The sequence below is a fragment of the Sinohyriopsis cumingii genome, chromosome 17 (genome assembly GCF_028554795.1).
Source record: "Sinohyriopsis cumingii isolate HCF-2022 chromosome 17, ASM2855479v2, whole genome shotgun sequence".
Classification (NCBI taxonomy): Eukaryota; Metazoa; Mollusca; class Bivalvia; order Unionida; family Unionidae; genus Sinohyriopsis; species Sinohyriopsis cumingii.
The window spans coordinates 100,312,781-100,456,959 of record NC_142977.1 but is presented as its reverse complement, the minus strand read 5'-3'; the positions used below and the strand labels follow the sequence as shown (position 1 = coordinate 100,456,959).

At 36.2% G+C, this 144,179-nt stretch overlaps 3 protein-coding genes across 8 annotated transcripts; 2 read left to right on the top strand and 1 right to left on the bottom strand.

Annotated features, from left to right (window-relative positions):
- Positions 1-77,504: 77,504 nt before the first annotated feature.
- LOC149779545 (uncharacterized) lies at positions 77,505-82,040 on the bottom strand. Its single transcript, XM_089938441.1, has 4 exons — positions 81,404-82,040; positions 80,906-81,212; positions 80,409-80,602; positions 77,505-77,656 (listed from the first exon to the last, which is right to left on the bottom strand). The coding sequence occupies exons 1-4, from the start codon at positions 81,522-81,524 to the stop codon at positions 77,505-77,507; spliced, it is 774 nt and encodes a 257-aa protein (XP_089794567.1). The 5' UTR covers positions 81,525-82,040.
- A 2,290-nt stretch (positions 82,041-84,330) lies between these two features.
- LOC149779544 (phospholipase A and acyltransferase 2-like) lies at positions 84,331-103,469 on the top strand. Of its 3 annotated transcripts, none has more exons than XM_089940257.1 (5): positions 84,331-84,379; positions 97,034-97,297; positions 99,133-99,319; positions 99,739-99,868; positions 101,061-103,469. In XM_089940257.1, the coding sequence occupies exons 2-5, from the start codon at positions 97,186-97,188 to the stop codon at positions 101,184-101,186; spliced, it is 555 nt and encodes a 184-aa protein (XP_089796383.1). In that variant the 5' UTR covers positions 84,331-84,379; positions 97,034-97,185; the 3' UTR covers positions 101,187-103,469. The 3 variants fall into 3 exon arrangements, with proteins under 3 accessions (XP_089796383.1, XP_089796385.1, XP_089796386.1); XM_089940259.1 differs by lacking the exon at positions 84,331-84,379 and adding an exon at positions 84,888-85,066; XM_089940260.1 differs by lacking the exon at positions 84,331-84,379 and adding an exon at positions 93,631-93,651.
- Positions 103,470-126,971: 23,502 nt separating this feature from the next.
- On the top strand, positions 126,972-137,123 carry LOC149779543 (phospholipase A and acyltransferase 1-like). Of its 4 annotated transcripts, XM_089940255.1 has the most exons (5): positions 126,973-127,096; positions 130,201-130,465; positions 132,025-132,211; positions 132,630-132,759; positions 133,946-137,123. In XM_089940255.1, the coding sequence occupies exons 3-5, from the start codon at positions 132,207-132,209 to the stop codon at positions 134,069-134,071; spliced, it is 261 nt and encodes an 86-aa protein (XP_089796381.1). In that variant the 5' UTR covers positions 126,973-127,096; positions 130,201-130,465; positions 132,025-132,206; the 3' UTR covers positions 134,072-137,123. The 4 variants fall into 4 exon arrangements, 3 of the variants coding, with proteins under 3 accessions (XP_089796381.1, XP_089796382.1, XP_089796380.1); XR_016415672.1 differs by lacking the exon at positions 132,630-132,759 and having other exon boundaries at positions 126,972-127,096; positions 133,946-134,081; XM_089940256.1 differs by lacking the exon at positions 130,201-130,465 and having other exon boundaries at positions 126,986-127,096.
- The last annotated feature ends 7,056 nt before the right edge of the window (positions 137,124-144,179 follow it).

The following is a 144,179-nucleotide window of genomic DNA, read 5'->3' as shown; positions in this document are numbered from 1 at the left end:
TTAATGTTTATCGGGAACTTACTGATGAACTCGTTGATGACTATCATAGTGACTAGATGTTACCACGATTAAACGAATAAATAACAAATAAGATGATCATACACAACAACGGTCACCACAGACCCGTGATGGTCAGAGTAGTAAACTCACGATTACCTGTCTATAGTGCGTAATTCGGAGATGGACTCGGTAATGTTATCCAGGGACTATTTACAAGGATGGCTCCCAAAGCAGCACCAATCGCAAAATAATTATCAATGAAAGCTATTGACGTTATTCGTGAAAAAGCTCATGGTGCAGTTGCTAGTGCTGCTGGTAAAGCCTTCACAGCAATCAGAGAAAGAATAGCACGACTATTACGCAGACGTCAGACGGTACAACAACCAGTAAAACTACCGTCTACAGAGGTTATGCACGCGGATGTCAGTAAAGAATAAATCAGGCCGCAAATAAAAAACCATTAGATCTGGCATATCAAGTACCTAGTAAAGAAATAAACACAAGTTTTATTTCAGGAAGCGGAGTTTCCCGAAGTGGTCTTCGTAGGTCAGCTCGATAACCATTTAGAAAAATGGTAATACAATAAGATGTTCAGACGCACAACTGATAAGCATTCGCCATTGATGAACCAGTTCACAAAGATGAATCCATACGCGATTATCAATTTTATTCTTATGACGCACGTGTACCTAACGCGCGAGGAAGAATTGAATTACAAGTCCATGATACAAGTAGATATTTTCTACCCTCCGAGGCTTTCACTGAAGTACAAGGCGTGCTTGTGACAGATGTTGTTGCCAATACACCATACGGAGCAGCAGAGGGGGCGAACAGACCGACTTTGGGAGCGTCCAAGAAACCGAAATAAGGCTTCTAACAAAAAATATTTCGAGATGAATATTTGCTTGAAATAACAAATTGAAGATTCTCCGGTTAATTAGACCATTTATTTTCCTGATCTGAAAACTCGTGAAATTAAAATTACTATTACAAAAAACGAACCAACTTGAGGTCATGCCCCCCCCCCCCTCTGCTGCTATAATTAAATCATTATGTTATAATAAAATGGTACATCCGGAATCTCATACTGCAAGGATAGCTCGACATTTCTTCCTGTTAGAGATTCATTCAGAAAAAAAACTACAAGCGCAGCAGGAAGCACAAGCTGAGTACGAAAAAGACACTGAAAAACTATTTAAACCCGTCACTACAGCTACTAAGAAAGCTGCAGCGGCTGTTGAAAAAACTATATGGGGAGATATTGCGGAGGAAGATGAGAAGAGGAAAAAGGGTATTTTTCCAGTATTAGAACAAACTGCAGCGCAGACTGAAAAAATAGCTAGAAGAACCAAACAAACAAAAAAGATTTTACGAGATATTCCAACTGATATAGCTGCAGATCAACCTCCACCCGTTGGCGAAGATATTGGAGAACTTCGTACTGAAGTCGCCGACGTGAGAAAAGAATTTGCATCTGAACCCAAACCAGCAGGAGAAAACGCAGAATTGATTGCAAGATTTAACGAAGGGTTTGTTGAAGATATTAGAAATACTACTAAAAGAAAAAGAATTATCGAATTAATGTTATTTGGTATGTTTAATAGATCTAATATTTTAAAACCCAGTCGTAAAAAAGTGAGTAATGATGATCTTATTAGATGGATGTATCGCATATATAGAAACAAAAAACAAGCTAGAGGTCCAGAATTCAAAAGTATTTATGAAGAAGTAAAAAGACTTTATAGAGAGAGACCGGAACAACTAGAACAAGAACAACTCTCCCAGCAAGAACCTTCATATCAACTTCCTCCACCGCAGCAGGAATTTTCATATCAACTTTCTCCATCGGTGCAGGAACCTTCATATCAGTTTCCTCCACCCTTACAACGTAAAATAATTTCTGCGCCGGTGATGACATTTACACCGACAGATTCACCACGTGGATTTCGAAGTGATTCACCTGGCACACACCCGGTCATCACTGAATCATTTTATCCGGTAATGCAACCACCAGTATTTAAAACACCTCAAGATGAACCTAAAACAGGATCTAGTTTATGTCCTGATAATATCCTCAATGACGTGTCACGGTTAGAAGTTCTCATAGGGGGAAAACGTGCCGGAAATAACTCACCAGAAATAACCAATGAAGCAGCTGATATTTGCCGGCGATTATTTCAAGGTGGTATCATGGATATTGGCGTTTACCGAGAACTTATTGATGAGCTCGTTGATGATTAGTCACCGCGATTAGATAAATGGTAAATAAAATAAGATGATCGTACACAATAATCATCGTAAATCCGTATCGGTCAGAGCGGTAAACTCACGATTACCAATCTATAGAGTTATTACGGAGATGGACTTGGTGATGTTCTTCAGGGATTATTTACAAGGTTAGCCCCAAAAGCAGCGCCTATTGCAAAACAATTATCGATGAAAGCTATTGATATTGTTCGTGAAAAAGCTCCTGGTGCAATTGTCAATGTTGCTGGTAAGGTGTTCTCGGCGATCAAAGATAGACTAGCATGATTAATAAGATGAAAACAACAACCAGTAAAATTACCAAGTACTGAAATTATGCCTTCAGAAGGCAGGAAAATAATAAATCAAGCTGCAAATCAAAAACTAGCAGCGTTAGCAGATCGGGGACTCGGTGAATCGGGAAATAATATCTCAAGTTTAATATCAGGAAGTGGAACTTCCCGAGGTGGAATTTTCCGAACGCGGTAATCAACGTGTTAGGCGAAAATAATTACAATAAAATGTTCAAGCGCGTATCCGACACAGCATTTGACATGGAAGCACCTGTCCTTAAAGATGAATCGGTACGTGCTTATTAGTTTTATTCTTATGACGCACGAACACCAGATAAACGTGGAGGAAAAATTGAACTACAAGTTCATGACACAAGTAGATATTTTCTACCCGCTGAGGCTTTTATTCAGATAGAAGGTACAATTGTAAAAACGGATGATACTAATTACTTAGATGCAGTAAAAATTGGTTTTGTCAACAACGGGATCATGGCATTATTTGATAGCGCCACGTATATGATCGATGGAAAAAATATTGAATCGATTCAGAATGATGTCGACGTTGCTACAACAATAATAGGGTTGGCAAGATATTCTGATGATTATACAAGATCAGCAGGTCCCACAATGATGTTTGCGAAAGATAATTCTGATAACCCTGAAAGCGATCCGTATAGTATGAGACGACCAAGAAATTTTGGCAATAACGCTGACGCTGATGTGTGGCCAGTAGTTCATGGTTCTAATGAAAATTTCAACCTGGGATTTGCAACACGTAGAAATATGTTGATAGGAGACAATAGAAGTTTTTTATGTACAATTCCACTATCGCACATTTTTGGATTTTGTAGGAATGTTAAAAAGGTTATTTTTGGAGCTCTAGACACACGGTTGTTCTTGTAAGAAAGAGTGATGATAACGATACTCTGTGGAGACCTATTGGTGATGCTGGTAAAGTAATATTATCGAAACTTTCACTGTGGATGCCGGTAATGACTCCAACGATCGCAGAAGAACAGAAATTGATTTCTTTCATGGACACAAGTGGTAAATCCTTGTTGTCATGGTTAACAACAAGCACAGATAGTATGCAGACTGACGTTAACGGTCAGTTTACATGGCATATAGCATCACAACAAGGTGTTTCTGCACCAAGGCATATTTTTATTGCGTTTCAGCGCCATGATCGATTAGGCTCACAAGTTCACTCTCATATGATATTTGACCAACTAGGTCTCACAAATATTTCCTTACGGATAAACGGACAACAAGAACCAACAGAGAATATACAACTAAATTATACAGAAAATCATATAGGACGTGCATATCATCGTTTCATGTCATTCATGGGACATGATCAAAATGTAGATACTGGGTTGCAAATATCACAATATGATTTCAGAAAATTTTATCCGATTTATTATTTTTTACTGGAGCATCTTGATCTATCAAAACAATCTGTCGTTGATATACATCTTAAAGTAACATTAAATACAGGTGGTGTTGATTACAGAGCAATCGCGGTTATACTCAGCGATAAAGCGATGTTACTTGAAGGTGGTAGTGGTCGAATGAGGGTCGTTGATGCACCAGTGGAAAATCTTTAATCATTATTTGGAGCGTGGCAAGTATTTATCATAAAATACCATATCATCACTTTAGTTTCAGTCTGACTCCTGGTCAGATTAAAAACCTTCAATCAAATTCAGCAAAAAACTGCGGAATGAAAATATCACTAAAGCGAGATCAGATCACGTGTGGTCAAAATAAACTATCATTATCAGAACGCCAGCTTAAACATTTCAACTGCGCTAAACAATCAAAAACAAGGGTCAAACTTAATCTCTCTGCGGGTGCGGTTAAAGACTCAATTAAAACCGGTGGTATTTTTCCACTTCTTGCGGCTATTCCAGCGTTAATAGCTGCTGCCGCTCCAACCGTAGCAAAAGCATCCGCGTTAGGTGCTGTTGGAACAGCTGCTGGAATGGCCTTAAAGAAAGCAACTGGAAATGGATATAAAAAAGGGACCGGCCTAAGATTGCCGGGATCTCGTTGGGGAAGAGGTCTGAGGCTTCCACGTTAGATGCTCCAGCATCAAATTTTGATTTACTTGATGCTGCTAAGCGATTAAAAATAAAAAACTTCAGAGGTGTTTTTATGCGAGATCAATTACCGAAATAACCGAACAAACTCGAAACAGGTATTATTAATCTTGACTCGAATTCAGGACCTGGTACTCATTGGGTATCATACGCGGTTGATCCACGTGGAATTGTTTATTTTGATTCATACGGTTTAGCTCCACCTGTTGAATTTATCAAGTATGTTGCACCACTTCACGCTCAAGTTTGGTATTCAACGCTACCCACACAAACAATGACAGATCCGCCAATATACGGCCGTGAAGTAATTAATGTACTTAACGCTATATCAAAATCATCCAAACCGCCACATAAGGTCGTGCATAATTATACAAGCAACCGCTTCGTTTTAAACAGATCTTAGATTATAATGGTTGATATTTACGGAAGATCTTCTTCACGCGTTAAGAAAAAGTCCGGCGACGTTGATCTGTCGAAGTACGCGACTAAAGATGAACTCGCTGATATTATGAACCTGGCTGGAGTTGACCCAGATGAGGTTGTTATTTTTCAGGATCGACATGGTAAACTAAAAACGAGCAATATCAAATGGAATGATATAGTTCGACGAGTACTCGGTGCGGTCTCGGATAATATCCCTGTGTTTACTGACAGCGGCAGAATTAGGGATTCAAATATATCGTTTACAACCATCAGAAATCAAATTACAACAAGTGTTGCTAATCGCGTGAAAAATACCGGTGACACAATGACAGGAGAACTCAGCATGAACGGGAATAAGATAGTACTTTTAAGAGATCCAACATCCGACGAAGACGCAGCAACAAAAAAATACGTCGACGTCAACTATGGCACCGTTGACGGTAAATTATCACGTTGCGGGCCGAGTATGACGTTCACGTGGGCGCTTTTGGAAGATTTCGAAGAAATTTTCAAAAAACCGATGAATCCATAGATAAATTCTTCGGCACTCCGCACGTCATTGACATAAAACTCGTTGATATCAAGACGAACATCGACACGATCAAACAAACACAGCAAAACATCGTAGCGGAGATTCCTGAGATCGTTAATAAAACCAGTCTGATTAAAATCTCAGCCGGAATAACTCCCGGGCATATTACCAACATCGTATACACGGTATCATCGGGATTTGCAACCTGGTCGCAGCAAAATAAAACTACCAAATATACCGCAACAGTCACTGGCTTGTACAGGCTGTCTGTGTTTAGTGCTGCAAAATTTGAAATATTTACAACGTATCCATGGCGTCATTCAACTGATAAGTTTTCCGGGGTTGTATCTGTTATATTAAATAGCGGAAACGAGGAAATATTTATTCTGGAAGCAGCTGATAAGAAATTAACCGCAACATCTTTTTGGTGGTGTTTGGAATTTGTAGCTGAAACACCTCATTTGGTTACTGCATAAAATATAATGAGTACCTCAATTGACGTTCAAATATTTAGGTACAATCAAGCACGTGAATGGCAGGCACCGTTGAAAGATCGAGTCGAACAATATACAGTAAAAATAAAAAAGTAACAACGATGATTAGTTATCATTGACGTTGTTGTTTATTCAGTATCCGCTGTTGTTGCTGGAGCAGGAATAATATTACCCGCGGTAACAATGATGGCACCAGTAGCTGTGACTATTTGTATTTCAGCAGCAACAACGATTGCAGGTGTACTTAATATCATTGCAAAAAAATATGTACTTACACGAATGAAAAATTATCCGATTACATGATAAAATTACACATAGCAACTGTCGCATACTCGAAGTTATCTTCGTTGTTATCAGCGAGTCTCTGTGATGGACTTATATCCGATTTTGAGTTTTCAGAGATGATTAAAATATACAACTGCGCTGGTATTAAAGGTACGAGTATTAATAATGACGGAATTACTCCAGCAAATCGTGACGAACACAACCCCGCACAAGACCACGATGATCTTGGTAAGCTCGATTACTCCTGAATTTAGCATCAATTTTCCTACTGCAATTCGCGCAAATGAAATTCCACTAGCGCAATTACGAGTATACCATAGTTGGCCAAACATCAGATCGAGATCATTTAATGGTACACCAGCAAATAATTCACTTGTATTTGCTAATAAAAACAAACCAGATGGAACATCTGACTGTGTCGTTGTTGGAATACCAACTGGTAGTTATGAGATCGAACAAATCAATGATGAATTTGCGCGTAGAATAAAATCAATAACCGGAAAAGAAGCAAAAATATCAATTAATATTCATGAACCAACACTGTCTTCTGCAATCGAAATAAACTCTCCTGATTACGTCGTTGATATTTATCAGTCCACGATAAGATCCGTGCTAGGTTGGCCTGATATTGCGCCAGAATATCATGGACCACCAGAACTAAAATTAATTGAATTTCTCACTGACGATGCCAAGTTTATAACAACTCCAGGATATCAAAGCAAACACCCATGGAATCTAACAAATTACTATATAGGTGATGTTAGAGCTGTATTTATTGCACCTGATGGCACACAACTTCCTATGATGGTAGGAAGTAGAATGTACTATGTTAGTAATGAAAAAGCGTTTGTCAATGAAGAATTTATTTGTTTATTTTCCAGTGCAATTAAGTCCGATTATGAACGTGTATTCGGTAATCTACGAAATTTATTTTTTAATATAACACATCTTTACTCAGAAAATACAAGACAACAGATTATTGAAACAATACAGCATTTAAACCATGTTATATAAGATCCTAATTATATCAATAAAATTATTACCCTATCACTCACTATCAACACTTCAATACAGTCTGAGTTTGCTGGTGGTAGAATAATTTATGATCCTAAATTTCGTATAACAGTTAAAAAATTATTTACTGATCATTATAAGATAACTGACGCGGATATACCAACATTTCATATTGTCAGGATTTGAAACTGACGGACTAAAAAAATTTATCAATGACATCATCAATGAGTATTTTCCAAAAATGCTAGGTGCATGGAAAAAAATAGCTCCACCCGAGCCTATCCTCAAATATAATAATGATCTACACGGCGGCGGGAGACACGTATCTGCGGGAATCGTTAATATAACATCGACAATCGCGGTTAATAAAGTTTGTGACGTAATCGAAGGCAGTTATCAAATAGATCTTGGAAAATCAAATCAGGCTCAACAAGGATACATCCTATACACGTTCACACCACAAGTTCCCCCTGGGGATTTGATCGTGTAAGTACCAACCAATCCTGTTTATCTACGCACACATAATCAGTATAGTCACGAATAAATTTGAATAAATTTCAAACTCACAGACCACATAGGACGATTAATTGACCTACGTGGGGAGGAATTGATTGTCAATCTACATGTGAAATCTTAAGATTTCTGTCTTAAAGACTTTTATCATAATGATTTTTGATCATAGATCTTTGATGAGAAATATTTTATTTTATTTTATCATAGATCTTTGATCTTAATATTTTATTTTATTTTATCAGAAATATTTCAACATTTTTAGTCAAATTTGTTATTTTGTTCAGCTATTTTAGTCGATTTGTCAAGGAAAATTTGTCAAATTACAGTTTTTCGTCAGGTCAAACCTCAAGCGGTTCTCTAATTGATTTATCGATAAATCGTTAAAATCCTCATTTTTTTCGATAATTACCAGAAAAATTAACAAAAATCACATGAAAAATCTCATTTTTTGAGCTAATTTTACTGATTTTTAACGTTTTATCGATAAATCAATTAGAGAACCGCTTGAGTTTTGACCTGATGATATTGGAAAATTCATCAATTTTCCTTAACAAATTTGACTAAAAATGTTGAAATATTTTATTTTTGTCTGAAAATTTGATCATTTTACATAGTTATGAGTACCAACTAGCCCATCAAAATTACGAAATTGATTGGTTTGCATGATTCTGAGTACCAACTAGCCCATCAAAATTACGAAATTGATTGGTTTGCATGATTCTGAGTACCAACTAGCCCATCAATTTCAGAAAAAATAAAATATTTCAGAATAAATATAATCTTAGAATAAATAAAATATTTAAGAATAAATTTAATCTCAGAATAAATATAATCCCAGAATAAATAAAATATTTCAGAATAAATATAATCTCAGAACAAATATAATCTCAGAAAAAATAAAATATTTCAGAAGAAATATATATTTTAGAATAAATATATAATATTTCAGAATAAATAAAATATAATCTCAGAATAAATATATAATATTTCAGAATAAATAAAATATAATCTCAGAATAAATATAATCTCAGAATCAGAAACTATTTTTTCAGGATTTAGTTCATCGGATATATTAATTTCATCTTTTTCCAATTTTCTAATAGCAACAATTACATCTTTAATATTTTCGTAGTTCATTATTTAGTATATATATATATTTAGCAAGTTCAGGAAGGGACACACAATGAATGAATGAACCTCTATTCGAGTCTTTTAGCAGGTTCAGTAAGTATGCAATGAATGAAATCTTAATTCAGGACGGCACAACCCAGAACTGGTAGCTTGCCACCGCATTCTACCAAGTTCAACGGGCACACGAAATACTACCCCTATGAGAGCCCCTTACCCGTCAAACAACGGTCTAGAGGCCCAAGAGGGAGGACGGCACAAACATATATTCAATGAATGAACCTCTATTCGAGTGTTTTAGCAGGTTCATTAAGTATGAAATGAAATATATGTAATGAATGAATGAAATCAATGAATGAAATGAAATGAATGAATGAAATGAAGGAATGAAATGAAATGAGGCCATTTTCTACGCTCAACAGAGCACCCCCAATAATCAGCCCGTGGGTGATACAAAACATGCATCAACCATCGGTGATATGTGGTTGGAGGGTTCTGTTGAGCGTAGGGGGGCTGACGGTGCCCCAATTCATTATAAAAATCGCTAATATGCGTAACCAGCGACGGTTTTCAGTCATGGGATTCGATCCTGGGACCGTGAGCATCACGGCCAGATGCGTTACCAAGTGAGCTATCGAATTCATCTAACCGTATATGTTTCAAAGGTTATTATATAGCTACATAAATATTTCTGCATTAAAACAGCGGTTCTGAATAGATTGTAAATACTTGTGTATTAAAACACCGGTTTCTGAATAGATTGTAAATTTCTGTATTATAAACAGCGTGTTCTGAATAGATTGTAAATACTTGTGCATTAAAAACAGCGTGTTCTGGCAAGACTTCTCGTAATATCTTGCACTAACAGCGTGTTCTGTACTACCACGGCACCATCAAACGTTTTACCACCTACAGATCGGTTTAAATATTTCTGTATTTCTGAACAGATTGTAAATATCTGCATTAAAAACAGCGTGTTTTGCCTCGATTTCTCATACCAGGTTTAAAAATAGCTCGCTATATTGTATGATGTGAAATACGTTTATTTTTCTATCTTGTGTTAGAAACTATAAATATCTTTCTTTGGTATAATTAATTACGACGTAGATGATTAATTAACCAATTATGATCATAAAAAATCGGAAATCTACGAAGAAAACTATCTATTACAGAAGTAATCTCCCTTTTGCATAATCAAAAATTCAGCAGTGTAACAATGAGGCTTTCTGACAAAAAAGGATAAATGGTTAAAAAATGGTTAATAAATATAATTCGAGGTAGTGATGATAGTTTATCTCATTAACAATATTGGAAGGTGATTTTCTGTTTATATTTACTGGAAAAAGTAGTTTTGGTCATATTTTCTGCGACGTATTTTACCACACGCGAGTTAATATCAAAGTATTTCGCAGCTGAATACTTTGATTGAAATATAATTTCTTCACCCGTCTCTATGTTTGTGGATCTCACCGCCTTCCTTACAATTGTTCTATCATATTTACCAGTACCTTCCCGTGCAGAGTTCTCGATTTGTGTAACAGCTCGAAGATTGGATAAACTATTGTCAATTTTCACGCCGTTAATGTGATGGATCACAAGACCGTCTTTAATCAACCCCTTGTGACACTCGTATATGAAACGATGACAGAAATAAGTTTTCTTCGTTGTAGTAAACATCAGATAGAAAGTATTAATGACAAAACCAACTGGTTTTTTCAATCGACAGTGTCTTATCATACCATGAATATTTGATTCGTAGTTTGTTATTGTAGGATGCTTTATAAATTTATTTTGCTCCATTATACAATAATATTATTTATTTATATCATAATTTGTCTGAAAACTTAGATAATCCTCCACGGATTGTATAGCTCCGTCATTGACATCATTTTTTTTTTGTCATAATATCTTGTAAGCTCTCTTCATCGTTTACCACCACAACACGAACACAACTGTGTTTTTCCTCATAATCCAGCACCAGATCGCAGACATGGCATTGGTCCTAAGCTTCCACGGTGAACGTTTTGCATGTGTTGTCCGCAGAATTCCTTTTTTCAGGATTTATTACAACGAGTCGATGAACCCACCATGAGCCATTTGCATTGAGACATTGTATACATAATATTTTAATTTAAATATTTGTTTGAAATATAATATGAACGAATTCGATAGATTATCCCGAATAAAGCCCCTGAGCGGAGATAAATTTAATCTCGACATAATATCTCCTAACCTACCGATGCAAGATCTGGTTGTTCCGAAAAACAAAGGTTTGATTAATAAAATTCACGACGCCAAGAAAGAATTTTTCACAGATGGTGCATCTCATGTCTGGTCAACGTTCAAGATTATACGCAACAAAGATATCATCGACGCTATGATGAACGACAAACGAGCAGCAATTATCATTAACTATCTTGATAATCGCAAATATCTTTTCAGAATAAAATTTGTCGTGTTGACAGAAACAAATGATTGGATTATCCGTGACAAATATGATCCTGTCCACGGTAGTAAAAAAACTGTCTTACTAAATAGAGATTCCAAACCAGGTCTATTGACAGGTATTGACAAACCGTATTATGAACGAGAATAACCTGTGACAGCGGTTATTTATGAAATCTATTTGATAAATGAAAAACCCAACGTTGATAAACTGGCGCCGATGAAATTTTCAAAAATAAATTGTGTGGCTGAACGAGTAACAGAACATTTTACCGTTTCGACTCATGGAAACGGTCTAACGGATGAAAGACGTAAAATAATAAACACATGGGAAGAAATGGTTAAAGATACCGGTGCGTCTATCAAAGATGTCGCTGAGTTAGGAAAAAGATTAATGTTTCCAATAACCGTAGCGACGATAACAGGAGAGATTTTGTATGAATCAAAATATAGTTCAAAATGAGCTTCGATCGAAATTATTGATCATAACGCACACGCGTGGACTAACGCAGTAACAATATTTCCACGAGGTCGAACTGTTAAAATTTACCGCGGAGACATGTTTGATTTTATTAACGAAATAAGTGAAAACGATCCTGTGTCAGTATGGTTATTTCAGTCTTGCGTGGAAGAAAAAAATCAATTTGATCAGTTTGTGAGACCAAATGGCCTTATTTATCGGACAGATCTTCTTCACGAGAAAATGAAAAATCTTGCACTGCAATATGCTGATGATAGTGACGAACTATTGAGCAACTGTTTTACTGTTACGTCAGTTGCGGCTCATTTTGCTAGAAAGAAAAATTCGTGGAAACCAACTAGGTTTGATTTTTTCAATGACATAGTATCCAGTTGTGTCGAATATGGACACGGCGGACTATGGAATACTAAATAGAATCACAGAGATGTTATTTCAGTTGATATGGTCGCGTGTTATCCCGTAAGTTTTCTTGGATACGGAGATTGTTCTGTGTATTTTGAGCGATTCGGTCATCCGACGCAGGAAATGACGCGAGTATCGATAAGTGGACCATTACCGGATTTAGACCTGACTGGATTTGCTCGTATCGAGTCATTCGAAATGTCTAAAGGTCTTCATCCAATTTGTTATGTTTGGTTTGGAAAACATTTTTTAGAAAAAATGTGGACACCAATAGTGTTATTACGGTATATGCTTGATTGTGCGATATTAATATCGCTGACGATCAGCGAAGCAATTATATAATATCGAAAACAAACCGAAGTTTGGTTACCACAACAAAAGGAGTATTCGGATGAAACTGATTACGAGAACAAGATTACAAAAGATCTTGGTAGAAAAATAATCGGCAAGTTTACACAAGGAGGAGCATATGATCACAGACGACATTGTACAAGATTGATTATGGATGATGCTGAGTTAGATTTCATAATCGCTGATACAACGAACAAGAACACCTTTATAAGTCGAGAAACAGCTTTCTTGTCAAATGGAAATAAACTAGGTACAATTGTGAGCTACATGGACGATGAGTCACCGCAGTATACTCATTTAAGATCTTCAATGTTAGCGTACGTTTCAATAAACCTATCATCGATGATAAATAAGGTTTCTACACTCGCTGTCAGAGTCGCTACTGATTCGTTTTATATAAGTAACAATCATTCAATGCTGTTAGAAAGATTAAGCATAGGCACTTATGCATCGTGGGGTTCGTGGAGAATAAAAAAGGAATATATACTCGATTATTCCGAATCCGCTGATGTTGCGGTTAAAGATATTTACTGTAAAAAATATCAAACATTACAACTATCGTCGACAACTTCGTTGTTACCATCGGTATACGATGCAATAACAAGACAAAAAACAGTTTATCTAAACGGACCTGATGGTTCTGGTAAAACCACTCGAGCTATCGAAATATTTCAGAATTCAGATATGATTGTGCTAACACCTACACATCGACTCTCGCGAGAGATGAAACAACGCGGTGTTAATTCCTGTACTTATCACAGCTTTTTTCGATGGAAGTGTGATGCATGGACATCTTTAAGGATGGGCGAGAAATACATTCCAAGGATTATAATATGGGATGAAATATGCACTGTACCGCTAGAAACACTAAAAACATTTCTTGATTGGTTATTAACAAGAAATACTGCTGTGATAATGTGCGGCGATTAGGGTCAACCACCACCCGTAGCTGGACCATCTCCACATGGATGGCTGAAAAATTTCGTTGGCCACTTCGAAGAAGTATCTGATGATCATAGAGCACTTGATGCAACGTTGAAGGAATTAAAAAAATTAATCAGACTACAACCGAATAAAATTCAGTGTGAAGTAATGCGCGAGATAATTTCAGAAACACCGATGAAACACTTTTTGCGCGCGTGGAGACCAAACGATTTGATAGTTGCAAGTAGAAAGATAGTTCGTGATACACTTCAACGGGAGTTGTTTCAGTTACAACGAGAAAAAGTTTCCAACGTTGCCAGTTCCGTTATGTTATCGACCAGCAGATACGAGACGGCAAAATATCGACGCTGATATACCAGGACAGACCGAGTCAAGGAAACAGAATCTTGTATTGAATGATATTGTTGCAGTTGATGTTGATGTTGTTGAAGATGCTCTACGTGCTGATAAATCCCCGTGGACGCTTGGATACGCGATGACGATTTATTCATCTCAGGGATTAACTATTACTGATACAATTGTTTGGATCGTTGATGATGGTATCGAATGGTCGAACCTAGTTTATCTTAAAGTGTCTCGAGTTAGAAAAATATCTCAATTGAGACGAATCGTCATGGACTCGTCAGTGATTAGTGATGATATTGACGAATGTCAAAGCGATATAATAAGAAAAAAATTATCTGGTTATAAACAGTGTGATAAAAAAAACGCGATTTTGATCTTGATGTTGATTTTATTAGTGCGCTGAAACAATAACAGAATAATCATTGTGTAAATTGTAATTGTATAATGTTATGGCGGTATCTAAAAAATGATCCAAGACAATTTACCGTAGATAGAAAAAATAACAATCTTGGTCATACACGAGAAAATATCATGTTGACCTGTCTTGAATGTAACCGACGTAACGGAGCTAGTTAAGTGATTTGGGTGGTAATTGTGTATCCTGGGGAATTACTTGTAATTGTTCACGTACAAATCCACGTTGAGGAGCAGTTGAATTGCGGGTCTACCTGAGGATATGGTCACGGTGGATATCTTGTTCGTCGTAATACTCCAAATAGGATCAGTCGCTCTTTTTTTACCGCCTTCAAGTTCACCGGGCTCATATAAATACCTGACAGTGATATTACCTAATAATGGTTGCGCTGAAAAATCACGTCGTTGTATTGGCATGTGCGCACTTGCAATTACATTAATAGGCTTCAGTTTGGTTGTTCGAGTAATCTCATTATTTAACGCGGTTATCACATTTGGTAATCTTGCCACCCATTCACGAGATCTTTTATCCTGAATAAATTCCTTCGCTTGTTGATATCCAAATAACCGCGCAGCAAGTGTTCGATTAAATGGTTCAACAATTGCCTGAACAGGATGAATTGTAGTATGTCCTCGTCGTATTTTGTTATTATGTTGCTTCATTAACGATGATACTGGACCAAGAAATTCCTTGCCAGGATCAACTTGTAGCAGCTGTGGCCATCGTAGACCACCTCGTTGATAAATTCGTTTAAATGCAGAAGCAACTTCAGCAGCTGTCTTTGTTGACAGCGGTTCTGCATCTTTATATCTACTTGCAACATCAACAACAGTTAGCGCGTATTTGTACGTTTTTTTACGCACAGTATCATGTGGTAAGAACAGAATATCAGCTGGATGAACTTCTTTAGGAACACTGACACTGAAATGTGCAAATCGAATTTGCTTAGGTGGCGGTAGGTAAATTTGCCATATTGCCTGTTTGGATAACCACGCTTTAGCAGTAGAATGTTTAACCGCTGCTGCATCAGCGAGTTTACTAATTGCTGCTTTACCCTTCCAGTATCCAATTGGTGAATAATAAATCTATTCCATTTATATATTTCCAGCCCCTAGTGCTAATTTACCTTTCATCGCGGATCTTACTAACCAATTAGCTAATTTTTCTTTGATATTTTTATTTTTTATAGAATCTAGCGCATGAATTAATTTCACATCTGCAATATGCCTATGTTGTAGGTCATTGATTTTATATGCAACATCATGAGCATGGCATGCTTTATCAATATCGTTTATTGTTTCCTCGCCTGGTTTTGGTTGATCCTGATTATCAAGCCTGATATCGAGTCGAGTACCAGGACCGCAATAATTATATCCTGGTAGGTGTTTTTCTCCTGGGTATTTGGCCCACGGAGTCCCGGGTAATTTTATTAATTTTGCTGCAATATCACCTCCGCGTTGCTTTTTTTTTTTTAACGCTGACTTTGTTCCTGAATTATCACCAGGAATAAATTTAAACTTCCTTGTACCACACCACGTACACTTACCCGTAACCGCTGATCTGTTATTTTTTGTGGTAATAGTTGTTAGTGTATCCGTCGGGGTACGCGTCCTGCACTTCACACAATATAAAACCATAGATATTTTATACAGCATGGATATAATTGATTTCTCAGCGACACGAAAACGAGAACCTGTCAAGCACCATCCTGCGTTACCAAATTCAATTAGAATGATAATAATAGGACCATCTGGAAGTGGAAAGACACAGTTGTTACTCAATCTTATAATGAGATGGTTAAAGTGGGATAAATTGTATTTAGTAGCCCCGTCAGTTGATGATCAACGATGTTATAATGTGCTTAAGGATTTTAATGAAAACGCGCAAATAGATAAAGATAACGATGTTATCGAGTTTATAACCGATACTGATGAAGCACCATCAGTTGATTCCATAGACGGATTTATTAATAATTTGGTTGTATACGATGATGTGATGCTGGACAAACAATCAAATCCAGCTAGGATTTTTTCTCGAGGTAGATATAAAAACACCGATGTCATTTATGTTACTCAATGATACACACAAATACCAAAATTTGATCAGAGATAACAGTAATATTTTAGTTGTGTTTAATGGAGTTGATACACATACGTTGCGAAATATTCATCAAACCTGGTGCAGCGGTGACATGGATATAATTAAATTCAGAAACTTCTTTTCACGAGCGCAAGCTTCTCCGCACGGGTTTATAACAATAAATTTGCACGATCCTAGAACAAGATATCGTATTGGACTTGATAAAATATTTGGATAAATTAATAGCAGCAGAGGGGGGCATGACCTCAAGTTGGTTCGTCTTTTGTAATTTCACGAGTTTTAAATTTACAAAAATAAATGGTCTAATTAACCGGAGAATCCTCAATTTGTTATTTCAAGCAAATATTCAGCTCGAAATATTTTTAGTTAGAAGCCTTATTTCGGTTTTTTGGACGTTCCCAAAGTCGGTCTGTTCGCCCCCTCTGCTGCTTACGGCGATGGGGTTATATTTGGTTTTGTTAATAACGGTATTATGGCGTTTTTTGACAATGCCACATATATGATTGACAGAAAAAAATTCGAGACAATTCAAAAGGACGTTGACCTTGCCACAACAATACTAGGGCTAGCGAGATACTCAGACGATTATACAAGATCAATTGGCCCGTCTATGATATTCGCCAAAGATAACACTAATCATTCTGATCACAGGCAATTCTTCACGTACATGTACCACGAAATACCGCGACTGACCCACAAGCAGCTGGAGCGATAGATCGACCCGGCGCTGAATTTTTTTTTTTTGCTACAGAGCACCAACAACAATTACAACATTGGCTTTAGCTCACGTAGGACGACGTTGAGAGGTGACCGTAGAAGATTTTCACGTGCGATTCCACTATCACATATATTTGGATATTGCAAAAATGTCAGAAAAGTTATCTTTGGAGCGAAACACACAGTTGTGCTTGTGCGAAAGGGTAACGATAATGATGCTATTTGGCGATTAGACGCAGGAGCTGCTGATGGTAAGGTAAATCTCTATAAACTTTCACTGTGGAGGCCAATAATGACTCCATCGATCGCTGAAGAACCACGATTACTTTGTTTTATGAACACAGGCGGTAAGTCATTGCTGACATTGCACACACTGTCCATAGATAGTATTCAAAGTAATGTTAATCGGAATATTTGCATAGCAAGTAGCAAATCGGCAAGGTGTTTCTGCGCCAAGACGTATATTCATTGCGCTGCCATATGTTAATTGGTTAAACAGTCACACATACGGTCACATGATATTTGGCACCCTTGGAGTCAGTGAGGTTTCTTTACGAATAAACGGACACCAAGAACCATCCGAGGATATAATTTTAAATTTTGAAATCAATTATGTTGCTCGCGCGTATCATCGATTGTTGTCTTATATGGGACGTAATCAAAACGTAGATACCGGTTTACAAATCTCACAGCAGGATTATCCCACACTGTATCCGATCTATTATTTTTTACTGGAACATTTAGATTTGTTTAGGCAATCTGTCGTTGATATACACTTCAGAGCTAACTTGACTAATCCAGGTGGCGTTAACTATAGAGCAATCCCGGTTATACTCAGCGACAAGGCAATGCTGCTTGAAGGTGTTGGTAGTCGAATGAGAGCCATTGATGCACCAGTGGAAAATATGTAACGATTTAAAAACACGAGTATTATCATAAATGTCATCATATCATCATGTTAATGTCAGTATGACTCCTGGTAAGATTAAAAGCTACAATCCGCATCAGTAAAAAAAACAGGAACCACAATAACGCTAAAAAAAACAGATTACAGGTGGTCAAAACAAGTTATCGTTGACAGAACGCCATCGAAAACATCTTAATAAAGCCAAACAATCCAAGACTCGAATACGACTTGAACTTTCCGCCGGAGCCATCAATGATGCTGCTAAGACAGGCGGTATATTTCCACTTCTAGGGGCAATACCAGCGCTGATAACTGCTGCAGCCGCACCGTTGCAAAAGCGGCCGCGTTTGGTGCTGTTGCTACCGCTGCTGGGATGGCATTAAAAAAATGCTTAAAGGGCTTAAGACTTCCAGGAACTTATCCCTTGACACGGTCCAGAGGAACGGGTCTGAGACTTCCAGGAACATTTCGTTAAACACCAACGGCGCTACACCGATGTCAAATTTTGATTTACTTGATGGCGTCAAAAAACTAAAAATAAAAATCTTTAGAGGTGTTTTATGCACGATCAGTTACCGAAACGACCAAACAGCATTGAGATGGGTACTATTAATCTCGATAACAGCACTGGACCTGGAACACACTGGGTAGCATACGCAATTGATCCTTGTGCAATTGTTTATTTGGACTCATACGAGTTAGCTCCACCGCAGGAATTTATTAATTATGTCACACCACACAAAATTTCCGGTTTGATACTCAACGCTACCAACACAAACATTAACCGATCCACCAATATGTGGCCGTGAAGCAACTGCGGTACTTGACGCTGTATCAAAGACGCCATCGTTGCCACCTCACAAAGTCGTATCTAATTATACAAGTCAACAGACTGAGAAATCATTGATTTAGATTAAGAACGAATAAAATAATGGTAGATATTTACGGAAGATCCCGCGGCGATACTACTAAGAGTAAAAGAAAAATCGACGAAACAGATCTGTCAAATTACGCGACTAAAGACGAACTCGCTGATATTATGAACCTCTCTGGAGTTGACCGAGATGAAGTTGTTTTTCAGGATAAATACAAATAAAACAAGTAATATCAAATGGAATGATATATTTCGTAGAGTTCTCGGTGCTACCACAGATAGCATTCCAGTATTTACTGACGGCGGTAGAATCAGAGACTCAGATATATCCATATCGTAAATCAGAAATAAAATTGCAAGAAGTGTTGCTAATCGTTTGAAGAATACCGGTGACACGATGACAGGAGAACTCAGCATGGACGGAAATAAATGAGTCGTGCTAAGAGATCCAACATCCGACGAAGATGTCGCGACGAAAAAATACGTGGACAACGTAGATGGCAAATTATCCACGCTGCGAGCCAAGTACGACGTTCACGTAAGTGCATTTAAAATCTTCGTGGAAACTTTAGAAAACTTAATGAAATCGCAGATGATTTTTTTGGCACTCCGTGGCCGTTGACGTGAAACTCTCCGATATCAAGACGAATATTGAAACGATTAAAAAAACACTAGAAGATGTCGTAAGTGGAATTCCTGATATCGTTAACAAAATTAATCTGATTAAAATTCCTCACAAACAGATCACCATTATACTATATACAATGCCATCGGGATTCTCAACATGGTCACAGCAAAATAATACTATCAAACAAACCGCGGAAGTCACTGGTGTGTACAGGTTGTCTGTGTTCAGCGCTGCAAAATTTAGTATGTAAACTACATATTCCTGGCGGTATTCAACAGATAAGTTTTCCGGGGTTGTATCTATTATGTTAAATAGCGGAGACGAAGAAACATTTATACTGGAAGCAGCTGATAAGAAATTAACCTCAGCATCTTACTGGTGGTGACTGAAAAAATTGCTGCTGAAATGCCTCAATTGGTTACTGTGTAAAATATAATGCACGTTCAAAAATTTAGATATGATCAAGTACGTGATTGGCAAAACCCGTTGAAAGCCATCATTGACAAGTATACAACGAAAGTAATAAATATCGAAGACGCGCGGTCCTCATTGATGTTATTGTGTACTCGGTATCCGCGCTCACTGCTGGTACCGGTGGGGTATTATCAGCGATAACACCAGTGACAACAGCAATAGCTGCAACAATATGTGTTTCATCATCGTAACCATCGCTGGGTTGTTTAATATTATAGCGAAATAAATATCCACGTGCACGAGCACAAAATTGCATGATTACTCTGTAAAATTATACACGGTATCGTACTCGAAGTTGTCGTCGCTGATATCATGAAGCCTTGACGATGCAACTGTACCAGATTCTGAATTTGATGCAATGTTTAAGATCTACAGTGAGGTAATTGATTTAGAAAACCACCATTTGGAAAATGGTGTGAGCTTAAATAATGACAGAACTACTTCAGCAGATAGTCGCGAACACAACCCCGTTGAGAACCACAATGATATCAGTAAACTCAACCAACCCTGAATTTAGTACTAATTTTCCAACCGCGATTACAGTAAAGGAAATCGCCCTTGCCCAATTGCGAGTATACTACAGTTGGCATCATTTTAGATCAAGATCATTCGGCGGACAACAATCTAATAATTCGTTGGTATTTGCAAATAAAAATAAGGTTAATGGAACACCCGATTGTCAAATTGTTGGAATATCCACAGGCAAATTATCAAATCGAACAGATCAATGATGAATTTCAACGCAGAATTAAATCTGCGACAGGCCGGGAATCCAAGATAGCCATAACAGTACACGAACCAACGCTATCGTCCGCAATTGAAATAAATTCACTGGATTACATCGTTAATATATATCAGTCATCGATCAGATCTGTGCTAGGATGGCCTGAAGTTGCTCCTTAATATCAAGGACCGTCAGAACCAAAAGTCTGATTTTATCACCAACGAAATGAAATTTATTAAAGAACCAGAATACCGAAGAAAATTCCCGTGGGTGGACACGCGGAGTATTTATTATGGGATAGAAAAATTTCTTAGAATAAAACCTGATTTATACACCCATGATGATAAATTAAATCCGATTGTCCGTGAGCAATTCATCAGATGATTTTCCGAACCTATCGACGTTGAGTTTAGACAATCATTAAATAAATTACAAAAATATTTTTCCAGCGCTACACAATACTACAACGATGACACAAAACAAGAAATCATTGCAACGATACAACATCTAAATCAGGTTATATCAGATTTTGAATATATGAACAATGTTGTTCATTTGGAATATAAATCTCATCGGCGGTGAATTTGTTAACTACCATTGAAAACCCCGCACAATAACCGTTAAACTATTATTTTTGAAACACTATGACATTAATAAAGAACAATTACATGATCTAATATTTGCAGGATTTGAAACTATCCAACTAAAAAAATCAATCTACATTATCATCACTGAATTTTTTCCGAAAATACTAGAGTCATGGAGAAAAATAACCCCACCGTCAGGTATTTTCAGGTATAACAATGGACAGCACGGTGAATGCCGTCACATTTCTCCTGGAATTGTAAATATAACCTCAACCATCGCGGTCAATCTTATTTGTGATGTAATTGATGGAAGTTATCAGACAAACACCGACATATCAAATCAAGCACAGCAAGGATATAGTCTGTATACCTTTACACCGCAAGTCCCACCCGGATATCTCATTGTGCAAGAGCAGATCAATCCGGTCTATTTACGATGTCATAATCCGCTATTAACAACAAATGTTGTTGTTGTTGTAGGGTTTGAAGCCATTGTCAGCACAAGAGAGGCTATACATGGCGGCCAGTGTAAATGGTGGAGGAAGAACCCGGTAAAATCCCGGAAAGAACCACCGACCCGCGAGAAGCTACCGGCAAGCTTTCCCACATAACTACATTGACCGAATCCGAGACTCGAACCCACGCAGACAGAGGTGAGATGGCAGTGATCCGAACTGTGAGCGCTTTAGACCACTTGGCCACTCGGGGCCCCATTATCAAGAATAAATTTCAAACTAACTGACCAATCCGGCAACTTGCTTGATTTAAGGCATGGAACGATAAGTCTGAATTTATATGTAGAATCCTAAAAATCTATGATTTTCAAGGATTTTCGAGGATTTTCAATCGTAGAGTGTTGTCCCCCTTAATAACAACACATACCTGAAAAATGTCACTGACGCGTGATACACATTAAAAACAGTAAAAATATTAATCTCCTCCTTGTCCTTGATAAAATGATTGGGGTTGATATTTTTGTTTACTGACAAATCGACTATTAAAAAAAAAAGACTAAAATCTGATACACTTTCACTTTCATTTCCACGAATGAGTCTAACTTTCATTTTTATTACCACTAAAAGTTTCTGACATAATATTTCTTAATTGTCTTATGCGAGTATTGACTGTATTTTTTGCTCATATTCACGGGATAGTTCTGATCTAATTTTTTCTATTGCGAGAGAAAGAGAGGCGAATTCCCTCACTTTCTTTTACTGTAGCCAGCGATTGAAAAATCGCCGTTTGAATTTTTTTACGAACCTGTTTTCTGATGGTAGCGTATGCCCCCTCCTCCTTACGTTCTTGTAATGTTTCAAAATCAGAAAGTATTTTTTTCAGGATTTAGTTTCTCAGATATATTTATGCGTCTTTTTCTAATATTTTAATAGCAGAAATAATATCATTGATATTTTCGTTATTCATTATATACATATACTGAATATACGTTTAAAATAAAAAATATTTTACACGTTTATGTGAACTTCTAGATTGCCATATGACATTCTAGCAAGTCCGGAAAGGTGTTTTTTACACTAAGGCGACACAACCCCACGTGAGACCCTAGAGTGTCAAACAACAGTCTAGCAGGCTCAGGAGAGCCTGTTTAGTAGAGGACGACACAGTACATAAATCTTAATTGTAAATCTTAATTTACTTAGATTCTCTAAGGAGGACAGTAAAATCTCCATGTGAAGCCCTAGAATGCCATATGCCATTCTAGCAGGATCAGGAAGATATATTTACAATAAACCTTAATTCTAAGGACAGCACAATAATAATAATAATAATAATAATAATAATAATAATAATAATAATAATAATAATAATAATAATAAAAATAATAATATTAATAATAATGAGGACTTTGTATAGCGCCTAATCTTTAGAAGCTCTAAGCGCTTTACAACATTAGACAACACCTATAAGATAAAAAAAAACATAATGATATGATTACAAAAACAAACACCATGAAATTAGAAAACATAAGAAACATGCTGAAAATATTTAAGGCAGGAAACATTATTAGGTGTTTAAGTTTGTTCTTGCAGTCGAAATAAGTGAGTTCTGAGAGCACTCTTGGATGGGATCACTGTGTCTTTGTGCCTAAATTCAGTAGGCAATTCATTCCACGTTGCTGGGCCCTGGCATGCAAAAGAACGTTGTCCATATGACTTTGTTTTCATAGTGGGAATAATGAGTATACGATTGTCAGAAGAGGAGCGAAAGTATCTTGCTGGTGTATACACATGGGTGAGGTCGAATAGGTATGTTGGACTGGAGTCCGTCAGTGAAACGTAGCACAGAGTACAAATTTTGTGTTTGATTCTGGATCGAATGGATAGCCAGTGTAGGGTACAGAGCAGCGGGGAGGTGTGCTCTGATCGTGGTACTCTAAGTATGATCCGAGCAGCTGTGTTTTGAACTTTTTGAAGTTTCTGGAGTAGATATTGAGTACAATTATATAAAATCTCCATGTGAAACCCTAGATTGCCATATGACATTCTAGCAGGATCAGGAAGATATATTTACAGTAATCCTTAATTCTAAGGAGAACGGCACAGTACATAAATCTTATCTAACTTAGTTCTAAGGACGACACAGTACATATAGTATTTACAGTAGGACAGCACAACATAAATGGGGAGCGATTCTCTACGCTCAACAGATTTTTTCACACCCTCCCCAAATCAACCCCGGGATAGTGAATAAGGGCACCCACCACGTGGTGACATGGTGGGAAGGTGTGTTTGTCTGTTGAGGATCGAGCAAATCGGGAGAAAACCCCCAATGATAAAATGGGTCGTATAGAAGGTAACCAATACTTGGAACTTCGAAAATCGCTTACGCGATGGCCGTGGTTTTTAAGCTGTTTATATGTTTATTTTTTCTTAATTATAATCGTAAAAAATATAGATGAAACAGGAAATCCGACGGATTCAGTAAAACGAGAATATTGTTTCTGAAAACAAAACAACATCTATCATTAATAAAAGATTACACCTGCCTTTACTAACAGTCCTTGATAAAAACAACTGAGATAACTGATACTTCCTTGACATGCTGAAACCGCTCTCTTGAGTCAACTGAGATAACTGATACTTCCTTGACATGATGAAACCGCTCTCTTGAGTCATTTATTTCCGTGTTTGTCGAATTAACATTATACTAATAGGCCTGTCTTTTGTGTTGAAACAATTCCTTCAAAAATCGATTTGATTTTTCCCAACCATTAGATTCTATGACTTTATGAATACCTGACCCAAGAAACTCCGGAAGAGACAATTCATCACAAAGATTTATTTACAAGTCAATATTATTGTGCAATCTATCCACGTTGATTTTATCAAGAGACACCGTCATTGACACAGTCACGGGGAATAACTCTATCATCCGCCTTACATATCCGCGGCAGAGTTGTCTCCGTTCATTTTTTATCAAAGATGTCCGTATCTAATACGATTGGGATATAACAAAATGAAATCCACTGTTCATACTTGTGTGAAAACGCTGATTTGGTTATTTTTCTGCTACGTGTTGTACGCCCCGAGGATTGATACCATAATATATGCCACCCGTGGTCATTGACTGAAATATTATTTCTTCACCGGTCTCAATATTTATGGATTTGACGGCTCTCTTTGCAATCTTACATCTTTCTGTATTTCCACGTGCAGAATTCTCACTCTGTGTAATAGCTTGAAGGTTGTGTAAAGACTTATTGAGTTTTTGCTCGTCAATATGGTCAATCACAACACCGTCTTTGATCACCCCAAAGAAACATTCGTATATAAATTTATGACTGTAATAACTTTTCCTTCCAGAGGTGAATCTAAGATAACCAGTATTAAAAACAACACCGACTGTTTTTTTAGTCAACAGTTTCTAACTACACCATCAAGAGATGCTTCATAATTCTTAATGATAGAATGTCGGACAAATTCTTTTTACTCCATATATATAATATTATATGTCTAAATTATAATTTGTCTTCAAACCTAGCTATATAATCTTCAGGATTCCTTATAACCTTATCGTGTAGATTTTTGTCAAGGGCAGAGTCTTTGACACTGTCAAGGTTGTTATTTTGTTTATCAGAATATTGTTTTAGTTCTCTATATATTTTACCACCACATTGCACACATAACTGCGTTTTCCCTCTAACTCCAACACCACACCGTAAACACGGTTTTGGACCAAGACTCCTCTTCTTACACTTTGTAAATGTTGACCGCAGAATTCATTTACACAGGATTTGTTACAATGAGTTGAAGACCCTATCATCAACTACTTGCATTGATTTCTTATTTGAATCATTGTATATATAATATTTTTTTTATTTAAATGCTTGTCTGAAATATAATATGGAAGAGTTTGTGAGATTATCTACAATCGAACCCTGGAAAACTTCGTCTCCTAAATCCAGATTTGATCTTGACAGAATAACCCCTGACTTGCGGAGGCGAGCTTTGGTTGATCCGACGAATAATCTGATTAATAATATTAGGGATGCTAAAAAGGAATTTTGTGATGATGGGGTATCTCACGTATGGTCGACATTCAAGGTCATACGCGACGACGAAGTCATTGATGCTACAATGAACGATGCGCGTGCGGAAACGAATATTGATTGTCTCAACGATCAAAGATATCTTTTCAGAATAAAATTTGTTGTGCTAGCAGAAACAGATTCCGCTGAGTGGATTATCCGTGACAAACGTGACTCTGTTTTCATAATGGAAACCGCGCTGTTTTAAGTAAAAATTCTAGGACAGGAATGCTGTCTGTTATTGACAGACCATATTACACTAGAGCGTATCCTGTGACCGTGGTTATTTATGGAATTTATCAGCTAAATGATAACCCCAACATTAATGATCTTGCGCCAATGAGATTTTCAAAACTGAATTGTGTAGCCGAGTAATCGAACATTTTACAAACGCGATGCGTGGAAATAGGTTAACGGATCTATGACGTGAAAAAATAAACAAATGGCTCGATTAGCTAAGGATACCGGAGCCACAATAACTGATGTCGCTGAGTAAGGAAATAAACTAAATTTCCAATAACACTAAAAACGATTACCGGAGAGATTATATGCAAATCAAAGAATAAATCGAAAGGAGCTCCAATTTAAATTATTGATCACAATGCACACGCCTGGACTAACGCAGTAACAATATTTGCACGAGATCGGACTGTAGGATTTTACCCACCAGAAAATTCTGGGATGGGAAATATGTTTGATTTTATTCACAAAATAAGTAAAAACGATCCTGTATCAGTATGGTTATTTCAGAGTTTCTATGATGACAAATATGATCAATTTGTACGACGTAACGGCGAAATATATCGTAAAGAATCTCTTCATGAAGAAATGAAAAATCTCGCTCAGAAATTTTCAACAGAGATAAATGAACAATTACTAAATAATTGTTTCACCGTTCCGTCAGTTGCTGCTCAGTTTGCAAGAGAGAAAAATTCGTGGTAGTCAACGCAATTTGAATTTCTTGAAGACGTTCAGCTATCGACGTTGATATGCCAGGACAGACTGAGAAACATAGTCTCGTATTAAATGATGTTGTCACAGTTGATGTCAGTGTTGTTGCGGATGCGCTGAGCGGATAAGACTCCATGGACACTGGGGTACGCGATGACAATTCACTCATTACAAGGATTAACCATCTCTGATACAGTTGTTTGGATCGTCGATGATCGTGTCGAATGGTCAAACTTAGTTTATCCCGCAGTGTCTCGAGTCAGAAGAATAACTCAGCTGCGGTGAATTGTCATGAACGTCACAGAAACTACGAGCGCCGATAACGAAGTTGTAAGCGATGATATAGTGAGAACAAAATTAGTAAGTTATAAACAAAGTGACAAAAAAAAACCCCAAACGCGACTTTGATCTAGATGTTGAATTTATCATGACATTAAAACAACAGCAAAATAATCATTGTGCGAGCTGCAGCTGTGTATTCAAATAATAATCCAAAACAATTTACCGTAGATAGAAAAGATAGTTGTCTTTGTCATACACGCGAAAATGTGATGCTGACCTGTCTTGAATGTAATCGACGTAGAGGTGCTAGTGAAGTGAACGCGGTGGTAATTGTGTGTCTTCAGGAATTACTTGTAACTGTTCACGTGTAAATCCACGTTGAGGAACAGTAGAATTTAATCTGTAGTTTGCAGGTCTACCCGTGGATCTTACCACGCTGGAAATTTTTTCTGTCGTAATACTCCAGATAGGATCAGTTGCTCTTTTTTTACTACCTTCAAGTTCACCGTGTTCATATAAATATCTTACAGTCACATTACCCAATACTGGTTGTTTTGAAAAGTCATATCGTTGTTTTGGAATATGTGCTTTTGTGATCGCACTAATATGTTTCATGTTAGTTGTTTGAGTAATTTCATTATTTAATGCAGCTATCATACTTGGTAATCTTGGAACCCGCTCGTAAAATCTTTTGTTTTTAATTATTTCCTTCGCATACTGATATCCAAATAACCGTTCAGCAAGTGTTCGATGAAATCGTTCAACACTTGCCTGATCGCGATGAATTGCAGTATGTCCTCGTCGTATTTTGACGTTATGTTGCTTCATCAACGATGATACTGCGCCCTGAAAGTCTTTGCCAGGATCAACTTGTAGCAGCTGTGGCCATTATAGACCACCACGTCGATAAATTCGTTCAAACGCAGAAGCTACTTCAGTTGCTGTCTTTGTTGATAGTGGCTCCGCTTGTTTATATCTACTTGCAACATCAACGACAGTTAACGCGTATTTGTATGTTAATCGACGTCTTCCAATTTTAATAGTGTCGTGTGGTAGAAATAAAATATCAGCCTGATGAACTTCATTAGGACCGCTGACATCAAAATGTGCGTACTGAATTGTTTTAGGTGGTGGTAGTTAAATCTGCCATATTGCCTGTCGTGCTAACCATTTTCAGCAATAGAACGTGTAACATTTGTTGCTTCAGCGAGCTTGCTAATCGCTGCTCTACCCCTCCAATTTCCTCTTGGGCTATCATAAATCGACTTCATTATATTAATAATCGGTTGATTAATTACCGGCGCCTAATGCTAGTTTACATTTCATCGCAGATCTTACTAACCAATTAGCTAATGATTCTTTAAAGGATTGACTTTTTATGGAATTTAGCGCATGAATTAATTTTACATCTGCTATATGTCTATCTTGTAGGTTTTTACTTTTTTAAGCTACATCATGAGCGTGACACGCTTTATCAATAGCAATTACAGGATACTCGCAGGCCTTGGCTGATCTTGGTTGTCAAGCCTGATATCAAGTCGATTACCAAAAACCATAATAATTTTATCCTGGAAGGTGTTTTTCTCCTGGGTACATAGCCCAAGGTGTTCCTGGTAACTTTGCTAACTTCGCGGGAATATCACCTCCTTTTTTTAAATACTGTTTGGATTGGGAATAAATTTGAATTTTTTTGTACCACATCGTTCACACTTACCTGTAACTGCTGATCTGTTATTTTTTTATTGTAATAGTTGTTAATCCACTTTTGGGTGTGCGCGCCCTGCATTTCACACAATATAAATCCATATTATTTATTATATTTCTACAACATGGATGTAATTGATTTTTCGGCAACAAAAAAGCAAGAACCGGTCAAGCATCACGCAGCGTTACCAAATTCTGTTCGAATGATCATAATAGGTCCATCTGGGTCTGGTAAAACGCAACTGCTGCTTAATTTGATAATGAGATAGATGAGATGGGATAAGTTATATTTAGTTGCACCATCTGTAGATGATCAACGATGTTACGATGTACTTAAGGACTTTAATGAAAGGTTACTGGACGAGAACGGCGGAGATGTTATTGAATTTATTACTGATATTAATGGAGCACAATCCGTGGCTGACCTTGACAAGTTTATTAATAATTTAGTTGTATATGATGATGTTATGCTTTTCAAGCAGTCAAATCCAGCTCGGATATTTTCACGAAGTAGACATAAAAACACAGATGTAATTTATGTCACTCAACGGTATACGCAGATTCCTAAAGTGATTAGAGATAACTGCAATAGTTGAGCTGTATTTAACGGAGTTGATATGCACACGCTACAAAATATTCACCAGACTTGGTGCAGTGGAGATATGGACATAATTAAGTTTAGAAAGTTATTTAGTCAGGCTCAGTCAACCCCGCATGGATTTATAACAATAAACTTACATAACGCACGATCGCGTTATCGTATAGGTCTTGATAAAATTTTTGGATAGTAGCAGCAACGAGGGTGTTGTCTCGGCCACAGTCACCACCGCGATCTTTTTCTTTTGCGATTTTCAGAAAGGCTTATTTTTACGATTCGAGAGAGCGAGTCAATTAGAGGCTGTTCACTCTCTCCCACGATAATATTTCTCGTTTTTTTTTCTTCTGAGGGAGCAGCAGAGAGGGTGACGCCTCCCCCTCCCCCCGACACCGCCGTGATCCTGTTATTTTGCGATTTTCAGGAAGGATTATTTTTACAATTCGAAGGTGAATCAATTAGAGGCTGTTCACCCTCTCTGCTGATGAAGTACTATATTGCTTTATGGTGTGTATAATTTGTGCAACTAATTGTAATTTATAAAACATAGTCCTATGTACTTTTAATTGTTATATTATCATTTGCATATTTTCCAAATATGCAAAGAAAGTTTCTTTTGATGGTTATTTCCTTTCCTTCATGACGGGATGTCTTGTGTATAATTTATAATGTGTTTTAAACTTTTTGTCCATGATTTTAAGTTGTTATAAATGTTTACATTATATCGAGTTCAAGGTCAGTCTTGTTTATGATTAAGATATGTTTTTCCGTTGCTGTGCCTCACATTTTAATCCGTTATAGGTCATGTGAAAATGTGTATAAAAAGGGATTTGGTGAAAAAATAATTAATTCCTATTTTGCATCAGTTTATGGAGGTCCATTTAATTAGTTTAGACTCGTGTTGTTAAAATTAGATATTATGTAAGAGGAATTATCTATTAGACTATTCATTACAGTTAATTGAGTGCTCATTAACTTTGGGAGCATTACATTACGTTGTAATTTTGTGAAATCACTCAAAGACATTCTGGACGGCATCAGTGTGTTACATCTGGACATTCAATATTATTATAATTTATTCCCGACATTTTTTGAACTTGTGATAGGACCTTTTGGAATACAATTTACAATTTTTAAGTGTCGTTTGATTTTTCACTTTGCTACATAGGGAAATAAATTGCTTGTTCGTTTTACTTAAATTGTCTGTTTGAATTTCTTTCTGTCACATTGTTTAGAACTGAGTCATAACATACACGATTCACTTACTAAGGGTTCAAAATGATTAAAGTTGAAACACCATTTTGTTTTAATGGTTTAAACTTGATATTAGTGACTCCATGGGCCATTTAAATTGGTATTAGATTTGCATGTTATTTACTCCAATTCATTTACATACTCCTCGCAGTAGCCCAAACAGTTATACATTTGATGGCGAATTTGTCAAACATCCTTCTAAAGGCAAACAAATTCGGTGTAATTTTGTTAGTATTTAGACGCAGGTCTCGGTTGTATATATGTATAAACTACTAGACCTACATAATATCTATACCTAGAGAATTCCTATAACGAACTATGCTCATCTTATTCGTTTACAAATATACATTGTATTAACACAGCGTTTTTTATATGATTCCACTCTGCCTATCAGACCCGAATTTGATTACACGCAATTAAGAAAGCCAAGGTGCTTGTCAGTGTATGTACTTTAACCTTCGATTATGTATGCCTGACAAAGAAAATAATATTGAGCTTTCAAATCGAAACCGTACCATTCTCAAAAGGAAATTAATTTCCATTTAGTTTATGGACGGAAAAACAGATGTTCTCCAAGATCAATGCAACCATGGGGATCCCAAACGTTTTCCGAAACTAACCGAAAATGAGTAATTCTAAGATAGCTCATACTAAAATGTATTCCCCATGTGTAATATTTCATAGCTAAATTTTTGCAGCCCATATTTTCTTTTCTGGTCATATTATATTCAATGGCCGATAGAGAACTATCACGTTATGGGGGACTAAACAATTAAGGAAGAGGTCCGCGAACAGGTTCGGCACCCTCCCGGCAGCTCCTGTATTTAAGCGTTTCCAGGGCATACTTTGAACCATCCAGTTGTAAAACAAAGTAAATCTAGAAAACGTTCTGGTTTCACAATGATGTGGGGGAGAGGGAGATGATACAAGCTTCGCCCCCTCTGTCCGCTGCATACATAGAAATACCATCATTATACATGTGCCCTGACTTCCTCCGTTTGCCATCTCGTAATGATGTCGACTTCCTTTACAAACTAATCGTAAGTTAAAATCATTGATAAATAATACCGAGATAAACTGGCATTTTACAATGAGATCGATTATATCACATTTTCCTGAACACTAATACTCAGTTTTAAAGGACCCATTCATCATAGTAAATTCATTTTATATCCAGACATGATTGGGACTGTGAACAACAAAATGCATAATACTGAAAGACCTTTTTACCATACAAGTGTTTATAGACCAAGGGCTTATGATTAGAGAGGGAAATTCTGAATGAATATGTTGAAACCAATCTGAGAAGAATCATTCATATATACAAACCCCAACCCCCCCCCAAAAAAACAAAACAATTGTGGTCAAGTAGGAAACTTTGATCAGAACGAGACAGCAAGACATATTCATCTTCAGTTAAGAGAGAAAAAAATGAAACGGAGATAATAAAAAAGAAAAGTTTAAAAGTTTAATAAAAATATATTCTACAGATGGTTTACGTCGCTGCAAATATAACATACACACAAATAGGTGATTTTATTAACTCTACTGTTGTTATTGCTGCTGCTGACGGTGATGTTAAAAATAAAATAGAGATCAGTTATAAAATATCCTCAAAATTTTGTAAAGAAAAACCGAGCGCGAATCGCTACGCGAGATGACTATTTTTTAAATCGATTTTTTTACACGGTAGAGAAGAAAAATGGTCATTCAATATGTTCGATGGAGGATGGTCGGCTTAGTAAAGTTGCCGAGTTTGGGTACTTACCTTGGATGGATAAAAAATAAATCGACTTTTTCGAACCGAAAATACTCAAGCCACATCGATCCAGTCCGACATCAACCTGACGACAAAAATTTTTTTATTCTACGGAATAGAGAAGTGAGTGTGACGTCAGAAGACGCGGATTTTTATTACCTTTCCAAGGTACCAAGGAGATCACATTATCCCGAATAGTTTTGAAGAAAAAACCCCGAAAACTGCTAAAGCTGATGATATATGTACAAAAATTCGAAACAATAACAAAGGTAGAAACCCAAACAAAATGTATACTTACGCGTCATGTACTGCTCTCGTGTCATTTAATATGTAGTTGCTTTTGGCACTGCAAAATTTCTGCTGTGTTTTGTTTCTTTCTAAATCCGTAACATACACATACCTATCTGATGAAATATGAAGTATGTTCGTTTTGTCATGTCGGTAAAATAGCTTTCACGGAGTTAGATTTTCTACACGACCGATGTTAAATAAAATGCTTTTGAATTTGTTGTCTAGTATATAGCGTGAAACGAGTGCATTTCACTGCAGCATAACTGGTATTTAGATACACCTGCGACGAACAGCAGTCAAGCAGATCTATAGGTAAAGGGTTATATTTGCAACATGATGCCATATGACGTTCAGAGACTTAATGTGTTCAATAGATATGATTGACATACACAGTTTTAACTTGGATCAGATATGTTCCTCATGTGAAATTTCAATTGTCTAAATTTGCACATTGGTCACGTATGTGTCTTACTTGTGTAATACGTGAAGACCGTGTCTTATGCTAGCCAAGCTTCTCAGGTCTGTATAAGATTTTCAGATGGGAGCATAACATGTGAATACTTTGTGTTTCTGACATGCATTTCACATGCTGAAATTGCCATATACATATTCTGTAGTATGAATAGCATATATCCTGGGCACTTAGTTTTATTTAAACGCAACCACTTTCTTGTTTCTTCCTGGACTAAAATTCTACCTTTCACCCTGAGGTCTTACTTTGATACATTTTATCTAAAATTATCAACTGTTTGTTTTTAAACTGTGACCAAGAACCATATTTTAAAGCGTTTAATCAAATTTATAAAGTTTTAGTGTTTAAATCGTAATACTATTTTATCGTTAGTTCCACCGTTGTTTTTATTAAACTTTTACTGAAATTCCTAGGTCACTAAGAGGTCATCGGAATAATTTTAATGAAGATCTTACGCCACTTACCATCATACCTTCTACTCAAAAACCATATTGTGTTTGTCATGTTACTCAGAATCCTCAACTTGCCACTCATCAGAGGTCATGAAAACTTTACAAAAAGAACTTTAGTCACTAGTCAGATTTAATAAAATATCTGTGCCTACATATGATCTATTGAATTATTTAAATAAAAAAACATGATAAAAACCAACGCTTCGCGCAACAAGGTTGATACCTACTCTGACACGAAGGCAAGCTATAAGATGAGGGATTATTTACATTCTCATTTTGATTTTGCATTCATATTTACCAGAGTGAATAAAATCCAAACACTTATAAATAAGTCTTACAAACAAGAGCCAGCCTAGAAACTCATTTTTATACAGCAACATAGCAAGTTACATAACTCTTTTCTATCATGGAAACAGTCACGGAATAGGTTCTCTCCCTTGACCTGTTTGACCTGGTCTAGCACGTTAGTTAATTAGGTCCCATGGGTAGACTTTATAACTTCTATATTTACTACTTTCAAATTCTCTAAGGATAAATTATTTATCCGCACATCCAATACCTGTCCACTTTTGGCACAAAATAACCTTCCAAAAATTCCCTGAGTTGTTTATTCAGACGATTATCAAAGCATGCAGAATGACCGTTACCATATGAGTTTGATTATTACATGAACAAACTGACCCGTCTTAGCGTATAGTCCACTACTGTTAAGTAATAATTTTTAAAACTAGCCTAGCAAATTCACTTCCATAATTTTTACGACAAGTAATTCGTTATTTCATGGATAAAAATTAAAACATTTATGATTTACATGAGACAATACATATAAAATACTTTTCCAAAGAATCGAGTGGAAAGAGTCTTTGAAATCGTGCAAGTAAAAGCTGTAAATAACTGAAAATAAACCAGAAAGTTTTTTTTTATCATATGTTATCAAGCCTTACTGATGGATATAATAAGCCAGTTGATGTTCAAAATTATGGGTTAACGTATTTAGTTACCTTGGAATAAAAGCATATAGAATAGCTAAAACATAAATATGTGAGAAAGAAAATTAGGATCTCAGAAAAAAGGTATAGTATTGGTCCAGGCAACCATGCGTAATACAGAAAATTTAATAGGAGAGAATAGACAGAACGTATGCTACGAGGAGGATTTATCTCTGTACGACAAACAAAACAACGACCTTGAGAAAATTATCAAAACTAAAACAACAGGTGAAGATAAAGATCTCGCTGATAGAAACGGATAGGATATGATGGATCGTTGAGAAGTTGAGCAGCAGAGAGGGTGAACAGACCTTTTGCTAGAACGTCATGTTTGAAAAAATAAAGCTTCCTTCGAAAATTAAAAATATAAGGTCAATAACGCCATAACAAAGCCTCTAACTTACCGAGAGTTTCTCTGATTGGGTTATTTTTTTATTTTTTATTTTTGTCGTTAGTGTTTGTTTTTTTTAAGTATGCGCGCGTGTTTACCTAGTGAAGTTTCACTGAGGTCGCACCCTCTCTGCTGCTATAATTAGATCATTATCATATCAATAATGGCACCAGCTATGGAGTCTTATACAGCTAGATTAGCTCGAAAGAGATTAGAGGCAATCAAAAAATTTCTTCCTGCTCACGTGATTCTGTCAGACGAAAACTACAAGAACGTCAAGAATCACAAGTTGAATATGCAGAAGGTACAGAACAATTATTTAAGCCTATTACAAAAGTTGCTGAAGGAGTTGCCGAAGCTACTGAGGGTCTTCTTCCGACGTTGAAACGAACCGTTGCATATACTCAAAAGATAGTAAGGAGAACTAAACAAACAAAAAAGATTTTACGAGATCTTCTAACTGAAATAGGTGCTGCTCAGCCTCCTCAAGTAGGTGAAGAAATAATTGAAGGTATTAGTGAAATAAAAAAAGATCTTGCACTTAAACCTAAAGTAAAAAAAAAGAAATTATTGAATTGAATGAAAAACTTAGAGAAGATGTTGTTGAATAATTTAAAAATATTAAAGATAAAGATTTACCTCGTGTGACATTGAAAGTTATTTTTGAAAAGTCTAAATATGTAAAACCTGATAATGATACTGTAAGTGATAATAATTTCATCAAGTGGGTATATCGCATATATTATAACAACAACAAAAAAAAAACAAGCCAGAAATGATGATCTAAAATATATAAGTTTTGTTAAAGAAATAACAAGACTTTATAATGAGGCACTGGAACAAATTCCTAAGCAAAAACCTTCCCCGCCGCAAACTCCACAGCAAGAACCTTCCTATAAACTTCCTACACCGCAGCAACAAATAGAGCGACAACAACAGCTACAAACGCCAACAAAAACATCATTGAGATTTGTAAGTATATTTTTTCCTGAATTTGTCCAATAAATTAGAAGTTATCCGAACAAAGCAATAGATATTGCTGCACGTGGATATAAGAAAGAGAAAAATATGTAAAACCTAATTTGGCTGAAAAACGAAAACCTGAACTTTGGGTACAAGAAATATATCTCGTTTTTGAAAATAAAGATTCTATCAGGTCGAGTGATCCAGGTTTAATTGAATTTCAACAAAAAGTACAAGCTAGAAGATATTCTCTTGGATTAACAAGTCCACCTACAAAAGCAATTTACGATGCACCTGATACCGGCGCTACTGGAAGTGGTTTTCTTTTGACTACAAGAGGAAGTTGTTTTATTGCTTGTCCTGACAGTGTTCATTCTGACGTAGAACGACTAGAAATCCTCATAGGAGGAAAACGTGCTCGAAATAATTCTCCAGAAATCATTAATGAAATATCTGATATTTGTCGACGATTATTTACAGGCTATATCATGGACATCAATGTTTATCGATCTCTCATTGATGAAATTGCTGATGATTATTACAGTGATTAGATAAATGAATAACAAATAAGATGATTACACATAATGTTCAAGGTGGACCGATCATGGTCAGAGTTGAAAATTCACGATTACCAAATTACGAAGCGATTTACGGTGATGGACTTGGCGATGTTGTTAAAGGTTTATTTGCGAGGATAGCTCCAAAAGCAATACCGATTGCAAAACAGCTACGAATGAAATCTATTGATATTATTCGTGAAAAATTCCTGGCGCAATTGGTAATGTTGCCGGTAAAGCATTTTCAGCGATAGACTAGCACGATTAATACGACGAAAATCTCAGCCAGCAGTGAAACTGGCCAACACTGAAGTTATGTCTGCAAATGTCAGCAAGATAATAAATCAAAGCTGCAAATCAAAAACTATCAGAGTTGGCTGATGAAGCAGAAAAAATGTAACTTCAAGTCTTATTTCAGGAAGTGGTCTTCGTGTTAGACGATAACAATTATAATAAAATGTTCAAGCGTATATCGGATCCTGATTTGACATGGATGCGCCAGTTCTCAAGGATAAATCTGTACGCCATTATCAATATTATTCTTACGACGCATGACAACCAAATCAGCGTGGACGAATTTAATTACAAGTTCAAGATACAAGCAGATATTTCTTACCAGCTGAAGCATTTATTGAAGTCGAAGGTGAAACTATAAAAACAGATGATACTAAATATGCAGGTGATGTTAGAATTGGTTTTGTCAACAACGGCATCATGGCTTCATTTGACAGTGCTACGTAAAACATGGACGGAAAAAATATTGAATCAATTCAGAAAGACGTCGACGTTACCACGACGATAATAGGTTTAGCAAGTTATTCAGATGATTATACAAGATCATCCGGCCCGACAATGATGTTTTACAAAGATGATACTGACCACGCTGAACATAGACCGCATATTATAAGACGACCAAAAAAAGATACCGACACTGCTGATGCTGCTGTGTGGCCGGTGGTTCATGGAGCTGTTCCAGAATACAACTTAGGATTTACATCACGACGATCAATGCTGGAAGGTGATCGTAGAAGATTTTCATATGCAATTCCATTATCTCACATCTTTGGATTTTGTAGAAATGTTAGAAAAGTTATATTTGGGGCTAGACATACAATTGCATTAGTAAGAAAAACTACTGACGATGGTGCAATTTGGCGTCCTGCTGGTGATGCTGGTAAAGTAATACTAACAAACCTTTCGCTGTGGATGCCGGTAATGACTCCAACGATCGCCGAAGAACAAAAACTTCTTTCTTGTATGGATTCAGGTGGTAAATCATAAATTCAAAAACACGTAATCATATGATATTTGACAAACTTGGAGTTAGTGAAGTTTCTTTGAAAATAAACGGACATCAAGAACCAAATGAGGATATATTATTAAATTTTGACCAAAATCATGTAGCACGTGCATATCATCGTTTGATGAAATTTATGGGACGTGATCCAAATATTGATACTAGTTTGCAAATATCACAGATAAATTTTACAAATCTGTATCTGATTTACTACTTTTCGCTGGAGCATCTTGATTTATCTAGACAATCTGTCGTTAATGTTCATTTTCGAGCACAAGTAACACACCCTCCTATTGCCGTAGTTGGTCCACCAGCTGTTCATGGTGCTAACGGAGCAATTGCTTTTATATTCAGCGACAAAGCAAAGTTAGTTGAAGTTGTTGGTGGACGAATGAGAATTATTGATGCCCCAGTAGAAAATATGTTACATCGTTTATAAAACGATTTGTAACATCATTTACAAAACAACGTGTAATTAAATCACTTATGATATTATAATGTCATATCATCATGTTAGTTTCAGTTTGACTCGTGTTCAAACTAAAAAGATACAATCAGCATCAAAAAATAATTGCGGAATGAAAATATCACAAAACGAGATAAAATCACAGGTGGTCAAAATAAACCATCATTGTCAGAACGTCAACTGAAGCATTTCAATAGCGCCAAACAATCGAATACATGCGTTAAACTCAATCTTTCTGCTGGTGCGATTAAACACTCAATTAAAACAGGTGGTATATTTCCACTTCTTGAGGATATTCCCGCGTTAATTGCCGCAGCCGCACCTGCCGTTGCAACAGCAGCTGCACTTCGTGCTGTTGGAACCGCCGCTAGAATGGCATTAAAGAAAGCAACAGGAAAATGATTTTAAAAAAGGAGGGAAAGGTCTAAGATTACCAGTAACCCTTATCGATATGAAAAAAGTCTGAGACTTACAGGAACACTTCGTTAATCTTTCCAATGTCAAATTTTGATTTACTTGATGCTGCAAAAGAATTAAATATAAAAAAATTGATAGTTGTTTTTATGCGTGATCAATTACCAGAACGACCAAATAATATTGAAACCGGTATCATTACTCTTGATGAAAGTTCTCGCCGTGGTTCTCATTGGGTTGCATACGCGATTGATCCATGTGGAACTGTTTATTTTGATTCGTATGGGTTGGCTCCACCAAAAGAATTTATAAGTTACGTAAACACAATAAAAACTGGAATACTTCGTATTCCCGTTTGGTATTCAACATTACCAATACAAACAATAACAGATCCGCCAATATGCGGCCGTGAAGTAATTTCTGTTCTCGACGCTGTATCGAGATCAACATTACCACCTCATAAGGTCGTGCACGATTATACAAGTAGACGATTTTAATAGATCTTAAAGTATAATGGTAGAAATTTACGGATGATCTTCAACGATCACTGGAGGCAAGAAAAAAAAAAGGATGATATCGATCTGTCGAATTACACTACTAAACATGAAGTTGTCGATATTATGAATCTTTCTGGAGTTTATCCAGATGAGGTTGTTATTTTTCAGGATAAACATGGTGTTTTGAAGACGAGCAATATCAAATGGAATGACATAGTTCGTAGAGTTCTCGGAGCTACTACGGATAATATTCTAGTATTTACTAAAAGCGGTAAAATCAAGGACTCAAATATATCAAACGCAATTATTAGAAATGAAATTGTAAAAAATGTTGCTAATCGTTTACGATCTACCGATGATACAATGACAGTGAACTCAGCATGAACGGAAATTAAATAGTTGTTTAAAGAGATCCAATATTTGATGAAGATGCCGCAAAAAATATGTAGACAATAGCTGTAATAATGTAGATACTAAATTAACCACACTACGAGCTGAGTATGACGTTCACGTAAATATGTTTTCTAATCTTCGTAGACATTTTAGAAAAATTAATGAAATCGCAGAGGAATTCTTTGGAAGTCCGTTGATTGTTGACGTGAAACTCGTTGATATTAACACAAAACTTGGCGATAACAGCTATGTCAGACATTGAAACGATTAATAAACGATTATGTGTTATCGGAGATCATAAATCATTTTCAGAACTAATCACGATAACGCAGAGTAATATCGATGATATTAAAAAATCTAGAAGATGTTATAAGTGGAATTCATGATATCGTTAAAAAATATTCTGATTAAAATTCTCCACAAACAGATTATCAACATGGCATATACAGTAGCGTCGGACCAAACATTATCGTCACCAGTCAATAAAACCATTAAACATCGCGCTGATGTTACCGGTATATGCAGGCTCTCAGTAATTGGTGTTGTAACATTTATAATATCTACCACAATTTAACGGCTTTATCCACTGACTCCGTTAGGTGGATCTCCTGGATCTATGTTAGTGATGTTAGATCAAAACGACGAGGAAACATTTACTGTGGAACCGGAAGAAAAAAAACTCAGTCTGATATATTATTGGTGCCTTAAATTAGTAGCTAAATTTCCACTTAATTAAATAATGAACCTTCCGATCAACATTCAACTTGATGTTGCAGCACAACATTATAGATATAATCAAGTATGTATGTGGCAAACAAAATTAAAAAATATCGGTGACGAGTATACAGTAAAAGAAAAAAAATATCGCAAACGTACAGTTATTGTTCATATAATTGTGTATTCGGCGTCTGATGTTATCGCTGAAACCGGCGTATTGTTATCAAGAGTAACACCATCGCTAGTGATGGCACCAGCAGTGGCAAAAATTTGTGTTTCAGCTGCAACAACAATTGCTGGCCTTCTTAATATCATCGCGAAAAAATATGCACGTGTACACATGCAAAATTGCATAATTATGTAGTAAAATTACACACAGCGACGCTAGCATACTCCAAATTATTATCGTTAATATCAGCAAGTCTTAACGATTGAAATATATCAGATTTTGAGTTCACGGAGATGATCAAAATTTATGAAGAAGCAGCGACTGTGATAAAATCCACGTCTGATTTAGATAATAATAATAATAATAATAATAATAATAATAATAATAATAATAATAATAATAATGATAATAATAATAACAATAATAATATAATAATAATAATAAATAATAATAAAAACAATAATAATAATAATAATAATGTCAACTCCGAGCGAGCTGCTACAACAGATTGTAAATAATACATCTCCGTCAAAGACAACAATGATATCTGCAAGCTCAACTAATCCTGAATTTAACGTTAACTTTCCAAATGCAATTCCAGCGAAAGAAATCGCACTAGCACAATTACGAGTATACCATAGTTGGCCAAACATAAGATCAAAATAATTCGGTGGATTACAGACAAATATTCGCTTGTATTTGCAAATAAAAATAAAATGATGCAACACCAGACTGGAATGTTGTCGGTGTACCTATAGGTAGTTATCAAATCGAACAAATCAATGATGAATTTCAGCGCAAAATAAAAGATATAACTGTAAAAGAATTTTAAAAAATAGCTATAACAGTTCATGAACCAACGTCATCATCCGCGATCGAAATATATTCGCAAGATTACGCCGTTGATATTTATCAATTATCAATCAGATCTGTTTTAGGTTGGCCTGAAATTGCGCCAGAATATCATGGGCCATCAGAAACAAAACGAGATAAATTTAATACAGATAAAAAATATTTCTACAATATCCAGAATATCGAAAATTATATCCGTGATATGGCATAGATATATATTTTAACAACCAAAATTTTTATTTTACTGCGCCTGATGGTGAAAAAGTTTTTGGGTTAGGAAGAACTATAAAAAATATTTATCCAAAAACTAATATTGTATATATTGATGAAGAATTTATTAACGCATTTCCTAAGCAAATTAAACATGAATACCAACAAGTATTCGGTGATCTGCAGAATGTATTTTCCAGTATCTCACAATATTACAACAATGATATAAAGCAACATATTATTGAAACAATACAACATTTAAATCAGGTTGTATCAGATTTTGATTATATCAATAAACTTTTTATTACAGCAGTGGTTTCTCCAGGTGATTATGGAGGCGATGATTTTGTTAATGTAAAAGAGAAACCTCCAAAAACAACACTTAGGAAATTATTTCTCGATCATTATAAAATAACCAAAGAACAATTACCAACATTTGTAATACCAGAATTTAAAACCGACGGAGTCAACGATCTCATCAACGAAAACTTTCCTAAAATTGCTGAGTCATAGAGAAAAATAGCCGCACCTCCAGTTATTCTCAAACATAACAATGATCCGCACGGCGGCGGCAGACATATTTCACCAGGAGTTGTTAATATTACATCAGCGATCGCAGTTAATCTTGTTTGTGATGCAACTGATGGCAGCTATCAAATAGAGCTTGAAAAATATAGGTTCAACAAGGATATATTTTATATACATTTACTTAATTGATTTTCGTGGAGAATTTCTGAATATAAATTTATATGTAAAATCGTAGATTTTGAATCATAGAAATTTTCTGAAAGTTACAGAATTATTTATTTATATTTGAAAAATCTGAAAAATATTTCTGAAATTCAGTGGTTTTTTGCCGTTATTTTCGCCAATTTTTGTCAAAGAATATCAGTCAAATTGCAGATTTTCTTCAGGTGAAAACCACCGCGGTTTTCTAATTGATTTTGGCATTTTTCGATAAATTTTCATTTTTTTTTACTCGCAAATATGGTAAAAATCAAGCAAAAATCAATAAAACAATCGGATCGCGTGTGTGTTGCTTGAGACTTTATCGACAAATCCTAAAATCATTTAAAGAATCGCGTGAGGTTTGACCTAAAGAAAATCTGTAATTTGAATGATTTTCATTGACAAATCGACTAAAACCGGTGAAAGCAACGATAAATTTTGACTAAATTTCACTAAAAATATTATATTCAGATTTTAAATATCTAAAAGTCAAGGATAAATATGACACGTGTTATTATTTACTAGCGACAGGGACTTCAGTTGCCATAATTTCAGGATCTGATATAATCTTTCTTAATTGTCTTATACGAGTGTTAAAATCATTTTTGTTAATTATTCGTGAGCTAATTTTGATGTAATTTTTTCGATCACGCTTGAGAAAATACGAATATTTACACTTCTGTTTCCTTTACCGCAGTCAGCGATTGAAACATAGCTTGCTGGATGAGTTTAATAAACTTGTGTTCTGTTGGTAGTGTATATCTATTTTCACATTTTCGTGTTTGTAATAATTCAAAATCAGAAATAATTTTTTCAGTATTAAGTTCATCAGATATTTTTATGCCGTCATGTTTTAAGTTTTGTAATTGCAGAAATAATAACATTAATATTTTTGTAGTTCATTATATAATAAATATATATTTAAAATAAAAAATATTTGCACAACTCAAACCCCATGTGGGCACCTAGATTGCCAAACGACTTTCTAGCAAGTTCAGAGGGCACGAAATATTCACAGTAAATCTTACATCTAAGGTCGAGACAACCCCCATGTGAACGTCTAAATTGCCAAACGACATTCTTTCAAAGTTCAGAGGGCATGAAATATACACAATCTTAGATCTATAGACGAAACAACATTAACCTAATTAACTTAAATCTTAGGACAGCACAACATCAACTTAATTAACTTAATTTTATGGCCTGCACAACATCCATGTGAATCCTTAAGTTGCCAAACGACATTTTAGCAGATTCAGAGGATACATATATAATCTATGGACAACAGAATATTAACTTAATTTTATTTAATTCTATGGACTGCACAACACTAGCGTAATTCTATGGACGGCACAACATTAACTTAATTAACTTAATTCTATGGACTGCACAACATTAACTTAAATAACTTAATTTTATGGACTGCACAACATTAAGTTAATTAACTTAATTCTAAGGACGGCACAACATTAAGTTAATTAACTTAATGCTATAGATTGCACGACATTAACTTAACTTTATGCACGGTACAATACATATACGGGGAACTTTCTCTACGTTCAACATTTCTGCACACCCTCCCCCAAAATCAACTCGGGAGAGTGCAAAAGAACACCCACCAAGTGATATGGTGGGAGGGTGTGCTTGTCTGTTGAATTTCGAGCAATTATGGGAGGAATCCAAACGATAAACGGGTTCTATGCTATATAAGCTAACTAACACTTAGAAATCCAAAAGTAGCTCACGCAATGGGCGTGTCTTCTTTGCTGTTTGTGATTTTATTTTTTATTAATTATTATCTCTGACAGAATCTAGATGAAGCAAGAAACATGATAGATTCAGAAAAATATAGATAACGTTTCTTAAAAAAAACAACCAAAAAAAAAAAGAAACAAGCAAAAATGTAATTTATTTAAAAGTGAAACTAGTGGTAAAAACAAGTAAGATAATTATTTAATCTTTCTCCTTGACAGAGTCATGATAGAGTGATTCCCCTTTGATAATCAAGGATTATATCAATGACAGTCATTGACGTTGAATTTCTGTCTTACAATAGAATTATACCCTGAAGTAAGAAATCTTTGTATTGCTTTGAAAATACCGATTTGGTTATATTATTTGCAACACGATGGGGAAAAAGTTAACCAAAAATAATAATTATTTATAAGCGAATAAAGTACAGGAGAGATAACTCTTTAACCACTATACGTATCCTTGACAGAGTTTTCTCCCTTCGTTCAGAATAAAAGTCAAAGATTTTAAAAATAACTGTTGTAACAATAAATAAGATGACATAAAATATAACTAGTAACAACTACTTAACTACTCAACCCAGATATATCTCTTGACATAAATGAAATGTAATTTTTTGTTTATACTTCCTTGAAAACGCTGATTTGGTAATATTATCTGCAACATGATTTACCGAACGCAATGAAATATCAAAATCTTTACCACCTGTGTTTATTGACTGAAATATTAATATTTTCACCCGTTTCTGTATTTACAGACTTAACAAGTCTTGCAATTTTTGAATGTTTGCCAGTATTTCCAAATCTGCTGTTCTGGCTTTGTGTAATGGCTTGCAAATTATTTAAAGAGTTATCGAGTTTCTGGTTATTGCTATGATCGATCACAAGACCGCCTTCGAGTACCCCCGAAAACATCGCAGACGAACCTATGACAGGAATAATGTTTATTCCCTTTAGTATTGATCACGAGATAACCAGTATTAGTGACATTACCGACTGGCTTTTTTAGTCGACAGTGCCTGATGATACCATCACGAGAGGCCACATCATTTTTGATGATGGGATGTCTCACAAATTCTTTTTGCTCCATTTATATATAATATTATTTGTTTAAATGATTATTTGTCTAACTCATTATTTTTAAAATCTAGCTAGATAATCTTTCACATATCATATAACCTTATCATTATCGGTGTTATTTTTTTAATCATAATATCGTTTCAGCTCTGTATTTTTACCACCACATTTCACACAAAACTGCGTTTCTGCTCTAACCCCAACACCACATTTCAAACACGGTTTAGGTCCTAAACTCCCTCTTCGCACACTCTGTAAATGATATCCGCAGAATTCCTTTACACATGATTTGTCACAAGGAGTTGTAGAACCTATCATTAACGAATTGCATTTATTTTTTGTTTGAATCATTAAATATACAATTATATTTCAATTTAAATATATATTTGTCTTAATTATAATATGGAAGATTTTGAAAGTTTATCTACAATCGATCCTTCTAAAGCCAGATTCGATCTTGACAGAAGAACCCCTGATTTACCGATACGAGCTCTGGTTGATCCGACAAAAACTCCGACTAAAAGTATTCGTGACGCCAAGAAAGAATTTCGTGACGATGGTACATCTCATGTGTGGTCGACGTTTACAATTATTAACAATAAAAATGTTATCGATCCTACAATGAACGATGATCGAGCGTTGACGAATATTAATTATCTCGACAAAGATATTTTTTTAGAATAAAATTTATCGCGGAAGTAGACGATACTTGGATTATCCGTGACAAACGTGACCCTGTCCGTGTTCACACTGGAAATATTGTTACGTTAAATAAAAATTCCAAACCAGGAGTTTTAACTGGTATTGACAAACCGGATTATGAGCGAGCGTATCCTGTGACCGCACTTATTTATGCAATATATCCGTTGAATGACAATCCTAGCGTTAATGATCTCAAACCAATGAAATTTTCGTCCTTGACATTAAATTGTGTAGCCGAGCGAATTGCAGAACACTTCACAAACTTGATACGTGGAAATAAACTAACAGATCTGCGACGTGAAAAAAATATACCAATCGGCTGAATCAGTCAAGGATAAAGGAGTTTCAATAAATGATGTTGCTAAGTTAAAAAAGCACGAAAATTCTCAATAATAGTAAAAACAATAACAAGTGAAGTATTATAAGAATCGAAATATAAATCGAAAGGAGCTCCGATAACTATCGTTGATCAGAATGCGTACGCTTGGACTTCTGCGGTGTCAATATTTCTACAAGATGGAACTGTTAAATTTTATAACGGTGATGTGTTTGATTTTATTAACGAAATAAGTAAGAACGATCCTGTATCAGTATTGTTATTTGAAAATTCAGATGATGGAAACTATGGTCAATTTGTACGGCCTAATGGAGATATTTATCGTACAGAATCTCTCCACGAAGAAATGAAAAATCTTGCGCGGCGATATTTATCGCTGAATATACCTCATGACTATGTCAGGGCTGAACAATTGCTGAGTAATTGTTTCGGTCCTACTAAACACCGCAAAGTCAGACAAAGGCAGACAAAGTCAGACAAAGGCATGCAAAACCTGTTTATTTTTGTTTTATTTGTACATATTTGTATACATTATGCTATATTAACTTTGCTTTGATATTTAAATTTATAAAAAGCGTGATTTAATGTTGTTTGAAATTAAAATTGGTACATACGTACATGTAATAGAACAAAGGCAGATAGAGTATGATGAAGTCATATAACACAGATAGAGTACGACAAAGGCAATCTCAATGTGACAAAACCAGATTTAATAATTTTATATAATAATTATCTTATTGAGAGACACGTAATAATATTATGTAAGTGATATTAAATATTCTATTAACATTCATAAGCATAAATTCATGATGTACTTTCATCGAAAAAGATCGACCATGACAAAATTGATAGTACAAATACAGTACATCATTTAACATGTTAATATCATAATTTGTTTCAGCATAATCATTACAAATTTCTTAAGCGGTAATACAAATCTTTTCTGTTGATAGCAATGTTTGCGGTATACGATGAGAAGAAGCGATTGTGCTACAAACAGTAACAAATTACTCTGCTGCTCTCGGCAAAATCAAACGTAGTTCCTAGTTATTTCACTATACAAATCTGTTCATGCAGTATTGTTCATACAGTAATTATTTAATCAACCGTTAATTATATACCGGCGTGGGCAATCTCAAACGTAGGTACTGTTACTGAAATGTCGCGCCTTCCGCGGTTTCGGGCTATATCAAACGTGTGCATTGTTTGCATCAATTAGCAGACTGATTAAACATTGACATTTTAAGTTTGTGGATTATTATAAAATGGCCAAGAATAAAAATCTTCATCAAAAGCATTTTGTCATTATTCAGTTACGGTATTAAGCTTCAAATAATAAATGCTAAGTGTAGGATACAAGAAGTTGTTTAGAGGTATATTTAAAATATTGTGTTGTACTGTTTAAACATAAGTGTTGCAGTGTAATAGTGTTTCAACTGTGTTAAAGTGTTAAACGTTCTCTACATATAATATTCTTTATTGGATAACGTAGTGTATATTTGTCAGAATGCCTTCTGCCCGTGCTCGTAAGCGTGTTAGACTCCATCAGTACCCGTGCGCTGTTTGCAACCAAAATTGTGCCAATGATTCGGTCCATTGTGGTTATCGCAAAAGTTGGGTACATGCATTGTGTGAAGGCATCACAGTTAGTGGAATAAATGTTTTTTTTCCCGGGAATTATAATTGTATGTGCTGAGTTTGCATTAAGAACAATGATGGTGAAGAATATAGCTACATGAAGGCTCTCTTCCGGCTGAACGAGGTAATCGATACTTGTATAGTTTGTAGTATATCTGCTTTATGTACATGTATATGAAGAAAAATCATGTTTTCCAGATGAGATTAAATGAACAACGGAAGAAGTTCTCAAAATTTTTTTTTATGAGACTTTAGGTTGTAGAGTTGTATGTATCGTCGTTAGAGTATTTATTTCTCCTTATGGTAATAATTTTGTGAACCCAATAACAATTATCATTATTCATATACAATACTATCTTGTCCATTGTAATGCTGTTTATCCCACGACTGCTTCATCTGAGCCAAATCATTTCCCGATAGCTTTTCTGTCTTAATTTTGTATACTAATGTCAAACAAACGTTAAATGACATTTTTAAAAAATGACCATAACTAAAACTTATTACTGATGTATTATTTCCGTATTTCCGCAAAATGTGTGTCCCTTCATAGTAATTCTGAAAAGCAAAAACAGATTTTCGCTCCAAAAATCGCAATAAAAATAAACAAGAACGACAATAATATAATAAAATAGCAACCCCGTTATTTATTATTTTTATATTTAAGTCTATACACTACTGCTGGTATAACGAAAATTATTATTTTTCATAACAGTTATATATATTTATGTATTTATTTATGTATGATTGCAGGCTGCTTCATTGAGTGTCGATCATCTCCGTGTTATTGCCCGTCGTGAAAAATGTCTCTAAAAAGAGGCCATGTTAAGGACACTTCAAGTCTTCGTATAGATTTCACTGATCTAGGATTCTTCGAATGTAATTAACGCAACGAAACCGATACTTTGCAACCGTTTATGACCACGGGTGATGGGAACCGTTTGTTTAATGCATTGTCTATTGGACTTTGCGGCAGTGAACGTTAAGTGCAGAAATTAGAGTCCGCACGTGCATTGAAATGACCGTGATTGTGACTATTATACCACGCAACCTTACGCCAAGGACTTTTCATTATGCTTGCCATCGTTTGCCGAAGCAATGCGAACTGTGCGAAACTTGGTGGGTACTCTAGTACATGAACTATTCAATCTGCATCCGATGCGTTGCCGTGTACCTTAACGCTGTGTATTCGTTTGTGAATGGCGAAGCGTACTTCCAAGCTAAATTGCTGACAACACACGAGCCACGGCATAATGACAATTCGTCTGAAGCGCTTTGTGTAATGTGGTCTAGACTAGGTTGCAGTGGTAGGATATGGCTTCCAGATCATTTTGTACCATTGATGTCACGCAAACCATAGAAGGTCAGTACGCCAGCCAAATCGATAAATGACGCAAGCATGACGTGCGATGAATCGCGCATAACTAATCATTCAATATTTCACGCTGAAGAAAATGTTGTCAATGTTTCTATCACCACGGCCAGTAGCAACGTCGGTGATTTAAGTGTTGAAACCTACGTTGATTGTGACGAGACATCATCTTCTAGAGACAAACATATCGCAGGAACATATTCGTTACCAGCCGGTCGACAGCTGAGTTAAGAGCAAATAATGGACATTATTGTAAGTGAAATTTCTGCCATGAACAAAATTCTTTAGGTGTCAAAGAGAATGTGTATATCGTGCTTGACAATTCAGAAAACACCGAAAGGAAATCTGCAAAACAGTCAAAGCACTATTGGGACGACTGCGGTGCATGGGATTATAGAAAAGGCCGTTGTGTAAAAACAAAATTTATGATGAAAGGCGACGGACCGAAAAAATTTTTCTCGTGCAGGTTATAGTGAAGGACGATGTAGTATACACTAAGACTCACGAAAAAGGTTCAAAAGCTTTGAAACAGGTCGTTCCACAATCAGAGAAGACTGATATAGTCATATTTACCAGGTACTACACAGGATTAAAACGCCAACCGTCTTATAGAAAGCGAGTTACACACGTTGACGGTTCATTCAACATAGATGTTGCCATTGTCGAGTATACTGGACAGTATGGTACATCGGAAGTGCCACAAGGAAATGCAAACATATGCACGGAAACATACGAACGAACCAATCCACAAACTCTTCAAAGGATTCGGAAAGAGGTTCAGCATCAAAAACCCAGTGACCTGTATGGAAAACTGACTAATCCCGCAAAGAATGAATCATTAAATTATCCACGCGATATCCGATAGTGTCAGAATGCTAAGGCTGAAAAAAGAGGTGGAGTAGGTTCGAAGAATGTTGCTGACGAATATTTGAATGTTATACGTATGTTAAGCGATAAGCATCCGTATGTAGCTGAGATTATTAATTCTAGAGACAATCCCTTACCCTCAGTAATATGCTACACTAATGAACAAATACTGGACTTGAAGTTGTTTTTATCATCGAAGGAAGGTGTTGTGGGCATCGATATAACATTTTCACTGGGAAAGTGTTTTGTCACAACCACGGTATAGAAATCGAAAAAGGTACTGCGCAAGGTAACTGGAGACACGCGAATATTCTATGGCCACTCATGCTTCATTGGGATGGCCGCCAAGAGAATCACTTAAGATTTTTTTTTCGCATTTGAGAGGGGTGCATGGCATGGAAATTAAAAACATTGAAATGATCATGGGAACTGACGACGAACGGACAATGATCAATGCCATAGACATGACATTTCGGGCTGCTCAAGAAAACTGTGTACAAAACACCTAAAAGACAATATACTTCGACAAATGACTGACAAGATCCCAAAGAGTACAATTGAAAGAAAAGAAATCGTTGACATGATTTTTTAAGTAAACGGCATTGCAACGGCAAACGATTCTGCGACCTTTGAGGAGCGAAACATCAAACTTAAAAACAATCTTGAAGAACAAAATCATAGTGACGTCCGGCAGTATTACGTTCTGCATGTTGAGGGCAAATTGGCGAACTACGTTATTTCCAGTGACGAAGACCAACTTTGGGCAAACAACAACACTGAAAGCATGAACCACAGATTAAAAGTGAAACTTAACTGGAAGCCCAGAAAAACCGACGAACTGGTTGAAAATATATTCGAATTAGTTAAAGTGGAGATGGTAGACCTATGAAGGGCATTATACGGGACGGGTAACTTTTGTCTGAACACGCCATATTCGAAATTCAAGATTTACCAAACTTTCATGGACATCGAATACAGAAGAAGAGAAACAACAATTCTTCAGCAAATTCCTAAGTGCAAGCACTACAAGTGTTTCAGGACTGACATCTTCGGATGGGAAATATACTGTCCATAAGGACCCAAAGGTAGCCAAGAAGCCAAATGAAAGGACACGATGCAGGTCTACAAAGACACAAAGCAAGTGAACAGTGATATAATGTGAGGTGTGGTAATCGTAAATTTAAAAAATCGCTTGTTCAGACAAAAGTTACATCATGAATATATGATTACGAATCTTAATAAAATATTTAATTGTCAAATAATATAAAAGAATACATATGCAAAAGTAAAAGAAATACCTATGTTTGAAATTGTCGACTCCGGTATATAGTTAAAGGTTGATCAAATGATTACTGTTTGAACAGTACTGCATAAAAAGATTTGTGTAACTGCTCGAGACAATGCAAAATAGCCACGAACTGCTACAGGTGCGGAATATCACTAAATACCATCGTTTGATTTTGCCGACAGCGGCAGAGTAATTTGTTGCTGTTTGTAGCATAATCGATTCTTAATAAAAGTATTAGTACATCTTACTTTGTCACAATGAATCTGTCTTTGTCATACAATATCTTAAGTTTATTACATCACGTTGGCATACTATATTGGATTAAATACTTATATTAAACTAATGTATTTTATATCACTTTCATAATATTATTGCGAGTTTCTCATAAAAATAGTAATTATATAAAATTATTAAATCTGGCTTTGTCACATTGAGATTGCTTTTGTCATACGCTATCTGGGTTATATGACTTTGTCATATTCTATCTACATAACTAAGGGTGCGTATGTACCATTTTTTAAATACTTTAAATATCAAAACAAAGTTAATATAGTATAATGTAAACGAATATGTACAAATAAAAGAAAAATAAACAGACTTTGCCTGCCTTTGTCTGTCTACCTTTGTCTGACTTTGTCTGCCTTTGCCTGACTTTGTCTGACTATGCTGTGTTTAGTAGGACCCAATTGTTTTACTGTTCCATCTGTTGCGGCTCATTTTGCTGCAGAGAAAAATTCGTGGAAATCGACTCGATTTGATTTTCTAGATGATAAAACATAAGTTTTGTCGAATATGGACACGGTGGATTATGGAATACTAAATACTATTATAAAAATATGATATCACTTGATATGGTTGCATGTTATCCCGGAAGTTTTCTTGGAATGGGAGAATGTTTTAAATATTTTAAGCGATTTGGACATCCATCCAATGAAATGACCAGAACATCGATAAATGGACCTCTACCAAATTTTGACTTGACTGGATTTGCTTGTATCGAGTCATTTAAGTTTGCCGAAGATCTCCACATGATTTGTTATGTCTGCTTTGGCAGACACTTTTCAGAGAAAATGTGGGCACCTATAGTATTATTACGATATATGCTTGATTCAAAAATATTATTATCGTTGGTTGTAAGTGAAGCAATTGTATCATACAGTTCGCAGAAAGAAGTTTGGTTACCACAACAAAAGAAATATTCTGGTGATGAAAATCCTGATATAACCGATTTTGAGAATAAAATAACAAAAGATCTTGGCAGAAAAATAATAGGTAAATTCACCCAAGGAGGATCATATGATCATAAACGACATTGTACAAGATTAAATATAGATGATGCTGAACTAGGTTTTATAAATGCTGATGCAACGAAGAAAAATAGGTTTATAAGTCGGTTAACTTATCGGACGGAACTAAATTAGGTACAATTGTTAGTGACACTGATGGTGAGTCACCGCAGTTTACTCTTTTAAGATCTTTAATGCTCGCGTACGTTTCGATAAATTTATTATCGATGTTGAACAGATTTTCTAAATTTGCAGTTAGAGTCGCCACAGGTTAATTTTATGTCAGCAAGAATACAGGATTGTTAGAACAGCTACATATTGGCGCTGGTGCATCATGGGGCGAATGGAGAATAAAACAAGAAAAGATACTTAGTTATTCTGAATCCGCTGATGTTTCGATTAAAGATATATATTACAAAAATAATAAAATATCAAAATTGTCATCAGCACCGTCTGTATATGATCATGTGGCTAGATATAAACTGTTTATCTCAACTGACCAGGAGGTTTTGGTAAAACAGCAAGTGTGATCGAATTATTTCGTCGCAATACTTTGTATTGTGTTGATATGATTGTTTTAACACACACAAACAGACTCGCCAGAGAAATAAACGAACAAGGAGTAAAATCTTGTACTTATCACAGCTTTTTTCGATGGAAAGGAGACGCATGCACTCCTGAACGAATGGGTGAAAAATATATTCCAAGGATTACTGTTTGGGATGAGATATGTACAGTGCCGCTGGAGACACTAAAATATTTCTTGATTGGCTATTGTTGAAGAATACTGCTATAATAATGTGTGACGATTATGGTCAACCACCACCTTTTGTTGGATTGTTGGATTGTCTCCAGACGAATGGCTGAAAAATCTTGTGGATTATTATGAAAAAAATAACTGATGATCATAGAGTGCTTGATCCAGAATGAAGAGAGTTCAAGAAATTAATCAGACTACAACCAAATAAAATTCAATGTGAAATAATGCGTGAGATAATTTTAGAAACTCTTATTAACAATTTTATGCAAATATGGAAACCATGTGATTTGATAGTTGCAAGTAGAAAGATAGTTCGTGATACACTTCAAAAGACAACTATTTTTGTTACATAAAGAAAAAAATTCAAATCTACCTGTACCATTGTGTTATCGACCAGCAGATACGCGACGACAAAATACTGAAGTTCAAATACAGGATCGTCAGAAAAACAAAATCTTGTACTAAATGATATTGTTTTAGTTCCTGTCAGTGTTGTTGAGAGCGCCTTAGCGCCTGACGGAGTCAGGGACAAAATTCCATGGACATTAGGATAACGATTCATTCATCACAAGCATTAACGATCTCTGGTACAAATGTTTGGATCGGCGATGATCGTATTGAATGGTCAAACTTAGTTTATCTCGCAGTATCTCGAGACAGACGAAAATATCAGCTGCGGAGGGTTATCATAAATTTTACAGAAAATCTCAAAGACAACAACGAAGCTGCTGTTGATGATATAATAAGAAAAACATTAGTTAGTTATAAACTGTGTGATAAAAAAATGCATTATTGATCTCGATGTTAAATTTATCATGACGCTAAAACAACAACAGAATAATCATTGTACAAGCTGTAACACGGTAATCTTGTGGAACAATATTCTTAATAATCCAAGACAATTTACCTTAGACAGAATTAACAGTTGTTTTAGTCACAGAAGCGAAAATATGATGCTGACCTGTCTTGAGTGTAATCGATGTAGGGGTGCTGCCACTTGTGCTAGTTTATAAAAGTGAAGGCGGTGGTAATTGTGTGTCTTCAGGAATTACCTGTTATTGTTCACGTACAAATCCACGTTGAGGAGCAGTTGAATCTAATCTGTAGATTGCAGGTCTACCCGTAGATCTTACCACGCTGGAAATTGTATGTGTCATAATACTCCAAATAGGATCAGTCGCTCTTTATTTACCACCTTCAAGTTCGCAAGGTTCATATAAATATCTTAGAGTAACATTACCTAATACTGATTGTTTTGAAAATTCATGCTGTTGTACTGGTATATGTTTTTTTGTAATTGCATTAATAGGTTTCATGACAGTTGTTCGAATAAATTCATTATTTAATGCAGCTATCACACTTCGTAGTCTTACTACCCTTTCGCGGGATCTTTTGTCTTTCTGAATTATTTCTTTCGCATACTGATATCCTAATAACCGCTCAGCAAGTGTTCGATTAACAATTGCCTGATCACGATAAATTGCAGTATGTCCTCATCTGATTTTGACATTATAATGCTTCATCAATGACGATACTACACCAATAAATTCCTTGAGAGGATCAACTTGCAGCAACTGTGGCCATTGTAGACCACCTTGTGGTCGAGATCCTCTTTGATAAATTCGTTCAAAAGCAGATGCAACTTCAGTTGCTGTTTTAGTTGATAACGGCACTGCCTCTTTATATCTATTTGCAACGTCAACGACAGTTAACGCGTATTTGTATGTTGATTGACGGCTTCCAATTTTAATAGTATCATGTGGCAAAAACAAAATATCTGCTTGATGAACTTCATTAGGGGTGATGACATCAAAATGTGCATGTGGAATTTTTTAGGTGGTGGTGGAAAATTTGCCATATTGCCTGTCGTGCTAACCACGCTGCAGCAACAGAACGTGTAACATTTCATTTGCTGCATCAGCGAGTTTACTAAGCGCTGCTCTACCTTTCCAATATCCTCTTGGGCTATAATAAATCGATTCCATTATTTTATAATAATCGGTTGATTAATTACCAGCTCCGAATAATAATTTACCTTTCATCGCAGATATTATCAACCAATTAGAAAATGATTCTTTAAAAGATTTATCTTTTATGGAATTTAATGCATGAATCAACGTCACATCTGCAATATATCTTTGTTGTAAATCTTTACTTTTATAAGCCATATCATGAATATGACATACTTTATCAATAGCGTTTATAGGATATTCTCCAGGTCTTGGTTGATCTTGTTCATCAAGTCGAATATCAAGTCGGGTACCAGGACTGCTATAATTATATCCAGGAGTGTGTTTTTCTCCAGGGTATTTAGCCCATGGAGTTCCTGGTAATTTTCCTAATGAAGTAGCGATATCACCACCGCCAGTAAAATTACTGGTAGAAATAAATTTATATTTTTTTGTACCACATTTTACACATTCAATTGTAAGTGCACGCTTTAATTTTTTTTTATTATTATTGTAGCCTTCAAGTCATGGACATTAAGTACACTGACTTTTATAGGAATGAAACTGAAATGGTCAGTTTTCAACATAACTATGTTCTCCCCATGGACAGCATGAACAAACCCAAATTGATGCGTTGCTGCCGAATAAAATTAAAGATTCAGAATGAGCCTCGCGCTACCTATGAATCAAGAATCTTGGTCGGTGGTTTAACCGGCACAGCAATTACAAGGGTAAAGATATCCGTGAAGACGTTGCATTTATGTATTCTACACTCAAGAACCGCTCACCAGTCACGACCTTTACTGCGGCTGTATCAGTAAAAAACCACAGCCCACATTAATGCCCAAACCTGGTAAAAAACACTGTGAAATTTACTGCAGTGCAGCGAAAGATAAATGTCCCGTTTATCATCAATGCGGATTTTGAATGTCGGAATGCTGTAGTGGGAAGCAGCGCTGATAACAAAGGCAAAAACGCTCTTGATTTCGGCCATACAGTGCAAGACACAGCACAAATTCAATGCGGGAGATTTTAATGTTGTGGTTCGATGTGATGGCAAATCAGAACAGTCAGCACTCTATCTTGTTCAGACCGCCAGTGCACTAAACACGGTGGAGGTGTTGCTCATATCGATGGAAGACATAGAGAAATGGATTCGACAGCAGCTCGATTCGCCATACACATTTATGACAGGTGATATCATGCGTGATTTATCCGCAGAAACTCGCTGCTTGTTTTATGAAAATGATTTCACTGACAAAGAGCAAATCCAGTCCACTGACAAAAAGCAGTTCCCTTCCGATATGAGAGTACAAGTTATGGTTCCAAATTTTATGGTCACTGTCACATGGGTATGGGCTGGTATTCATGGCTGTCCAAGACCAAAATCGAGCTGGAATTGCTCAAGGACATTGATCATATGTTTGTTTGAGCGATCACTTCGTGGTAGAATATTCATGCCAAATCTTAGATATGCTCGTGTCAACAACCCCAACGTGTCCGGGTATAACCCCGATGATCCCAATAGTTACATCATGTATCTCGATGCCTATAAATTGTTCTATAGGCCTTGATGCAGCCGTTGCCTCTGTGTGGATTCCAGTGGATCAATTCTGAAAACATTGATCTCCAGAAAGAAAAATGTGCACGATCACATCATCCCTGGAGAACCTGGAATATCCCGAGCAATTATACGAGGCACACAACGATTATCCGTTCGCCCCAGAAGCGCTGTCGGTGCTGGGTTCGTGGTTGTCCCTGTATCAGTGATCGATCGTTGATGAGTCCTGCGGCAAACACATCGAATGCACCAAACTCTTCTCGAGCCTTATTACTAAACACGACTATGTACTGCAAGCGCAAAATCTGCTGTTCTACTCACGAGTGGGTATGTGTGTGACCAAGATCCATCGAGTGCTCAGATTTCGTCAGCAAGCTTGGATGGCTCTCTACATTCAGATGAATATGGACGTACGCACATCAACGACTTTGAGAAGGAATTTTCTAAGCACATGAACAATGCCGTGTTTGGGAAAATTATGGACAATCTGAGCAAACGAATTCGCGTCCATCTTTTCCGTGAAAATAGTGAGAAGAACAGGCTTCGAAGGCTCATTGCAGACCCGACCTTTCAGTCCAGAAAAATCTTAGATGGTGGACTTGTTGCCATTCACAGTAAAAAACCAAAACTAACGAAACCAGTCTATGTATGATAGTCCATGTTGGACTTGTCGAAGCTGCTCATTTAAGAATTTTACTACGAGAAGATCAAACCGTTTGTGCAGGATCCTGTCATGATGATTTACACCGACACTGACTCTCTGCGAAGCAAATCACCGCCAATAGTGTGCACACGGATATAGTACAACACAGTTTCGCTAACGAATGTGATAGCAGCGAGAATCCGAAAGAACATTTGTTGTTTAGTAACGCCAACATAATGTGTTTGGCAAGTTCAAAGACAAATGCTCAGGTAAAACCTATCGAAGAGTATTTGGGGCTGCGGCCCAAATGTACTATATTGTAATTGGCGCCAAGAACATTTAAAGGCCAAAGGTGCTCTACTAATGATCATACTGATAGATATCAAACACGAAATGTACCTGGTGTGTCTTCGAGACCATCGTGAGTTTGCACATACGGCAAATATGATCTGATCCAAGAACAGTTGCATGGGTGTATACCGATATACCAAGGCGAGTTTGTCCCCGCTGAAAACCAAGCGATGGACACTCCTGGAGGTCATCACAATTTATGCGTTTTGTCATCGTGCTATTGTGGAAGATACTGGTTAGTGACGCGTCAATACAAATTCTGGTGACATTTCTGTATTTGCTTGACCGATCTGCAATTCTTCTTGCATACATGCACGGCTGGCAAATTGTGGTCCACCATGTGATGATGGCCACGACGTTGTAGCCCACCTTCCAACTCTCCAGGCACATACAAATACCGAACAAGCATGTCCCAGAGCGGTTGTAATGGTTGCGGTTGTAAAAACTTTTTCTGAATAACACTGTCTTTTGTCGAATCGCATTGGCTGGTGTTAATTCCGTCGTGTGTGTGACTTCATTGTTTAAGGCTGCTATGACCAGTGGAAGTCGGTTTACCCATTCCTGAGACATTTCTGTTCTTATCATCAATTCGTTCCACAATTGCCTGGTCACAGTGCACTCTGACATGCCCGACACATACTCTAACACCGTGGTTGGTTAACAACGGAACAATAGATTCGAGAAATTCTTTGCCAGGATCCCTTTGCAACAATGTAGGCCATATGAGTGTATCTGCGACACTGTTAGAATCTTTGGACGTCAACAGGTCCACTTCTGTGTATCGGCTGGCCATATCGACAATGGTGAACGATTATTTGCAGGTGAGTAATTTGCGTGTGGACGAAACAGAAAATCACCACAAGGAACATTGTTAGGAACCTGGACATCGAACCAATCACGTGAAATCTGTATTGCTATCAGCAAAACAATTTGCCAAAGCGCTTGCTTTGTCAACCATGATTGAGCACTCCCATGCGAGTGACCTTGGTCCCACTGGCTTTACTCTTCCACGGTGGCTTCACCGCTCCAAAACCCATGCGAACTGTAGTATTTATTGGATAATGTTCGGTTCCTTAGGTCCATGGTAATTGTATCCAGGAAAATGCTTTTCGCAGGATATTTACTCCACGGTGTCTCTGGTAACTTTCTTAATGCAGCCGCAATATCATCGCAGCCAGTGAAACTGGACCATGGTCGTGAGACACGTTTGCGTTCACCAATGGAAGTTGCGATAACGTGAACGTCTTAGCTCCACATCGAGCACAAGTTCAGGCAACCGCTTCCCGTCCATTAAGTGTTTTTGAAGCCGAGCTGGATTTATGGTGCGTGTTGGTACGACATCTCATCAATATGAGGACATGATCGTATTATAATATAGACAGTTATTCAATGGCGTCACGCAAAAGGAATTCGTAGATGAATCTTTTAGTCATCGATGTTTCCACACAAGCAACACCTAAATCGTATATGCAGTGGGACGGAACAGTGTTTCCAAACTCAATTCGTACACTGGTCATTTGTCCTACTGAATCCGGTAAAACTCAATTGGTGCTGAATATTGTTCCACAATGGTTATCCTGGGATCTGTTGTACGTGATTGTGCCATCAGCTGTTGATCAACCGTATTATAATGACGCCCCTATCATTGACGATTTGGACGCCAATAAAAACAATCTGGTGGTGTAAAACGTTGTGAAGCTCGAGAATCATATCAATCTCGAACATATATTTTACGAGGCTATCACAAATACAGGGACGTGCTTTATTTGACTCAGCGATACGTCCATGTGGCCAAAGTGTTTTGTGACACATGTAACATGCTTATGATATTTTGTGGCATTAACACGCATGGCCTTGGAAATATCTATTGGACTTGGTGTGCCGCCGACCATTCGTAGGATGAAATTCGTGACATGTTTGCGTGGATTACATCGAACACGTATAGTTTTCTCACGATTGATTTGACTGGTAGGCCACGCAAGTATCGTGTGGGTTTTAACCTGTGTACATTGCACACTGAAATATGTCACAGGGATGTGTTAATTTAACAAATAATCAGAGGCGTTTGAGGAAGTCAAAGAAGACGTTGAAGAGCTTGTATAGGCCCAGGGTATACTCTCCAATTTAACAAACTATCCTTGAAAATAAAAAATGTCTGGCAGCGATACTATAAATTCGTACGTAAGACGACGTCGTGACTCGCGAAGTCGCTCAAGAACAGCAAGAATTGAAAGGTAATCGAATTTCGCGAAAAGTAAATATATATTACAGTCTCGACAGACTGCGAGAGATTTCACAGCGGGGCCTGAACAAATATTTGCGTCACTGCTTAAACCCACCAAATAAATTGACGAACCTGTCGAGGTTATTAAAAAGACCACCAGCGCTTACAGCAACAGAAGCAGCCCCTGATCCCATTCTTACAATAGCGAAAGGATATAGATAGCGTTAAAAGTGCAGCTGTGGATCGATTAAAATAACTGGGCTCGCAGGCAGCTCAGGTGCTTAGAGAACATGCACGGCGATGAATAACACGATTTACAATGACGGCTCCAGATATTTACCATCAACTGAATTAATGCCGCATGTAGTGAGTAAAATCATTAACTAAACCGCACAATGGCGATTTTCAGTTTTAACGATTGCAAATCTGACAATGGGAAGTGGCTTTGCACGATATTAAAGAAAATGAATAATGTAAAATTTTGCAATGGCCTAGTTCAAAGAGGTATTTGATCCAGCATTTGACATGGGAGTGCCCGTGTTAGTGGATCGAAGCAAACGAGATTTTCAGTTTTACTTATACCCAGTTAGAGATTCGAATCTGTTAAAAATACAATTGCAAGTGCAAAACACCTCTAGATTTTTACTTCCATGTGATGAAATTTGGAAATGGACGTTAAACTGGTGCGCGAAAATAATGCCAATTACGTATCAATGTCCAAGTGGGATTTCTTAAAATTCACATCATGGCGTTGTTTAACATCGGATGTTACTCCAGCGATGAAAGGGAAATCGAACCCATACTGGACAACGTCGACACGGCCACGACGATTCTCTGACTCGCCCGGTACAGCGATGATTATACGAGAACCGCTAGTCCAACCATGATCATCGTCAAAAGATGCCAGTGATTACGCAGATCATAGAGCAAATATAATCAGAAATGCTGCTGGCGATGCTGATGCATGTGTAGAAAACTTAACGTTTTCTAATCCTGAGATTATTCTTGTACTTGCACAACGTCAAGCACAGCTTAATGGAGCCTCATTATGACTTTCGTGTGCCATTTTTATCAGTCACATCTTTGGAGTTGCAGTGATGCTTGCAAGTTGATATTGGATCTAAATACACAGTCACCTTGTTTCATAAAAAGAACTCCAACGGCTCCATTTGGCGTGATGCATGTGCTCCTGTTGTATAAAATGCATTGACTTTGTGGATGCTCATGCTATCCCCTTCATTGAACAGTCACGGTTGTTATCGTTTACCTAGTCGGTAGCCAAATTAACGCTGTCGTTTTACTTACCTCCACAGACCCACGCACACCTACTGGTATTTTGGGGAAGTGTACCTTGCAATTAAGTATCCAGCTCGTTCTTACTGCACTAAAACATGTGTCCCTGGCGTTTCAACTTGCAACACGAGATAATGACCAGGCCCAGAATAAAATGGTATTTGACAACTTAGAAGTGACTGAGGTATCATTATGGTTAAATGGTCATCAGAAACCTTCGGAAGAAATTTGGCTTTATTACGCAGATGCCAATCATGCTGAAAGTGTATATGAAAATATGTGATTGTACATGGACCGGCATCAAAATGTTGACATGGACTTGCAGATTTCCCAACAAGTCTTTCTTATATTGTACCCTTTTAATTACTTTTCACTGGAACATCTTTAGATGTTCAGACAGTCCGTCATTGGAATGTATTTTCATGCACGTGTCGGTAACGCATGTGGCGGTAAGTACAAATGTTATGCTGAAATACTTTCCGACAAGACAATGTCGCTTGGAGGGTGCTGGTGGTCGAATGAAGGTGATTGATGCATCTGTGGGAAATGTATACTTGAATGTGTTACTTATTTGAATAATAATGTCCTATCACGAAGTATAAGTCTGACTAAAATTCAGCTGGAAAAAAATCAAACACGAAGTCAAACAACAATTATGTCTTCAGATTGAAACTGTCTGCAGCAGCATTAGCTAGAAATGTCCCTCTGTGGTTGACCTAAACGTAGGTCGCACAGCTTAATGCGGCCAAACATAACATCCTTCAGTAACATTAAAATTATCCAAGTCACATTACAAGTATGTGTACTAGTATTTTACAACCATGTCTTTTAACATTTGCGGTCGTTCCTCTTCTCGACAGCACGGTGCTGATGGGGATCTGAGCCTATTTGCCGCCGAAGCGGATATGTTTCGTTTACTAGTTGTGTTGTTGTTGTTGGTGTCGATCCAGGTGAGCTTACGACTTTTGAAGATCAATCTGGTAAACTGAAAACGTCAAAAGTGGACATTCAAAATATTGTCGAGTTGAAAGGCACTGTCTAAAAGGACCTAACTGATGTCACTGAAAATGGTGGAATCAGTGACAGAGTGTCTGTTGCATTTATATAAAAATTATGTTGATACAACTGATATTGCAAGAAGGTAATACGTGTAAGAATAAATCGCTCATGTGCCTGCACCAACACACGTAGTAACTTCATGATGCCTAATTAAACGAATATTAGTCAAACAATGAGTGGAACACGCTATACCCAATTTCGTAGGAATTGGCCGACTTATTTTCCATTCTATTAACAGTGGTTTTTAAATACCTAAGCGTCACATCTTAAAAGTGTGCGTTTGGGATCGTAATTGTTTATCATAAAGGCGAAATAGAAATTTTGATAAATGATAGAAAGCATCTTGATCTTTATTTTATTCCAGGAATACTTTATGTTAATTCCATTCCTGACAGTAAAGTTACAGATTGTTTCACAGTTACATTTTCAGCATCATTAGTTGCCAGAGATGTATTCAGTTCGAAGGATTACACATATATCCAAAAGGGTACTTAACCATTGATGATGTTTGTGGTTCCATTAGATTTTATAATTATTATATATACGTGATGAAATCTGACCGTGGTGGTGAGGTTGCGGAATTTGTCACCAAAGCGATGTTGGAACAGTTGACAGCAGATGTTAACATCGATAAAACCGGTTCCACTTGATGAATATCTGCATCAAAGTGACGTTACCATACGCCCATACCGATTGAAATATAATCTTGTTAAGGGTCAAATGGAATTTGGTAACTGGAACCAACTATATGCATCAATACTAACTCGAGGCCAGGTTAGAATCATCGGACGTGCACACAAAAATGCTGAATAGTTGACTGCAGCAACAGATACAAAGCACTCTGGGATTGCTTCTATAATGGCGAAGTGGCATTCAGCGATGTATCCATCCCGGTCACGTTCATCAGCGAATATTGTCAACTAACATTGACTCAGCTGAGAAAAGAAATGTCTCGACTGTTATTCAGCAAGGACGCACTTGTTCGAGTCACACTTATTTGGCAAAGGCGATCGTTAGACGTCAATTGTTCTGGCGTAATGGGTTTGTTTCTGTATGAGAGGGGTGCAAGGCAGATCTTTTTATAACTGCATCACAATTGTGCCAGTCGAAACGAATTACTGGCTAGTGCATGTTGGTATAGCGCCTACGCGTGATGATGAGATCAGACAAAGTTTGCCTGACATGCAATTAAATTACGCGATTGTAGTATTAACAGAACTATGACTCAGACTTACCGACGTAAAAATAACCAGAACAAAAACTGCAAAAGGAAAGAGAACTGCGTTGATTGTAAAATACAAACACGCGTGTTTGATCGTAGATGCTATTTGTGGGATTGCTGAGGCAGTCACTGTAGATTTTGCTGTGACCGGAATAACGACAACATAAGCATTTTAGGTGCTACAATCGTTATAATAATGGTGTCCCTGGTGATGCGAGCATTTTAATTTCATATACTCTTTCAGTATGATTTCATTCCTTAGTACGCGTCTATTCCGATTTGCCTGCAGCAGCGCCAGTCAGTTTCAACAAGATCAGTAAATTGTACTCGGATGCAATCGAGGATAAAATAATTACCAGTGCGGCCGAGTTTTAGGCTGTGTTGCGGAAATGGAAAATATCAGACAACTCCAAGCACAAATAAAAAATTGCGGTACCTTATGACTGATACTTTGGACACACCATCAGTATAAAAATATGAAATTGTGAGGATTTCATAACACTAATTTGATCAGCAAGAGGAGAGTTGCCGCTCTCCATTGATTCAGTTTTTACCAGTGTGATGTATAAAATATATGTACTCTCATAGAAGAGAAGAAAACCGACTAGCAAGCTGGGCTTGTAGCTGCAGATGCCCTTTAACGTTTCTTTTTGTTACTGTTTCATCTTACGAGTTTTCTCAAGTACAAGTCTTATGGTTAAAATGAGACGTTAAGCGCCAACAATTATGAATCAGTCAAGCGATATAAGAAGTTTTACCACCAATAATATATGAGAAACATTAATAGTCGATGGATAACTACGAAATAAAATACTCGTAAGTTCATTTTTTATCATTGCTACTAAATTTTGATTGTTCCACATCGTATACAGTTTCGCGGTGTTCATTATCTTTGATCGGTAACCGCTGGTCTATATAATTTCAGCGATATATGGATTCATTTTTTTTCAGTTTCACCGATGGATGTTGGACACGATAGCTTCCGATTGTTCTAATAATAAAGGTGAAATTTTTTATTTATATTTTTGTACTAAGATCCTGCTAGTTGTACAAATGGCAGTGAGTTCGCTTTGATGTCGAAATACACAACATCTATGTTATAATTTGGGTGGTCATTTCCTAATGTTTTCTAGCCACGTGTTACCACCATTTTATCAATTTGTCTATGGCCATGGAACGAATAAATTTTCTCTTTACTTTCTGCATTTTTAATATTATATATTGCGTGTAGTTATTGAAACGCCTTGATTTTCCTTTCACACACCAATTTTACCCTTATAGGTTCTCAACATTCATTGAATTAAAATATTTCTCCATAAATCATCGAAAATCAATAATGTTAATTTCCATGACTAAAACTATCTACCTGCTTAGCTTCTGTGAGTTCGTCGGTCGTTATTGTTGTTCCCACATAAATGTATCAGTTTCTCCAAGCTGATGTCGCAGTATATGCAATTCAAGGGGCACAATTCTTTAATTCTATTAGAATCAGTCACATAACAAGCTGCTTCCCTTGGTCATGGATAAAGTGCTATCCCAGTTATTCCAAGAATCATTACCAGCTAGAATGTTAAGAAATACATCTATCATCCATAAAAGAACGTCAACTGTACCGAAAGAAGAGAATCCTTTAAACAACCTCCTTCTTACCCAAAAAGTTATAATGTGGAAAGATAAACCGAGTATGACGCAATTCACACAGGTACATATAATAAGCGATATCCCAACCCCCATAAATTGGTGACTCAGAAAGTACAAGAATTAGAAAAATATTAGTGGAATATCCAATCTGAAGTCAAAGTAACCGTCCCAGAAGAAGTGATGAAATCTCAAGAATGACAGTAACTACTGGTTGTATGATTGCTGTTTATTTAATTTTCGTTTTTGATCAGACTGACAGACAGACACACACACATACACACACATGCATATCTATATCTATATACAACACACTAAACATAACATGGCTTTTGAAGTGTTGATATAAACCAATTTTATATACCAATACTAATAACATATCAAACTGTGATTTGTCCATGGCATATGAATACATATAATGATCACGTTTTCATAGCTACCATACTCTCTAAACTTGGTTAGTTAATACTTATAAATTCACATTTTAAAAGGAGACAATAACATTAAAATGATTTTAATGCTCAATAGTTTTATATAAACTAACATTTTTGAACATCTATCAGCATTGCTGTTTCCAGCCTTTCCATCTAGCTGTAAGATAACACTGCAATTCTGTGGGAAAAAAAAGAAACAATGACATCAGAAATGGAGAGCGATGATGAAGCAATCTTCAGTCTACTTTACTGTGAGTTAATCGTAAGAGTTTGCGAGTAATATATAATTTGTAAAGAAATGATCATTCGGTGTCAAAATGTGAGACAGTGAAGACAGATTTGTACACCATGTAAAGACAGATTTGTACACCATGTAAAGACAGATTTGTACACCATGAGACTGATAAGATACTTAAATTCATAGAAAGCACTCAGAATGTAAATGTTCAAAGAATGGCACTCTTTGATGTAAGGCTTGAGGCAGAATTCTTGCAGGAAAAAGATGAATCCAGAAACTTACAGATACTTCGTCCATCTGTATTTGGTCAGCCCGTGGCCGGTTTTGTACTCAGTGTTAAAAAAAGATGAATCTGAGTGTGAGCCCAACAGCTAAAGGAGCATCATCAGCTACACTGATCGCCACCTTAAAAAAAGAAATATGCCAGTACAGTCATAAGAGGAAATGACACAAACTTTGCATTAGCAAGGGAAGCTCTTCGGGCAAAACAAATAGACTGAAAGTCTGAAGGAAAAATAAATAAAACCAATCGCGGTCAGCCAATCACAGATAAAGAAATAAACGTGTTGTATAACAAAGAGCACGTGAAGCCATTGTTAACACAGTGTGGTTTAACAAATATAAGCATTTGTATTTGAGGGGAGTCACTGAACATTAAAATTTGAAATGGGTGAGATTATACTATAAAGGGATGTGAATGACCAGGTGTATCTTAAACTCGTTGAAAGGTAGACAAGAACAGGAGATAAGGTGAAAGACATCAGGGTCATTAATCCTTAAATATACGAAAACAAAGACAACCATGAGAGAGATCAAGTCGCTGTCTACAAAAGGCATGCAAAGATATGACCGGAAGACTTTTTCCAACCAGAAGATCCATTCTATATTCCGCCTAATGCTTTGCTAATGATAGCGACAAAAGCCCAAAATAGTTTAGAAAACAGTCGTCGGAATTAACAAACTGGGATGCATCATAAAAAATAAATGCAAGTAAAGCAATTATTACAGAAGAAAAGAAATTGACAAACACCAGCAGCAGAAAGTGCCTAATGCACTAGTTAAGAGACACTAAATTCCTTTAATCTTTAAATTTATTATTAATAAATTAATATTATATAATAAATTTCAAGGGTTTAATTCCTGTAGAAACACTTACGTAAAGTTTTGCAAACACAACGAAATTTCTGTTTTATTTATTTGTCTTGCTTATGTTTTGTATTTACCTTTGGAAAAGGCTCATTAAGAGTCGAAAGGGCTCAGGCTAATTAGATACTAGTTTTGCACTATTCGTTGTCAGTTTATTGCATTTATCTTAATCATCAATCCCTGACATACATGATCCCTTGCTGGATCCAATGCACTTGAAAGGACTGTCATTCGCCATATGATTTGTATGGCTGTACCGAATAGGTGATTATCACTATTCGGCCGAATACGAATAACTGGACCAACTATTCGGCCGAATACGAATACGAACAGTGTACAAAATAGGTCTACAGACAACATTCAAAATTTCAAAAGTAAACAAAAGTTTCAGTTCAGTAAATTTAATACATAAACTAAAAGTGAACAGTTAACTGTACGTAATTTTTGCATCCTTCCGCCAGTCTTTGTAAACTAGGAATGGAACTAATTTAACTAAACTAAGAAATTGTCACTTACAGTTCAGTTAACGCATGAATGCTGCGTTAGCTTTCAAAAACACCAGTCGTTCCATGTTGTCAGCTTCTCGTTTCATTGAAGGTATCGCCAGCTGTACTAAAGAGACGTTCGCTTGGTACGCTCGTAGGAGGTGCAGAAAAGTAACGCTTTGCAGTGTGCCACAAGGTGGGAAATCTTGACATGTTTATTTTCCATCAATCCAATGGGTCAGTGTCTCTTGGAATACACGGCTCTGTCAGGCAGGTGTTCACTTCTGTTTCTGTGGCGATAGAAATGTCGCTGTTATGTGCCTCAACAGGCTGCAACTGATCCCATGAGGTCCAAAAGTCGTCCTTTTTCTGTTTTATTTTTTTGTTGGCAGTTGTTCGGTAGCTGCAGGAAAAACTTCAGACGGCTGGACTGTAACTGTGGATGGCATAGTAATATAGCAGTCATAATGTCTGTCTTGGCTTGTACTTGCTGCACAGTGGTCAAAAACGTATAATGATCGAGAAACAACCGTCTAAGATTTTATTTACATCTGATCCAAAATAAGTTCATCGTATTTTATCACTGCTTCAACGACAGCTTTATTAATATACTTACGATCAGATTTAACCTGGTTTAGATGTTGTATCGTTCAGTAATCAATAATCGTTTCAAATACACGTGCATGCTCAAGTTTAATTATGTCGAAAGATGATCTGATAAATTCTCCATCGATACTTGTTGGTATATAATTATTGTCATATATATATATATATATATATATATATATATATATATATATATATATATATATATATATATATATATATATGATCCTGCATGTTGGGAAGTAATTCACCATCAAAAGCATAACATTTTAAAATAGAGAACTTCACCGGATATTTTTCTCGATATTCTGGATATTTTAGAAATGATTTTTTTACCTGTATTAAAATCATCTAACTTGGTTCTGGTGGACCTTTAGACGCTGGTGGAATTTCTTTTAACATTGATTTACGTACAGCAGAGCCTAAATTATATTCTGGATTGGCTTCATGAACCACCGGCCACACATCAGCATCATTAGCGTCGGCGAAGTTTCTTGGTCGTCTTATATGATACGGTCTATGGTCAAGACTGTCAAAATTATCTTTAACAAACATCATTAAAAAAACCAGCTGATCTTGTATAATCATCTGACTATCTTGCTAAATTTAGCATCGTAATAGCAACATCAACGTCTTTTTGAATTGTTTCAATATTTCTTCCATCGATCATGTACGTAGCGCTGCCGAACAACGCCATAATACCATTGTTAACAAGACCAACTTTGTCATTAGCTACATATGGTGTATTAGCGACGACGTTTGTGACAATTTCTCCCTCTACTTCGATAAATATTTCAGCAGGCAACAATATCTGCTTTTATCTTGAACTTGTAGTTCGATTCTTCCTCGTGCGTCATAAGAATAATGCTGATAATCGCGAATAGATTCCTCTTTGAGAACTAGTACATCCATATCAAACGCTGGATCCGATATGCGCTGAAACATCTTATTATAACTATCTTCGTCTAACAAGAAGGCCACTTCCTGAAATAAAACTTGTATTTGTCGGCATAATTTCATTAGTCAACTTTGTAGGAACGACTCCATTAATAGCCAACTCTGCTAATTTTTAATTTGCAGCTTAATATTTTTTATTTTACTGATATTTGCAGGCATAATTTCAGTGCTGAGCAATTTTACTGGTTTTTGTTTTCCTCGTACTAATCGAGCTAATCTTTCTTTGATTGATGAAAATGCTTTACCGGCAACATTACCAACAGCACCAATACCTTTATCGCGAATAACGTCAATAGCAATCATTCCAAAATTGTTTTGCAATCGTTATTGCTTTTGGAGCTATTCTCTTAAATAAACCTTGAACAACATCACCAAGTCCATCTCTGTAAATCGCTTTGTACATTGACAGTAGTGGGTTTTCTACCCTAACTATTACAGGACCACGTTGAGCATTGTGTACAATCATTTTTTTTTTTTAATTACATGCTGATTAATTAATTGTTTTCAGTCGCTATAGTAATCATCGACAATTGCATTAATGAGACAATGATAAAAATTACGATCCATAACACCGCTTGTAAATAATCTTCGACAAATAACAGATATTTCATTAATAATTTCTGGATAATTATTTCCTGCGCGTTTTCCTCCGATCAAAACTTCTAGTCGGTCAACATCGGCATGAACATTGTCAGGACAAGTAATAAGACCACTTCCTTGAGTAGAAAAACCACTTCCAGTAGCACCGGGAGACGTGCAAGATTTTATATCATAAAATTCTTCTTCAGAAGTATATAGGCTTAATAATGAACTAGGAACATCTTTTTCTTTAGCAGGTCTTTTAGTTAAAAATGATTCAAGTGTATCTTCTTCTTTTTGCCTTTATACATCACGGAAAAATTCACGATGATCACGGTCATCCTGAAAGGTCTATTTCTAAGTATAGAATGTATATCTTTAATCCAATCATCTTCATTTTGCCGCGATTCAACAAAATTAGGTTTTGCCTATTTTGCTGTTTCATTACATCCCTGTGCGGCAATATTTACTGCATCATTATAATTGTTTTTATACGTTCAATACCTTTAGTTGTAAATCTATTTTTAATATTAATTAGTTCTGGAGGTTCTTTAGGAGATTGTGATTTTTGTTGTTGTGGTCAAGGAATTTGTGTGTGGTTTTTGTGATTTTTATTTTTGTCGTTCTATTTGTTGCTGCGGTGGAGGAAGTTGATATGAAGGTTCTTGCTTAGGAGGTTGCGGTTGGGAAGGTTTTTGTTGAGAAATTTGTTCCAGTGCCTTATCATAAAGTCTTTTTATTTCATTAACAAAACTTCCATATTTTAGATCATTATCTCTGGCTTATCTTGTGTCGTAAAATATACGATATACCACTTAACGAAATTATCATCATTTACAGTAGCATAATACAGTTTTAAAAATTTAGTCTTTTCAAAAATAGCTTCAAATGTCTCCCTAGGCAAACCTTTCTCTTTAATATTTTTAAGTTGTTCAATAAAATCTTGTCTAAACTTTTTAATCAATTCAAAATTTTCTTTTCCTGCTTTAGGTTTGGATGCAAGATCTTTCTTTATTTCACTAATACCTTTAAGTATTTGTTCATCTACGGAGGGAGGTTGAGCAGCAGCTATTTCAGTTGGAAGATCTTTTAAAATCTTTTTTGATTGTTTAGTTCTTTTTTTTTAGGTTAGCTCAGCAGTTTGTTTTGACGTTGGAAGAAGACCTTCAGTAGCGTTGGCAATTCTTTCAGTAACCTTTGTAACAGGTTTAAATAATTGTTATGTACCTTCTGCATATTCAACTTGTGCTTCTTGTCGTTCCCGCAGTTTTTGCTTGAGAACATCACGAACAGGAAGATATCTTCTGATTGCATCTAATCTTTTTCAAGCTAATCTACTAGTGTAAGATTTCATTACTGATATAATAATAATTTAATTACTCACACATTTATAGCAGCAGAGGAGGTGCAACCTCATTGGAACGTCCGGCGGGTAAATGAACGCATATACAAATTTAGAAAAAACACAAACGACAAAGATAAAGTAACAAAAATGTTTAGCCCCATATGAGAAACTCTCGGTAAGTTAGAGGCTTCGGTTTGGCATTATTGACTTTATTTTTTTCTTTTTTTTTCTTATGTGGTTTTAATTTTCAAAAATGACGTTTCAGCAAAAGGTCTGTTCACCTCCTCTGCTGCTCTACAGTAAGCCGAAATTCAAGCATTTACTAACATTTCGCGCATTGTCACTACAAATTCTAATCTAATTAGAGTTAACATGACTGAAGTGTGCCAATTACACAAACGTGTAACTGGTAACAAAGACCACAAACATTAACCAACAGACAAGGAATAACATATACAATTGAAGTAGTACATTGTTAATAAACAAGTAACGACTTGAAGAGCAGCAACAATGTCCTTCATATATATCACGTGATTGCACAAGGATAACGGCCATAGGACTATTTTAATCTCCACGTGCTTCAGTTCTATCTAGACTAATGGATGATAACCGTGATATTTACTTAGTAAATATATCATCTGTTTGTTTTTTGTTGTTGTCATAAATGCATAAACATAGATATCCTTCGGTACGTACATAAATGAATAAGTGCGTACCGACCAACCTACCTGCTTACCCATCCACATGCATGCATACCTACGGACGTACATACATACGTACACGATTAGCAGATAGATGGAGGTATTGTCGGTTATGTTATTAATGTATCAAAACTTGATGATATCTCTGACGATAGACCAGAAGTTTGTTAAACACAGAGGGGAACCGCAGTAGCTACGCTAGTAGTAATTGGAGCTACTTTAGCCTCTAACGGAAGAGCTAAAGCATCAGAAAGGTGAATCGCTCTTTAAAAATGGTATCAGGAGAGAATAAATGTGATAAATCTACTTACAGATTGTCTCTTTCGATAGCACATTTTATAGCTTTTGGAGATTCGAGTTATCGTGAATTGGTGATCATGTTATTCAAACAATTTTTCCAGTTGGTTCGCTAGTCATTGCTTATTACGTATAAGAACTTCAAATACGTGCATTCCAGCTTCGACTACACGCAATGGTCTTGCGTTACGACCCTTTCTGGATGGCCAGATAGTTCGCTTAAATGAAGTTAAACTTTCGATTGCATGCAAAACAGAGCTCGATTGAGTTCATTATGGAGACTGAATGATTAAACAGTGCCTTCTGATTGCATCTCTCAAATTCGCGTAATCGAGTCTCGTTGGTAATCTGGACCGATCATGTAAGGATATATAGAAAACGTGATCAGTACATTGTTTATCTAAAGTTGCTGATACGCACAGCAAGAGGTTCTAGCCATTACGTATTATATTTATAACAATGTTCCCTATTCAAGCGCCACAATTTAAAATTTCAGGTCACGAGTAATTTGCATCCATGGATGCAACCATATACATTAATATACGTTCCAGAATCAAACAACTATTGGTTCACAGAAATCAAAAATGGACGTTGGATTAAATATTGTTCAGATCAAGCACGAATATTAGCGGCATTAAAATCGGTGCAACAGACTAAATAGACAAGTACATACATATATTTGTATTGTTATTTGTATAAATATTCATTTGTACGTAGAACTATTAACCAATTCATGTTTTAATTTCATTGCATATTCGTCTATGAACGCGTACAACGTGACCATGCATATATAAATGTGTGTGTGTGTGTGTGTGTGTGTGTGTGAGAGAGAGAGAGAGAGAGAGAGAGAGAGAGAGAGAGAACTAAACTGAAGAACAGAAAATGTGAATTCATTCTGGTCAGTGTAATTTTATACTTGTATAAAGTTTTCCTTTATGTTTTATTCGAATGTTTATTTGTTTTACGAAACGAAACAGTAGTGACTGGTAGGTAGGCCAGGAATATATTTTCCTACTTGTACAAGCAAAAGTGAAAGTAGGAGAAATAAGGTTTCCAGACTGATTAACTGACTGTGTAAATCACACCACAACTGCTACTTCCACATAATTTTACTACCACTACACAATTCATTACTGCATTAACTGAAGTGTGACCTATTGTCGTCTAGACCCCCTCCCCCCATGATCACCTCAAATGTAGAAAAATAAACGGAGGCGATCATTAATAACTGTTAAACCAGATGTCAAGAGAAATTATTAAATGGCAATTTTTCAAAAACAGTTTCACTATCTCTGGAACTAATTTATTGAAACACTACACTTCATTTCATATGTAAGAGACTTTATATCTATTTTTTATTTTAAGGTGAACTCGCCCGCCAATATAAGCATGGGCAGATAATAGCATATTTTGTTATATATATATATATATATATATATATATATATATATATATATATATATATATATATATATAGAGAGAGAGAGAGAGAGAGAGAGAGAGAGAGACAGAGACAGACAGACAGACAGAGAACTCTGTTGAACATTTTGGCCGACATAACTCTAATTCTAATACCAACACGAAATTATTAGTCTTGAAGTGGCCACCTACTTTGAAAAAGGTTTTGCATCTCATACGCACTACTTTAAATGATGTAAACTCTTCGCTAAAGAAATGTTCCTTAGTGATATTAATCATAAAATATGGTTCTCACAGGTCAGAGATCGAGGTCGTGGAACTTTTAGTTTTCAAAAATAGCCAGATGATCGTGAATTAATTCTTTAATAGTTCGAGAACAGATACATTTTGGACTGATATCTTCGTATTGTGTACCTTTATTCAGGGACATTTAATAGAGACAAGTGCGTATGAAGTGTTGTGAAATTCAGTGTGGGTTGTTTTAGATAACTCATGAAGACATTTGATTACTTCCCCTTTATTCATCTGTAGTGACGATAGTTAGTGAAACAAGTTACACTATGCCTAGTAATAAAGACGTAACAAAACTGAGTAGTTGGCTGGACAAATAATTATGTTGTTCTGGTTGTAATTTTGTTCATCAATCCTTGCTCCATATTGTTCTGTCGTTCAGCATTATTTTGGTACTATTTGTTTAATAATCTTATTAAATATAGATTATTACACAGCTGGCATGCAAATCGTTGTAATTGATGAAAAGGTAACTTAATCTTGAGAAAACCAAAACTTAAATTTAGGTTAACTGCGATTTTTTAGTAGATATAAGGAAATATTTCACGTGTGAAGTGGAAACATTGGATTGTCGAGAGTAGCAAAGGCACAGACGACAACACAAAATGTTTCCTCTTCACGAATGATAGTGATAATAATCATAAATATGGTTCTCACAGGTCGGGGGGAGGTGGTTTGTTCTTTCTAAATAACTACTCAAAAATGTAGATTTTCTTCTTATTGTGTATTATTAAAAACGCGAAACTTCCATGGATTTATTTCTCCATTATGTGTAAATACGTTTGACAGCTCCATTACTACAGTGATTAAAAGAAGTTCCGAAACTGTACAATAAGTTTAGGACAGTGACTTTTTAAAATTTTGATTATGCATATAATTCTTCACATTGTCTATTTTGTCAAATTAAGTACTGTTTTCGTACCGAAATGAAGAGACTATTTTCGTTGGCACATTTCTTGCATGGATTGATGCTGTTAAGATCGCTGGGGTGGAGTCAGAATACTGTGGAAACTTGACAGCCCTAAATGCTGGCCCTGAAGTGGACATGCAACGCAGCGTCGACTTTTATTCTAACGATTGCACAAACTTTGGTCTTACGCTCAGCACAAAGAAAATTCAAACAGTTTATCAGCTAGCCACAGGGAAACCGTATTTTAAGCTAAACATCACAACCAACGGCCACAAACTGGGCTTAGTGAGTAGGTTCACCTATATTGGCATTACTCTGTCCCAAAATCGGCAGACTATACGCCAATGTATTGAACAGAAGAGGCATTAGTCTACAGACAAAGCCGAAGGTAAACAGTACCATAGTAATCCCAATGTTAGTAAACACCTGCAAAACCTGGACAGTATACCAGATTAAAGAAGCTGAACAACTTTCAAACAAGACTCAGAAGACTCCTTACCATCAAAGTGGCAAGACAGGATCCCGGATACTGAGGTCCTTGCCCAAGCATGCCTGCCCAGTATCTACACCATCCTGATGTAGTCATGGCTACGACTGGCAGGCTATGTAGCTCGCATGCCAGACCACAGGCTTCCAAAAAGACTCTTTGTATGCCGTGCTAGAATAAGGAAAACGTTTCAAAGGAGGCCAGAGTAAACGTAACAAGGACACCTTAAAGAAGTCTTTGAAGAATTTTGCCATAAGCACTGACAGGTAGGAGCAGACTGCTCAGGACAGAGGCGTATGGCGCTTTGCCATCGGAAAAGGCGCAACAGTTTGCGAGGCCAACAGGAAAGCCGCTGCAGAACAACGGAGGCAGGCCAGAAACAGTGACCCCGCGATCTGCATTGTTGCCATCCCCTTTCCACACTGCAATAGAATATTCAGAGCGCACATCAGCCTCTTTATCCACCTGCGCACCCACAGACCTATCGATCCTCTAAAACACTGGATAATTAAAGTGGTCCTCGTCGTCTCGACGGACGAACAATACTATCACCTTCCTGACATACAATGTACCTAAACAGTATTAATAAATGTACTATCAAATTGCTTTGTATACTGAAAGTGAAACGTGTTTGCATATGTTTGTTTATTTGACAGGACACATCTGCACAACTAACAATGAATCCAATGGCATGGATGAACCCACTAAAAGGAACCTCAAGTTATGTTTTATTCATTTGATCTGTGTAGTGTCCTATTACGCAAAACTTCCAAGCTATCAATAGTTTTAATATATTCATTCAACTGTGGTTTTGTAATTTTCTCTGGGTCTTTTTTATTTTTAGCTAATTTACTTTCACTTTTAGGGCATGTATTAGTTTTGGTTCTACACGTTAAGTTTTCTTAATTTTTCATCCACCATCTCATTAATTTGCGTTTTAATATTTAGTAAAAACGAATTTCCATACTTTTCATAACGACTGCAATTCTCCTTGACCCGTTCTTAAATGCATATGATTCTATCTGAATATTTGACCTTGTAAACTTTCCTTTTAATAGGTCCTATTTCTTGCATCTCTCTCTCAGTCTCTCTCTCTCTCTCTCTCTCTCTCTCTCTCTCTCTCTCTCTCTTATAAACTCAGGTAGTCTAGTTGCAAACATGTCTCCCATCCCTTTAAGAGTGTGGCTGAACATTTTAAAATAGTATCATATAAGTAAAGAACTGCTTGATTTTTAACGGTATATGGTCATAAGAAAACGCCTGTCAAATTGTGTGGTCAACTGGTCTATACGCTACATTATTCAGTACACATTTTTGTTTGCTAAAATACTTCCTGTTATTATTATTTACCAATGAACATAAACTGAACCGTGTTCAAAGCCGTTCGGCATCTTACCCCCAGCTCGGCCTTTAAAAATGAATAAAATCTTATTAGGAGTCTAGAAAATGAAGTGTTGAGAACAATTAATTTTCCGGAACTTTTGAATGTTGCACATTTGAATGAATATCAGTATTTTTAACTGCTATATCTCTCAAATTAGGACACAAGTATATAACATCCAGCACAGTGTAAAATATTACGTACTCCTTTTTTCTCCGATAACTTTACATTGTCAGAATTGTGTAGTATTTTACGATACTGAACACCTTGATATTGTTCGCACTTGCACGACACGTGTGACTACAAATAGTGTAGTGTATTATGAACTATATTGTAAACAAATCATGTAGTCTCATGTAGTAGACATATAGGTTTTAATTTATTAGATTTATTTGTGGATGAACTAAAGCAGCTGTTTTGTCTATTTGAAAGTAGAAATGACAAAGTGAGTTAATATGGACGAGTTTACTGAGTAGCAAATGAAACATTCAAACAAGCAAATGAATGAAAGCGTTTGTGGCAATTTACACAACAAACGTTAGAGAGGCAGTATTGTAAACACCATTCTGATCATTTAGCAGTTCTTTAGGAGAAATGTTCGTAAATTCTCGTTAATGGAAAGGTTGAGACTATGACCAGTGCTCTCTAGTGTATATAACAATAGCATAGAAAAGCATACTGAGGGCAAGGACTATCGCATCAGAGGCGTACCATTTTATAGGTGAAAGTACTAAAGTCGTGGGAACAATGCAACTGAATGTTTTGGAAGAAAGGTAAGGGTCTGAGACCCAATATTTGAAGATAATGAAGAATTCGTATTTACGCTAGCTGAATGGACTATCAAACACCAGCTGTTTTGTAATTTTCATCGTTAAGTTTGTTGATATAATGTCTTGAATTTAGGCTAGCGATAGACGCCATAAAGGTCATGACATAGCTGGGATCCTTACAAAGAGCTTGCAAGTAACCAAGCATAAACATGCCTTCTTTAGCTGGTAATAAGAATGGCAAAAAGTTTACTTACATTTTTGCATGTTGAATTTCCTCAGATTGTTCTTTCAAAGTTCTGAAAATCCGAATTACACGAGGTATGTAATGGGTTCTAACGCTTGATTACACATTTCGAAATTGTACTGTAATTTCGACTACATTTCCATCTTCAATAATATTCTCCTTACTGCACTTAAAATTAAATGAACGTGATATTCCATATCGTCTTTGTGATAATTACAGTTGAAAGAGTTCATATTTTCCCACATTATGATTCCAAACATTCAATTGCAGAACAGAAAAGCAGTGAGTCAAGACGAGTCCCTCCCTGCTCAAATCACGGGCACGTGTACTTTGTGGGGAATTGACACAGCAAATAAATCCAACCAATTGTCAGCGAAATTGAGTAGAATCGACAAAATAAATCCATTTATTCCAGACCAACTGGAAATTCTGTTGCAATGCGCGTTCAATTCAATTGAATTTTAATTTTAAGTAGACCAAAACGACAATTCTTTTTTAAACTGATGTCTAGCCCGAGACTGTTCAAAGGTCGCTGGACGGTGCTAGCCTTCAAAAATATCATTGAAAGCAAACTTAAACTGTCGATAGTTAGCTTAATCTACAAGACTTTAAGCTGTGGTCGAACGTAAATACACCCACACGGACTCTGAATTTGTTGTTATGTCAAGCATCAGCCAAAACGTTCTGGACAATCATGAAAAAACAGACATTACCAACTTCATCTAGGGGCAAGACAAGTTTAGAACAACCACATAATAAAAGATGTTCAATCCATTTAAGCTTCTTTGTTGCTGAATCAATTTTCTGAGATCTTCTTCAACATTGACGGAAGGCGCTGGACTCGGGATCAGAAGGGTGCCGTGTTGATACCCACCATCTTTCCACCCCTGATCGGCGACGTTATTGTCTTCATGAGCAAGAATTTTACTCTACATGCCCTAGCACGATATAACTTTCAAATATTTATTGTACCGAAATACGCAAAAACCTAAATCCAAACCTAAACATGGACGTACCACTCAATAATATGTCAAGGTTTCTTGTCTCATTACAGCAGTGTAAGAAGAAATCACGACCTTACATATGCATGGATGCACGTCTCAGAGGTCAGGATGACCTAATTTTAACGTTTACTTCGAAAAGCATTGAGAAAACTAGACAACTGATATAACATCCCATTATATCAGTGCATTATATAGCTATTTCTGCATTACGGCAGCCATTCATATATGTATCAAGGATAACATGCTGTAGTATACGTTATTTGATGCGGCCTTATTATTAACATTTCATATTTTACATTACACGATATTAGATATCTCGGTAAGAATTAATACTTAAAATGAAATACGCACACCAGTGTTATAACAAATACAGTGATATCAATATTACATTCCCTGTCATTCCAATGCGATAACAAATACTGTGATACCAATACTACGTTCCCTTTATTAAAGGAATAAACTAATTCGGGTGCTAGTTCGCATTCTACGCCGCGATTAATAATACTTGCATCTGATAGGTAATTAATATTTACCACGGTACTAATAAATATGACCAGGGAATGGCATTATTCTTATAATAAAATTGAATAGTCAGTGATACCGCAAAACGTGATTTGATATCAAGGTATATATTATCCCACTGTAAGGAGTACTTGATGCATATATATGAAATGATGAATATCCCGGTGTAATTTTGATACGACGATATATATTACTTGATACTGCGTCATATATTGGTTAATACTGGTACACAAGTTAATCAACACATCAGTACTAATAGGTGAGACTATCAAAGATGGCAAAGTTTATTAAGTATTGAAGTATGTATTAAATAATTATAGGTTACTGCATTTCTATGGGAAAATATGAACGAGTTTTTCGGATGGAAACACTGCACGAACTTGGGCGTGAAGTATATCCACCCGACGACAAAACGAGTTCATATTTTCCCATACCAATGCAGTAACCTTTTTATTATATGCTCAGTTTTGTTTAACTACCTAAGGCTTAATTAAAAAAATACAGTACAAGAAACAGTGTATTTGATTTATGCTTTATTCCAAAATAAATTCACAACCGTAGATTCTTCAATACACAATAACAGTATTCATGCGCACATAGCTCCGCCCACCGACCTTTTAACTTCATAGCGTACCGTGCGCTCAATCACTCATTTGAAGAAAAAAAATCCCATTTTGCTCTATCTGAAAATGAAATTTAAAGTCATATTATGAATGACTGCGCCATTGAACAAAGTTCTCAGCTGGTCAAGAATGGAGGAATTGAGTTGTTCTGTCAATCTAGCTAAATTCTGATTATCTCCTTTTGGGTATTTTCCGCACGAATTACATGTGACTTGAGGGATTGGCGTTCACAACAACTTGCATAACTGTTTCTGTTCTGCCATAGATAATTTGGAATCGTAAGCTGGAAAAATATGAAATATTTAAATCTAAATTCTCAAGAAGATCCTGGATTCGAAATTGTTTTTCAGAGAACAAAAAATTATTTTCGTTTGGAGTGCATTACAGTCTACTTTGTAATGTGATTTCGATTTCAAAAATGCAGTCTGGATTATAGGCCTACATATTACAGTAAATTTCCGCGATGTGGATCAGTATTTGGAAAACAACTTCATTCTTATTACCAGAAAGAGCCCACAAAATACATTTTGAGGAGATTAAAGATGCAAAAAGGCAAGTAGATTTATTCTCATTATTATTACCAGTTTCAGATGACATATTTTTATGCCCAGTCACTTGCATGATCTTTGTTGGAGGGACACAAGCTTTCGACAGGGTTGTTACAGTAGTCTTCCTTACTGAATGGTTGGTATTTCTCCCCTGGATTTCTGCCATTTCTGCAGCTGGTTTCATCAGAGTTCCCAGTCGATTAACCCCCACTGGTCTCGGATAATACCTGCAATTTTTAACATTTTGTCCAATAAAATATGTTGTTTATATTTTTTAAATGCACACGTTCATAAATACCTGTTTTCTTATATTTCGCAAGGTTGGTTGATGCATTTCATTGTGAAAATTGTTTGGTATTCGCAGAGTACAAAATTTATTCCATATTTTTCCCATATTTTGTGTTTACTTTGATATAATTGTATTTTCATTTATTCTCTTTATTGTCGGGAAAAAAACATACGAATTTTTTTTCTTTATTTATATTTTTTTAAAATAAAGACATTAATTGAATCTTTAGAAATATAATTACCATATCTGGGAAGTTTCTGTCAGTTTCTGCATTGGAATTGGTGTCAAATAAAAGGGGCTGTCGGCATCCATCATTTCCAAGGGCCTTCGTTTCAAATATTGCAGGTAAAGATGAACAGGGTCTCGCTCCGGTGTTGTTCCAGTAGAAAAAATGCGAGGTATTGTTGATCTGTAGTCATCCTTCCCAGTACCGGCAAAGGTTTTGCTATCCCTCTCAGCATATTGAAGATATTTTGTACCGGTTGAATCTGTGAAAACTGATACATCTCCAAACTTTAATTTTCTGTGCTCGTCTCGGCCTCTAAATCCTTTCCAAAAAGGAAGAACAGGGAAAATTGCAAAGCAGCTGGCGTGTGAGAGCCCATTTCAGCGGCTGAAAATAAAGCTTCTTCGTCATTGTGGCTTATCGGCTCTGATGCTCTTGCTTTTCTTCCAAAACCAGCCTTCTTCAGTTGCATTTTTTTAGAATTTAGTGCTTCGATTTATTTCTTAAATGGACGGTCTCTAAGAGACGCAGGATACCCTTTAGCCTTGAGATGTCGTTCTATGCTGTTTCTTATAGAATCTAAAGAGCATGGTTCATACTCAGAACCATTGGCTTTGCGAATCGTTATAAACATCTCGGCCAAATACGTGTTTAAATGATCCGGAATGATATTTTCAATGCATCGTGTCTCACGTTTGTTATCATACAGCCATCGCTGCACATTTCTGATATTACGTTCAGTCGCCTGCTGTGTTGAAAGTTTCTTTTGTGATTCTATGAATTCATCCACATTGTCAACTTTGGCATCTCTACTTTCAAATGGCTCAAACAGCTGGTTTACTTCATCCACAGACAAATAAAATAATCAAAAGTGCTGGCGTCTGCGTTCATTGTTTGTTTACAATAGAAATTAGTTCCTTTATGCACGTGAATGCTATATGTGTATTGGCGCGCGAGTTCAGTATCGGGTAATACTGCACGATTCTGACAATGTAAAGTTAACGGGGAAAAAATGAGCATATAATAATGCTGGATACACATGATATTACCGTTTACATTACCATGATTTTAAAAAATATATACCAGGCCGCAGTAAATATCGTTAATGTACATTGTGTTGCGTTTTAATTTTTGTGGCAAAAACAAATATTGATTTTGGTAAATTTGGATATTGAACATATTTTAACATTTTGATAATTAGCATTATCTACGCTACTATGCTTATTTTATCATGGCACATTAAAATTATCCAAATTATTTCCTTGCTATCGTCTGCTTGTATTTAGCGATGAACTACAGACTCGAGGTTGTTCTGATCTTACCTTTCGGTTAATGGTGAAATCCAAGACGATCCGAATGCAAACGGCACTGCCGGATCATTTCTTGTCCAGACGACAAAATCGGCGAACAAATGTTGCATTTTCTCCAATATGTCACAAACTGAACGAAGCGTGTCGGGCTGTTTTGAATATTGAACTATTCTTGATTACGACTGGTTTAAGTTGGAAATTAGCAGACGCAAGTAGGATAAACTAGCAGGATTGGAACTACCGAGGGGTGTGGACTCGAGTCTTCCCTTGTGTTATATTGTTACAGCTGAGACTTCTAATTTTCTTTGTAACTAAACGAGGTCTGAAGCCGAGATAGGTAGATGGGCTTATTAATTGACTGAGTGACAGATGCTTAACGACACACCAACACACGAAAGGTTATAGTATGCCAAGGCAATTGGAGTAAAGTGACCTGTCCTGTATAGAATATGTATCGGCATAATGCGCATCAATGTTGGTAGATAAATATACTTGATTCTTTAAAATTACGCAATTTGATTTATTGGAATGACTTTCACTAATGTCAATGAGTTCAGAAACATTTCGTTTAGTTCATTAATTGACAACATTTTGAAGACTTCTTATCTGGCGATTGTTACGAAAGGAACACGCCCGTGACTGTGATACAGACACAAGAGGTAGTGTTGTTAATATTTACATTAGCCTCGTACCAAAAGGTAACGATCAATTTCCTTTTCTATGCATTTGCTACACCACGCACGTATCGATCAATATATATATATATATATATATATATATATATATATATATATATATATATATATATATATGGCAAGAGGTAAAATACTAATAAACTGCATTAACTATTCCCAACTGCATTGAGGGTGTAGATATTGCGAAGTAGTTGTTGTTGTGGGGTTTAACGCCATTTTTCAGCACGATAGGCTATACATGGCGGCCAGTATTAATGGTGGAGGAAGAACCCGAAAAACCCCGGAAAGAACCACCGACCCACGAGAAGCTACTGGCAAGCTTTCTCACATGCCCACATTGGCTGAATCTTAGACTCGAACCGCCGCAGACAGAGGTGAGATGGCAGTGATCCGTAACGAAGAGCGCTTTAGACCACTCGGCCACTCGGGGCCCCTATTGCGAAGTAAATGAGAAAATGTATAAAAGGAGTATGCTAGCATTCACGCAATTTTTAAACAAATTGCTATATCGTTGCATACTGAAATCTGGATTACTTGTTTTGAAGCAAGTTTATTTTGCCTTTATTTTTTATTTGCCAAGTTCTGTATAGTTTATCTGTCTTTTTTAATTGTACTCAACACGAAAATTATTGTTCTTTTGCATATTAATGATGGTTTGGAGCGTGAGGGTGTGGAGGTGTCTAAAAACTCATCAATAAGTTATGTAATTTACCAGAAATAGTAAGTTTCTTTATGAAAGTGAGCTCATTCAAATATTGGCCAGGGAAGAGATAAAATCATCATAGAAATTAATAACAATGGAAGGAAGGAAAGTGAACATAGAAATTGAAAAAGACAAATAAATCAAAAGCATAATGTATTACAAAGTGCTTCTTAAATTAAGGTACCGGAATCGTATCGATACGATCATTTGCAAATCGGTGTCAATGTAATTGCTTTTCGTGCTCTATTCTATTTGCAAAAAACCTGGATATTGTTCTCCGTTGTATTTCTATTATCTTATTTTAAGTACAAAAGACCATACATTCTATCAGCACTACCTGCTCCACTTGGAACAATAGTTGTGAATATGCTTTACTACTTAGTTCATTTTAGACTTCATCGATTTGCAGTCGAAGTCATTAACCTTAACCACAAAACTATTATTGAAAATCGTGTTTGGTATACACTTCATTTGACATATTTCCACATCACATTTGAGAAACACCGGTTCAGTTTTGAAAAGGGAAACTGCCAAATATCTTTATAGCCCTGCATGTTAATAAAATTATTCCCAACACACGATATTAATTTTAGTAAAAAGATCACGGAAATTTTGTGGGAGAATTTATTAATGACGTGATGGTTATAAAGAACTCAAAACACTTCCTTTTGCCCTGCGCTTAGGCTTAAAATAGTTGCTAAGGATTACTTATTGGTTCATGACAAATAATAGTAGTTGCATTTAACTAAGGACGGAACGTACAGTGTGATATACGAACAAGGTAAGATGTTGTATACCGCTTTCTCTAATATTTTGGGAACAAAACCATCTACATGTAATTGTACATGCATATATTATTGAAAATGATATACTGGGTATGATTTGTCATTATCTATTTTAGGCATCACAGTGGCCAAACAAAAGCATACATTTTTATTTTCATATTTGAAAGACGCAAGAGCAATGTAATCAAAATTTTATTGAAGTTCCTTCGCAAATGGATACAGTGTTGTTATCGAATATTACACCATGTTGCCCAGAGAGAATTGTGTAAGGTTTTTGTGATGATTGTTTCAATATCCTTTAAATATATTCAGAATTACATAGAATGACAAACTGTCATATGTAAACTAACATTGTTTATTTTAGTGACGTCATTCCCATAACGTCAAGTTTGAAAACTATCTCTCAATTTGCTTGATTTGTTTACTGTGTAAAACCGGCTTGGTGTATAATTTTAAAAGTTCTACTGAGTGCGGCCAGCACCATCACCAATTAAAATAGAATAAAGGAACAGGAAAACAAGAGCAAAGAAATAATACCAAGAAGAGGAAACGATTAGAAAACCGCTAAGCCGTGAACGAAGGAATTGCACGGAACAAAGGAACTCTCAAACAAAGGAACAATAGGAACACGTAACAGAAAACAAAGGAACAAAGGAGAGACTTCTAGCGGAGGAGCAGACTGGGTGAGGACAAAAACAAAAGATAAGTTATCATTCAATGCTATACGCAATTTAAGTAGAAGAATGCAAACTAGGTCCAAACAAATGGCTCTATTCAATCCAAACACGCAAACACACAAACCACCAAACAACCCTATCAATAAATCAGTAAAAATATTGCATGTATCACAACTCCAAACAGCACCAATAAAGCATGTAAAACCAGCAAGATTAACGCAAGTCGTACCAACCACATCAAACTCGAATACAACCAACATCACACTGGGACCCCAAATTCTGGTCACAAACACAGACCAAACAAACCACAAACCAGCAGACATAACTAACACACCCCCACCCCACCAAAAGAAGCTACTAGAAATACAAAACTACACTCCAGGGAACAATATAAATACAATGCCAATACTATCGCCAATCCTCTTCAAGGAAGCTGAAAAACCAAACACAAATGAAGATATAGACATCACTATTCCAAACCTAACGAATGAATTTGATGGTAACCTACATACCGTAATCTCCCCACAATTAGACCACATAACCATAACCAGCACCCCAAAATTCACCAAAAATGAAATAACCAATTCCAGAAACATGCAAACAAACCAACAACAGGAAATCAAGCAAACAACAATAAATCAAAACATTAGGAAAGAAACTATACACTCAAGCCAAACTCCTGGACCATCTGGGATAATAACAGCAAGGGAACCACCAACCTATGGGAACAAATCCAATGAATTAGACACTACAAAACTACCCAGCAGCATCACTAATATGGCAACCCAAAGACCCCAAACAACCCAAAACACCCAAAACACATACCTAGGTAATGGCAAGGGCCCGCTAAAACCCCAAAACAAAAAGAAAACCACAAGTAAGGTTAACTCAAAAAAGGAAATAAAACAACAACATAACCCCCAAAACAAAATTTACAATTATCATTCCATCGAATACACTATATGCATAAGCAGCAGGTGCAACAGAATTACTAGTCTAAGTACCAATAGTATTATGACAGCACTGGCCAAAATTCACACTGGACAATTCAAACTGATAAGACCAAGGCGAAACTACCTGATTGTCCAATGCAGCACAATTCAACACGTGGAAAAATTCATCCAAATTGAAACTATAGGCCCAATAAAGATCAAAGTAGAGAGACACCATAGCACTCAGAGGAAAACACGAGTCACTTCGAACTCCAAACACAGTGAAACCACAACTAACCTGGCTGAACCCACTAAAACCACTATCTTTAAAAACGTAATAGCACTAAACGGATACAACAAGGACATAAGCAATGAACTCCTACTTCATAAACTCACAGCAAATGGAACACAGACCACCAAAGTATATCGTCTTAAAAATCACAAGGGACAAGGAACAAACAAAGCAGTTATAGAGGCTACCGAGCCAATACCCTCAATAATAAAACTAGGACAGTCAGAAGTGTGCCATAAGCTGGAAAACTACATAAATAGGCCAAGATTTTGCACCAAATGCCTGCACTGTGGATACTGTGCCCTCAGATGTAGATTCAAACCAAGATGTAAGTACTGCGGAGGTCAACACAAAGGAGAATGCCACACAATTAAACATAAATGTGCTAACTGTAAAGAAAACCATTATCCTAGATCGGCAGAATGCAGATTTGCAATAAAAGAGAAACAAATAGTGGACTTAATGAACGAAAAATACCTCACCTACCATTCTGCCAAAAACATTATTTGTAAAAACAACCCCAACACACCAAAATCAACCTCTGAAACAATCAATGAGCACCAAAACTCTCCATGCAGAATCAGAAGGGAAAACATTGCACCACAAAACATACCCTCGAATCAGGAAACAAAAGAACCAAAAACTACAACCCACATTGTAACAAACCATGGCCACCTTGATAACACTCCAGATACAAACAAAACTGTCACCCCAAACATCCCCAAACCTAACCCACACCCCAATACAGAATTAATACAGGAAGTAATGAACCTAACAACACGAACCATAATGCAAGATCTCAGTAGCATAATCAGAACCCTCAAAACCATTTTCACCATACTAGCTGATTGGACCACAAGACTAATAGATAAAGACAACGTCAAAAATGAATAGTACAAAAAATAATAAAATCACCATCTGCAATGGAACTGCAGAGGAATCTTTAAAAACCTATCAGAACTGCAGAACAAACTGAAAACCAGACGTAATCTGCCTACAGGAAACCCTCATAACACAAGAACACAAACGCCTGCCCAAACTACAAGGCTATACCCAGGGAATCTTTAAAAACAGACCCATGGGGCAAAAAGGGGGTGGACTAGCAATTTTGTTAATAGATACACTAATCTACTATGAAGTAATAGAAGTACCCCCTAACCTAAACATCAATAATAGCATCGAAATAATGTCAGTAATGATACATATAGGAACCACAAACATTCAAATAATAAATGCATACGACCCAGGGGGTACCTTCTGCCCTACCAACCTAATCTCACTAAAGGCAATCACTAATAACAACAACAATCTAATGATCTGTGGCGACTTCAACGCACACAGTGAATTATGGGGAGGTAAAAAGAAAGATCAAAGAGGGAAAATGGTTGAAAAATGGATAACTGAGAACAATCTGGTCATCTTAAATGACGGGTCGAACACTAGATTAAACCCTGAGGATGGCACTCTCTCAGCCATAGACCTAACCATCACTACCCCAAAATTGGCTCAAATCACAAATTGGTGGGTGGATCAGGAAGATACGTTAGGAAGTGACCATTTTCCCATCACAATCAATATTCAAACAAAAACTCAACACATTCCAAACGAAACCCCACCTAAATGGAGGTATCAACAGGCAGACTGGGACCAATTCCAGTTATTACTAGCTAGAGTAAATCCAGATAACTTAGAAAGCCCAAGTATTGACATGTATTATGATAACATAACAGACACAATTATAGAAGCAGCTAACCGATGCATACCAAAGACAACTAATATCCAAAATAAAAACCCTGTACCATGGTGGACTAAACAGTGCACTATAGCACATAAAGACAAAGAAAGGGCCTTAAATAAATGTAAATGTACCAAAAATTCTATCTACTTCCAGCAATATAAAGATAAAGAAAAAGCACTAAAACAAACTATAAAAACTGCTAAAATTAATCTATGGCAAACCTTTTGCTCTAAACTGAGTCTAAAATCAAACTCAGAACAAATATGGGACAAGATAAAAGCCATTAAAGGGAAAGCAACTACCTCAGCCCCAAAAATTAAAAATGCCATAACAAATAAAGATAAGGCAGACCTCCTAGCGAAGCATTTTTCGAACATGAGTAGCAACAATAATCACACCAGAAACTTTCAAAAACACAAAAAACTAATGGAGGGAACCCAACCTCAAATGTTTCAAGACCAAGGAACAAAAGAATCTCACCTAAATAGCGACATCACAGTACATGAATGGAAGATAGCCCTACGATCCAAAAACGAAACATCCCCTGGTAAGGATCAGTTAGGTTACATTATCTACAAAAAATTACCTATCAATATAACAATAGCCATAATCAAACTCTTTAATAGGATATGGGATAAAGGCCAACTACCCACCAAATGGAAACAGGCCATAGTAATACCAATCCCTAAGCTAGGTAAAGATCCCAACAACTTAAATTCGTACCAACCCATCTCCCTTACAAACAATATTTGCAAAATAATGGAGACAATAATCGCAAATAGGTTAAAACACCACCTAGAAACCAATAACCTACTCTCCATAAATCAATGTGGCTTTCGGAACAAACGGTCCACCACTGACCAACTTCTCAGATTGGAAACAGACATCAAACTCGCTTTTAACGCACATAGGAAAACCGATCGCAACCTCATAGCGGTTTTTTTAGACCTAGAAAAAGCGTTCGACCTAGTATGGACCAATGGACTAATGGCCAAATTAAACCAATTTGGAATAACTGGACGCTTGTTCAACTGGATTGGCGATTTCCTCACAGGCCGGAAAATTACCACAAGAATAGGCAACACCCATTCGGAAGAATTTTCACTTGAAAATGGAACACCGCAAGGCAGTGTAATAAGTCCCTTACTATTTAACCTAATGGTAAACGACCTTGACCTCAATGCAGCCTCCGCAAAAATAAACTTGTCACAATTTGCAGATGATAGTGGTATATGGAGGAATGGAAATCCTGCCAATAACACAGTAGTTAAAAAAATCCAACAGAGCCTAGACAACATAGGGAGATGGGCGGACAAATGGGGTTTCAAAATATCTCATGAAAAAACTGTGGCAATCATATTCACCCCCAAACGAAATAACAACCTAGTCTATCCAAACTTCTATATACAAAATCAATTAATCAAATACGTAACAGTAGTAAAATTCCTAGGAATGTTCTTTGACAACCACCTCACATGGAAACAGCACATTGAACAACTCACCCAGAATTGTAACAAAGATCTCAATTTACTCAGGAACATCACAGGGACTGACTTGGGATCCAACCAGGAAACCTTCCTCACGATATATAAAAGCCTAATTAGATCAAAACTGGATTACGGTTGCCAAGCATATAACTCGGCTAAGCAACCTGTACTACAAAAACTTGACACTATCCAGAGAAAAGCCTTACTATTATGCACAGGAACACTCCCCTCAACATCATTAGAAGAACTACAAACACTAACTGGAGAACTACCCTTAAAATTATGTAGGCAAGAACTGCTCCTCCGATAATCCATTCGATTAGATACCCACCCAGACAACCATCCCACCAAAATAGCTATAAATAAGTGTAAAGTTTTCTTCAAACCCAAAATCATACCCATCACACCAAGTGGCAAAGTAATCCTTGAACTAAGAGAAAAGATACCTCTACTAAAAAAACAGGTAACAAACAATACAGACCAGAACAAATCACCATGGTTACAAAAACCACCAAGGATTAACATTGAAGCTACCAAGAAGGACAAGAAAACTTACTAAAACCTGTACTGGTAAACGAAATCAACCAAAAATACCCGGACTATGTTAAAATATATACCGATGGATCAAAAACAAACAACCCACCAAGAACACAGCAGCAATAGTCATCCCTGAATTCAATATACAAAAGGGATCCAGATTACCTGACTATTGCTCCATTTACACCACTGAATTCTGGGCTATACTTGAATCACTACAGTGGATCAAAGACAACCAAATACCTAAAGCAGTCATTATAAGCGATTCCCTAAGCGTTATCAAATCGATCCAAAATCGCAATACACACTCTAGGGAACAATTCCTCCACAGAGCATGCCAATTAATCGACGATATCACCACAGCACATCAATTAGTCGAGCTCATGTGGATACCGTCGCACACTGGAATCTCTGGCAATGAAACAGCAGACAAGTTGCAAAAACCAAACTAGGAGATCAAAACTCTATCAAGCTTAACTATAGTTCTACAGAAGCAATAAGCTTCGCACAAACATATATAGACCAAACATGGCAAGATTTTTGGAACTCCTCCACAAAAGGTAAAAAGCACCATGAAACCCAAAAAAACGTAGATAGGAACATACAGCTACCTAAGGGTACCTATTTAGAACAGAAAACCATAAACAGGATAATAACTGGAAAAAATAAACTAGCAAGCAGTTTTGGAAGGTTTATAGGACCCAAACCAGCAACCATTAACTGCTTTAACTGCCACACGGCCGAAGATATATGCCCAAAATATCAACCCGCTCGGAAAATATTTATCAAAAACCAAAAAGAGGTTGGATCACCACACACATACCCAGAGTTACTTATGGACTTTAATAAAAATAAACAATCAGCATATAAAAATATAAATCAATTCATAGACTCAGCAGGACTTAGGAACAAAATATAATTACTATCCCCACAAAACCAAAAGACCCAGTAACTAGCTAAATAAATTTAGAAGCCACCACATAAAAACCCATAACATATCATTCAATTTTATAAAAGTATTAATAAATAATTCACTTACGAAGCACCTATAAAAAACTAAGGAAACCGCAAAATCGGATGTCCTAGATGTCCTTAACGAACCGTGGACTAGGACTCCGGTCTCTTGCTAAATAAAGTATAAATAACATTCAATCTCTAAAAACATTAATTAATAAATAACTTAAAGAGGTAATATCTAAAAACTTATAAATAACATAACGTAGGAAACACACCCCAAACACCTCGACTAGTAATACCATAATAACCTTGAAAATCTCTCTTCATACATGATTTCTACTAAGAACCTCTATAAACAGCATAGAACATCCCCCCCCGCTCCTTTTAGAACATTTTGAAGAAGAAAAAAAAATCGAAAAAAAATTGAAGAAAAAAAAATTGCAAGAAACACCAGGCAAATGCAACAAGAAACCAGCGATGTAAAGCAAGCCGGACCGTTCCCGAACTCTCCTTCCCACTAATGACAGCCAACCAATCAACTGTAGGGACCTTTATGTACCCACAGATTGAGGCCAAACTATCAGGGTTCCTTGAATCCATAAAAGTCTGGGGGAGGTGGCACCATCCCCTTCCCCAGGAACAACTAGCAGGCTGCGGTGCAGTCAGAAAAAAGTGGCACATGCACAATTGTGCGCACGCCACTATAATTAAACTCAACAACAACAAAAGCAATGTAAGCATGAAGTTTTTGTGCAAGAGTGTGGTGACAGATTTCATTTCATCGGTGTAAGTGGATTTCCTATATTTGTTCTGTAATTGGATATGCAATTTTACAGTATGTATGTATGTATGTATGTATGTATGTATAATGCACAGGAAAAAGGACAGATAGGGGGACTGGTAGGTTGTTTGCTACAATACAAAGCATTCGTCTCATGCTGATTGTATATCACCCTGTAAACGTATTCAGTGAAGGCTGTCAAGGAAATATGCCACATTTACAATTGAGTTGACCATACGCACAGACTTAAACATACATTAATGTTTCATCGTTGGTGCAAAGATATCCAGCATAAACTCACGATAATTATATAGTAAACATCGGTATAGACAGTTAACAATAAATACAGAAATTCCAGATACCACCTTTCAGTCCCTGGAAGAAAGAAAAAAACTGTATGTGTACACCCAATGAAATAAAGGCCTTTGCCGGGCTAAACTGAAAATTACATATAGATCTAATAAACCTAAGCGTTTGTTTCGCTGGATTTAACGGCATATGTACATCTCTACTGAAATGGTGATCTTGACGGTACATCCAAATCTAATGAACAAATGATTTTGTCAGTACATGTACATCCATAACTATATCTTGCCCGTGTGGAATTACGTTCAGGCGACAACAAAAACATGCGCGACCGATAAGTGGGATCGTTATTCTTACATAATCATATACCAGATACAATCATTATGTTGATAATACAACGCCATTCTTTTTTCAAAATATGAAGAAGAAAAGAAGACTTATTTTCTACCAGCAAGCATTACGACGTGTCAGTAAGGTTCACGTCTATGGCAAGCTATCGCTGCTATAATACTGCAACGATTTCCGATCTTATTATCCAAACCCAAGAGAGGTAGTCAGTATATACCTTCAATCATGTGATCTATATAACTGAGCTGTCTATTGCGCACAATCGTGCACTCCTTTTTAATGTCGAGCGATAGAGCTATTTGTCAGGGCAACGGTTGGATAATGTGAGTACATTTCGGAATCTCTATGCTAGAATATGTCTGTAGTCTAATATGCGATCTCAAGAGATCCAATCGGAAATGCCGTTTGAACCGCACAATCATTTATTCGATACAACACATATGCGCGTCCTCGTGTCAAAATGGATGATCTCGAGACAGCAAACCGGAAAGTTGGTTTTAACCACATGATATTGATCGATGAATCGTGTATAAGAGCTTGGGAAAAGTGCCCGCTTTTTCAACATGCGCTCACGAGCCGAGGGAGATCCTGTAATAGAAACATACTTTTTTTGGATTTGCTCGATCGTAAAGAGCGCTCCTTCGCTTGGTCTTGTATAAGTGATCATGTGATTCGAACGACTTTACTAACTGGCCTTTACAACATTACTTGTTAAAGCTTCGGATACGCACATTGAGCTGTAAGAGCAAGAAATATGCTTTCGATATTGATCAGCTGGTTTGCCAGATAGTTCTAGGACACGAAGCTGAGGTTTCTATATGCCGTGATGGAGAACTCGATTACATGTAATAAAGTGCTCGATGTCGCCCATTACATAATAATATTTAATTATCTTTTGATTTTATCTCTTCAGTTCCCTTAAATCGAGTCACGAAATTGCGATTCGTTTCTAAGTTATGTCAGCGATAGCATTCGATAGACGTCACAAAAACGCACAGGTGGTACTTGATAATTGTACTAGATAAATCCAACCGGTTCTGGTCAGTGTATCTTAAATGTACATTGGGACCAGGAATATTGAATATTTTTTATTCCATTCTAACATTAGTCTGCACTTAAATCTACACTACAACAGGGCTCTTACTATGTCCTGGCCACTTCGCATTTGCAAGAAATTTTCCCTTTCAAGCAAGAAAATGAAACATTTGCTCAGGTAAGTATTTAGAGACTCTATTCTTTTATCTACATAGAAATCATATAGATCAATACGCCTTTCATAATGAAACTATTGCTTGTAAAATATGGCCATCAAATTAAAGTTGTTTTGATCTAGCACGAGTATCTTCGAGACCTGAAAGAGGTCTAGGAAACTGAATCGACATATACCTCCACGAACTAGTATTAATATGTATGTGTATGTGTGTGTGTGTGTGTGTGTGTGTGTGTTGTATGTATACTATGTTATGTTATATTGAAAATTATGAGTATAGTCTACACATTTTATGAAACTGACATTCTGTTCCTTATACTACGTTACTAAAACTGTTACGAAACGAAACCGAACTGGTCGGTAGACGACTTATTTTGTATTTTGGTTACGTGCCCAAAAGCATGCTCAAAGTAAAAGTGAAAATGGAATAAAGAACATTTTCCACCTTACTACTTTCCTTTCTTCACCAGACTTTTTGTACATATCACACAATGACTCCCAATATACACTTGTATATTATATCCTATTACACCTGTACAAGGCATATTACTACTACTATACAAATCATTTTTTGCATAATCGAAATGGAACCTTGCCACATCACGGCTACATATGGTCACCATTACGAAGGAAAATAGATGAAAAAAAAATGTTGGTTTATTAGACCAGTTGGATACAGAGAATTTGAAGTTTCCATTTTTAATCTTCTTTTTTTAACTCTTCAACCAAGCTATTGAGTTACCACACTTAATTTTTATACGTAAGACACCTCTTTGTGGACATTTGTTTAGCCAAATTATTTCAACGGAGATAACTACAACTCTGTAAATAAGAGTTGTTGTAGGGCTTAACGCCATTTTTCAGCACAAGATTGGCTATACATGGCGGCCAGTATAAATGGTGGAGGAAGAACCCGGGGAAACTCCGGAAAGAACCACCGACCCACGAGAAGCTTTTTCAAGTACCCATATTGATCTAGCCCGAGACTCAAACCCACGCAGACAGAGGTGAGATGGCAGTGATACGAAACAGAGAGCGCTTTAGGCCACTCGGCCACTCATGGCCCCAGTATGACTAAGAGAAAATTAAACTTCGAGTGGTAGTGTATCTTTCAAGGTTTCTGTGTAGTATTTATAAAAAAAAGAAGATTCTCAGCAGAAAGTGCTCATCAAAGGTAATTAAACAGATATTTGCTCTCTAAATGTTATCATTTTTTAAAATGTATTCTCTATAAAAGATAAAAAGGAGAAAAAATGTAAATGATCATAAATTAGATTCCATGTATTTGGACGAATGGTCACAACATAGTTTCCAAAATATCACGGGAAATTGTTATGAAGTTGTGTTCATGTGACGATGTGCAGTGTAATGTAACATATGCTACAAAGTATAAAGTTTTGAATAAAATTTATTTAATTCATAGTCAGTTGTTCTGAAATTGAGAAACATATTACGCTGTGGATAAGGAATAAGACTGAATGCATGTGTGATCAAATTCCGGTACGTTGCCAATTCTGTACCTTTACTAATGCTTAAGCTCTCTACTACTACATTTCAGCTGGGTTTACGCCTTAAACTTTTATCAGGTATACAGTGCTATATTCCTGCATAGTTTGCATGCAGCTACTTTAATAAAATGATGTAAAACCTTTTGTAGAAATATTTCTTGGCTTAAATCATTGGCAAGATCCAACTTATTTTATATCCAGTGTGTTGTCATGCTATGTCTCATTAATCATTAAACGTTGGATTTCTTTATGACTGTGACTCAGTTTCTCAGTAGTCTGTATTTACTATATTATGTTCATAGACAGAAACTTCGTGTTTTGTTAAGAGTAGGCGGAAAGAACGAGTTTCGTATGGCGTAGGAATATGCTGAGGCCTTTGATATACCTGCGGCGTATCAAGCGAGTTCCTTCCCCTGAAATTGTCGCCACTCCATCACACACACACACACACACACACACGCACACACACGAGATGTAAACCCATACGAAGCCTGGACTAGACCCCACTAGATACTCTAGAATTATTTAGTTTTTTAAAAAAAAAGATTAATAAAATTGTGTTGGGATTTATCGGATCTATGCAGTGGTGAATTGCGAAATAAAGCAGTGAGGTAGCGCAAAAAAGAAGTGGGGGAACTCGTGTTACTCAGATACGGGGTGGTGGAAAATGGGGAGCATAAAAAGATAAGGGAACGCCGTTCCCGCGCCTACCCACAGCACTAACACGCATGGACCTATGACGGGATTTAAACTTAAATCATAACCCATAATAAGTTTGCTTATTTTTAAATTAAACTTAGGTTTAGGATCAGTAAGTTAAATTTTGCCAATGCCATTCTTGCTGAATAAACAAGCTACGCCAATAAGCGTTCCATTTCCCAAAATAAAGTAGAGCAAACTGACATCGACTAAATAACTTAAACTATACAGACACCTCAGCAATCTACAGTACTTGCCAAATACAATGGACAATGGACAGCTCAAGCCTTTTTGAGTTACTAGATCTCTCCAGTGTAATGTCAACAAATAGTACGTTCACCACAAATGGTCTTATTTGGATTATAATAGCACAAAACAAAATAAATAGAAATAGTCAACACAGTTAATTATATTACTTCCAGACTTGTATGTTTTCCGCACAAAATGTAGTGTTCAAAATGGCGAAAGATGATATTTGCAAATGTGCACAATGATATGTATAAGATGGTTGATAACGCATGTTGCATTGACGTCAATGGTATCAGTGGTAAATTGCATGTAAAAATCAGCATAAATGTTCAATTAATGCTAATTCACATAATCTCTAACACAAAAAATACCGATTCTCATATTAATCTTGCCATATGTTTCGGACAGATAATAACCACGTAAAATTCGCAAGCCACTTGTACCTTCTATTATTCTATTTAAAGCATGCACACACACTATGTAAAGGTGCAGTGTGTAGTTATATCATGTCGTCGCTTAACATTGTGTATTGTAGGTTTATTGACCTAATTCAAATTGATAATTGTCATCTGAAAACGCATTTGGGCTTATTCGAAGGCAGTTCAGTGTCTCTTAGATTGATTCCACTTTATGGAGACTGAAAGATTTTAGGAGCGAATGTTCAACTTACCTTACGAAAAACTATAGGAGTGTCGAGAAACAAAGAAGGCTCTTGGAAATAAAGGCAAGTTGTGGTACCCCACTGAACATATCTATCTGGACCACCTCGAACGTAGAACCCCTTCTTTGTGAAGATGATTGTCACATAACAGTATACTGATAATGCACATTTCAATACAGTATCTAACATTATCATTTTAACTGATATTTTTGTTTCTGTTTGATTTGATGTTGTTTTTAAATAGCATTGTGTACCTTTTATTCAACAGGTTCTAAAGATGTGAATCGCTTGCTCAGTCAGGAGGCACAGATTATTGCCACACACATACATTTTAATCACATGATAAGATTCCTGGCAATTCCACTGTACAAACATTGATTTACTGCTAAACGGATACCAGTACATGTGTGAAACACCATCATGTCTGACAGTGAAATAGTGGCACATAATGCAAAGTTATTACGACAATTAAAAGTTGGTGACACTATAGAGTTCCCAAGAGGTTTCTATTCACACTGGGCTGTCTATATTGGTAAGTTCCTCACAATGAAGAACAATCCTGATGAAATATTAAGATTATATTGCTTACTTTTTATAATAATCAAACGGTTCATATTTTATGCTTCCGCTCTTTGCAGTGAGAGAATCTTGTCCTCTCTAACCCCTCCATGTTTGCCAATAACATAAACTCAACGTACATAAATATAATTTGACATATAATTTGACAGACCTGTTTGATTATTGATGTGGATGATATGTTTAGATTTTCAGATCATAGGAGAAAATTAGTTTTCTTTGCAGGTGGTTTCTTTAAAATTTTCTTCCACATAAGCAGATAACCGAGTTACATTTCAGGCCATTAAAGGAATACTTTGTTTTATTCAAAACATTTTGTGAATTCTATAGACGTTCGTTTTTGGGATAAACGACATGTTAGTACAATTAAACAACAACTAATTAATATACGATAATGAAATTTGCTCGATATCTTTACATGCGTAATTAGATGACCACATTAGATGTTCAAAACATGATAAAAAAAATGTAATATCAGCTGTTTATTTTGCTGATATTGACATTACGAAATATCCACTCTAGTTATAGATTTTTATTGGCATGCAGTTGTTCCAAAATTTTCAAAGCATGCTGCTCCTCTGTCACTTATGGCCGTCGCTGCATATAATTTAAATTAAACGTGATATAATGCATTCAAGCATGAAGACCGTTACGATTTGTATAAATAATGCAGAATTGCCTTTAAATATGGCCACCGTTGCTGAAAAAGCGGATTCTCTAAGACTTGTCATTAACCATTCAAAAAATATAATTCCTAAATTGACAAAGGATCCTGCCAAAAGGACCTTAAAAATGTCTTCTAACGATGCCAATCTGCTAGAAATGTTGACGACTATCGCTATAAATAGAAATAATTTGTAGCTCTCAGAAACTGTTGGAATGGTGTGATTAGATCGGATAAAACCATTCTGGTTAGAAAATGTTACCAGTTTGTACATATGACGATGGTTTTCCCTTATCTTTAGCCACATTTCTAAAAGTAGAAACAAATATTCTAAATTAATGGTAAATATGAGTTGAACACATTTAACATAAATCATCTTCACTTGAGATCTTTCAAATTTCATATATAATGTTTTAACGCCGTACAATATGAGTATTGCTTCTATATATACAGGCCTTCAAGTATTAAAAACAAACACACTAACTCAGCCTTCCTGACAAAAACCCCAGAGACTAGCTTTTAACTACATGTCATCCTGATCAAATTTCAAGCCCACCTACGCCTCTTGCCTTTAAATGTGATCTTTATTTTATACCTTAATGAGTCGATTATTTGATTAGACATATAGACGTCTTCACGTCTTGATTAGACATATAGACTTCTCCACGTCTTGAGTAGACATATAGACGTCTTCACGTCTTGATTAGACATATAGATGTCTTCACGTCTTGATTAGACATATAGACGTCTTCACGTCTTGATTAGACATATAGACTTCTCCACGTCTTGATTAGACATATAGACGTCTTCACGTCTTGATTAGACATATAGACGTCTTCACGTCTTGATTAGATATATAGACTTCTCCACGTCTTGATTAGACATATAGACGTCTTCACGTCTTGATTAGACATATAGACGTCTTCACGTCTTCATTAGACACATAGACGTCTTGCACACATTATACACAGTCAATTATATACCACTTTTGGGCTTTTCAGCTGCTGTATAAATTCAATTTATCTGTTTTACAAAATATAATCAGAATTCAGTAAATTGAACACAATGTTTCTCTCTGATTCTATTCTTCATTGCAAAGGTAAAATTATCATTTTGCGTTGCTTCAGGAGATGAGCAAGTTGTCCACTTAACTGGGGACGACAACGATGGGATTAATGGTAATTTCGACTCTGGTCACTTATTCACAATCTGTGGACAAAAGTTCAAGAAGGCTTTTGTCAAGGTGGATGATTTCTGGGATGTAGTTCTTGGTAGCAAAGCTAACGTCAACAGAGAAAAGGATAGAAAAATGCGGTAAGCAACCGTTAATCAATGTACAATGTAACCTCAAAAACGACCCATTCAACACCTCGTCCACAACAACACCATCAGTTTCTCTCCACATCGCTCCTTTATGCCTTCCTTCCGCCGTTTAAATGTCTTCCCCTAGACCTTACTCTACATGATTAAAATAACTCATTAAACATATCAGCTAACATATATTTAATCCGTGATATAAATATTGACCTGATCTTGTCCTATTTAACTTCAAAAAGAGATGGCACTCTGTACTTCGTCAGCGTGAATCACTTTTCTCAAAATTAGTACCCTTATCATCGACGACGTCACTCTACATTCCCGCTCTTATTCCTAAAAATGTGCTAAACTAGCAAGATTAAGTTATATACAGTATGTGTGGGTAGTTTTTAATTTGGAACCCTGTTCTTTCATAGGCCACTGCGGAAAGAAGAAATTGTAGAAAGAGCATTTTCTAAGCTTGGAGAAATAGGAGACAATGTTTTGTGGTGTAACTGTGAGCATTTTGCCAGTTGGTGTCGTTATGGAAAAGAAAAGAGTGAACAGGTAGAGTATATACAAGAAATAAGCTTTGTTTCCTAGTTATCCAGAAACCAACTGAATTCATTGCCAGTTGTCCCAAAAGTGCATTTAGTTGTCTGTAGCACAAAACATTTTCTACGAAATTCTATTTGAAGACCCTTTCATATTGAGCTCCAATTGCATGGCAAACTGTGTAATGTTATTAATGAAAACCTTATAGCTGCTATCCATGAAAACTGGTTGGAAACACCTTTGCAAACATTACTTCCTCTAGCTGCCTTTGATGCAGGATTGCTATTTGAAAATCATCTGTAAAAATTATTTTCTTCAAGAGTATATTGTCATACCTCTATAGTGTATCAATGGAACACTTGTTGAATAATACCAAAGCATTCTTAGAAAATCAATAAAACAATAAACATCGTTAATTTGCCAAATTGAATAGTTTAGCATAAAGTGCTTTCAAGATTACAGTGCTAATAGCAAACACGTTTCCACTAAGACTGCCTGTATAAACTTTACCACTATATCAAAACATCTGGCACGCTTGTCCGTTTAATTGAATGATTGGGTACCTATCAGTCAATATCTCTGCGACTTGTCAACATGCTATTTTAAATTTAGGCCATTTTCTCTTTTAAATGTCTCTTAAGATTTAAGCTGAAACCCGCTGAAGTTTGATATATGGAATTCATGTTTTCCTCACATATATAACTTACCAAAAACTAACTCGCTGTTTCTGATGTATTGAGGATACTGCAAAATGTATGATCATTTGTATGCTCATTTCTTTTTTGCGTGGAGATGAGTCCGTAGCGACGTAGCGTGGATACTTGTATGTCAACATAAGTATTTGATACACTTGCAGCTGCATATGACAAACTGTACTTTAAAACAGTTAACTGTACAATACCTACTTACAACCAAATCAAGTACATTATATGCATATCAGTGTCACCCATTTCCGACAATGCTTTCTACATACAACAATGCTACAATATTTCACAGTTGTCTTGCACCATGCAATATTGCTTGGACTCGATGTGTTCATAGGGAATTATGGTTGGATCGAGGCCAGTACTGACCATTCTTGAAATTGGTAACTGAAGAAATATACCAGGAATAATCATAATGAAGTGTATCCATGAATTATTCTAAAATTTCCAGTGTTATTATCGTACTTTAGCTAATCCATGTTTATATTGTCCTGACTTAGGTTGAAACGGCTTTAACATTGGTGGGTATTGGAGTTTTAGCCTTGATATGTCTGGGAATTGCCATTGTCAGCGCACTGAGCAGCAGAAAATCTCAAGACTCGGATGAAGAGGAATCAGAGTATTAGGGCATGACTGGTGATATGTTAGTGTTGATGAGAATGACTAGATCTAGGACTTGTATCCATTTTTACCTTTTCGGGGAAGCATGCTATTGTAAATCACAGAACAAACCTGATTATGATAATGTATGCTATATGACGGAGACCAACACTGCACATTAATTATAAAAATGATTATCAAAAAGGTTTATATTCAAACAGCGATGAAAGTACAAAACCACATCCACGATATGTTCAAAATATGAGGGTTCCGATCAATGCAGGATGTAAATGTAAACGGATACTATAAAATAAATCAGGATGATTAACAGTAAGAAAGTTCATTCAAACAATCTTACAAATTCTTGTATTGCGTTTCCATGTACTCAACTTGTGTACATGTCCTAAATAATTGGTAACACCCACGTTTCTATCTGTCAGCAGACCATGGTTTATTCCAATGGATCATTTCCCACTCAAATTCTGTTTCAATCGTGGCCTATTAAATGCACGTGTGCTAAGCCTGTCTGGCCAAATGTGACCCAGTTAACTATAACTCTGATCTATTCCACAATAAGGTGACAAACGTCTCGTGCGAAATCTTTGATTTTAAAGAAAAGATATTGTAATTATTAGATGTTATTATCTCTTATTTAGAGATCTGCCGATTTTTTTTTATCTCTCTCCCCATTTTATATGTGCATTTTCATTTTTCTTTTGAAGGTTATATTTTACTGCGCTATTATAACAACACACTGACCAGTGCAGTGTTATGGTTATACAAGACGAAAAAACGTTATTTAATGCAGTATTGGGAATGAAAAACATAAAGCTAATATCGGTTGATATTATGCAACATTAGTGGGCGCTAGACTTGTGTTTGCAACAAGAAATGATGTATTGTTAAAAATTAGTCACGTTGTCCCTGGGAGTATTAATATAATCACATGTTTGTTGCTTTTTCCTACTCTGCAAGACCATAGCAATCCATCAAAATATATATTTAGTTGTTTTTTTTGTTATTCCTTAACAGTTACAGAGCTATAATACCATGAATGAGATCAGGGTTCTTAAGTATAGGACCATCTTCTGTAAATGGCAATTTATCATTATTAGTGTTTCATACAGGTTTTAATTTTAAAAAGTTTAGCTATCGTGGGTCGTATCAGAAGTCTATTATAACATTTTGCGGAGACTCTCCTCATGGATAACCCTTTTTTATCTTAGAATCAACGTCTACTCTCCAACTGTGTTTCATGTTCACATTCACGTCTGTTTTCGGCAGTTTTCATTACGTACAAGTCCATCGAGTGTCTGTATGTTACATCTATTAGTCGACATCATGCGTATTGCCACGAGTCTTTAAATAAGTAACAGAAGAGAGTGAAAAGCAACAACCTTGTAATATTTCACCAAATTTATTTCTAAACAATATAAAGTGAGAATGTGAAAAAAGAACTGATGGTATTGAGAAATTGAATCCTAAATATTCCTAGAATTGCAGACATAAGTCCTAATAATTAAAGTTCTGAGAAACCTTTAGTGGAAATTCAAATTAAATACTCACACTAAAGTTGTTGATGTGCTAATGATGGTCTCTGTCGTTGTGTTGTATCAACAGTATTTTATTGAAGAAAAGTAATATAATTCAAGGTTTGACATCACTATAAATGCCAGTGAATCTCCAATAATATTATTTTATGATCACTCTGTATTTCTAGAGAAACATCACTTGAATCTAATAATTTTAAGAAATACATTCAGCCCAAATGTATTAATGGACACAACATACTACGGTTAATTCCGCCAATATCTTAAAGCACGAATAACAGATTTTCAGAAACATTAGTTATATGACATTCTAAGATGCAAATCAAAACCCCGAATAAGGATAAATTTTTCATTATTCTAGAAGCATTAGAAAGTTTGTTACTATAAGGCACGTGACAGAAATCATGTATTCCAAGTATAACTACATACAAATATAATGTCCTTGACTCAGCTTAAAAACAATAATCCTGACTCGGAGAAAAACACTGTCTACAAAATTATAACTGCTTTTGGATAAGATCATCCACTAGATACAATGTTGATTACCCACAACATATAACATTTAAAAACAAAATAAAACAATAAACTAACAAACAATGCAAATTAAACATAGATAGCACTTGTCATCATTAAAAAAGATTTATGGAATAAAGCCTTCTTTTTTCTATTAGTCAAATATGCTTGTGACACTACCATTGCACAAGAAAAAAAATTTTTGAATGAAACAAACTATACAATAAACAATATAATATTTCTTTACACGTTAGTTATATTGTCTTTTCCCTTGAGCACCTGATGTCAATATTGTGTTCCTGCAACATCAAACCTTAATAATCTCTTATGTTTTTTTTTTTTTTATCTTGCCAATGAAATTAAGGGAGTTGTGATCACTAATCACAATAATCGGAGAAGGAGCTGAAATAATATACACTTCAAAGTGTTGTAATGCCTATATCAAACATAAACATTCCTTCTCGAATGTGGGATAATTTTTCTAGTGCTTTTTTGATTTCTTAGAAGAAAAAAAAACACACTGCATGATCTACACTATTCTTTTTACTTCTTGAATCAATACTGCACTAACCCCAACATCACTTGCAACAATACGCAGGTTAAATGATTGACTGACATTTGTAGCTGAACGAACGAACTAGTGCACTCTAAAGTATGGCCTTTAACTTACCAAATACCTTCTTACAAAATTCAAGCCAATGAAAATTTTCTTACTCAATAAATTTGTCAGGGGTTCAGCAATTACGGTTGGAACAACATTTCGAGAGTATACAGTCATTCCAAATAATCGCATTAGTTGTATACTAATGAGCACAGGGAATTCAGAAATAGACTTACAAATCAGCATCTGTACTTTTTCACGTCCCACGATATCTCCTGGAAATGTAATACAAGTACTACAAAACTCCATCTTGGATAAATTAATTGTGAAATTTGCATCAGTACGTCTGTCAAATAATTGCCAAATTGTCTCTAAATGAATTTTTCAGGTGTATGTGTATATGATGACACTATCAATGTAAGCATCACAATTATCTAGACCAGACGCAATCATGCTAATTGAACGTACAAGGCGAGCCTTTGATCCCAAACGGCATCGCTTTATATCGATAGAGTACATCTGGAGTCACGAATACCGAAATATCCTTTGCCATTTCCGTCAGCGAAATTTGCCAGAATCCTTTCAAAACGTCAAATGAAGTGACATGTTTTCTTTCCAATTTTATCAAAGCAATCGGCGAGCTTTGGTAATGCAAATGAATCTGAGTCCCACTGTTCACCTTTCTATATTCTTTGCAGATGCGGAAAGTATCATCTGGTTCTGGTACAAATATACACGGTGAACTCCAGTCAATTTTACTCGGTTCTGTGAAATAATTCTTTATCAAATATTGCCTTTATTCAAACATTCCTGCTTTAGAGGTTTCCTCCTGTGCGCATGCTTTATTGTGGTGTGGAATCAATAATTTCACCGTGATTGTAGATATTATTCGTTCATGAAGGAACATCTGGAAACAGGTGCTCATATTCAAGTAATAGCTGTTTTGGTTCATTCTTTTCATGTTGCTGCAAAAGTGAAAGTTTCTGGTGTATATTATTCATAATTACTAAATTTCGAAGAGTGATTACTCCAAGTCACAACAGTCCGATTGCATTCCATCGCTTAAGTCCTCGGTGTGTGAGACAAGTATAACTAAATTGATTGCACGAGTAACCTTGCTATCTCTATCAACATGCTCTTTAAAATATTTATATATCAAAGTTGTTTTTTCCCCTGCTGCAATGAGTAATGGTGGTATAATTTGAATGACTTTCTTTTCAACTGTGTAAGGACCACAGCACGTAGAATGAAAAGGATTGTGTGGCATGGGCAAGAGAGCCAGAACTCTGTCACCAGCCGGAAAACTCCTTTCCTTTCTATTTGTATCATACCTTAATTTCATTTTTGATTGAGTAGAGTGCAGATTAGTTATTTCATCCTCACAGGCCTTTGACAATTTATATTTAAAACTGGAGACATAATCTAGAAGATTAATTTCTGTATCGTCATTTGAAAGAAGTTTCTCTTTTAATAACTTCAATGGTACATGGACATTGTATCCAAAACATCGGTCAAAGGGACTAAATCCTAACGATTTTTGAACTGATTCCACAAAAGCACTCAGCAGTAAATGAACACCTTTATCCCAATATTTTCCATTATCACAATAATATGACCGAATCATATTTTTCAAAGTTTGATGAAATCAGTCTAATCCCCCTTGACTTACAGAGTGATAGGCAGAAGACTTAAATTGCTAGATGCTTATTTCTTGCAAAACCTGCTGGAAAATTCCAGACATAAAATTTCAGATTTGGGCAGGCCAAATTGAGTAAAACACTTTATCAAAGCTTTTCTTATTGTTTTAGGTTTAATATTCCTGAAAGGAATTGCCTCTGGGAATCTTGTAGGCTCGCACATTATGGCCAACAAGCATTGGTTGCCTGACTTGGCCTTAGGTAAAGTACCGACACAATCAATCGTAACTCTACTAAATGGTTTGTCAAATGCAGGAATAGGTTGGAGATGAGACTTTGGTATCTTCTGATTGGGATTTGCCAAGTGTGGCGAGATCTACAGTATTTACAGATATCACTTTTAATTTTTGAAATTAACATTGAAATATATATTGCATATGCGCGTGTTCGCCTGATTATGTTGTCATATGAGCACGTTACCGGGAATGGAAACAATCTTATTTCTGATTGTGTAATTGATACATAAACTCTTCAGAATCAGCGGTGTTTGGAAGACTCTGCTTACCATAAATTCAATCACATTACACAGAGTGCCTATTAAGCAACTTTCTTTTCAAACGATTAGGTAACAGTTTCTCAATACAGACTATCTCTATAGCAGCTCAAACAATGGAATATAGTTAATATCATTTATTATCAACATATGCGCATATCAAATTAAATTCATCTTCATTTCTCAACATCACAGAATCATTAGCATTTTAACTTAGATGAATGAATATGTATTGAATTCATACTTACACATTTTATCCCGTTTTAAATCACATTTATAACACACCTAACATTTGTTTAAAATGACCGAAGGTGTAACAAATTTAGGCTATCTGCGTGTTTTGAGTGGAAATAAGGAAATACGTAGTGGACACACTGTATTATCAAGGCGCCGATTCCACGGTTAACCGTACACAATATTTCCATTTCACCAGTGAAATATTTTCTTATATCTACGACAACAATGAAGATATTCTTTTTATTGTTCATTTCAAAGGTACACACCTTCAATTTGCATGGATTAGTTTCTCTTCTGTGTCAGTGTGATTAAAAAATGTTCCTATGTTGAACAATAACTTTAGGAGAGCGAATTGCTACCAATTAATATTGTACATATAATGCTTCAGATTGTCTATATCTCAAAATAATTACTCTCTTCATACCAAAATTAAGGACTTTATTTTCGTTAACACATTTCTTGCGCGGATTGATAAAGCTAATATTGCTGTGGTGGAGTTAGAATCTACAAAATCGTCTCAAAACATTCCAGCATACTTCAGAGCGTAACATCATTAAACAACAGATTTTAATGATTATGGGCATGCTTATAAAGGTTTGGCTTTCGAGGTTTGTTTATTTCTCCAATCACACCTTAATTTTTATATATTGGCATGATTGGGCTATTTCAGTAACAGACGTTATACACAGTTTTCGATTGTCATTTAATTTATGATGTAATCAACACTCATCAATTTCTGATTTTTCAATCGTTTTCAGAATTGATTATAATTATGATATGAGATAAAATCGCTACTTAAATATTTTTATTCCTGTATTTATGCAAGTGTTTCAAGATGTTAAAAAATGTGTACCGTTTGAGTATAACAGTGCATGGCTGACGTAGAATTCGAATAGCAAAAGGTCGTGTAAGTTCAGTTACTGACAAACATCATGATTCATATGAAAAACGTATAAAAAGTTAATATTTAGAGCCAGCTTGCTGATGTTTGGGATTCATTTTTAGGCACTCTTCAGTGCGCCTTGTCATAGATTACATAAATATGTCTACTCAGACACTTTGCTTTATGTAACTAAAGAGAAAAGTGTTTGGATGTGATTGTTTTCTCAACAGGAAACTTGTGTTCAACTAACATTGACTCCATCAACGATTATAACCCCCCCCCCAAAAAAAAAAGAAACCTTATAAATAATATTTTATTCATTTGATCTTTATAAAGTCCTCTTACGAGAACATTTAAAGCAATCTAGAGTCTTAATACATTCGTTCAATTTTAGTTTTTCAACTTTCTCTGTGTGTTATTTTTAATGAATTTACTTTTACGGCCTGCATTAGTTTGGGTTTCACATGCAATTTCTTAATTGTTCAGCCACTGTCTCTTTAATTTTGGTTCTAACATTTAGCAAAACGAATCTCCTTACTTTCCATAACAACATCAATTCTCTTTGAAACCATCATTAAATGCACCTGATTATATCCGAATATTTGTCATATCTGTTATAATGTCGAGTCCTCTGGTTAAAAACATAGATCTCAACCCTTACAGAGAGCGATGTCTCACTTTAAAACAGATTCTTCTAAATAACGAACTTGTTGATTTTAATACGACTATAGTCATTACAAAAGCATTGTCAAAATATGTGGTTTTCTGATTTATAAGCTACCACATTCAGTACACAATCTGATTGCTAAAATAATTCCTGTATTTACTGATTGCCAAGGAACATATATCGAAACGTTCTCAAAACCTTCCGACATCGTACCTCCAGCTAAAACTTAAAAATTAAGAAAATCGTAAGTACCAGTAGTCTACAATGACGAAGTAATGATTAAAATGACTTTCCGGAACATTTTAAACTTTTCAGTGTTGTACATTTGAATGAACATCGGTATTAGTAACTGATATATCTCTCAAATCAGGTCACAAGTACAACATCTGGAATATTATAAAATATAGTATTGCTCACCAGCCATTGTGACCATGTTGCTGATAGGCGGGCTTTTTAAAGACCAAGGATGCGAGAGAAGCAACTTCGTCACCAAATTTGTGTTTGTTTTGCAAGCCGTTCCCAAAACATGACAAGTATGTTTGTCACCAGTTTTTAATGTGTAGTAAGGAACACCAAATACAAAACAAGCATAAATGTCACCAAATTTGTATTTGTGAAGTAAGCCACGCCAACAGTAGCCAACACACTCCATTTAAAAATTATGAACATGTCCTATTGTGGCATTTCTTTAAAAGACAAAGGTTAAAAGACAAGCATGTATTCACAAAAATTAGTTAATACACTGCATTAAAAAAGTTAAAGCTTCATTCTTTGTGACATTTAGGCCTTAGCGACTAATGTACGGTACTCCTTCTGCAGAGTTAAACATTATTCCAGAAATTATATTGCTGGAGGCAAGACTATTTACAGCTGACGGGAGGTTTCTTGTCGTTTCTTGAGTCAGAATCCAAATCGGTACCTTGCAAGAGAATGTGATTAGGCTGAAATACATCTCTGAGGGAGTCTGATGATTTGTACAATTCAGTCATACCAAGTGACCTGAACGCATAGCTCTAAATTGACATTTGCTGCAAATCCCTTACGCAAGACACTTTTCTCTGACTACTTTACTTACCAATTAACTTTAAGCAGATACCATATACTTTATCACTTACCCTTCAAAACCGCAAAATGTTTTCATATTTTTTAAACCTCTTTCGGAAAATTAAACACTACATAAATAACACTTTGAATAATTCAAAGACTCGATCTTTGACTAATCTAAAATTTCCATTAACTTCCACCCCTCATTGTTTCATGTAGCCTTGAGAAGGCTAAATGAAAGGAAATTTAAACCATTAACACTGAGCTTAATCTAACGCACATTAGGCTGTGAGCGAACGTGAATAGACGCACACCGACACTGAAGTGGTGGTTAAGCTAAACGTGAGCTAAAATGAGTTAGACAAGTCATGGAAAACTGATGTTACTAGCTTCATCTGGGACTCAGACAGGTTTAGTATAATACTAGCCACAGGTGTAAAAATATTTAATCCATTGATTTTCTTTGTTGCTGAATCAATATTCTCAAATCTCCTTCTACATCAGTGAAAGGTGCTGGGCAGAGGATCATAAGGGTGCGGGGACGATTCCGGCCATCTATTCTATCTTGATCGGCTACCTTATTGTTCTCATGGGCAAACAATTTACTCTACATGCCTTAATACGATATAACCTTCAAACGTTTGTTGTACCGAACTACGCCACAGCCAATTCAAAACTAAACACCGACGTACCACCCAATCATTTCTCGAAGTTTCAAGTCTTTAGGATAAACGATGTAAAAGAAAAGCGAGACATTACATATACATGGACACACGTATCGAGAGTAAGGATCATATATTTTACACTTACCTCGAGATAATTAAGCAACAGTATTAATTACAGCCAGTTATATCAGTGTATTATAATGCCATATCTACATTATGGCAGCCACTCGTGTGCCTGTCGAGAATAATATGTTTAAATGTATCTTATGTGATACGGCCTTATTAACTAACATTTCAAGTCATAAATAACACGATATTAGATATCTCAGTAAGAATTAATACATAATACAGTACTATAATACGCATCTCAAAATTGCAGTAAATATCATGATATCAGTAGCACTTTCCCTGTCATTTCAATGTTATAACAAATACCGTGATAACAATATCCCTGTCATTTCAATGTTATAACAAATTCCGTGACAGCAATATTACATTCCCTGTCATTTTAATGGTGTAACAAATACCGTGATATCAATACTACGTTCCCTGTCATCAAAGGATTAAACGTACTCGGTACTATTTTGCATTCTACGCCGCGACTAATAATATTTTCATATTGTAGTTAATTAATATTTACCACTGTATTAATAAATATGACCAGGGCATGACATTATTCATACCATACTGTTGAATAGTGTTACCGTATAAAGTGATCTGATAGCAAAGTATATGTTATCCCACTGATTATTATCACTTGAGACCTAGATAAGAAATGATGAATATATTGGTGTACTATATTTAATACCAAAATATTACTTGATACAGCGGCATATATGGGTTAATATTTGTGTGTTTGTTAATCAATGCATTAATCCTAATATTTAGGAGTATCAAAAATGACTAATTTTACCAAACGTATTGAAATAAATATTAAATAACGCATGATACAAAGATATTACGGTTTATATCATTACTATGATATTAAATAACATATACCATTATGTATTATCCACAGGATGTATTGAATACTAACAAAATAGGTAAAATAAACTTGCTTTTCTCTATTACACATTGTCATTTTTGACTTTCACTTTAGCATGCCGGCGTATAGTGCGGTACAGACTGAGTCCAAAATATACATAACAACACCAAGAAAACGTTTGTTACATACACCAATCTATGTTACACTCAGGGTGCAGGATATTTGGACAGCATGCATATTCTCTCTCTCTCTCTCTCTCTCTCTCTCTCTCAACATACAGTCATTTCATCTACCTAGAGCCGTATGTATATATGTGTGTGTGTGTGTGTGTGTGTGTGTGTGTGTGTGTGTGGTCTAAAGTCGAGTTATATAGACGGCTTCATAATCGACTGAGTAACAGATGCTTAATGACACATCAAAACACGAATGTTTATAACATGTCAATATAATTGGAATAAGGTGCTCTTGCTTGCACAGAATATTTTTCGTTATACTGCTTATCAAAGTTGGGGGATAGATATTTGCAAATTTCTACAATTACTCGATAGAGGCATAGTTATTCCAATGACTTTTCAGTACGGTACGGTAGTTTAGAAATACATCGTTTAGTTCATCAATCTACAAGATTTAGAAGATTCGTAGCTGGCGATGGTGAGGAAATGAACTCGGCCACGATATATGACTATTGCTACGAAAGGAATTCGCTCATGATATCTGGCGATTTTTACGACAGAAACTCGCTCATAACTATGATAAGGGCACATATAGCACGGATACGAATAAAAAGTGAAACTGAAAGTAATGGAAAACCTCAGGTTTGGAAATGTTTTTGTTCCACTATTTTTCAGTTAGACGTTAATACCAATAAAACAATACATTATGCAGAAGATTTTGGGCCTATCCACGTTTGCTTCTTAACAAATAAATCAACTAGAGACTACACCTGCATGTAGGTTGCATGTACAACTATGTATATATCAGAATTCAAGTATTCGCTGATAAAAACACGAAGATAAATACTCGTAAACCATAGATATGTTTTGTAATTTTACCAGAAATAATAAGTTCCTCTACGAAAGTGATCTCTTTACTACGCGCTGTTAAAGATATTGCTATTCAGGCTGCATTTCGTTTGTACAAAACCTGGATATTGTTCTCCATTATATTTGCGCGTTCTATTTAAATATCTAGACGAAAACTATCTTTGCATAAGTAAAATAGACCGTACATTTTTCACAATTAAATAAATTTGATTAGCTACACCTAGCAGCAGGGAAGACGAACAGACCATTGGTTCCAAGCAAAATAAACGCTCCTAAGCAGGGAAGATGAACAGACCATTGGTTCCAAGCAAAATAAACGCTCCTACGCGAACTTTCTCCGTAGAAGCCTCTATTTTCACTTTTACGGCCTTCCACGAGGATTAATTTTCGCATCATTCAGACTTGGTGCATTAGGTTGGTATGCCAAGTGTGTCATAAAATATGATACCCAATGCAGGAATAATCCAGATTGGGATAATTTTTTGTGTTATTATTTTTGTTGCCACGCGGGTCTGCATTTTCATGAATAATATTGATTAAGACCGATACGATACCGACTACGTGGATCATGCAGATTGATCGTGATGAAACCATGCGGTGTCATCTGAGCGCGGCTGAATAGATTTTTAAATTTATTTATATCCATGTCACCGTTGCACCAGGTCTGATGGATATTTCTCAGCGTGTGCGTATCCACGCCGTTGAATACCGACAAGATATTGCAATTGTCCCTGACCACCTTTGGAATCTGCGTATATCTCTGTGTCACGTAAATAACATCGGTATTCTTGTGTCTGCCACGCGAGAATATTCTAGCTGGGTTAGTTTGCTTTTCCAGCATGACATCGTCGAACACAACAAGATTATTAGTATCACCGTCCAAATTATCCACGGATGGAGCCTCGTTTATATCTGTGATGAATTCGATTGTGCCCTCATCGGTATTATCGCTAAATTCCTTTAAAATTTGATAACAACGCTGATCATCGACGGATGGTGCAACTAAATACAATTTGTCCCATTTCAGCCATCTCATGATCAAATTCAATAACAATTGTGTCTTACCAGATCCTGACGGGCCGATGATTATCATTCTAATCGAATTCGGTAATGCCGCATGATGTTTTACCTGCTCGCATTCATGTTAATAAAATACATGGATCTATATTGTGTTAAGTGTCGCACGCACAGAGCTACGATAAATCCGACCGAAATCGTTACACGCAACAACAGGAACGCAATTGCAGGAGAATGCGAAGTTTGCAAGACACGCAAATTTAGATTTGTAAAAAAAAAAACTAGAACCGGAGGAGATATCGCAGCCTCCTTGAAAAATCTACCTGGGTTACCCTGGGCGAAATATCCCGGAGAGAAGCATCTACCAGGATACAATTACTGCGGACCTGGAACAAGGCTCGATATCAGACTCGACAATAATAAACAACCCAAGCAAGGCGAAAATCCGATAAACGCCATCGATGGAGCTTGTTATGATCACGACCTCGCATATCGCAGCGGAGATTTACAGCAAAGGCATCTTGCTGATATCAAGCTAATTCACGCATTAGATGCGATTCCTGACAAAAATTTCAAAGAGAAATTTGCATCCTTGCTGATAAAAGGCGCGATGAAAGGCAAATTAGTATTCGGCGCTTGTAAATAATATGGAACAGATATATTATTCTCCGCGAGGATTCTGGCGAGGAAAATCAGCGATCGCCAAACTCGCCAAAGCCGCATCGGTAAAAAAATCCATCGCTGAATCGTGGCTATCAAAACAGGCAATTTGGCAAATATATCTCCCTCCACCTAAGAAAATACCATACGCGAGTTTCACTGTCAGTGTCCCCAATGAGGTTCATCAAGCGGATCTGATGTTTCTTCCTCACGATACCGTCGACGGAGTCACATATAAATATGTTCTGACCATCGTCGATATCGCTAGTAGGTACAAAGAAGCAGAACCATTATCGAATAAAACATCAACGGAGATCGCTAAGGCATTTAACGAAATTTATTCCCGATCCCCATTAACATGGCCGAATCTTCTCCAGGTTGATCCAGGTCGAGAATTCTTCGGCGCGGTTACTTCATTGATGAAGAAGAATAATGTGAAAATCCGTCGCGGTATTGTAGGTGTTCATCGCAATCAAGCTATCGTCGAAAGATTCAATAAAACGCTCGCAGAACGATTATTCGGATACCAATACGCGCGTGAATTTATTCAGGATAATCGATCTCACGATTGGGTATCAAGATTGCCTCATGTAATCAGCGCGCTAAATAACGAGACAACTCGAACAATATCAATGAAACCTGCAATTGCTATCACAAAATCGAATATACCCCTAAAGCGAGATTCCACAATTCAGCCTGTACTAGGTAGCGTCACAGTTAGATACTTGTACAAAGAAGGTGAGGCCGAAGGAGGAAGAAAAAGAGCAACCGACCCAACTTGGAGTGTCACAACACACAAAATATCCGCCGTAACAAGATCATCAGGAAGACCTGCAATTTATATTCTAGATTCGTTAGCGCCACAACGCGGATTTACCAGGGAGGAATTACAAATAGTACCCAAAGATACTCAACTACCGCCAGCGTCACTAATGTAGTTTACTCGAATTCGTCCTAGCTGAGATAATTTTCTTACTCTCGACACGGCCAAATACACTAAATTTGACCAAGATATTCTATCATCGACGATCCAAACTTGACTATCGACGGTCAATCCCTGAGACGAGTGTATCGTTGTTGCGTAACCTAATTTCGATGGTGATTTTTCTGCATTTAGCGCATCATTAACAAGATTAATATCAACGAAGATAATATCATTCAAAACCAAGTTCTTTTCTTCTCCGCATGGCAAAGTAACGCTGATATTTTGTCGTCGAGTATTAGCGGGCCTATAGCATAACGGTACCTGTAGCGTTGGAAATTTCTCACAATGCAGCTTGAATAACATTTCCTGGATAATATCACGAATAATTTTCCTACTAGCGACGATCAAATGATCAGGACGCCACAAATTTGGAAAATCACTCATCGGAGTCTCATCGATTATTTTCCTCATGACGTCACATTGAATCTTGTTCGGTTGTAATCGAATTAATTTTTTAAACTCGGTCAATAAAATATCCGTCGATCTATGATCAGCGTCGATTTCCTCATAATAATCAACGAAGCTTCTGAGCCATTCGTGAGGCGATTCACCATCAATCGGATTAGGTTGGCCGTGATCGCCGCACATTATCACGGCGGTATTTCCCCCCCCCCCCCCAGCCAAGTCAAGATCGATTTTAATATATCTAAATTCACCGTGCAAATCTCATCGAATATTATACTCTTGTTGATATATTTATCTCCCATTCGCACCGAGTCCCATGATCCACCGCTGTACTTGAAATAGCTATGGTATGTGCAAGAATTAACGCCACGCTGCCTTATTTCTCGCGCTAATCTATGTGTCGGAGTTAATACAATCATGTCAGAATTTGCAAATAAATTTGTTACTCGCGTTGTTTTACCGCTACCACCAGGTCCATTTAGGTAAGCAAATTTACTGCGTGAAATTGGATCGAACGCAGATGCGGCTGTCGAAGATTCTAGAATCGAAGATTCCAAAATCGAAGATTTTTCAAATCTACCTCGATGAAATTCATCGCAATCTTCAACATCAGCGTCCTCACAATAATCTAGAATATCCTCGTTTTTTATTCTCCAAGTTTCCCATGAGCTACCGTCGGTAATAAAATTTTCCAACTTGTCCTGATATTTTTTATCGATATAGAACGAATCCGTCGCGACTCTTACTGCGATATCGGAAAATTTGTTTATCATCGAGAGCAAATTTATACTCACATAGGCGAGCATCGATGATCGCAAATGCGTATATTGCGCTGATTCTCCATCAAGATAGCTAATCACGGTACCTAACTTTGCTCCATCAACGATAATATTCTCTCTGTTACAAAATATTCCTCGTGATACCGTATCGGCGATTATAAAATCCATCTCAGCGTCGTTGATAAATAATCTAGTGTGTCGATGCTTATGATCAACGGATCCACCTTGAGTAAATTTACCGATTATTTTTCTTCCTATATCTTTCGCGTTATCGCAATCTGTTGGCAACCACACATCGGTCTGTTTTCTATACGATATGATCGCCTCACTCACCGTCAACGACACTAACATCGACGAATCTAGCATATATCTCAACAACACCGTAGGGACCCAGCGACGCTGAGAGAAATGCCTGCCAAACCAAATATAACAAATTTTATGCAAATTTTCAGCAAATTCAAACGACGTGACACAAGCGAATCCTGTCATGACAAAATCAGGCAACGGTCCATTAATTGCTACTCTTGTCATCTCGCTGGTAGGATGGCCGAATTTAGCAAAATAATCTGCACAATCGCCATATCCAAGAAAACTTCCAGGATAACACGCGCTCATGTCAACGGAGATCATTTCCTCGAAATCATACCTGGTATTCCACAATCCGCCATGGCCATATTCGATACAGCTGCGTTGAATATCAACGAGAAATTCGTTTCTTGTCGGCCTCCACGAGTTCTTTTCTCTGGCGGCGTGAGCGGCCACAGACGAGATTGTAAAGCAATTTGTCAGTAATTGATCGGGATTCGACGAGTATTTCACCGCGAGATTTCTCATCGACTCGTGTAATATTTCGTTTCTGTAAATATCGCCACATGGTAGGATAAATTGATCGTACCTTTCCTCGCTCGAGAATAACCATATCGATATTGGATCCGATACACTTAATTTTTTAATAAATCTGAACATGTCATCGGAATTATTATTCTCCGCAACATCCGCCGTGGAATTCTCCACAGGATAAAATTTGACCACACGATCCCGCGGAAATATCATTACCGAATGCGACCATGCGTGGGAATTGTGATCAATAATCTCGATTGGTGCTCCTCGGGATCTATACGGCGACGAGTATAATATTTCTCCCGATAACGTTTTCACCGTGATAGGAAATTTCAGTTTTTTACTTAACGCAGCCACGTCATCTACCGATGCACCATCAGCGACGGTCCTAGCCCACGCATTAATTTTATCTAGCCTTAGTTGTGTCAAACCAGATCCACGTCGAGCGTTTTTCATGTGCTCGATAACACGTTCAGCCACGCAATTTATCATCGGTGATTCTTTCATCGCAGGTAGGTTTTTTATATCCGGATTATTATTTAGTCGATAAATTCCATAAACAACAGCGCTGGCTGGATACGATCTAGCATAATAAGGGCCATCGATTCCCAATAACAATCCTGGTTTAGAATTTTTATCGAGCATAACGTTTTTCTTACCGCCGCGTACAGGATCTCGCTTATCGCGAATAATCCAAGTATCGTCAGGCATTTGTGCGATAAATTTTATTCCAAAGATAAATCGCTCTTCGGGGTGTTCAGTTTTTATGTGCTCGATTATTTTCTTAGCTCGCTCCAAGTTCATCGTGGCATCGATGGAATTTGTTTTCCAGGTCGACCAAGTATGAACCGCTCCATCGTCGAAAAATTCTTTCTTCGCTCGGTCAACCTCAGGAATTATATATTCTGCCTCATCAAGATCAAATGCATCCATGATTATATTTTAGACAAATATCTAAATTAATAATGCACTGCAAATGGCTATTAATCGGTTCAACAAATTTTTGTGACAAATCTTGTAGAGGCGATTATTGCGGCGCTCATATACATGCGATTCGGCGTGGTAGTAAAGGACCACAGCGATGTTTAGTTTGTCAAGTTGGCACGCGAGGGAAAACTCGGTTGTGTCTGGCGTGTGGAGGGAAAAATTATCGGGAATTGCGAAAAAAAATCCTCGTCCGTGATAACATGCGAAGAAGATTATATTACTCGATTTCAAGCTAATAACGATTTAGACAAAAGGAATATCTTATATGAATCCAAAATCAGCGATTCTTGAATCAATAATTCCAGAGAAAATGATTTCCGAGTTTAAAATTCATCCCACGATTACCGGATACGAGTCGTCGTCCGACGGTATCGTTAGGCATATCAAAACAAGAAATCAAGTCGGTATAATTGATAAATTTGGATATCTTAGGTTTACCATTAACAAAAACAAAAAACGAAGATGTGCAAATTATCTTAATCATCGGTTCGTATTCGAATGTTTCCACGGAACTATCAAAGTCGGTCTTGTTATTGACCATATTGACGGAAATAAACTTAACAACAAACTGTCCAATCTTCGAGCGGTGACTCAGAAGGAAAATTCTAAATTTGGTAACGGCGGCGGATACAGAATACCAAAGACAGTTAAATCGATAAATAAAGAAACAAACGAAGAAATTGTATTTACGTCGATGAGCGCCGCTGCAAGATACTTTGGTATTCAAGTAGCATCGGTGCGTCGTGCGACAGAAAAAATAATCAACGCAACATTCTCCTACAAATTCGGCGAGTGGATCGAGTTTTATTATATTCCAATAATATCAGACTCGGAAATTTAATTAAATACTACAAAATTATTATATGAACGAGGAAAACGTAAACAACATCATCGAAGCCATCGAGGATTTGAAAAATAAAAACATAAATTTGTCTTCTGATTTGGACGCAGATAAAATCCGGTCCGAATTTGAGACGATCGTCCAGGGAAAACTCGAATACAGGTACACGCTACCATCCGAATACAAATTCATAAAGAAAATCCAGATTGCGATGTATCAATCGCTTGCGTCTGTCAGCGATGATCAAATCGAGGATTTTGTTAAATTATCGACGCTGGTAGAAAAAGTAAGGTCGAGTTTATCAGATGAATATGAGTCGAGAAAAATTACTAGCTCACGTGTTAGGCAACTAAAAAAGCTAGTCGATGAAAGTAAAAATTAAAATTAGAATCTTCGATTCTTGCCACAAAAAAAAACAAAAAATTAAAAATTTGTGCAATTTTGAAAAATTTCCCGGTTTTTATTTATTTTTTTGGCCATTTTTTTCTGGCGGGCAGATTTTTAAGATTCTAATTTTTACGATCTCACCAGCAAGTTGATACTAAGTGTTCCCTCGCGTATATCAAGCAAATTTCCATTCTGATCCGTCAGTTTGAAATTTATCCTTGACAATAGTCGATTGTGACATCGCAGGTAAAATGGATTTACTGGCTCTTTTATTATCAAAAATCCCGGAGAGGCGCTAGGTGAAAACGAATATAAGATGAATCCCTGCTGCGCCTGTTCTGACGTAGATGAATCCACGTTGTAACTACCTTCAACAACGTCCGCGTGAAGATTAATCGCGATAACTTCCGTTATATTAACGATATTAAAGATATGTCGTCCCTGCCCGGTTGGATCATTATTGTGTTTGAGAATTGATTCTGATTGTATTTTTTTAGTCCACGCGGCATGTAATTTCGGAAATAACTCATCGACGGTATCAACGACGGATTTTCTCATTTCATCAACGTTATAACCAGGAAATTTGAGATTTGCTAGCTTGTCCTCGGTAAATGAGCATGTTCTCATAAATTTTTGATTTTTCTCCTGAATTTCTGATTAACTTGAAGCTGCTAATAGGAAGAACATAATCGGCAATTGATATATCATCAATTATCGCACGAATGAACATATCGTTATAATATTCAACATCATTCGCAAGTTGATTTAAAATCTTCACGCGTTCGATAATTTCGCTACATGAGCCTGATTTATTTAAGATACATTCATGAAAGGATTCTCGTAGTAAATTTAATTGTAATTTATGTTCCTGATTAAATTCGTCGATGGTTCTTAGTACCAAGATATCTTTTATAGGGGCTATTACCCTGTTAATGTTGGTAGCGTCGAAGATTTCAACACCTGGGAGAATTTTAGGAAGAGGTAACCACGAGGAAATTCTTTTGTTACTAATAGTAAAGGCGAACATTACCAGGTTAAATTTGTAGCTGTTCATGAGATTAATGGCATCGTGGATTAGAGGCTTGTGTCTGATATCTCCGTACCATCCTTCATCGGTAATAAAATCAGATTTTTTTGGTTCCGGTTGCTCTGGAGGAGCTTCTTCGTGCCAACCTGGAATAATAAAATCAGATTTTTCTGGTTTTACCGGAGGTGCGATTTCGGACCAACCTAGAACTATCCTGATCGATGACTGGTAAATATCGACGACATATGGCGATTTTACTTCGATCATCGACGACTGCGTTGGTTCGTGCGCAGATATTTTTATTCCTGGCGTAGCATCGCCGGTTATATTCGATATTCTACCAGTAAGTTCCTTGTTGATTTGCTCAATTTCGTAACTGCCTGTTGGTATGCCAACGACGATCCAATCGGGAGTTCCATCGGGACGGTTTTTATTGGCAAAAACAAGCGAATTGTTTGATAATAATCTACCGAATGATTTTGATCTGATATTGGGCCAGCTAATATAGACACGTAACTGTGACAGCGCAATTTCCTTAACGCTAATTGGTATTGGGAAATCGATACTAAATTCTGGCCTGGTTGAGCTTGCCGAAATCAGCGTTGTTATCGGCGGTGTTGTGTTTGTCACGATTTGAGCTAGTTCCGACATTATTGATATTCATTTGTTCAATCTCAGAATAGATATTTACCATCACGGAAAATTCGAGATCGGATATAACTCCGTCGTTGAGACTCTCAGAAAGCAGCGATGATAATTTCGAATAAGCTTCGTTGACCTGGGATAGTTTACTCGTGTACAGGGATAATTTTTCATTCGTGCATGAGGATATTTTTTTTGCGATAATATTAAGAACATCCGCGATTGTTGTTGTCGACGAGATTACTATCGTTGCTACGATTGGCGCGATTGTTGTTACCGCGGATAAGATTATTCCTGCACCGGCGATTACTGCGCTTACCGCGTACACGGCAACATCGATGGTAACTAATCTACGCTGGTATTTTTTTATTTTTGTTTGATACTCGTCGAGGAGCTTTTTTAGCGAATCCTGCCATGAACGCGCCTGATTATATCGATAATCCGACGCGGTCATTTATTAGTTAATTCATCGAACCAATTGTGAAATCCGGATAAATATTCGAAAATTACGAAATAATCAGCTGACATCATGAAGGTTCTATCTGGTGGTTCTAGTGTGAATGTTTCCGTGTATTCTTCGTACCTCGGAATAATCAAAAATCCGGGATGAAATTCATGGGAATCACGAATACTAGTTTTTACCCTGAATTCCACCGGGGAGATAACATATATTCGATACACACCAATAATCGACGAGGTAAAGCTAAATGTGTTATTCTCGGGTGTCCACCTACCTCTTTGTGTTTTTACCACAAATGGTACATGACAATCAATTTTTTTTGCTTCTACCTTTGATGGTATAATAATACGCGCTAATTTTTCAAGATTCGCTGACGATATTTTTGTGTTAATATTGCTAATTTTTGTGGCTGTGTCGAGAAGTTTCGTGTTCAAATCTCGAATCTCTCCGTCGTACAACGATACATCGACCTTTTGACGCGCCAAATCACGCGTCGTGGAAATTTCCTCGTTGATTTTGGTAATATCCTCGTTGATTTTTCTCACACTCTCGCTGAGATCGTCGTGTGATGTTTTATCAGTTTTTTGGTGTGCAATTTGACGTATCGCGGAAATTTCCCCGTTAATTTTAACAATATCCTCGTTGATTTTTTTTGTTTTCTCGTCGAGATAATGGTGCGACGTTTTATTGCTTTTCTGACTCATTGCGGTTTTTATCTCGGTAATATCGGCGAAAACGTTAGTGATGTCCCTGTTGATTTTTCCTACCTTTTCGCTGAGATCATCGTGTGCGGCGGCGGAAGTATCGCCGGATGTTTTTGTGTCCTCGTCAACTTTTTTACTAAGTTTACCTAAGGCATCGTCGAGTTTTTTAAGATCGTTATTTAGCCTGTTAAATCTTTTTATCATTCTGTCCTGAAGATCGTCGTGTAATGTTTTATCGGCCTTCAGAAGCAACGTTGCTGATAGTTCGTTATCCTTTTTTTCCACATCCGCAATATCAGCCTTCAGGGGTAACTTCGCCACAAAATCGGCGATATCAGCGATGGATTTTGATACCGATTCTGATAGGCGAGTAAATTGATCAACACGATTGTTATATTCGTCCCGCTTGATTATATCGGTTATTTTGACATTACTTGTTTGTAATCTTCCTTCTTTGCTCTGAAAAACAGCAACTTCGCCAGGATCCACTTCTGACAGCGACAGAAGATTATTAATATCATCCCTTGTGGCGAATTTTGATAGATCGACGTCGGCTACTTCCTTCTTCCTGTAGAGGAATCTTCCGTAAATATCAACCATGATACTTATCTACGGCATATTCAAATACGATTCTATGATACGGGCCGGATGATTTTGAAATCGCATCGAGAACGTTAATTGATTCAGGACCGCATATCGGTGGATCCATTAACGTTTGCGTTGGAAGTGTTGAATACCAAATCGGAATATTTAACTTTGACACGTAATTGATAAATTCTTTTGGTGGCGCTAATCCATACGAGTCAAAGTAAACAACTTCGCGAGGATTAATCGCGTAGGCGACCCAATGTGTACCAGGTCCAGTATTTGAATCGAGATTTATTATTCCTGTCTCGGTGGAATTTGGTTTTTCTGGTAGTTGATCCCGCATAAATACGCCTCTGAAAAACTTTATTTTTTTATTCTTTGCTTCGCTGAATAAATCTAAATTTGAATAGGGCGTGCTAATCTCAGGCCGGATCCGTACGGAGGGGTGTCGTCTTAGATAAAGGCCGCTTCCCTTTTTTCTACCGTATCGCCCTCCTATTTTTTCTAGTAGCTTTTTACCTGCGTATCCAGCCGCGCTTGATGCTAGACTGGTTGCTATCGACGGAGCAATTGAGGCTAGTAATCCAGGAATGGCAGCTAGTAGAGGGAACAATCCACCTACTTTGACCATATCTCTGATGGCACCTATACTAAGATTCACATGAACTCCGGAATTCGCTGATTTGGCTTTGGCAAAACGTCCATGTTGATTTTTAGTTAGCGATAGTTTGTTAGGTCCGCCCTGAATTTGATCATTTTTCAGGGTTAATTTCACACCGCATCGCTTTGCTATCGCTGACTGCAGTTTTTTCATCTGACTAGGGGTCAGAGTTACGCTGACGTGTTCGTATGGCATATTAATAATCGTTTTAATCTAAATTTGGAAAATCTCGATTTTCAACCTTCGATGTTACATTTTCTCGACAGGTGCGTCGATGACTCTCATTCTGCCACTAATTCCTTCCAAGATCATTGTTCTATCGCTGAGAATAACCGCGATTGCTTTATATAAATTGTTTCCCGTGGTAATTCTGGCTTTGAAATGGATATCGACGACGGATTGTTTTACCAAATCAAGATGTTCCAGGGAAAAGTAATAGAGAGGATAAAGTGTATTAAAATCCAGCTGTGATATTTGCAATCCGGTATCGATATTTTGATCGCGACCCATAAAACTTAGCAAGCGATGATACGCGCGAGCCGTCGAATGAGTTTCAAAATTAATTGATATTTCCTCGGATGGTTCTTGTTGGCCGTTTACTCTCAACGATACGTTTGTTGCGTGGATACTATCAAATATCATATGGCTGTATAATTGGCTATATCTTCTTGTGTGCAAAAAAGCAATAAAGATATGCCTAGGTGCAGAGGTACCCTGCTGCGATGCAATACGCCAAGTAAAATCACCGTTAATATCGGTATTTGTGGAATCTGTTGTTGTTGTCAGCCATGACATGACAGATTTACCGCCCTGGTTCATGAACGATAATAATTTTTCTTCCTCGATTATTGATGGAGTTATCGCTGGCATCCACAAGGTAAATTTAAGTAATCTTATCATGCCGACATTTGCGGCATCGGCAGCAGCATTTATCACGTTAGTAGTGTAATCAATAGCACCTTGTCGCCAGATAGCATCGTCGCTATTTCCCTTTCTGACAAACGTAACGGTATGTTTTGCTCCGTAGATAATTTTCCTGAAATGTCTACAAAATCCGAATATATGGGATAGAGGGATAGCACAAGAGAATCTTCTGCGACCTGCTGTTAGCGTGTGTTTTCGCGTGGTAAATCCGAGATTATAATCAGAATTAGTATTAATGATCATATTTTCGAGACCTGGAAAGGCAACAGGAGGAGCGGCGCGATCGTTGGGTTGTCTGAATTCAAATTGTCTGCTATCGGGACGATCAGAATTATCTTTGGCAAACATCATGCTAGGACCAGGTGATCTAGTAAAATCATCCGAGTATCTGGCCAGCCCTATTATCGTCGTAGCCAAATCAACATCATTGGTAATTGATTCAATCTCTCTTCCGTCGATCATATAAGTGGCACTCTTGAATAATGCCATAATGCCGTTGTTAACAAATCCGACTCTAAAATCTGCCCCATAAGCGGTATTATCCGCTTTAACAAGTTCCCCGACAACTTCGATATATGCCTCAGATGGAAGAAAATGTCTTGTTGTATCGTGAACTTGAATTTCCAAGCGATTAGGTGTGTTTGGTTCAACTGCGTCGTATGAAAAATACTGGAAATCACGCACAGATGTGTCCTTGCCTACAGGTTCGTCCATGTCGAATACCTCATTTGACACTTGTGCGAACATTTATTATTAAAATTATCGTCTAAAACGAAGACCGCTACCCGATATGAAACTTGTATTTGCAACTTCCTGTGCTAGGTCATTTATTTTTTTATTTGCTGCGTCATTTATAACTTTACTGACATCGATAGGCATTTCGCTGGTGCTAGGTAATTTGACAGGTTGATTTTTTTGCGCACTAAATTTGATATTTTGCTTTTGACGACATCGAAGCCTTTACTGGCCAAATTACCAACGCCAGAAATAACAGTTTCGCCGATCTTTCCTATTGCTTTTGACGCCATTTGCTTAGCTGTGGGTCCAATTTTAGGTACCACTCTTGTGACGAAACTTTTAACGATGTCGCCGAATCCGTTGCCGTGGATGTATTTGTATACGGGCAATCGAGAATTAGCCACGCGGACCTGTCTAGGCCTGCGTTGATGCTTGTGAACGATCATGTTATCTAAATGTGATTGTTTTAATCGATGAGTTCATCGACGAGCTCTTTGTAAATGTAGGAATTAATAACACCGCCGCGAAATAATCGCTGGCAAATATCGGAGGCTTCGTTGATTATTTCAGAGGAATTGTTTCCAGCTCGTTTTCCTCCTATTAATACTTCGAGGCGAGATACATCGTTGACAACGCTGTCAGGACAAATGGTATATCCGCTTCCTGTTTTAGGTTTTGATGTTGAATATGGCGGTCGTCCCATTAGTTTTTTGTGATCATCAACCTCCTTTAAAAAATTTAAATATCCATGATCGTATAGATTCATCGGCCTTCCTAAACTACCAAAATAAATTACCGCCGGCCATGTTCCTGGTCCGAATGAATCAATATATTCATCTCGCAAGTATATTCTTTTATTTTCTGGAGAATAATCCGAAGCAATATCCAATCTTACAAAATCATCTCTGAGATAATCGATATGTTTTTTTCTCAAATAATTATCGGCAGTCGTTACACCAGAATCAGATTTTCTTCTCAATTGAGCTGCAATTTCTTCCTCAGTTAATTCTCGAACTTCTTCATCTGAAGGTGCTTTGGGTGATGCTCTTTCTCTTGGTCTAGCTCTTAATTCCCGCGGTTGAGTTTCTTCTTTCTGTGGTTGAATTCTTTCACTTCTTATCGGTTGAATTTCTTCTTCTTGTGCTGGTTCTGGGTATCTCTTATCTTTTTTCGATTTTTTTGGTTTTTTTGGTTTTTTCTGAGGTTGACTTCTTTCTTTTGGTCTAGCTCCTAATTCCTGTGGTTGAGATTCTTCTTCCTGTGGTTGAGATTTTTCTTCAAACTCCCGTGGTTGATATTCTTCTTCCTGTGGTTGAATTCCTTCTTCAAACTCCCGTGGTTGATATTCTTCTTCCTGTGGTTGATATTTTTCTTCCTGTGGTTGATATTCTTCCTTTAATTTTGCTTTTCTCCGTCGGGATTTAGGCTTTCTTAACGATTCCGCCTGTTCTTTATTCTTATTTTGTGTTTCCTGTGCAACTCTAAAAAATCTTCTGTAATATGGATCCGTACCTCTTACCTGTGATTTTCCAGTGTAAACTTTATATAACATGTCATACCAAACTTTACGAGATTTGAATCTATTTTTCCCTTCATTCGTTAGGTATCTTCCTCGATCACGAAAACTATTTTCAGCAGCTTCGCCAAATTCATCTATATTATACAACGTCGAGAGCGGCCTCGATATCATTTGCCATCCTTCATCGGTAAAATTTCCTCTTATGTCATCGGGATGAAACGATTTTGCTCCAGTTTTTTTCTTTTTTATTTTAAAACCAATTGCTTTTCCTGGTTGTGCTTGCCCGTGGGCTTGTGCCAGTATTGCTAGTCGATCCGGCAATATTCGTGAATGTTCCTCAATACCTCTCAACACAGGAAGAATTCCGCGTTTCCTGATATCCGGATCGTCATCGTCACCAAAAAAGACTCTTTCGGTTACTTCGGTAACTGGCTTTAACAATTTCGAAGATAATTCGGTAAATCCCTGCTCTGCGTCCTCGTGTTCACGTACATTTTTCTTAAATAATTCCTTCGTGGGAATAAGTCTCCTTAATGCCGCTAATTGTTCTCGCGCTAATCTAGCAGAATGCGGTTCTGCAATTGCGCTGGTTCTCGGACTCATATTATTTTTAATTATATCATTTTAATGTGACGTAAAATGGACCAAAGCAGCCCCACGTGGCAACAAAAAGCAAATAACCAAAAAAATTATCCCAACCTGGATTATTCCTGCATTGGGTATCATATTTTATGACACACTTGGCATACCAACCTAATGCACCAAGTCTGAATGATGCGACAATTAATCCTCGTGGAAGGCCGTAAAAGTGAAAATAGAGGCTTCTACGGAGAAAGTTCGCGTAGGAGCGTTTATTTTGCTTGGAACCAATGGTCTGTTCATCTTCCCTGCTTAGGAGCGTTTATTTTGCTTGGAACCAATGGTCTGTTCGTCTTCCCTGCTGCTTACACCTGTTCGACTTTGAATAAAAGACGCGGCCTTGTTATATTATTCAATCTGTTACAGACTCCAGACTCTATCGATTGACAATCGATTACCGTAGAAGACATTATCCTTAGCAACAAAACTGTTATTGAAACCATGTTCATTTTACATTTTACATGATCTCATAGTTCCTTATTATATACTGTATAAGAAAAACCGGTAATACTTTTGAAATGATGACAATCAAATACCTCTGTGGTCCTTCATAATACTAGCACACAATATAAAATGTAATACACAGTTCACGGGATTTTATGGATGACGTGATTGTTATAAATAACCTGGAACGCTTCTATTTGCCATGCGCAAAGGACAACATACAGGTATTAAAGAATAAGTGTTGGTTCATGCAAAAGGATATTAGCTGTGCTTAACTAAACGACGGAACGCACATGCGATATGCCAGCAAGGTAATGTATTGTTTACTTCTATCACTAAAATATTGGGAACAAGATCATATCTGATGTGTGTGTGTGTGTGTGTGTGTGTGTGTGTGTGTGTGTGTGTGTGTGTGCTTTGGGTTTTAAACGTAGCTTTAACAATTTTTCAGTCATATCGCTAAGATGTCTGCAGTGTGGCAGTTTATAGTGATGTCTAGAACTGGGGTATCATGCCGCAGACAGGTAGAATGATGTTGAGCTACTACCGAGGCAGCTGTCAGTACCACTTTTATCACTCTTTGATATGACTCGGCCGGGGATCGAACCTACGACCTCCCGCATCCGCGGCGGACGCTCTAACCACCGGAGCGGTCTACAAAGTCATCTATACTTAATTTTATAAGCATTTGTCATTGAAAATTAAATACTACACATCAGTTTATAATTATCTCCCATACTCGTCACCGTGGCTGAATAAACACTTTATTTTCATATTTAAAAGACTTCAGTTTGAAAGTACATCTATTACAAAAAGGGTATTTAACAATGGCGAGCATAAAAAAGTAACTAAAAGCCGTTCCCGCGCTTAACCACAGCACTAACACGCATGGACCTATGACGGGATTTAAACTTAAATCACAACCCATAATAAGATGGCTTATTTTTAAATTAAACTTAGGTTTAGGATCAGTAAGTTAAATTTTGCCTGTACCATTCTTGCTGAAAAAACAAGTAACGCCAATAAGCGTTCCATTTCCCAAAATAAATTAGAGCAAACTGACGTCGACTAAATAAGTTAATCTATACAGACACCTCAGCAATCTACAGTACTTGCAAACTTTTCTTTAGTATTATTTCATTACAAGAAAGGATTGACGCATTTAACTTTATGGCGATAATTAATGCTTTTCAAAAACCACAATAAAGATTTAATCTCTTTCTAGTATGCGGGTTAGTCTAGATAAGTAATGATTGTATGGATATTTTTAACATGCAAATTGCAAACGATATTGTTCTGTTTTCTTTTTATTTTCTACATTTTCTACTTACAGTGTCGCAAACATTTAAAATGTAACTATAAATACAAGTCCCTGCTTGTGCCCAATGACGAGAAAAGTGTCAAGCGCATTCTAATAAGGTCTAACTCTTCTGAATGTCAGTCAAAGTCAATAGAGACCATGTTCCTCTCTAAGATACTGTGACCTTTATGTTGCAACTGTTAATATTTTTCCTGTTTTTTAAGAGAATTTCAATCCTCTGTAATATTAATGGACAAAATTGAAAGTTCTACGACTTGTGCCTACTGAAAACATAGAGAAGGAACTGAAACATTCTGGACACTATATTTTGAAAGTCTGAGATTAAAATGATTTTCTCAGTTTTTGGGGTATTTTATGATTTACATTTTGGAATGTCTCTTCTCTTGAGTTAAGAGTATTGTGGGTGGGAACGAGGTAAAATAGGTTACGTTCTTTGATTGTTGTACATATTTTTGTTTAAGGTCAATGTTTTGAGAAGTAAACACTTGGCAGGAGATAAAATGATATAGTGATAGTTATCTTTCCTTAAAGGGGACAAACATGGAAAACTGAAATACGCGCATAGTTCATATATAATTTGCTATATATATATATAAGGTTCATTTTCTGAAAATTTATACCTTTCATTCTTGAATAGAACAACGCGCTTCCCTTCCCCTGAACAAATAGCGGATGTGACGTCATTTGAGACTGTATCTGTCTATAGCTCTGTAGCGACTATTAAACGTATCAGCTTATAATACGAACCATCCGGTTTCGTTCGAGTGACCAAGTAGGCACTTAACTGTATAGGTGTCTAATTAAACAAGGGTAAGTTTGATACTTTCCATTTTCTCCGAAAAAGAGTATAATTCTAACTGTGCCCTGAATATGGACATCACTCCCAGAATACATTTTACCGTCTGGTCTCTCTCTCTCTCTCTCTCTCTCTCTCTTATGATTGGTGTCACTTTGTACACCAGCTGCATCTAAGAACTCCTCAAACATTCACTATAAAGACTACTATCAACCCAGACCAGGATCGGATAAATTCTTTGCGGGACCCGGGCACATAAAACTGGGGAAGGGAGCAAATAGATCTACAAATACTCTCTGAAACCAGGTCCTTAAACTCAAAGTGTACTTTAGATGTATATAATTATTATAGCCATAATGTCAAGTGTCGGGGTCAAGGCCAAATACAATGGACAATGGACAGCTCAAGCCTTTTTGAGTTACTAGATCTCTCCAGTGTAATGTCAACAAATAGTACGTTCACCACAAAAGGTCTTATTTGATTATAATAGCACAAAACAAAATAAATAGAAATAGTCAACACAGTTAATTATATTACTTCCAGACTTGTATGTTTTCCTCACAAAATGTAGTGTTCAAAATTGTGAAAGATAATATTTGCAAATGTGCACAATGATAAGTATAATATGTTTGATAACGCATTTACATTGACGTCAATGGTATCAGTGGAAAATTGCATGTGAAAATCAGCATAAATGTCCAATTAATGCTAATTCACATAATCTCTAACAAAAAATACCGGTTCTCGCATTAATCTTGCCAGACGTTTCGGACAGATAATAACCATGCAAAATTCGCAAGCCACTTGTACCTTCTGTTATTCTATGTAAAGCATGCACACACACACTATGTAACTGTGCAGTGTGTAGTTATATCATGTCATCGCTTACCATTGTGTATTGTAGGTTTATTGACCTAATTCAAATTGATAATTGTCATCTGAAAACGCATTTGGGCTTATTCGAAGGCAGTTCACTGTCTCTTAGGTTGATTCCACTTTCTGGATAATGAAAATGTTTAGGAGCGACTGTTCAACTTACCTTACGAAAAACTATAGGAGTGTCGAGAAACAAAGAAGGCTCTTGGAAATAAAGGCAAGTTGTGGTACCCCACTGAACATATCTATCTGGACCACCTCGAACGTAGAACCCCTTCTTTGTGAAGATGATTGTCACATAACAGTATACTGATAATGCACATTTCAATATAGTATCTAACATTATCATTTTAACTGATATTTTTGTTTCTGTTTGATTTGATGTTGTTTTTAAATAGCATTATGTCCCTTTTATTCAACAGGTTCTAAAGATGTGAATCACTTGCTCAGTCAGGAGGTACAGATTATTGCCACACACATTACATTTTAATCACATGATAAGATTCCTGGCAATTCCACTGTACAAACATTGATTTACTGCTAAACGGATACCAGTACATGTGTGAAACACCATCATATCTGACAGTGAAATAGTGGCACATAATGTAAAGGTATTACGACAATTAAAAGTTGGTGACACTATAGAGTTCCCAAGAGGTTTCTATTCACACTGGGCTGTCTATATTGGTAAGTTCCTCACAATGAAGAACAATCCTGAATGAAATATTAAGATTATATTGCTTAATTTTTATAATAATCAAACGGTTCATATTTTATGCTTCCGCTCCTTGTCGTGAGAGAATCCTGTCCTCTCCGACCCCTCCATCTTTGCCAATAACATAAACTCAACGTACATAAATATAATTTAACATATAATTTGACAGACCTGTTTGTTTATTGATGTGGATGATATGTTTAGATTTTCAGACCATAGGAGAAAATTAGTTTTCTTTGCAGGTGGTTTCTTTAAAATTCTCTTCCACATTTTTCCACGAAGTAAGCAATGGAATGTGGAAGGCATCTATTTTGCGTAAGCAATTAACCGAGTTACATTTCAGGCCATTAAAGGAATACTTTGTTTTATTCAAAACATTTTGTGAACTCTATAGACATTCGTTCTGGAGACAAATGACATGTTAGTACAATTAAACAACAACCAATTAAGATACGAAAATAAGATTTGCTCGCTATCTTTACATGCGTAATTAGATGACCACATTAGATGTTCAGAACATTATACAAAATGTAATATCATCTGTTTATTTTGCTGATTTTTACTTTACGAAATATCCAGTCTAGTTATAGATTTTTATTGGCATGCAGTTGTTTCCAAGTTTTTCAAAACATGCTGCTTCTGTCACTTATGGCTGTCGCTACATATAATTTAAATTAAACGTGGTATAATGCATTCAAGCATGAAGACCGTTACGATTTGTATAAATAATGCAGAATTGCCTTTAAATATGGCCACCGTTGCTGAAAAAGGGGCTTCTCTAAGTCTTCTCATTCACCGATCAAAACATGTAATTCCTAAATTGACAAAGGATTCTGCCAAAAGGACCATAAAAATTTCTTCTAAAGATGCCAATCTACTAGAAATATTGACGACAATTGCTATAAATAGAAATAATTTGTAGCTCTCAGAAACTCTTGGAATGGCGTGATTAGATCGGATAAAAGCATATTGGTAAGAAAATGTTACCAGTTTGTACATATGACGATGGTTTTCCTTTGCCTTTGCCACAGTACTAAAAGTAGAAACAAATATTCTGAATTAATGGTAAAGAAAAGTTGAACACATTTAACATAAATCATCTTGACTTGAGATCTTTCAAATTTCATATATAATGTTTTAACGCCGTACAGTATGAGTATTGCATCTATATATACAGGCCTTCAAGTATTGAAAACAAACACTAACTCAGTTTTCCTGACAAACATCCCTTGCGACTAGCTTTTAGGTATATATCATCCTGATCAAATTTCAAGTCCACTTACGCCTCTTGCCTTAAAATGTGATCTTTATTTTATACCTTAATGAGCTGATTATTTGATTAGACATATAGACGTCTTGCACACATTATATACAGTCAATTATATACCACTTTTAGGCTTGTCAGCTGCTGTATAAATTCAATTTATCTGTTTTACAAAATATAATCAGAATTCAGTAAATTGACCACAATATTTCTCTTTGATTCTATTCTTCACTGTAAAGGTAAACTTATCATTTTGCGTTGCTTCAGGAGATGAGCAAGTTGTCCACTTAACTGGGGACGACAACGATGGGATTAATGGTAATTTCGATTCTGGTCACTTATTTACAATCTGTGGACAAAAGTTCAAGAAGGCTTTTGTCAAGGTGGATGATTTCTGGGATGTAGTTCTTGGTAGCAAAGCTAACGTCAACAGAGAAAAGGATAGAAAAATGCGGTAAGCAACCGTTAATCAATGTACAATGTAACCTCAAAAACGACCCATTCAACACCTCGTCCACAACAACACCATCAGTTTCTCTCCACATCGCTCCTCTATGCCTTCCTTCCGCCGTTTAAATGTCTTCCCCTTGACCATACTCTACATGATTAAAATAACTCATTAAAACATATCAGCTAACATATTTAATCCGTGATATAAATATTGACCTGATCTTCTCCTTTTTAACTTCAAAAAGAGATGGCCCTCTGTACTTCGTCAGCGTGAATCACTTTTCTCAAAATTAGTACCCTTATCATCGAAGGTGCCACTCTACATTCCCGCTCTTATTCCTAAGAATGTGCTAAACTAGCAAGAACAAGTTATATACAGTATGTGTGCGTAGTTTTTAATTTGGAACCCTGTTCTTTCATAGGCCACTGCGGAAAGAAGAAATTGTAGAGAGAGCACTCTCTAAGCTTGGAGAAATAGGATACAATGTTATGTGGTGTAACTGTGAGCATTTTGCCAGTTGGTGTCGTTATGGAAAAGAAAAGAGTGAACAGGTAGAGTATATACAAGGAATAAGCTTTGTTTCCTAGTTATCCAGAAACCAACTGAATTCATTGCCAATTGTCCAAAAAGTGCACTTAGTTGTCTGTAGCACAAAACATTTTCTACGAAATTCTAATTGAACAGCCTTTCGTATTGAGCTCCAGGTGCATGGCAAACTGTGTAATGTTATTAATGAAAACCTTATAGTTGCTATCCAAAAAAAACGGGTTTGAAACACCTTTGCAAACATTACTTCCTCTAGCTGCCTTTGATGCAGGATTGCTACTTTAAAATTCACTGTGACAGATTATTTTTTTCATGAGTATATTGTTATACCTCTATAGTGTATCAATGGAACACTTGTCGAATAATACCAAAGCCTTCTTAGAGAATCAATAAAGCAATAAACATCGTTAATTTTCCAAATTGTATAGTTTAGCATAAAGTGCTTTCAAGATTACAATGCTAATGGCAAACACGTTTCCACTAAGACTGCCTGTAAAAACTTTACCACTATGTCAAAACATCTGGTACGCTTGTCCGTTTAATTGAATGATTGGGTACCTATCAGTCAATATCACTGCGACTTGTCAAGATGCTATTTTAAATTTAGGCCACTTTCTCTTTTAAATGTCTCTTAAGCTTTAAGCTGAAACCCGCTGAAGTTTGATACATGGAATTCATGTTTTCCTCACATATATAACTTACCAAAAACTAACTCACTATTTCTGATGTATTGAGGATACTGCAAAATGTATGATCATTTGTATGATCATTTCTTTAATTTGCGTCGAGATGTGACAGTAGCGCGGTAGCGTGGATACTTTTATGTCAACATAAGTACTTGCAGCTGCATATGACAAACTGTACTTTAAAACAGTTAACTGTACAATACCTACTGACAACCAAATTAAGTACATTATATGCATATCAGTGTCACTCATTTCCGACAATGCTTTCTACACACAACAATGCTACAATATTTCACAGTTGTCTTGCACCATGCAATATTGCTTGGACTCGATGTGTTCATAGGGAATTATGGTTGGATCGAGGCCAGTACTACCTTTCTTGAAATTGGTAACTGAAGAAATATACCAGGAATAATCATAATGAAGTGTATCCATGAATTATTCTAAAAATTCCAGTGTTATTATCGTACTTTAGCTAATCCATGTTTATATTGTCCTGACTTAGGTTGAAACGGCTTTAACGTTGGTGGGTATTGGAGCGTCAGTCTTGACATTTCTGGGAATTGCCATTGGCAGCGCACTGAGCAGCAGAAAATCGCAAGAGTCGAATGAAAAGGAATCTGAGTATTAGGGCATGACTGGTGATATGTTAGTGTTGATGAAAATGACTAGATCTAGGACTTGTATCCATTTTTACCTTTTCGGGGAAGCAAGCTATTGTAAATCACAGAACAAACCTCATTATGATAATGTATGCTATATGACGGAGACCAACACTGCACATTAATTGGAAGCTTTGTATCTGCACCACCAAATATTGTGCGTGATCTCTTGAAACGTAATGAGGACACATTGCTCATACATTGCTCATAAGATGAAAAAGACAGCAGGGATTTCATGACAATCGTGTGAAATAGATGTTTGTTTGTTTTATCTTTATGACACTATACTGTTTCAATATTTCATCATTGACAAAGCATTATTTATAAGGAAATGCAAACGTGCAATAAAATAAATTAGGATAGCTCTTCGAGCAACTTATTGCAAAATGAATAGGTTCTAGCAGAATTTAAAACTTTATGGTCTTTATAAATTCTTTGACTCTTTATAAACCACTTTACTGCTTCTGTATTCCGTGGCACTGTTAATATTTCCAGCATTTAATATAAATTACAAATTGCAATGATCTTTGTTCTAAACATATTAAACATATTTTTGCATACTTTTGACTTTGAAATTTGGGACAGCGTTTGAGAAGTAATAGAAATGAAACATCTTGGACTAAATTATTTTCTCTGGTCCCAATCAGTCATGCATAAAATAAAAATATATCCGAATAGAGTGGAGAGATTGGTTTTTATTTTAGTGCATTTATTTGTAATAATTTAATTTAAGATAATAGTAGTACTGCATATATATCCTTTTCAGAAGACCAGTTATCTAAATCGTCTAACCTGCATTAATGCAACTGCGATATACTGACTGAATCAATGATTGAGCATTTTAATGCGCACTAGCGCTGAAAGACTATATAGCGCCATAAAAAGGTTATATTATAGAAAATGATTATCAAAAAGGTTTATATTCAAACAGCGATGAAAGTACAAAACCACATCCACGATATGTTCAAAATATGAGGGTTCCGATCAATGCAGGATGTAAATGTAAACGGATACTATAAAATAAATCAGGATGATTAACAGTAAGAAAGTTCATTCAAACAATCTTAGCCATTCTTGGATTGCGTTTCCATTTACTCAACTTTTGCACATGTCCTAAATAATTGGTAACACCCACGTTTCTATCTCTCAGCAGACCATGGTTTGTTCCAATGGATCAGTTCTCACTCAAATTATCTTTCAATCGTGGCCTATTAAAAGCACATGTGCTAAGCCTGTCTGGCCAAATGTTACCCAGTTAACTATAACTCTGATCTATTCCACAATAAGGTGACAAACGTCTCGTGTGAAATATAAGACTTTAAAGAAAAGATATTGTAATTATTAGATGTTATTATCTCTTTTTTAGAGATCTGCCGATTTTTTTTATCTCCCTCCCCATTTTATATGTGCATTTTCATTTTTCTTTTGAAGGTTATATTTTACTGCGCTATTATAACAACACACTGACCAGTGCAGTGTTATGGTTATACAAGACGAAAAAACGTTATTTAATGCAGTATTGGGAATGAAAAACATAAAGCTAATATCGGTTGATATTATGCAACATTAGTGGGCGCTAGACTTGTGTTTGCAACAAGAAATGATGTATTGTTAAAAATTAGTCACGTTGTCCCTGAGAGTATTAATATAATCACATGTTTGTTGCTTTTTCCTACTCTGCAAGACCATAGCAATCCATCAAAATATATATTTAGTTGGGTTTTTTTTGTTATTCCTTAACAGTTACAGAGCTATAATACCATGAATGAGATCAGGGTTCTTAAGTATAGGACCATCTTCTGTACATGGCAATTTATCATTATTAGTGTTTCATACAGGTTTTAATTTTAAAAAGTTTAGCTATCGTGGGTCGTATCAGAAGTCCATTATAACATTTTGCGGAGACTCTCCTCATGGATAACCCTTTTTTTATCTTAGAATCAACGTCTACTCTCCAACTGTGTTTCATGTTCACATTCACGTCTGTTTTCGGCAGTTTTCATTACGTACAAGTCCATCAAGTGTCTGTATGTTACATCTATTAGTCGACATCATGCGTATTGCCACGAGTCTTTAAATAAGTAACAGAAGCGAATGAAAAGCAACAACCTTGTAATATTTCACCAAATCTATTTCCAAATAATATAAAGTGAGAATGTAAAAAAAGAACTGATGGTATTGAGAAATTGAATCCTAAATATTCCTAGAATTGCAGACATAAGTCCTAATAATTAAAGTTCTGAGAAACCTTTAGTGGAAATTCAAATTAAATACTCACACTAAAGTTGTTGATGTGCTAATGATGGTCTCTGTCGTTGTGTTGTAGCAACAGTATTTTATTGAACAAAAGTAATATAATTCAAGGTTTGACATCACTATAAATGCCAGTGAATCTCCAATAATATTATTTTATGAACACTCTGTATTTCTAGAGAAACATCACTTGAATCTAATAATTTTAAGAAATACATTCAGCCCAAATGTATTAATGGACACAACATACTACGGTTAATTCCGCCAATATCTTAAAGTACGAATAACAGATTTTCAGAAACATTAGTTATATGACATTCTAAGATGCAAATCAAAACCCCGAATAAGGATAACTTTTTCATTATTCTAGAAGCATTAGAAAGTTTGTTACTATAAGGCACGTGACAGAAATCATGTATTCCAAGTATAACTACATACAAATATAATGTCCTTGACTCAGCTTAAAAACAATAATCCTGACTCGGAGAAAAACACTGTCTACAAAATTATAACTGCTTTTGGACAAGATCATCCACTAGATACAATGTTGATTACCCACAACATATAACATTTAAAAACAAAATAAAACAATAAACTAACAAACAATGCAAATTAAACATAGATAGTACTTGTCATCATTAAAAAAGATTTATGGAATAAAGCCTTCTTTTTTCTATTAGTCAAATATGCTTGTGACACTACCATTGCAGAAGAAAAAAATCTTTTGAATGAAACAAACTATACAATAAACAATATAATATTTCTTTACACGTTAGTTATATTGTCTTTTCCCTTGAGTACCTGATGTCAATATTGTGTTCCTGCAACATCAAACCTTAATAATCTCTTATGTTTGTTTTTTTTATCTTGCCAATGAAATTAAGGGAGTTGTGATCACTAATCACAATAATCGGAGAAGGAGCTGAAATAATATACACTTCAAAGTGTTGTAATGCCTATATCAAACATAAACATTCCTTCTCGAATGTGGAATAATTTTTCTAGTGCTTTTTTGATTTCTTAGAAGAAAGAAAAACACACTGCATGATCTACACTATTCTTTTTACTTCTTGAATCAATACTGCACTAACCCCAACATCACTTGCAACAATACGCAGGTTAAATGATTGACTGACATTTGGAGCTGAACGAACTAGTGCACTCTAAAGTATGGCCTTTAACTTATCAAAAACCTTCTTACAAAATTCAAACCAATGAAAATTGGTTTTCTTACTCAATAAATTTGTCAGGGGTTCAGCAATTACGGTTGGAACAACATTTCGAGAGTATACAGTCATACCAAATAATCGCATTAGTTGTATACTAATGAGCACAGGGAATTCAGAAATAGACTTACAAATCAGCATCTGTACTTTTTCACGTCCCACGATATCTCCTGGAAATGTAATACAAGTACTACAAAACTCCATCTTGGATAAATTAATTGTGAAATTTGCATCAGTGCGTCTGTCAAATAATTGCCAAATTGTCTCTAAATGAATTTTTCAGGTGTATGTGTATATGATGACACTATCAATGTAAGCATCACAATTATCTAGACCAGACGCAATCATGCTAATTGAACGTACAAGGCGAGCCTTTGATCCCAAACGGCATCGCTTTATATCGATAGAGTACATCTGGAGTCACGAATACCGAAATATCCTTTGCCATTTCCGTCAGCGAAATTTGCCAGAATCCTTTCAAAACGTCAAATGAAGTGACATGTTTTGTTTCCAATTTTATCAAAGCAATCGGCGAGCTTTGGTAATGCAAATGAATCTGAGTCCCACTGTTCACCTTTCTATATTCTTTGCAGATGCGGAAAGTATCATCTGGTTCTGGTACAAATATACACGGTGAACTACAGTCAATTTTACTCGGTTCTGTGAAATAATTCTTTATCAAATATTGCCTTTATTCAAATATTCCTGCTTTAGAGGTTTCCTCCTGTGCGCATGCTTTATTGTGGTGTGGAATCAATAATTTCACCGTCATTGTAGATATTATTCGTTCATGTAGGAACATCTGGAAACAGGTGCTCATATTCAAGTAATAGCTGTTTTGGTTCATTCTTTTCATGTTGCTGCAAAAGTGAAAGCTTCTGGTCTATATTATTCATAATTACTAAATTTCGAAGAGTGATTACTCCAAGTCACAACAGTCCGATTGCATTCCATCGCTTAAGTCCTCGGTGTGTGAGACAAGTATAACTAAATTGATTGCACGAGTAACCTTGCTATCTCTATCAACATGCTCTTTAAAATATTTATATATCAAAGTTGTTTTTTCCCCTGCTGCAATGAGTAATGGTGGTATAATTTGAATGACTTTCTTTTCAACTGTGTAAGGACCACAGCACGTAGAATGAAAAGGATTGTGTGGCATGGGCAAGAGAGCCAGAACTCTGTCACCAGCCGGAAAACTCCTTTCCTTTCTATTTGTATCATACCTTAATTTCATTTTTGATTGAGTAGAGTGCAGATTAGTTATTTCATCCTCACAAGCCTTTGACAATTTATATTTAAAACTGGAGACATAATCTAGAAGATTAATTTCTGTATCGTCATTTGAAAGAAGTTTCTCTTTTAATAACTTCAATGGTACATGGACATTGTATCCAAAACATCGGTCAAAAGGACTAAATCCTAACGATTTTTGAACTGATTCCACAAAAGCACTCAACAGTAAATGAACACCTTTATCCCAATATTTTCCATTATCACAATAATATGACCGAATCATATTTTTCAAAGTTTGATGAAATCATTCTAGTGCCCATTGACTTACAGAGTGATAGGCAGAAGACTTAAATTGCTAGATGCTTATTTCTTGCAAAACCTGCTGGAAAATTCCAGACATAAAATTTCAGATTTGGGCAGGCCAAATTGAGTAAAACACTTCAAAGCATCAAAGCTTTTCTTATTGTTTTAGTTTTAATATTCCTGAAAGGAATTGCCTCTGGGAATCTTGTAGGCTCGCACATTATGGCCAACAAGCATTGGTTGCCTGACTTGGCCTTAGGTAAAGTACCGACACAATCAATCGTAACTCTACTAAATGGTTTGTCAAATGCAGGAATAGGTTGGAGATGAGACTTTGGTATCTTCTGATTGGGATTTGCCAAGTGTGGCGAGATCTACAGTATTTACAGATATCACTTTTAATTTTTGAAATTAACATTGAAATATATATTGCATATGCGCGTGTTCGCCTGATTATGTTGTCATATGAGCACGTTACCGAGAATGGAAACAATCTTATTTCTGATTGTGTAATTGATACATAAACTCTTCAGAATCAGCGGTGTTTGGAAGACTCTGCTTACCATAAATTCAATCACATTACACAGAGTGCCTATTAAGCAACTTTCTTTTCAAACGATTAGGTAACAGTTTCTCAATACAGACTATCTCTACAGCAGCTCAAACAATGGAATATAGTTAATATCATTTATTATCAACATATGCGCATATCAAATTAAATTCATCTTCATTTCTCAACATCACAGAATCATTAGCATTTTAACTTAGATGAATGAATATGTATTGAATTCATACTTACACATTTTATCCCGTTTTAAATCACATTTATAACACACCTAACATTTGTTTAAAATGACCGAAGGTGTAACAAATTTAGACTATCTGCGTGTTTTGAGTGGAAATAAGGAAATATGTAGTGGACACACTGTATTATCAAGGAGCCGATTCCACGGTTAACCGTACACACTATTTCCATTTCACCAGTGAAATATTTTCTTATATCTACGACAACAATGAAGATATTCTTTTTATTGTTCATTTCAAAGGTACACACCTTCAATTTGCATGGATTAGTTTCTCTTCAGTGTCAGTGTGATTAAAAAATGTTCCTATGTTGAACAATAACTTTAGGAGAGCGAACTGCTACCAATTAATATTGTACATATAATGCTTCAGATTGTCTATATCTCAAAGTAATTACTCTCTTCATACCAAAATTAAGGACTTTATTTTCGTTAACACATTTCTTGCGCGGATTGATAAAGCTAATATTGCTGTGGTGGAGTTAGAATCTACAAAATCGTCTCAAAACATTCCAGCATACTTCAGAGCGTAACATCATTAAACAACAGATTTTAATGATTATGGGCATGCTTATAAAGGTTTGGCTTTCGAGGTTTGTTTATTTCTCCAATCACACCTTAATTTTTATATATTGGCATGATTGGGCTATTTCAGTAACAGACGTTATACACAATTTTCGATTGTCACTTAATTTATGATGTAATCAACACTCATCAATTTCTGATTTTTCAATCGTTTTCAGAATTGATTATAATTATGATATGAGATAAAATGCTACTTAAATATTTTTATTCCTGTATTTATGCAAGTGTTTCAAGATGTTAAAAAATGTGTACCGTTTGAGTATAACAGTGCATGGCTGACGTAGAATTCGAATAGCAAAAGGTCGTGTAAGTTCAGTTACTGACAAACATCATGATTCATATGAAAAACGTATAAAAAGTTAATATTTAGAGCCAACTTGCTGATGTTTGGGATTCATTTTTAGGCACTCTTCAGGGCGCCTTGTCATAGATTACATAAATATGTCTACTCAGACACTTTGCTTTATGTAACTAAAGAGAAAAGTGTTTGGATGTGATTGTTTTCTCAACAGGAAACTTGTGTTCAACTAACATTGACTCCATCAACCATTATAACCCCCCCAAAAAAGAAACCTTATAAATAATATTTTATTCATTTGATCTTTATAAAGTCCTCTTACGAGAACATTTAAAGCAATATAGAGTCTTAATACATTCGTTCAATTTTAGTTTTTCAACTTTCTCTGTGTGTTATTTTTAATGAATTTACTTTTACGGCCTGCATTAGTTTGGGTTTCACATGCAATTTCTTAATTGTTCAGCCACTGTCTCTTTAATTTTGGTTCTAACATTTAGCAAAAACGAATCTCCTTACTTTCCATAACAACATCAATTCTCTTTGAAACCATCATTAAATGCACCTGATTATATCCGAATATTTGTCATATCTGTTATAATGTCGAGTCCTCTGGTTAAAAACATAGATCTCAACCCTTACAGAGAGCGATGTCTCACTTTAAAACAGATTCTTCTAAATAACGAACTTGTTGATTTTAATACGACTATAGTCATTACAAAAGCATTGTCAAAATATGTGGTTTTCTGATTTATAAGCTACCACATTCAGTACACAATCTGATTGCTAAAATAATTCCTGTATTTACTGATTGCCAAGGAACATATATCGAAACGTTCTCAAAACCTTCCGACATCGTACCTCCAGCTAAAACTTAAAAATTAAGAAAATCGTAAGTACCAGTAGTCTACAATGACGAAGTAATGATTAAAATGACTTTCCGGAACATTTTAAACTTTTCAGTGTTGTACATTTGAATGAACATCGGTATTAGTAACTGCTATATCTCTCAAATCAGGTCACAAGTACAACATCTGGAATATTATAAAATATAGTATTGCTCACCAGCCATTGTGACTATGTTGCTGATAGGCGGGCTTTTTAAAGACCAAGGATGCGAGAGAAGCAACTTCGTCACCAAATTTGTGTTTGTTTTGCAAGCCGTTCCCAAAACATGACAAGTATGTTTGTCACCAGTTTTTAATGTGTAGTAAGGAACACCAAATACAAAACAAGCATAAATGTCACCAAATTTGTATTTGTGAAGTAAGCCACGCCAACAGTAGCCAACACACTCCATTTAAAAATTATGAACATGTCCTATTGTGGCATTTCTTTAAAAGACAAAGGTTAAAAGACAAGCATGTATTCACAAAAATTAGTTAATACACTGCATTAAAAAAGTTAAAGCTTCACTCTTTGTGACATTTAGGCCTTAGCGACTAATGTATGGTACTCCTTCTGCAGAGTTAAACATTATTCCAGAAATTATATTGCTGGAGGCAAGACTATTTACAGCTGACGGGAGGTTTCTTGTCGTTTCTTGAGTCAGAATCCAAATCGGTACCTTGCAAGAGAATGTGATTAGGCTGAAATACATCTCTGAGGGAGTCTGATGATTTGTACAATTCAGTCATACCAAGTGACCTGAACGCATAGCTCTAAATTGACATTTGCTGCAAATCCCTTACGCAAGACACTTTTCTCTGACTACTTTACTTACCAATTAACTTTAAGCAGATACCATATACTTTATCACTTACCCTTCAAAACCGCAAAATGTTTTAATATTTTTTAAACCTCTTTCGGAAAATTAAACACTACATAAATAACACTTTGAATAATTCAAAGACTCGATCTTTGACTAATCTAAAATTTCCATTAACTTCCACCCCTCATTGTTTCATGTAGCCTTGAGAAGGCTAAATGAAAGGAAATTTAAACCATTAACACTGAGCTTAATCTAACGCACATTAGGCTGTGAGCGAACGTGAATAGACGCACACCGACACTGAAGTGGTGGTTAAGCTAAACGTGAGCTAAAATGAGCTAGACAAGTCATGGAAAACTGATGTTACTAGCTTCATCTGGGACTCAGACAGGTTTAGTATAATACTAGCCACAGGTGTAAAAATATTTAATCCATTGATTTTCTTTGTTGCTGAATCAATATTCTCAAATCTCCTTCTACATCAGTGAAAGGTGCTGGGCAGAGGATCATAAGGGTGCGGGGACGATTCCGGCCATCTATTCTATCTTGATCGGCTATCTTATTGTTCTCATGGGCAAACAATTTACTCTACATGCCTTAATACGATATAACCTTCAAATGTTTGTTGTACCGAACTACGCCACAGCCAATCCAAAACTAAACACCGACGTACCACCCAATCATTTCTCAAAGTTTCAAGTCTTTAGGATAAACGATGTAAAAGAAAAGCGAGACATTACATATACATGGACACACGTATCGAGAGTAAGGATCACATATTTTACATTTACCTCGAGATAATTAAGCAACAGTATTAATTACAGCCAGTTATATCAGTGTATTATAAAGCCATATCAACATTATGGCAGCCACTCATGTACCTGTCGAGAATAATATGTTTAAATGTATCTTATGTGATGCGGCCTTATTAACTAACATTTCAAGTCATATATAACACCATATTAGATATCTCAGTAAGAATTATTACATACTGCAGTACTATAATACGCATCTCAAAATTGCAGTAAATATCATGATATCAGTAGCACTTTCCCTGTCATTTCAATGTTATAACAAATATCGTGATAACAATATCCCTGTCATTTCAATGTTATAACAAATTCCGTGACAGCAATATTACATTCCCTGTCATTTTAATGGTGTAACAAATACCGTGATATCAATACTACGTTCCCTGTCATCAAAGGATTAAACGCATTCGGTGCTATTTTGCATTGTACGCTGCGATTAATAATATTTTCATATTATAGTTAATTAATATTTACCACTGTATTAATAAATATGACCAGGGCATGACATTATTCATGCCATATTGTTGAATAGTGATACGGTATAAAGTGATTTGATAGCAAAGTATATATTATCCCACTGATAATTATTACTTGATACCTAGATAAGCAATGATGAATATATTGGTGTACTATATTTAATACCATGGTAAATATTATTTGATACAGCGGCATATATGGGTTAATATTTGTGTGTTTGTTAATCAATGCATTAATCCTAATATTTAAGACTATCAAAAATGACTAATTGTACCAAACATATTGAAATAAATATTAAATAACGCATGATACTAAAATATTACGGTTTATATCATTACTATGATATTAAATAACATATACCATGATGTAATACCCC

Bases quoted from the DNA above. Each gene is read 5' to 3' on its own strand.
- LOC149779543 (XM_089940254.1), top strand. The intron at 132,760-133,945 runs GTAGAGTATATA...GTCCTGACTTAG, and splicing joins GAAAAGAAAAGAGTGAACAG to GTTGAAACGGCTTTAACGTT.
- LOC149779545 (XM_089938441.1), bottom strand. From the start codon at position 81,524: ATGTTTATAACGATTCGCAAAGCCAATGGTTCTGAGTATGAACCATGC. The intron at 81,213-81,403 runs GTCCATTTAAGA...CTTTTTGGAAAG, and splicing joins TCCTGCGTCTCTTAGAGACC to GATTTAGAGGCCGAGACGAG. The intron at 77,657-80,408 runs GTAATAATAATG...TCTTATTACCAG, and splicing joins AAATATGTCATCTGAAACTG to CTAAAGAAGGCATGTTTATG.
- LOC149779544 (XM_089940257.1), top strand. From the start codon at position 97,186: ATGTCTGACAGTGAAATAGTGGCACATAATGCAAAGTTATTACGACAA. The intron at 99,320-99,738 runs GTAAGCAACCGT...GTTCTTTCATAG, and splicing joins GAAAAGGATAGAAAAATGCG to GCCACTGCGGAAAGAAGAAA. The intron at 99,869-101,060 runs GTAGAGTATATA...GTCCTGACTTAG, and splicing joins GAAAAGAAAAGAGTGAACAG to GTTGAAACGGCTTTAACATT.